At 37.9% G+C, this 142,563-nt stretch overlaps 7 protein-coding genes, 3 long non-coding RNA genes and 1 pseudogene across 31 annotated transcripts; 9 read left to right on the forward strand and 2 right to left on the reverse strand.

Moving 5' to 3' along the window:
• Nucleotides 1-566: 566 nt before the first annotated feature.
• LOC147514422 (uncharacterized) lies at nucleotides 567-1,341 on the forward strand. Its single transcript, XM_086594375.1, has 2 exons — nucleotides 567-686; nucleotides 764-1,341. The coding sequence occupies exons 1-2, from the start codon at nucleotides 579-581 to the stop codon at nucleotides 1,103-1,105; spliced, it is 450 nt and encodes a 149-aa protein (XP_086450501.1). The 5' UTR covers nucleotides 567-578; the 3' UTR covers nucleotides 1,106-1,341.
• Nucleotides 1,342-26,098: 24,757 nt separating this feature from the next.
• Nucleotides 26,099-27,933, forward strand: LOC147514423 (uncharacterized). The gene is made up of 4 exons (XR_015213207.1): nucleotides 26,099-27,070; nucleotides 27,289-27,318; nucleotides 27,685-27,756; nucleotides 27,836-27,933. It is a non-coding gene; the product is annotated as an uncharacterized LOC147514423 (long non-coding RNA).
• Nucleotides 27,934-29,014: 1,081 nt separating this feature from the next.
• LOC147514424 (uncharacterized) lies at nucleotides 29,015-32,056 on the forward strand. Of its 5 annotated transcripts, none has more exons than XM_086582954.1 (9): nucleotides 29,015-29,436; nucleotides 29,556-29,624; nucleotides 29,716-29,793; nucleotides 30,146-30,199; nucleotides 30,280-30,396; nucleotides 30,895-31,004; nucleotides 31,165-31,475; nucleotides 31,594-31,658; nucleotides 31,812-32,056. In XM_086582954.1, the coding sequence occupies exons 1-6, from the start codon at nucleotides 29,305-29,307 to the stop codon at nucleotides 30,931-30,933; spliced, it is 489 nt and encodes a 162-aa protein (XP_086439080.1). In that variant the 5' UTR covers nucleotides 29,015-29,304; the 3' UTR covers nucleotides 30,934-31,004; nucleotides 31,165-31,475; nucleotides 31,594-31,658; nucleotides 31,812-32,056. The 5 variants fall into 5 exon arrangements, 4 of the variants coding, with proteins under 4 accessions (XP_086439080.1, XP_086439090.1, XP_086439073.1 ...); XM_086582964.1 differs by having other exon boundaries at nucleotides 31,414-31,475; XM_086582947.1 differs by having other exon boundaries at nucleotides 30,895-31,475.
• A 2,562-nt stretch (nucleotides 32,057-34,618) lies between these two features.
• LOC147514425 (cytochrome C oxidase assembly protein) lies at nucleotides 34,619-40,269 on the forward strand. Of its 2 annotated transcripts, XM_086583045.1 has the most exons (5): nucleotides 34,619-34,750; nucleotides 36,710-36,789; nucleotides 38,445-38,627; nucleotides 39,793-39,919; nucleotides 40,011-40,269. In XM_086583045.1, the coding sequence occupies exons 3-5, from the start codon at nucleotides 38,464-38,466 to the stop codon at nucleotides 40,086-40,088; spliced, it is 369 nt and encodes a 122-aa protein (XP_086439171.1). In that variant the 5' UTR covers nucleotides 34,619-34,750; nucleotides 36,710-36,789; nucleotides 38,445-38,463; the 3' UTR covers nucleotides 40,089-40,269. The 2 variants fall into 2 exon arrangements, with proteins under 2 accessions (XP_086439171.1, XP_086439179.1); XM_086583053.1 differs by lacking the exons at nucleotides 34,619-34,750; nucleotides 36,710-36,789 and adding an exon at nucleotides 37,869-38,364.
• Nucleotides 40,270-41,058: 789 nt separating this feature from the next.
• Nucleotides 41,059-86,396, reverse strand: LOC147514426 (uncharacterized). Of its 4 annotated transcripts, XM_086583002.1 has the most exons (11): nucleotides 86,124-86,396; nucleotides 85,956-86,031; nucleotides 85,206-85,295; nucleotides 83,682-83,769; nucleotides 43,251-43,607; nucleotides 42,708-43,162; nucleotides 42,393-42,571; nucleotides 42,162-42,255; nucleotides 41,925-41,999; nucleotides 41,671-41,772; nucleotides 41,059-41,528 (listed from the first exon to the last, which is right to left on the reverse strand). In XM_086583002.1, exons 6-11 carry the CDS (start codon nucleotides 42,747-42,749, stop codon nucleotides 41,373-41,375), a joined length of 648 nt encoding a protein of 215 aa, XP_086439128.1. In that variant the 5' UTR covers nucleotides 42,750-43,162; nucleotides 43,251-43,607; nucleotides 83,682-83,769; nucleotides 85,206-85,295; nucleotides 85,956-86,031; nucleotides 86,124-86,396; the 3' UTR covers nucleotides 41,059-41,372. The 4 variants fall into 4 exon arrangements, with proteins under 4 accessions (XP_086439128.1, XP_086439136.1, XP_086439132.1 ...); XM_086583010.1 differs by lacking the exons at nucleotides 85,206-85,295; nucleotides 85,956-86,031; nucleotides 86,124-86,396 and adding an exon at nucleotides 84,606-85,186 and having other exon boundaries at nucleotides 83,711-83,769; XM_086583006.1 differs by lacking the exons at nucleotides 85,206-85,295; nucleotides 85,956-86,031; nucleotides 86,124-86,396 and adding an exon at nucleotides 84,606-85,186.
• LOC147514427 (uncharacterized) lies at nucleotides 44,313-58,179 on the forward strand. 6 transcript variants are annotated; one of them, XR_015207917.1, is made up of 8 exons: nucleotides 44,313-44,821; nucleotides 44,922-45,487; nucleotides 46,871-46,999; nucleotides 47,075-47,230; nucleotides 48,273-48,713; nucleotides 48,808-48,860; nucleotides 48,970-49,041; nucleotides 57,815-57,866. XR_015207917.1 is itself a non-coding variant. In XM_086582974.1 (7 exons), exons 1-7 carry the CDS (start codon nucleotides 44,587-44,589, stop codon nucleotides 57,950-57,952), a joined length of 1,911 nt encoding a protein of 636 aa, XP_086439100.1. In that variant the 5' UTR covers nucleotides 44,313-44,586; the 3' UTR covers nucleotides 57,953-58,179. The 6 variants fall into 6 exon arrangements, 4 of the variants coding, with proteins under 4 accessions (XP_086439100.1, XP_086439105.1, XP_086439115.1 ...); XR_015207910.1 differs by having other exon boundaries at nucleotides 57,788-57,855; XM_086582974.1 differs by having other exon boundaries at nucleotides 48,273-48,860; nucleotides 57,788-58,179.
• Nucleotides 58,339-58,887, forward strand: LOC147514428 (uncharacterized). Its single transcript, XR_015207972.1, has 2 exons — nucleotides 58,339-58,490; nucleotides 58,577-58,887. It is a non-coding gene; the product is annotated as an uncharacterized LOC147514428 (long non-coding RNA).
• Nucleotides 62,057-88,230, forward strand: LOC147514429 (uncharacterized). 9 transcript variants are annotated; one of them, XR_015207947.1, is made up of 9 exons: nucleotides 62,057-63,005; nucleotides 63,117-63,619; nucleotides 70,513-70,589; nucleotides 76,163-76,182; nucleotides 76,273-76,351; nucleotides 76,463-76,498; nucleotides 76,590-76,667; nucleotides 87,139-87,245; nucleotides 87,422-88,230. XR_015207947.1 is itself a non-coding variant. In XM_086583024.1 (9 exons), the coding sequence occupies exons 3-9, from the start codon at nucleotides 70,532-70,534 to the stop codon at nucleotides 87,476-87,478; spliced, it is 405 nt and encodes a 134-aa protein (XP_086439150.1). In that variant the 5' UTR covers nucleotides 62,057-63,005; nucleotides 63,117-63,619; nucleotides 70,513-70,531; the 3' UTR covers nucleotides 87,479-88,230. The 9 variants fall into 9 exon arrangements, 1 of the variants encoding a protein (XP_086439150.1); XR_015207959.1 differs by having other exon boundaries at nucleotides 76,273-76,320; XR_015207963.1 differs by lacking the exon at nucleotides 70,513-70,589 and adding an exon at nucleotides 82,233-82,322 and having other exon boundaries at nucleotides 76,268-76,320.
• A 12,250-nt stretch (nucleotides 88,231-100,480) lies between these two features.
• Nucleotides 100,481-104,182, forward strand: LOC147514430 (uncharacterized; annotated as a pseudogene).
• A 3,273-nt stretch (nucleotides 104,183-107,455) lies between these two features.
• On the reverse strand, nucleotides 107,456-107,986 carry LOC147514431 (uncharacterized). Its single transcript, XR_015213632.1, has 3 exons — nucleotides 107,948-107,986; nucleotides 107,678-107,773; nucleotides 107,456-107,542 (listed from the first exon to the last, which is right to left on the reverse strand). It is a non-coding gene; the product is annotated as an uncharacterized LOC147514431 (long non-coding RNA).
• A 7,472-nt stretch (nucleotides 107,987-115,458) lies between these two features.
• LOC147514432 (Tetratricopeptide repeat (TPR)-like superfamily protein) lies at nucleotides 115,459-117,996 on the forward strand. Its single transcript, XM_086583076.1, has 6 exons — nucleotides 115,459-115,714; nucleotides 115,789-115,973; nucleotides 116,046-116,276; nucleotides 116,613-116,703; nucleotides 116,979-117,249; nucleotides 117,392-117,996. The coding sequence occupies exons 1-6, from the start codon at nucleotides 115,512-115,514 to the stop codon at nucleotides 117,707-117,709; spliced, it is 1,299 nt and encodes a 432-aa protein (XP_086439202.1). The 5' UTR covers nucleotides 115,459-115,511; the 3' UTR covers nucleotides 117,710-117,996.
• Nucleotides 117,997-142,563: the final 24,567 nt, after the last annotated feature.

Here is a 142,563-nt window from a genome sequence, read left to right on the forward strand (position 1 = left end):
TCAGGGCCTCACTTGACTCGTAACAGAGAGCAGATTAGGAATAATATTTGTATGGCTCGTGCTCAGATTGATATTAGATCATTGTCATCTATTGAGTGGAGACCTTGGCGTTTGTCATGCGCTTTGACGATCCGGTATAAAGATGCTTGTGTGTTGTCACATCACGAGTTGTTTTTGCCGCGACGTGGATCGGGGTTTGAATGGTGTGGCGGCGGATGTTGAAAGCGGCGATGATTGGGCGTTATGGAGTTCCATGTGCTCCCATGCCGGATGTTAGTGATGCAAAGTCGTGGGGTAGAATTCAAGTTCATAAAGTTCATGCCGGTGGTGGTCCTTGGCTAGATGTGTCTTCTTTTGTTGTTGAAGCGCATCTGCGCGTCAATTATTATAGATGGTGGGAACCGTGTCTCCATGGGTCCGTTGTTGCCTCCCGTTGGTCGGGCTAGCAACTTCGAAGTTTGTGGGCTGGAAAGGATGAGGCGTGAGCTACGTATTCCTCATCCGCCCGCGGCTTTTTTACAACTCACAACCCTCGAATGCATATCGGCCCGACTCGTGGTTCCGCCGGTAATCCTCAGATGTTTGCCGTGTGTGGACCTGATGGGGAGCTTATTTATATTTCTATTCCTGAGGTGCCTCATGATCGTTTCTCTGAGTTAGAGCCGCATATTGATCAGTATACCATGGTGAGTTTAATTGTTTTATTTATCTTTTTCATTATATATATAATATGTATTCACACTGTATTTTCTTGGATTTTCAGGCTGAGGTTCGGGAAAGATATGAGAACCAGGTTCTCATGTTTGATGGAATAAGGACTGCCCTGTATCATTATAGCCAAGAAAGAGAGGAGGCATATTCTCAGACATATCAGCAATCCCAGCGTGCGTATGACGAGACTCGGAAAGCGTATGAGGATATGCAGCAAGTGTACACGCAGCAACATCAGGGATATGAGGAACTTCAGGCTGAAGTAGTTAACCTCCGTGCAGACAGAGAAGATCATCAGTCTCAGATTAGGAACTTAGAGGAGCAGCTTCGGAACGTCCAAATAGAGAGAGGAGAGGGATCGAGTGGTAAGGGGCGTAAGAAGAGAGCTAAATAAATTTGATGTAATATGATAGGTTTTGGATTATTTTAGATATTATATGATTATATCATAATTATAGATTTTTGACTGCATAATCATAATCATAATCATAGGTTTTTAATTTCTTTAATTTTTTCGATTTTGAATTACAATTCTTAATTTCTTCAATTGCACAATTGTTAATTTCTTAACTTCTATGCACAACTCATAATTTTTCAAGTTCTATGCACCACAGTTCTAATTTTCAGAAAAAACGCACGCGGTTTTGGCAAAACCGCGTCATAGAAGCCCATTTAGCAGCCCAAGCCCACGCGGTTTTGCCAAAACCGCGCGGTGTTTCTCAAACCGCGTGAGTGATTTGATACAGCATCAAACCTGGAACCAAATATTGGCCGATTTGGTGTTTGGTTTGGTATTTTTTTGGTGTTTTCATCAACATGTAGTACTGCTGAAGTTGAAAAAACACCAAATTCTTGAGAAACACCAAACATGTAGTACTGCTGAAGTTGAAAAAACACCAAATTTGAGAATTTGGTGTTTGATGCTAGGTTGATATCACTGCTAAAGATGCTCTTAGAGAGCATTTCTAGGTGTTGGTAGTATCCTCTTCAAATTTGAAGAATCTGGTCGCAAATTTCTACCAACTTTAGGTAGTCGCAAATTTCATTAGCAAAAAACAACACACGCGACATTACCACTGTCGCGCGACAGTTGGAGTGTCGCATGTACAATTCCAAAACAACCCACGTGACATTAGGAGTGGCGCGCAACCATTCCAAAAAAAAAAAAAAAAAAAAAATCGGCGACATTTACAATGGCTTGCGACATTACTAATGTCACTCCGCATCTGCATCCAAATTGCCAAATTTGCGAACAAGAATGCGAACGAACAGTTGATGCGACCGAATTTGAGGCCACGTTGAGTTGGAATTTCAGGAAATTCCGAAGTATTTCTTCAAATTTGAAGATTTTGACAGGTTATACTACCACCTAGAGATGCTCTTAGGCACAAAATGTCTTGATATGTTAATTTCTATCGATGGGCTACTACTGTCTTCATCTTGGTACACTCATGAACATTACATGTATCCTGTGTTTTACCTTCTGAATTTCTTGCCATTTTAATTGGCTACTTTCGTTTGCCTGATTGGACTCCACATGGGCATGATACCTATATTACTAAAAACTGCAAGGAAAGTCGAGATACTACCTGTGGAATGTAGTAGAGGTCAGTCTTTGCATCTTGGACCTAAACAGTTGTATATCAGTTTCACCACTGTAAAGCATAGGGAGGATGCTCTGAAGGACATACCTATTGACTGCAGGGTTTCAGAAAAAATGATTGTGGATATTGTTCATCTTCTAAATATATTTGGATGTTGTGGAGGTACATTTTAGTCATGACCTTACAATCTCGGAGAATATGGTTTATATAAGATGTTTGACTGAACTTAGGTCGGTATTCTGAGCTGCCTACTTATCAAGTTCTCTGATGAACTGGAATCAAGTCAGACGTAGTTCATGTTGAGTGATTAAGTTAGAGATGGAGAGAATATCAACCCCCCTTGAGAATAAAGAAGACGCCTCCTTTTGTAGGCGTAGATTCCCCTTTTGCGCTGTCTTGATGATTGCTTTTACTCCTTCCGTTACAAAGTAATGATATGTCATTAATGATGTTGTTGACCAGCTTGCAGCGGTTACGTTTCCTAGGTCGTTTGGACGACCTGACCTTAGGTTGTAAGCACGACCTGTTTGTAGTCTGGACACGTGGTCTACCACGAGTGGTTAAGAGTGGAGGGTACTAACATATCCCCCTTTCTTTATATCATTGTTTGTAGAATAGTGGTGTAAAGAAATATAATAAAGGAGACCGCGTGTCTTACTAGGTTGAAAATAGAGATTGCTGCAAATTGAATTTTCTGTGTTTGTAGGCTGGATGTCGTTTGTTTCTTAGAGCTTTGTTGGGAGTTGATGTGGTAGGTCCTATGTTGTAGTGCGCAGATCGTAGCTTGTAATGCGTAGATCATAAATCATATGTCGTAGCTTATAATACATAGATTGGAGTTGACTGATAATTAGCCTTTGAGTGGTAATTACAGTTGAATCAAGCTTAACCCTATCAGAGGCCTTAAGTTGATTTGTGGTCATTTTGGGGGTACCGTGGATAAGATTTGACTGTTAATTAGCCTTTGAGTGGTAATTACAGTTGAATCAAGCTTAACCCTATCAGAGGCCTTAAGTTGATTTGTGATCATTTTGGGGGTACCGTGGATAGGATTTGACTGTTAATTAGCCTTTGAGTGGTAATTACAGTTGAATCAAGCTTAACCCTGGCTTTGGTGTTAAGTTGATTGTACGCCTTTTGGGGGCATTTTTGTTGATAGTTAGCCTTTTGGGGGGCGTCACTATGGTTGATAGCTAGCCTTTTGGGGGCATCACTATGGTTGATAGCTAGCCTTTTGGGGGCATCACTATGGTTATTCCCCGTTAAGCGTCCTTGATTGCGATCTGACATCATAGTGCTTGGTTCAAACTTGATCCTTAGCAGGGCGTTAAGCTGATTGGTTGATAGCTAGCCTTTTGGGGGTGCTATTGTTGTCGTAGATGCCATTTGAGTTGGCTGATAGTAAGCCTTTTTGGGGCGTTATTATGATCGTAAATGCCAATTTGGTTGGTTGATAGTAAGCCTTTTAGGGGCATTACTATGATTGATCATTAGCCTTTAGCTTACGTGCTTATCACTATCCCCCAGTTCATAGTAGAAGCAGCCATTTGTGGGTGTTAATGTTGTTTAGCCCTAGTGAAATAACTTGTCCCAGTTCGGAGAGGGCTATGGCTAGCCCCCAGCTTGATTGGCTTGTAATAAACTGCATGGGAGTGAGCTTTCATTTTGCAATTCTAGCTACTCACTGGTTTGTAGTATATGTGAACTGTCGAGGAGGGAACTGCGTGCTTTGAATTGTTATATCTGATTCGGGAACACTTGGATGCTTCTCGGTTTGGAATTGTTGATTCCTTGATTCGACAAAGTATTACTTCCACTTGATTTGTTATTTCAATTGATGATAGATATGCTGGCAACTTTTTGTGTGTGGTATAACTCCATGGAGAGTGAGCTTTTTTATATTGATTGACATCATCGACGTGAGCTTTGCGGTGTGGTCAATCTGGGACGACCTGGAATATTGATGTTCGCTCAAGCTCCAGTGAACTGATGACAACCTGTGTACAAGCTGAATTGATAGTGATTGTGTTCGAGTTGAACTGATAGTTAGAATATTGGTTGCTTCTTCTAGGTTGTAGACCTGCTCTGACCTGACTTGAGGATGACTTGATCTGAGGACGACCTGAGCTGAGGATGAGCTGATCTGAAGATGAGCTGACTTGAGGATGAGCTGTTATGAGGATGAGCTAACTTGAGGACGACCTGAGTTGAGGATGAGCTGATCTAAGGATGAGTTGTTCTGAAGATGACCTAAGCTGAGGATGAGCTATTCTGAGGATGAGCTGACTTGAGGACGACCTGAGCTAAGGATGAGATGTTCTGAGGATGAATCGACTTAAGGACGACCTGAGTTGAGGATGAGCTGATCTTTAGCTAATTGGAGTAAGTTTGAATGTGTTTTGGTATTTTGGCCATAACTTTGGCTACAGTTGTCAGAATCACGCGTATGAGCCAAATTCAGAAAGATCTCGGTGCCGCGCACGCTGTCACCACCTAGTTTCACTTCGTGAGGTCAAAATCCACTATTTCCCCCTCTAAATTCACCTTTTTCTATTTTTGTTCTACCTTAGCTGATGATACGCTGATCTGATAGACAACCTGGATGAGGATGACCTGGATGAGGACGACCTGACTTGATGATGTGCTGATCTGATGGATGACCTGTCTGAGGATGACCTGAGCTGAGGATGACCTAGAGGAGGACGACCTGACTTGATGATGTGTCGATCTGATGGATGACCTAGCTGAGGATGACCTGAGCTGAGGATGACCTAACTTAATAATGTGTTGATCTGTTGGATAACCTGGCTGAGGACGACCTGGAGGAGGACAACCTGGCTAAAGACAACCTGTAAGCTGGATTCCTGGATCTGTATTGTCACCAATTCACCGTAAAAACACATGTGGCATGGTGGTAGTTGCAGCTTTTGGGTTGGTACTGGATCGACTGCAAGTGATCTGTAAATATGAAGTATATCTTGCAACATAGAAGTGTGTACAGATTATCCGAATTGATCTAAGATTAAAGATTAGTATAAATAAAGGATAGTTGAATGTAGACTTATCTCTTAGAACGCTGACTTTTTGCTTGCTGCCATTGATAGTTGAATAGAATAATGCTAACTGATCTTCCATGGTGGTTTTACCAAGTTTCGTGGGATTAAGAAACTAGTGTGAATGTTTTTTCTCAAGAAAATGAACCGGCAGACGGTGCCAATGTGGAGGTGCATTTTAGTCATAACCTTACAATCTCGGAGAATATGGTTTATATAAGATGTTTGACTAAACTCAGGTCGGTATTCTGAGCTGCCTACGTATCCAGTTCTCTGATGAACTGGAATCAAGTCAGACGTAGTTCATGTTGAGTGAGTGAGTTAGAGATGGAGAGAATATCCGCCTCCCTTGAGAATGGAGAAGACGCCTCCTTTTGTAGGCGTAGATCCCCCTTTTGCGCTGTCTTGATGATTGCTTTTACTCCTTCTGTTACGAAGTAATGATCTGTCATTAATGATGTTGTTGACCAACTTGCAATGGTTACGTTTCATAGGTCGTTTGGACGACCTGACCTTAGGTCGTAAGCACGACCTGCTTGTAGTCTGGACACGTGGTCTGCCACGAGTGGTTAAGAGTGGAGGGTACTGACAATAACCATAACTTTGCAAAGTAGAGAGGGCGAATTAGGTATTTCTAGGGAGCATGCAATATTGATTTGTAGTGTGGAAGAAGCTAGAGGAATGTTGGATATTGTTCATGACCAAAGAGTTCTCTCTTAGTCTTTATTCCGATCTAACTATTTCAAGCTAATGTTGTGGCAGATATAAGTTTCAAAGAGCAGAAGCAGCATACCAACGTCAGCATTCAAGTTGACAGTTTGGATATGTCTATATCACATCAGTTATTCTACATATGGAATATCCTTGGATATCAAAATCCTGAAACTGGGACTTTCCAATATTTAGCTAGTGTTATGGATCTGAAAGTTCAATTAAGGAAGGCTTCTCGCTGCTACTAACGGATGGGACAATATTTTTTATAGTGATGTTATGAATGCTCATTTGAAACTTTAAATTCAATATGTCAAATTGTGTAACCGGATTCTAAGAGAATTCTAGATTAGATTTGTTTGCGGTTTGGGTTATGCGTACTTTTGCCTTTTGAATTCAATTGCGCTTATTGGGTCATTCATTGTAAAACTTGCACTAAACATAATCACTTGGCTAAAAACATTTGTTGACCATTGATACATAATCACTTGGCTAAAAACACTTGTTGGCTAAAAAGTAAAAACATTTTTTTGTTTGCAATTGACAAGACGCAAATTTATCTCCGTCAACCAAACTAGTGTGTATCCCTTGGTTTTTCAGTCGCGTCCTTGAGACAACCTGTAAAGGCTTCGAGATCAAGCTTCCCATCAAGGGGTAGCACATAGATCTTACGTTGAGACTTCTATTTTTGGGGAGAAGTCGCACTCCTAAATTCATAAGGATGAATAATATGCTATCCTTTAAGCAATTGAACTCCGGTGGAACTCTAGATGAGATCATGTGTACACAAAGCACCACAAATTGTATGTTGAACTTCTTATTTATAATATACTATTGTTAACAAGTGTCTGCTGGGGATACTTTCATCGGTGTAGCATCTCAAAAGCACATTAAAGATTGTCAACTTTTGTTTATAACGATAGTGATTTGGTGGAGTATTCTATATTGACATCGGGGATTTCAAAACTAAAGTGGTCAGTGTGTCGAAATCTTGAGTGGTGGTTTATTTTGATAGAGTCGCAATTATGGGTGTGCTTAGTCATTGTATTTTATGGCGTGATTAGGGAACATCGTTCTGCGATTGGTTGGTCCCTAGACGACATTAAAGGAATTGACCCTAGTGTATGCACACATCGCATACATTTAGAGGATAATGCAAAGACTCCACGCAAACCTCAGCGTCGCTTGAACCCTGCCATGAAAGAGGTGGTCAGGGAAGAAGTCTTACGGTTACTCGATGCGGGTATCATATATTCCATCTCCGATAGCGAATGGGTAAGCCCTATTCACGTAGTTCCTAAAAAATTGGGGGTTACCATTGTGCGTAATGCTATAGGTGAATATGTTTCCACACGAGTTCCTATGAAATGGAGGATCTGTATTGATTACAGACGCTTAAACGCTATGACACGAAATGATCACTTTCCTTTACCCTTTATAGATCAGATGCTCGAACGTCTAGCTGGTCATGCTTATTATTGTTTTTTAGATGGCTACTCTAGCTATTTTCAGATCATTATCGATCCTGACGACTAAGACAAGACTACCTTCAAATGTTCTTTTGGAACATATGCCTATACACGAATGCCTTTCGGCCTTTGTAATGTTCCTAGTACCTTCCACCGGTGTATGCTTCATATCTTTAGTGACATGGTAGAGCGCTTAATGAAAGTTTTCATGGATGATTTTTCTTTCTATGGAGACTCTTCCAATGAATGTCTGTCTAACCTTTCCAAGGTGTTGACACGGTGTGAGGAAAAATATCTGGTTTTAAATTGGGAAAAATGTTATTTTATGGTAAAAAGAGGAATAGTACTAGGTCATATTGTATCTAGTGACGACATAGAAGTAGATAAGGCCAAATTAGATAAAATAATGTCTCTACCTATACCATGGACTATCCGTGACATTAGAGCCTTTTTAGGCCATGCAGGTTTTTATAGACGTTTTATCAAGGATTTTTTAAAATTAGTTAGGCCTTTAACTAATCTGCTTTTAAAAGATGTCATCTTTGATTTCAATTATGATTGCAAACAGGCTTTTGAAACCTTAAAAGCCGCTTTAACATCTGTACCAATTATACAGCCTCCTGATTGGTCTAAACCTTTCGAGCTTATGTGTGACGCTAGCGATTATGCTGCTGGTGTTGTGTTAGGCCAGACACTAGATGATAAGTCCACTGTTATTTATTATGCTAGTAAGACTTTAAATGATGCTCAACAAAATTATAGTACTATGGAAAAAGAATTTTTTATTGTGGTTTATGCTTTAGATAAGTTCCATCCTTATTTGGTTGGTTCAAAGACCTTAGCCTACACTAACCATGTAGCTCTTAGGTACCTTCTCGCCAAGAATGATGCTAAACAGAGATTGATCCGATGGATTCTTCTCCTGCAAGAGTTTACCTTAGAAATTAAGGATAAACGAGGGGTCGAAAATGTAGTGGCCGATCATTTATCTAGACTAACCAATGACATTGATAGTGATTCTGAGTCCATACCTGATACTTTTCCTAATGAACATCTTTATTCTATTTTTTCTGCACCTTGGTATGCCGACATTGTGAATTATTTAGCTTCTGATATTACTTCCTGATGTTTGGTCAAGAAATGAACGTAAAAGATTTTTTGCCAGGGTTAAGCTATACTATTGGGATGAGCCCTACCTTTTTAAGTATTGTGCGGATCAGATTATTCGTCTTTGTATTCCCCAGTAGGAATATAATGAGGTTTTATCCTTCTGCCATGACAAAGAGTGTGGTGGCCATTTTAGTGGTATGAAAACGGCAGCTAAAGTTCTGCAATGTGGTTTTTATTGGCCTACTCTTTTTAAAGATGCCCAAGTTCACTGCAAAACGTGTGTTCGCTGCCAACAACTTGAGTGTATCGCTAAACGTAATATGATGCCTTTAAATCCCATCATGGTCGTAGAAATTTTTGATGTATATGGGGCATTGATTTCATGGGTCCCTTTCCTGTTTCCCACTGGTTTATTTATATTCTTATTGCCGTGGACTACGTTTCCAAATGGATAGAGGTCATGGCTTGCCATAGCAATGACCAAAAGACAGTTGTGTTTTTTGTTAAGGAATACATTTTCTGTCGTTTTGGCATCCTTAAAGCCATCTTGCAATAGAATTGTTGCTTCGTTAGTTAAGAAGTACAGAGTTACCCATAAGGTGGCAACTCTTTATCATCTACAAACTAGTGGCCAAGTAGAAGTCTCTAATAGGGATATTAAAAAAATATTAGAAACGACAGTCAATCCTTATCGGAAAGATTGGTCTAAGCGTCTAACTAATGCCTTATGGGTGTATCGGACAGTTTTTAAAACTCCTATAGGAATGTCTCCCTTTAGACTTGTGTTTGGAAACCTTGTCACTTGCCCATTGAATTAGAGCATCGTGCTATGTGGGCTATAAAGAGCCTTAACTTCAATATTGGTGAGGTAGGTGTCAAGCGCAAATTACAATTAACTGAGCTTGAAGAAATCCGTAGCGATTCTTATGATCTCGCAAAAGATTATAAAGCTAACATGAAACGTGTTCAGGATAAACATATTTTGCATAAAGAGTTTGTGGTTGGTCAAAAGGTTTTGCTTTACAACTCCCGTTTGCATATTTTCTCATGAAAATTAAAAATCCATTGGTTTGGTCCTTGATCGCTCAACAGGACCCTGCCTATGAGGATTGACCTTTGATGTTTGGTGTGCTTCCTTTCATTTCCATATATTGGTGAGTACACCATTAAGATAATCGGGCCCTCTTTTGGAGTATATAGCTGTAAGTACCGGATCCTAAGTCCACGTTTAACATAATTCACACTTTCCACTCTTGCATGTTTTCTCGGTTTTTGAGTAATGTTTCTCAATGGAGTGATTTATGTCTTTATTGTTTTATTATTTTCCTTTATATTAAACTTATTCATAAGAAATACAAAAATGTTAAATCCCTATAACAGTAATCTAGCAAGTCTCAGGAATCTGACTTTAAAATACCCATGTTTTTAAAACAAATTTTCTAAACTATGTTTTCAAAAATTTGTTTGGTGGTGGGGTGTTTGGTCTTTCCATTCTTGATCACTCAACTTCCTATTCTTGTTATTTATGCCGTTTAGTCGTATTTTGATTCGGGTTGACACTATTTATGAATTTAGATTTCTTTTGATCATATAACTTATATCATTCACGCGTTTCGAGGTGTTTTCCATCTTATTATATGTCAACCATGGTTAGATTGGAGTTTTCTATAGATCATTGGATTGTACCTTCTCTGCTGATCATTTTCATAGCTCATTTGCCAAAATCGGACTGTTAACGAATCGGGAATTTTAGTTTCAAATTTTACGAGGCATAAGACAGGATGGGCACTTCAGAATTTGTTTTGGGCTTGGGCCCAAACGATTTAACCCAACGTAGTCACGTGACTCATACGTGACTTCCAAAAGAGAGAGAGAGAGAGAGAGAGAGAGAGAGAGAGAGAGAGAGAGAGAGAAACCCTTTGCGAGTTCTTCTTCTTCTCCGCCTCCACACTGACCAAAGAAACCTTGAAACCCCCGCGCCTCTTCCTCCACATAAACTCTGTCCAACTTTCGATAGAGTGTTTAATTCACTTTTCCCGACCCTTACATTCACCCCATTTTCAAAAATCTAAAACCCAATGGCTCCTCAACCACCAAAGATTCTTCCAGAACAAGTTTTTACTCAAACACAATTTTCACCCTTTTTCGGAACCGAAATGGTTATTAGGAAGTGGAATGGATTGTGGTATTCTCCAGAGGATTTTTATCACACTGATTTGGTGTATGATTTTTATAAGAAGAGGGAGATTGATGGTCGTCGGGTTTTTATGAAGGTGAATGGTAGTCGGAGGAAATTGACTACAACAGTGTTGTCTGAGATTACTAGCATTGGGCAACGACCCATCATAATCACAATGCAGGAATCTCAGTTTGGTGGAATTGGTCCGTTGATGACGGAGACTGTCATGGAAGGAGTTTACAATGCGAACTCGCATTGTGTTCTTTAGACGTCTCTAAGACGAAACCAGCTGGCTATGGCTTAGTGGGTTGGTAGAAATGTGATTACCACCACGAAAGTAAGTGACATCAATTTGAATTGTCTGCACATTCTCTGGATCCTTCAGAACAAGAGGTATGAGTTTTGCAACCTCAACTTTTTGTTAAGTGAGATTAGAGCAGTTGGTAAATTTACCGCAGGCTTCCCTACACTGATTACGAAGGTTATGATGCATTGGGGATGTGTTCTGAAAACTGGTAAGATTAATTTGAAGTTGCATAAAAATGCACGTATCTATTGGGAATGTATTCAGAGGGATTGACATTTGTCGGAGGTTAGGGGTGTTGAAACGGTACCCGATGAGGACGACACGATGTGTTTTGATGCAGATGCTTTGGAAAGGGCAACTACGGATGTAGGCCGCATCTCGTTACTTCATCGTGGCCTGCAAACTCTCCATACTTAGTATAAGACGATTCGTACAGGCCTACGTTCTCTGAATGACCTATGTGAGACTATTCAGACTAGGCAGGGTACCATTCTCAGTAACCAAGCTAAGCTGCAGCAAAATATTCAATTGCTTAGTGATAGTCACCAGGACATCCAGGATAACATGGACACTCTCGTCCAGAGAAATACGGAGTGTTGGGAAGCCATGGATGTCTTTATGGAGCAACAACGCACGTTTCAAGTAGAAGTTCTACGATGCTTGCCACCTCATGAGGCTTCTTCTTCTGCTGACTCTGGCAGGCATGAGCGTCGTCGACGTAGGACGGATGGCTCTGGCCCATCCTCATCTCGTGGCTAGTTGTTGATTAAATTATTGTTGTTTAGGAAATTTCCATGTTTTTAGTAGAATTTGATTCCCAGTTGTTTAGTTACGTAGTTAATATTGGATTATGTATTTGGTCGTTATTTAAATTTCAAGTTAATTTAAATTTTGTCCGAGCATGTTATCTATTTCTCATGAATCCCACCTTCTTGACTTGTTTGGGGGTGATATTATTTGTTTAGCATTGTATTTTACCCTATCCACCTGTATTTAGGAATTTAATGTTGCAAGGGTTGAGAATATGGTTTGTGTGAGCATGTTGCTAATATCGTGTAGCTAGAAGTGGTTAATCTTGGTTTGTGCAACCTCAAGGATTAGAATCTGGATGATTGCTATTTTTAATTCTAGCCTAAAGGCTATAGGTTTGATTTTGGAGCCTGTTTCTATTTTGGTTTTAGAAGCATTTTCTTATTCGATCCCTTTTCGTATCAATTAGGGAACCTTGAGGACTTTTGTTTAAGAAACTAGAGCTCTATAAATACATGAGATGTTCTAAACCTCTCACTCACACCTTTCACTTTCACTTCACACCAGCAACAACACTCGGAGCGTGCCTGCGCTTCCATTTGCCTATATACAGAGTGTGCCCGCGCCCAAGTTACTAGAAATAGAGTCAAAGTTGAGCGCACTTGGCCCACGCCCTTCCATAGGCTCTTCTGAGCTCGCCCACGCCCTTACCTTAACAAGACCTCCAGTTTTTAATTTTTCTAGGGTTTTCCGAGGTTACTTCCACAAGTTCAAGAGTGTGTTTGTTTGCTATGAAATCTCCTCAAATCATACTGGAGCAATCCTTTGACAAATTACTCGATAGTAACACATATGGATACTGGTTCCGCGATAGGATTGTGCATTCAGGATGGCAGAATCTACTGCTAAGTGCCAATGACTCTTATTCTTCTAAACTTATTGTTTATTTCTATGATTATTGTAAGTTCTTTTATCGACCGGATGGGGAACAAGTGTTCTCTGTCACCATTGATGATATAACAATGGATTTCAGCAAGTTTTTGGTAGCCTTTGCTGTTGGGATGCATATGCCTGCCCCCCGAAACTCATGGGGTTATATGTCTGATAATATATACCTATATAACTATGAATATTTCCAAGAGACTTATGGGGTGGGGATTTTTCGTGTAGAGGACTAAGGGAATCTTAATGTAGCCCTTAGTAGCCTGTCCCTTAACGTAGGCACTATCATGTTTTTTATCATGCTAAATATCTTAGGGGAATGGCGATTTTCTTCTGCAAATAACATCGCTGGTGATGTCTTCCTTGCTTTAGTTGAGGGGCGTATGCTATATGACATTCCCTAGACCTTAGTGTCCAGTTTAGCACGAGCCCATAGTATGAAGCATAAGTACCTTCTTATGCCTGTCTTGGTTTGCCGCATCATGGTTTCTTTCCTGATTTCACATTCTGCTATACGGATTGGGTTGGGGTTGATATTATGCGACCCACAAATTGCATTGTACGTTTTTTTCGTGCAATGACTTGGCCGGGATGAAGGCTATAACCTAATTAGGTTGCCCCTTACACCCCATCAGACTGAGTAACACTTAACAGATTAGCACGGGTTGATGATGCATGGCGTAAGGCCTGGCAAATTGTCATGGTGTGGTAGGATGCAAATGAACCTCACTTCTTTATAGAAGAGGAGGGCAACGCTTAAATGATGGATATGAGGTAAGTTTTACTTTCTGTTAGTGTCCGCTTATGTCCCAAGCGCTATTTATTATTTGGTGTTATCCCCATAATGGGTGGAACTCATATAGAGTTGCGTCTGTTTTTTTATTTATCTATATTAGTATGTTCTAAAATTGTTTTGCAGGTGTTCTTAAATTTTCACGCATTTCCATGGTATTTTCTATCCTTCTTATTTCTATACTTTTAGGACAAAACATGTTTTTGTTTGGGGGTGACATAGAAACACGCGTAATTTAAGGCACCTATTAGGATATATATATAATATGCACTTGTTTTCTAGTAAAAAAGTACTGAAAAAAGTATAAATAATAAGTATTTATACTATGCACTTAGGAATATTGGTATTATTTCTTTCTCCATGATGATATTAGTTTAGAAGTTTCACGTTAGCTTTTAAATTAGAATAGTTTTAGACACTTAATTAGGTTAATATGTAGATAATAATCATTACATCTTTTCATAAATATATTGCATGAGCATCTATGTTTGTATTGGCAGTAAGTTTATGAAATCTAGGTTAGAATACTTATTCTACAAATCCTGTGAGAATATAGCCTAAAAGCCTTATGAGTGAAATATTTGAGTAATGACATAAGAGAGAAGTAAATTCCGAATAGAGAAATCACACGTCCACTTGCTTGATCACTATACCATATCCTAAGCGAGAATTTAAGCCCATTTTGGATCGATATAGCCATAAATTCAAACCTATATAAAATTATTTTCCACTAGTCGCCCCTCTTAGCCTTTTTTTAGTCTTTTCATAAACCACAAATCCTTTATCTTTTTACAAAAACAAAATAAAAATAAATCAGCTTACCCATTTTTGAATGAGTCTGAGAATAGAGATGAAATGAAGAAAAGAAAAGAGAAAGACCTGTGAAAAACCAAGAATTTGTTAGTGGTTCAAATAAGAAAAGAAAAGAAAGTTTTCATCCAAAGAAAAAAAAAAAAAAAAAAAAAAAGTTAAAACTCCAAAAACATAATAAAATGAGTTAAAAGCCAAAAGAAAAAAAAAATGGCTAAGGATGGAAACAAAGTGTAGAAGCAAAGTAAGAACAAAGTTTTCTCTAGTTACATATTTTGAAGACTCTATTATCTCGGACTTATCCTTTTGAATATCCATTTCCTTAATTCTTAACCCATCACCTAATCCCCGCAACACCTAATAAAGACCTCTAGCTCAATTAAGATTAGGTTAGTGCGATAGTAAGTGGCAGATGTGTTTGATCGACTTCGGCTTCCTTGTACGTCATTGAGATTGTAAAGTAAAGTGTGCCCATTGCACACTGGAGTGAGCGAAACTTGAGTGGAAAAATCAGAATGTTTTTGTCTTGACATATATGTGAGGACCTACTTAAGGACGTTATTCCAAAGTTTCATAAACGAACCTGTTATTACATTTCATAACATAGTTCATTATATATATATATATATATATCCGTAGATGATTTATTACTATGCACGTATTAGCTTAGGTTTCCAATTTATTATTCTGTATTAATTGCTAGTGAGATGTATAGATATCTAAGAATAAATAAGGAAACAATAATTTTTATTTCTTAGTCGTTATATTATAGATGAAGTTTGTGAGTACCTTCTCTGGAAAACTCTCACAAGGCTATAACTCGTCCACTAGGGAATTCCTAGTGGTTTAAGGCCTTATTGCATATGGTCAATGCAATCGCACTCAACGAAACGAGATTAGCTAGAACTCCATTTTTGGTCGCTTATTTTAATTTCTCATATTTGCTTGAGGACAAGCAAAATACATACTATTTGGGGGTGGTTTAATAAGAGCCCAAAACTGTAGTTTTAACCCCTTAATAATATTACATTTAGACTAATTATGTGTATAATAAATTAGAGTTAGTACTGTTTACGTGCTTTTGTGTATTTCAGATATTGGAGTCAATTATGTGAAGAAATATGTCACTTTTGCAAGAGAAAGGAGCAAAGGTTGGTTGCTAAGAAGTTCTATGATTAAAAGCCAATATTCAAGGAGAAAAAGCCTTTTTAAAGCCCGGTCAAAGCTGAAAAGTCAAAGTCAACGCGGGCAGAAATAGAGCATCAAAGTCAACAGAACTTCCACAAGCCGTATATTTGGACTCAGACCTCGGAATTGGGCCTACTATATGTCAAAACGACTGGATCGGAAGGAGCTTTCTAACAGTACAAGCTTTGATCTAATAAGAGGAGTAAAAGGGTATGAAAATGCTATTGCAGTCATTTCCAACAGAAAACCCCCTTTTGAACTTAAGTAATTAGGTTTTGGGCTTGATTTAATAGCCCAAAACATAGCTCAAAATCCCATGCACGAAATTGTAAACCTTGCCCTCTCCTATATAAAGAGGACTAAGGCAAAACTCTAGCTCTTTCCCAATTACTTAGACATAGAACCCTTTAGTTAATAAATTAGAGAATAAAGTAGTTTTCTTCTTTAGTTAAACCCTAGTTATTGTTTTATTAGCCTAATCACCATTAATAAAGCCAAGTTATTTATATTTTTTTTAATTATGTCTTATTCTTATTCTTATTCTTTTATTGATGATAGTCTAATGAATCTTAGCTAAACCTCCATTAGAGGGGTTTGATGAAGACTTGATATGTTAATGTAGAATAAGTTGTAGTAAAATATTTCACTTTAGAAAGTAGTTAATTTACCATGAGAATGGGTTTAAATTGTCTCACATGCTAATTATTAGTTGGTAGAGATTACTATAAATAATTAGGGATTAAAAAGACCTAACCTTTATGTGAAAACATCTAGATTAGGATTACAACAAATCTATGCTAGCATATTAAGAATTAATCAAGGTGGAATAAAATCCCCCTAATCTCTTCTTATCATATTCAATTTTAGCATTCAATTATCTTAGTTTAAAAACTACAATATATTAAACCATAGTTTTTGCCATATTAGTTCTACTAGAATCATTGCTCTCTCGGATATTATAGAATTGTTAATCTAGATAAATTCTTACGTCTACGAAACTAGGAGTGGAACGAATTCTGACTCCCTTTTATTATAAGATAATTGATAGTAGAACTTTAATAACAAACTAGTATAAATTCATACGTTTACTTATTCTTAGCATAATTAGTTAAGATTAGGTAAAACGTTTAGTTTTTACTTTTATTAGTCAACTTTACTGCAACATGGATTTTGCACTGTGAATTACTACTTACATACCCAAGCATTTGTATAATACTTGTGTAAGTCTAACTAATTTTGTATCTAGTGTAATTATGTTTGAGAACAAAGTAAGTTCATACATAGTGCTTGTCGAATATCCCACTGCGACATGGATGTTGCACTATCAACTCCCACTGCAACATTATGGATGTTATACTGTAAATTACTACTGCAATATAGATGTTGCACTGTCAACTCTACTACTTCATAGATGTTGCACTGTGATTTACTATTGCAACACAACATCCATGTTGCAGTGTCAATTACTACTGCAAGTCTGCAATAACCACTATTAACTTTCACTGCAGCATGAATGTTGCACTATCAACTATATATACTGCAGCATGAAATTTGTACTGTGAATTACTATTGCAACGACATAAAAATGTTAAGCTTATTTGACATTAGACTTGACATTATAAAAAAATCAATATCAATTTCATTTGACATTGGAAAAAAACTATATTTGGACTGACATTCTAACAATATACAAATTTCACCAAATACAAAAATAATTAATTTGACATTTAGTATCCAATGTACACCTGATAAACGATATTATAGATATATATATATATATATATAGCCGTTTACGGACTTGTTATATAGTGTCTTGCGCATCTTATATAATGTCTTGCATAGTTTATATACTGTCATATATAAGTATAAATTAAAAAGTTAATAAGTGTAAATTAAAAAAGTTGTTCAAGACACTATATAAGTTGTTCACAACACTATATAAGCTGTTCAAGACACAAGTCCGTAAACGGACTAGTCTGTTTAACAGCCGGGCTATATATATATATATATATATATATATATATATATATATATATATATATATATATATATAAGAATCTTTGTGGATTTGAAGTACCATTCTCTTGGGATGCTAATGTTTAGTTTTCTTCTCCCAAGCGCTCTACCGTTTTGAGCTAAATATCTAATTTTTTTTATATTAACTTCATCACGACACAATACTAAGAGTACATTTAAATAAAATGTAATAATAAGTGCATTTTTTTTATTATTGTTTATGGCCATTAAGTTCTTTAACATTCATATATGAGTACAATATCTAATTACCAAATATCTTGCAATTCAAATCCACCAATGCCAAATATAATGGACTTGACACTTTCTAAGAAGCAAGTTCAACTAAAACACAAAATAAAAAAGCAACCAACATAATTATTTGACCAATAATTGTAAATGGATTTATTCATAGTTATAGTGTTGCTATCAGTGCAACACTCATGTTGCAGTGACAACTGACACTGCAATTTAGACCCAACGGTATTTTTTTTCTTCTTTTCAAGAATACATTCGACGGAACACTCATGTTGCAATGAATAACTATGCACATTCAAAAGATTTTAACTAATCTTTTCTAAAAAAAAAGTTCATAAAATGAAGCCATAACGAATCAAAATTGTGAAATTATGAACGAATTCAATACAACAATTGAAATAAGAATAGAATTGGATAATCTTTTGCAATTCATGCAAGACTTATTTACCCTGAAAACTTGTAATAATAACATCAATCACACAATTGTAAGTAGATTAGTAACTTAACGTACTAGATAGATAACTCATTTTTATAGCTTGTCCAAGTTGATTAATTAAACAACATACTTTTTTTCCTCAATATAGAGTTTATTAGAAGTACTACGAGAAAAAAAGATGCACTAACAAGTTAACATTAATAACTTTCGCACCCCAATTTGTTCTCAAGAATTTTGACATTGGTTGTTGCAATAGTAACTGACACTGCAACATAGTGAAATATGAATGTTGCAGTGTTAATTCACAATGCAACATCCGTGTTGCAGTAAAGTTGACAGTGCAACATCCATATTGCAGTGGAAGTTGATAGTGGTTGTTGCAGTTGTAATTAACACTGTGTAGTATAAAACAACATGTAAAATCAAACAACAAACATTAGCAATTAAACCTCATGTTTATCTACGCAAGCAACAAGTTCAACCAAATCACAAAATAAAACATAAACAAACATATTAGACTAATGTAAATGTATTCCCATTTTGCAGTGTTAATTTCAATGCAACACGTACTTTTTTTTTATTAGCAAGCGTGTTTTTAAAGAGATGAGTAACTCAATAGTGTGTAGCGGAGTTCGAACCCCATACCACTAGTATCATCACCCAAAGGTTTTACCAACTCATGTTGCATTAGACCCAACACTCTCATCACTATCTCATTGTTGCAGTGTGGCGATAATTGACACCATGGAATGTGAAATTATCACTGGGTTGAATGTTACTTAAAGGTAATGATTTTAAACATATATGTGAACATTAAAATTTAGTTTCTCACCTTCTTAGTAGTTGGTTGTTATTTGTTTTGAGTAGATCGTTCCCAGTTTTTGTTGGACAAAATTGATCGAATTATCGTTGATTTCTTCATTTCGGGTTTCCATATTGCACTTTTGGTTCAATTTGGGGAATTAGGGGTTATTTTTTAGTTTGCTATCTATTTAGATTTATGTTTGGGAAGATGGGGTGAGGGACAAATTTGTAATATTACCAAAAAATTGACTGGGTCAGCTTTTGACATAATTGCAAAAGTCTATGTCTTTTATCCAAAATTAAATTGGAATTGTGGCTCAATCTCTTTTTTTTTTTGGCACACTTACCTGTTAACGTATTCTTTACAAGCTCGGTCCATGAAGACAGGCAAGAGACCCTAGCTTAAATAGTAATAGTTAACTTACGGCCTTCTATTTTCCCATTCGATTCGTTTTTCATGTGAGAAAGGGGGCTAGAATTTTCCAAATACGTATATTCGGCACGCATGCTTATTTATTCGGCACTTTTATGGTAAATTCCTACATAACATTTAAAATAGCATTTTTAACGTTGTGATGTATAATGTATTGGCAGTAATTGCACTAACATTTCTAGTAGTATGTAAGGAATGCTAGAGGTTTGTACGCAGAAGCGAACTTTGTTGCCGGTTGGTTCCGATAGCAAACTAAGGAGGAATTGGAGTTAATCATTTCTAACCTCACCCCTTCACGATGACTCCTTTGGCGTTTCATAAGTTTGGAAACGTTTCCAGGTCAAAATAAAACTAAAGCAGGGACTTGTTCAACGACTTTGTGGGTGGTTTCCACAGTCAAAATCCCTACAAACAAGATGAAAACCAGCCCCATTTTGCGAACTTACCAAGCACAGCTAATATATAGTTGATTAGTAGAGTAGACTGGGGGCACAGTGTTTAAGTATGAATAAACTGTGATCTTTATTTTTTATTCGATTCCATGTTAGAATAGTTGCATGAACACAACAACTAGAGTAGAACAGAAGGAACAGTAGACAAGGACAGCAGTAACAGGGAACACCCAAGGCGCGTATTAGGCTGTCCTTAAGGAAAGATTTCGCCCATTCCGGTGGTGCAGAAAGGCAGCAGTGGCGTCTTCTTCATAGGATTCAATGGTTTACAGTAGCTTGACTTTGTACTAGAACAAACTACTCTCTAGAACAGCAATATAATTCTCTCTGGCGGCTACAGGAAGAAGAGAAGAATAATAGGGCAGATCACGAGTTCTGTTTCTCTGGATTGATTTTGTTCTCTTGAATTCTATTACCTCTATGGACTCACAGTCATATTTATAGAGGTTAGGTCGGTCTCCTAAATAGATAAGGAAGAGGGACCAACTTCTAATAGAACACCGAAACCTGCTGCTCAAGAAAAAAGCAAAACAAGTTTAGGCAATTGGTCAAACCACTATCCACAACAGTAAGCCCAAGCTCAAGCCCGAACCCTACTCGATGTGGTGGATAACCAATGTGGGACTATCTACTATGCACTAAAGTGGAGAGAACACCCTTTGTGTATCTCCTCCACTTTGCACACACACACACTAGTATTTAGAAATACACAAGAGATTCTAACAATCCCCTACTATTTCAAAATACTAATAGTCTCCCACTATTTTGGAATAGGATATTATAAAAGAAATGGGTTAACTAAATGCCAGAGAGAATCGAAAAAACAATGCATAAGATACTGGTGCTTTACGGGCTTGAACCAGTCATAGGGTAACATGTCTTATAATACGTGAAAGTGGTGAATTAAAAAATCTTTGAACCAACATTCCCTTGTAGTAAAATAGATCACATGCACCCACACTGCTCTTTCATTATATGTCTGTTCTGCGGTGTTGCGCTTTTTGGCCCTTGCGCTGCCTGTGTTCCATGAATGCTCTAGAGTACTTGCCCGTATACTCATAAGAACCGACCTAGTTCTACATTCACGTAGGTGGATATCCATCAAGTGTACATTGCAGTTAAAATACACTATCTCATTATAAAATGGACTATGGATTCCAATAAGAGTAAAATAACTCATCCTTACTCATTGCAATTCTAGTTATACAAAGTATATTATAGTACCATCTCGCCATAAGGTGGGACATCTCATAAATAAATAAGACGATAGTACAACAGGACAACGAAGTGACTTGTTTTTCCCTTTGAACTTACTTCATGGGATCTCCAATCACATAGGTAGGGTTGCCGTCAGTGTCGCCCTGTATATGGACATAAGTCTCATCCCCCTCGACGTATAACCACTCACCTCCAAAAAGTGGTGTGGTCAGACATGTGGCCAGACGAAGTCCAACCTAACATAATCTCTAGCAGCTGCTTGATTAAGTTATATCTCAAACTTACATGTATTCATTTCCCATTGCACATATTTCTTTATGTCTTAGCTATTGCAATGAGACAGTTGCAAAGCATGCATATACACATCAGGAGACTATTTAGAGCTAATAGGAAGATTTGCCAAGAGGTTGCAAACCTACTCAGCATCATCACATGCCCTTTCTAAGGTGATTAGCTTGGATGATATCCAAAACACTCAATTTCCACCAAGGGTAAACACATAAACATTACTGGATCCAGTTTATAATACATTATCCTTCCAACAATGATGGAAATCTACTGAATATAAGTCCATAATCAATGGCTCCGCTATAGTACTTGGATAATCTGACAATATACATCCAATGTTCCTTATAAGAACAATGGGTTATCAACTCAGTATGCCATTAACATAGGCAATGTCATGTCTCACATATATAATCCATCAAGTACAATAGGCTACCAATCATATTGACATATTTAGTATGAGAAAACACAAGTAGATTATTTTTTTTCATAAGATGGATATTTGCCACAATCGGTGTTAACACATGCTTACTATCATAATACCCATACTTTTCAATGAAAAATATTTCTACTAAGTGCTATAACAACATAATAAGACCAACATGAGTTTTAATTCCTATATTCACCAATCATTCAATTATGTAGTGCTCGAAATTCCTATATACCATCCGGCCAGTCTGGTTTAAGGTACGTTGTGGCCTTCAACCATATTCAAATGTCAACATCTTGACAACTGAATATAGCAGTTACAGAAATGAGTTTAACAACATAATGAACTATCATTTCCAATGACGGTCTATTATGTGTTTCAAATAGGAATTTCTCAATCTCATACACATTATCAATGCTAGCACTCAGGATATTAAATCATCTAAACAAAGAGAGATTAACACATATGTCTTGCTTTACTCTAAAGAAAGTACACCTCTTTATCAACAACGATACTTTGACATCCATATGACACCAATATGTTGTTGAATTACTCATGCCATTTATAGGCGCTTGAATCAACTCATACAAAGATTTAACTAAATTGTATACCTTCAGCTCATCACCTGGTACTACTTGGTATTGTAGTTCCGCACAACTACTCAACTAGAGTCTTTAGAATTATGTAGAAGAAATTCTAGTTACATGAGCAAGGTTTCAAAGTAGTATAAATTTTGTCTCTGATTGAAATCCCTTGGCTATTATTATAAGCCTTGTATTTTGCAATATAACTATCACGTTTTAGTTTTCTCTTGAAGATCCAATTCAACCTATAGATCCCCCAATAAAACAAGAGTCCAGTTTAGAAGAGTTGTATCCTTCAAAAAGGACACTTCTCATAGATAGACAACTTCCTTATAGGTTAATGAATCTTCCTCAATAAACATATAAACATCATCACCGTGAATGGTGGATATACTCACTGATAGTCTTCCAAATTTCTTGTTCAGAAATTATGGGATCATCTTACGTAGTTCATTATGAACATCCAACCACTCTATGCCAATTTTACAGAAAGCACATCCTCAAAATAAAATTAACATATAAGACATTCAATAATAGTGTGGTATCTACAAGATTGTTATCACGCATGACAACTAAAACAAACATTACTATTATGAGTTTCACCAATGAACATCTACTAGATAGTTCTAGGTCTCAAAAATATTTCTTTTAGATTCATTCACAATAGCCTTGGCAAGACACCCCCTATATTTTGAAGCATTTTTGGATAGGCCTAAGACATTTCCATACTTTGTAGTTCAGTGTCTTTCCAATTATCTTGTGAGATGAACTATGGTAAAACAGTGTCATGCATATGGGTCACCCCCCCACAGTTCAAAGGTTACTCATCCTAATCAAACTTACATGCAAAACACATTATACTGCTACAAACACTAAAAGAAACATCAATAATAATATGCACTCTTATGACAAGAATATACCTTACTCAAGTCTATGATTATGGATCATATTAAATATAGTCATATTATGTTCATGCTATCTATATGAAAGGAAAACCATAAAAGATTCTCATGAATCTTAAAGAATAGAAGAATTTGATGAAAAGGGTTTTACCCGAGATAATCATTATCATTTTTTCTTTTTATCATTCAACATTCCTACTGACATGGTGAGACAATCCACGGACTTGTACATCACCTTGGTTATTTATTCATAGTCATAGGAGGATAATACCTATTAAGACAATCTACAAGCGTTACATCTCCTTGTCTAAAATAGTCACTGGAGAATATTGTCTAAGAAGACAATCTATAATCTTACATCTCCTTGACTAAATTAGGTTTAGGAGGATATTGATTGTTTCCCATATTGTTTCTTCTCAAAGACAACAATGCTCATTACTTAATAATATATGACATGGTTAAGCTTCGTGCAAATGTTAAAAAAATGCATTCATGCCAAACATGGTTAATATTATATCATAGATACAGGAAAAATAAACTTTAAATGTACCCCTGATAACAAAAAGTATACGATATTTAAACAAATCTAGCCACTGAATATGCAAAACAACTAAGGACTCCACCTCCTCTTTTTACATGAGCTCAACTAAGATAGAATACCCTATCAACAAGACCTCAAGTACTACCACAACATCTAATGGCTCAACCCATTAATATCTTTAACTAGAAAAAATTTACCAATAAACTATCATCAAGTTCAAAGTAAATCTACGATGATTAATATCCAAAACTAGCATGCTACATAACTTTAACATATGCTATATTGGATATAAGCTACAAGTTACTTCATCTAACATGTATTTTCACAACATTACAATTATAACCATCGTCTAACAACACGTACACTCAATAGAGGTAAGCAATTATGCATTGAATACATTATAATTACTATCCAAGATTTGAGTGTGGTTGATATTAATTATCTTAAAGTCTCTCTTAGACTATCTACATGCATCTACATATGTACAAAGAAAATTAATATCAAACTACTTATAGTTAAACCAATTAATTCCTCAGTGATAAACACGTATAATTTGTTGACTAGGTTATTAAAGAAGTTTAAGCTTAGCGATTTCCCTCCAAAGAGAAAACTAGCGTACAACTCAAGGCAAGAATATCACCATATAATCAAACCAAAAGAATTGCAAAGAGTGAAAGAATACGACCCCTAACCGATTGAAAAACCGGATTACCATGTTTTCCTCCTTCCAGAAAAATAGTTCAAAAAAACTGTAACTCTAAACCATCTCAAGACGAATTGGGTATCAAGCCTCATACCATTGGAACTCTCTTTGAATAAGCTATCCAACACAAGAAGCAGATTGCAAAACCGAGCTCTAAGCTGAAAGTTATAGCAGTTTCCGTAACGAGTGATGCAGCTGTCAATAAGACGAACTTTGATATTTTTCTTAATAGAAATTTCATATTTAACTCCCACATATGTAGGAGAAAGGTCTACAACCATATAGGGTTTGATAAACCACAAAAGATTAATAGAGATTCAATCTTTAATTGGTTTCCCTAACAAAAATGAAATTATTAGAAAATTTCTAAAGTCATAACCTAATAACACAAACAATAACTCAAAGTAAAAGACTTATCTTTTAATTGTCGTATTAAAGCGATCGCCTTTGTTCTACTACAAAAATCTTTCCTTAAGATTGTTAGAATAGTTGTATGAACACAGCAACTAGAGTATAACAGAAGGAACAGTAGACAAGGACAGCAGTAACAGGGAACAACCAAGGCATGTATTAGGCTGTCCTTAAGAAAAGATTTTGCCCCTTCAAGTGGTGCAGAAACGCAGCAGTGGCGTCTTCCTCACAGGATTCAATGGTTTACAGTAGCTTGACTTTGCACTAAAACAAACTACTCTCTAGAACAGTAATATAATTCTCTCTGGCGACTATAGGAAGAAGAGAAGAAGAAGAATAGGGCAGGTCGCGAGTTCTGTTTCTCTAGATATGTTTTGTTCTCTTGAAGTCTATTACCTCTATGGACTCATAGTCCTATTTATAGAGGTTAGGTTGGTCTCCTAAATAGATAAGGAAGAGACACCAACTCCTAATAGAACACTAAAACTTGCTGCTCAAGAAAAAAGCAAAACAAGTTTAGGTAATTAGTCAAACCACTACCCACAACAGTAAGCCCAAGCCCAAGTTCGAACCCTACTTGATGTGGTGGATAACCAATGTGGGACTATCTACTATGCACTAAAGTGGACAGAACACCCTTTGTTCATTTCCTCCACTTTGCACACACACACTAGTATTTAGAAATACACAAGAGATTCCAACATTCCATACTAATGAAATTTGATAAATGAATAAGGGAAAATAACAAGATAAGAAGAAACAAATTGAATTGTTGCACAACTACATTGTTCCACAAGGAAGTTATTGTTTTCACTTTACTGATTGAATTCTCATAAATGATTGAAACACGCAAAATGCAAAATGAGATCTCTAACATCTTTTTAATTGGTGTAGAAGAGAAAAGAGATTTGTGTCTGATCCAACTTCAAAGTAATGGAGTTTTCCCTCTCTCCCAGAATTGCATAGCACATCGCAGGACCTTAAGCTTTGTCGTGAGAATGTCATCTTCTTTTCATTTTCAAAACCTTGCCTTTTTTCTTCCATCGGAACCTTCTAGATTTAGATAGAGTGCAGACATTCCCATTGCATTTAACTCGTCTAGATCTGAGAAACCAGACTAGAATTTTCGAGAAGAAAGCCATAGATGAAATTATGACAGTATTCAAGATCAATCCTTCAAAAGACACCTCCTCCTCTCATTCCAAAATATACTACTTATATTATGTAGTTATGTACTAGTCCATCGTTGTAAAGCAAAAAAATGGACTTGGAATTGTTCATATTACAGGTGAAGTTAATTGCCTAGTTAAAATAGTGGGCTGTGATAGAAAATTTTGCTTTTCTTTCACATGTAGACGTCTTCTGCAATTATTTCACGTTCAACTACTACCTCCTTCTGATTGCATTAGTATGTTGTCCCTGTGGTCTTAATGTATCTGATTTTGGATTATGTGGAATTCTAGATGTGTACTAAGGTTATAGCAGATCGGCAGAAGAAAACGGAGTACAGCTGGAGTATATGTTTTCAACTTTACTACCAAAAAAACGACTTTACCCGACAAACTCGATAAAGATTACCCGGCAGTTCCAGTCTGTAGGATAGTCCCTACAAATAATATCCATCGGGTATTATTTTGCCATCAGTCCAGTTTGTTCTTCTAGCACTTCATGTGTTTTGGTTATAACTAACGGTTGTGTGAGAACTTTTATCCGTCGGTTACTTTGATGGTTTTTAAGCATCCTTTCTTTCCAACTGTTGATTAAATTTTTGTTGTACTTATTAACCGTCCGGTTTGTTCTGCCGAGTTCAGCTGTTAGGCATATCTATTCCAATTATCAGGGCGCCAAACCAATTTCAGTTCCCACCTTAAATTTTCTGAAAAAATTAAAAAAAAATAAAGAGAACCCTAACTATTATCCCTCTCATTCAAGCTTGTTGTCTGCTGCCTTCCTCTCACTCACGCTTCAAGAAGGTAACACCTTCTCAAATCCGTCACTCCCTCTCACTCACTCTCTCTCACCCACATTCAATTCAATGTAAAATCAAGTTTTAATTGCATGAATACTAATAAATTTGATTTTTTTTATTAAAATTTAATCAATACTAATAAATAAGCCGTCAAGGTAATAAATTTGATTATTTTTATTAAAATTTATTTTTTTTTCCTTTTGCATTTGGTTTTTTTTGTAGTAGTTGTATCGTACAACTTCACCTCTGCAAGTAAGCATTCCTCTCACAAATACTTCATCAATGTTTTAGTTCTTAAATTGGATTGAGCATGTTTTTTTTATTTCATTTCCCGATGGCTTTATCAATGCCTTGTATCAACTCTGTCTCTTCATCTGCTTCACCAGTAATTCCCCTTTTTACTCTCTATTTCCAGTGATGATTTAATTATTATCCTATTTTTTTAATGGGTAAATTAGACAAAGATGAAGGTTGATGGCATGTCGAATGTAAGACACGTGTTTTCAAAGTAGAGAGGAAATAATAGGTTTCTCAATGTTAAGAAGGTATATAATTTCGTGATCATTCTTAAATTTTAATTGATGTTTGTGCTGCACATGGTTATTGTTGGCCCTGCAGTCTTCTAGCAGGATAACTATGACTTCTTTAGAATTCTTGGCTGCATATTGGCTGCATCTTGGTTGAGGTTCGGTATGATTAACTGCTTGCTTATCCTTATTGAGATTGTTTGTGTGAGTGTAAATTTATGTTTTTTAATCCATTTTCTTAGGGGGAAGCACTTTTCCAGACTCATGAAAACTTAGAGCACCTCGCAATGATGGAAAGAGTTCTAGGCCCATTGCCACAGCATATGTTGAAGAGAGTAAAGTAAGTATCTACACCAATTCATAGAATGTCCTAATTATCTACACCAATTCACATAATGTCCTAGTTATCTACACCCATTTGCAGCACGTCCTAGTTATTTTACTGGATTGTTTCCCATACATGGTTTGGTTTTGTTTTCGCCATCTTTGAGAAATATGTCGAGGAGGGGCATCTTGGACTGACGGAAGGTGCTACCGAGGGAGAGCATCAAAGCAGTCATGAAGTTGCCTAGGCTTCAAGTATGAATATTTACCTGTTGCTAAGTTACCACATTGCTCCTCTATTTCTATGTGGCGGCAATAACTAATTTTTAATTTGTTTAACATTGCTGTTTCAGAATCTTGTTATGCAGCATGTCGACCACTCAGGAGGGGATTCTTGCATCGTGTTTTAGAATTCTTTTTTCTCTTATCTTAAATTTGGCCCCATATATGAGTGGGACTAGTGACAAATCCCCAATATACATGCTTTATGCAGTGGTGGTTCACCTAGATACAATGAATGCTGCATTTTTTGGAGACTGTGTTATATATTTGGAATTTCTAGGGGAAGTGGTTTAAGATTCATGACAACATAGCATGGTGGGAGAAGGATGGTGAGTAATCCTAAGCTTATTCTTGCATAGCTTATTCTTGTAGAGTCTTTGCCGCAGCGGTTGCAAAACAACAACCAAAGAACAAAATTTATCATCTCAACACCAACCTTCTTCAAAGACTAAAGAATCTATGAATCAACTAATTCAAGATATTGATCATCTGTTGAAAGCTCAAACCAAAGAACGTCGACAATTCCAAAGAACGTCGGATAGAATAAAGCGGCAGGCTTCACCACCAAAATGCAATTCTGCAAAGAATAGCGGCAATCTCAAGTTCAGCGGTTTCTTCGTGAGCGGTTGCTACATAAGCATATGCACGATCGGCTTTGGGCGGTCACCGTTAACCATTTTAGAACCAATAACATGTTAGAACAGGTTTTAGTAAGGCAACAATGTCTGCGCAGGAACTGCAACTTGCACATTCCTTTTCTCGAGGTGCCCCGATCTATCTATTGATCAAATAATTCAAGCCGATATCGGACGGAAAGCGCATACAACAAGTACACTAAAATGATTTGCTTGAGCGTATGGCACACTTAAAACATGCCCAGATGCTTCCTCTGGAGCAATTCCAGCAGGAACAGTTCCTAGCAAGGCAGATGTCCTTGTCAGTAAGACACCATCTGAGGGTGGAGGAAGAGAGACATCTTGGCGGTGAAATATCAAGTAGACGCCTTCTTATCGTAGCAAGTAAGATTAACTATTTTAGACTTCTTTTTTCTCTTTAGGCGGAGAATCTTGTGCTGGAAAGAGGAGAAAACAAAGAGGCACTTAAGATGTTAGATGAAAGAAATTTGTCCTGCAATTTCTACAAATTGAAAATTGGTATCATAGTCCCTCTACCTTTTGGAAAACCACACACCTCTCTTGGGGAGGTGAAGAAAAGCATCGACGGTACAATCGCCTTGGTAAAATGCCAAAAATGACTTCATCTTCTACTCGACCTTGCTTATTTAATGAAGTTTTTCAGTCGTAAATAACTTAATATTAAAGGGAAGTTGACTATTGACCTTTACATTTGCTGTAGATATGTGGTGCAAGTTTGTCAGAGGGTGTCTTTGTTGGCTTTTCCTTGTCAATGTCATCAACTGCAGTGGTAAACCCTTTATAACCATTTATAGAAACTTGTATATATTTTCTATCCCTGGTTATTATTTTATCATGTTTGATATGTAGTATTTTATTAGGTTTTGAAGTTCTGGGTTGATAAGAATAGTAACATTGCCCTTCATTGCCAAGTCACTATTGGGACACTTATTTTTCAGGTATTATTTGCATTTTGGTTTCAGAAACTGTTTTTACTAGTTGTTTAGTAGTATGTCATCATGGATACTATGCGGGCTAATATCAATAGGACATACTATATGTGTTTATATTTTTTATTCCTCTGTGGTGGTAACAATGGCCTTTTGCAGGGGATAGTGTCAATGGCAAAGCTGTAATCTCTTTTCTTTATTCAACTTCTTTGGAAATGTACACCGTCAATATAGTAATACAAGTTTGTTGTCTATTCTCTCAGCTATATATTGGGCATCTTTTCGATAATTTGTTGTGATGCATATTGATAACAAATTGATAACATTCTGTATGACTGATATGATACATAATTGAGAGTAGGTGGAGCTTGCTTATGGTGCAGAAAGTGACCGGATTGTGGGCGTTCCTAGAGAAGTTCGTTCCCTACATGCTAAATATCAACATCCTTATATATGTTCTGTCTACTCTTATTGTCTCGGCGTGTATGATTATAGGATTTGGAGGGAATTTACTCTACTAGAGATTTTGTTTGGTGGTATAATGGACACCCAGACTTTAGTAATTTGGACCCTGACTTGAAGAACACTGATACAGCAGTCATTCTTGGTCAGGTATTGTTTAGTTTTATTCTATTTTCAATTTTACTCAAACAGTAAAGGAAGCATAGAAGTAGTATTATATTAGATACTATTTATAGTTATTGTTGGGGATGTGTGTATAAGTTGAAATCAGTTAGAATATTTAGTCCCTGGCAGCCACATCATTTTTTGTGTTGGTCCTTTGGTGAGCCGTGAGTCTTTATGTTTTTGAGCAGTGGAGTATAACTATATAAGTTCCAAACCTTTGAAGTAATGTTTAGTCTTCATGTTGATGCAAGTATATCTTTTGCAACTAATGTGTTCATTATTTCTTCCCACCTTAAAAATGCTTTGAAGTATTAGCATGAATTATATCTATTCAGTTTAGTCTATGAACGAAATTCATTTTTTTGTCCTTGTGCTTAAAGTGGCACTGTTTTGGTGGTCTTAAATAAGTGTTATAGTTTAAATGACCAACTTAGTTATATAGTATGTGTGCCTCATTCATGTATAAATTGTTTCAACTTTCAGGGTAATGTAGCTCTTGATGTTGCTTGCATTCTTCTATGACCAACCACAGAACTAGCAAAAACAGATATTGTAGATCATGCTTTGGCTTCTTTGCAGACGAGCTCTATCAGGTAACTCTTCTTATAGTTAATAGCAACTACAATGCATGCTGCTTGTACTGCAAAGGAACTACGAGAGGTTCTTGGTAATTGTCCAAACTTCGGGTGGAATGTATCTAGTGATGTTCTTATTTTCATGGAAAATATCCTAATTTTTTTTTTCTGGCTTTAGGTTCGACCGGAGGTTGATCAGTTTTAAAATGGGCTCAAGAAGTTAATCAATTGTAGACTATGGTCGATTGCTTCATATTGTCTCTCATGCATCTCTCGCATTGTAGTATCTGATTTAACGTACCATCTTAGACTATTTGTCATATGTCACTACAAGCTGATTTTGTAACAATTGAACCTTAAGAATGATGTTATGACAATGCGTTCTAATGTTGCATCTCATACGGTGGAAATGTGCATACCGTTGCAGATATCAAAGATCTGTATGTTCACATTTTGGAAGATGATCTATCAAAATCAGCTTTCGACAAGGTATGTTATCTCAGTCTTAAAGTGAATCCTGATTATTCATCGAGATCACTCTGTGAAATCGAAACTGGGAATTTCGCTTTTATCAAACCTATTCCACCTTGCCGAAATGTGTTAGCAGATGTCTTCCCAATTCCTCGGGATGTTTTTGGGTTGGAGGATCTGATTGGAGTGTTATCTTATGAGGTAACTATGTTTGCATGTATGCTAGCTTATCTCTTTTATAAAAAATAAAATGCTTATCACATTTTTTTTTTACATTCATATGTAGTACAACTGAATCTGCACCCTTTTATTTTTTCAATACTCTATATAGTCATTACATGGAACTTCTTTTAGGTTTGGGAGACACAACTATCAGAAACAGAGAAAAGCTTTCTCTATCAATTTCTGCCGGAAGGAACAGATGCAAAAGAAGTCGTGCAAGCTTTGCTTAAAAGGGAAAGCCTTCACTTTGGAAATCCCTTTATGTTTATGTTTTGACCCATCTACTTTTTTCTTTGTAAATGTTAGTTTTAACCATTTCCTTGTGAGTTATTGGGAATAGCTTTAGCAATATATTAAGGCTTGTTTGTTCAGTCTTACATTTCTTGTTCGGTTTTAAATTTAAATTTTGACCCGATATTGTTCCTATCTTAGCTTGAAGTCTTGTTCTTCTTTGATCAGTCATGTTAGGCAAGAGTATTGTAGTCATGCAAGTCCCAAACTATTCAGTGTCTTTGAGCAAAGTACTTTAATTTTAACATTTTGTTGTTCTTATTGTTTCTTTATGAATACATTGGCGCTTGTAGCATTTGAGTGGGAACATGCAAGAATGTAATTGGAGGGGAAAAAATGAAATGTTGGGATACTTGAAAGAATTATTATAACCGTTTTTTTTTAAACAAAAAACTAATACCCGACAGATACCAACTGTCTAGTAGTAAATTACCCCGACGGCCAATAGCAGGCGCCAACGATTGGAATACCCAACAACCTATAACACTTGTCCTATCCGACGGCTAGTGACAGCCGGTCTATCCGACGGTTAACAACAGCAGGCATACCTGACGACCTGTTATGACTGTTAATAATTGTCGGCAGCCTATGCCGACCGAGCATTTTCCAACGGTCGTGCGGCAGTTTTGGTCTGTCAGGTAATACCTTTGGCAACAGTCAGTGTCAGTCGGGTAAAGTTGTTTCTTTTGTAGTATTTTCATGGATGCATGGGTTCTAACTTGAGGTCCAAGCCTGAATTCCTCCTGAAACTAGAATAATCACCTGGATGTTACTGAATTCTTGGCTTGAGCCAGCTTACCTTTATGTTTGATCCAAAGCACCATAGACAACGCTATGCCTCCAAACAAACGTTTTGGATTGCATATGAACTCCTATTATTAGGCTGATATGACGAATGCAACATATTAGGGGCAAGGAAAGGTGTCATTTACTCAAACCTACGGAGTGCCGGACTGTAACTACACCAGATGAAGGAGACTTATCTGGAAAATTCCATACTGAAAGGTAATCAGCTTGCTTCTTGAAAAGGACAAGAACAAGCAGAAATTAATGATAACTATTGTATTCAATATAGTGTGAAAACCCTAACTATTACATGCTTTATATACCACATACACTTGCAAAGACCAAACTACCCTTACATAATATCTTATATATCTAACAACCCCCACTCAAACTCATGAGGTCTAACATCAAGAGTTTGCCAACAACAAAACAAAAGACACTACATTTCTTAGCCATTACGCTACTACTACGACATTGCCACTGTCGTTGTCATTGCCATCAACTATCATGACATTGCCATTGCCATTATATTGCCACATCATTACTGCCATTATCATTGCCATTGACTGCCATTGCCATCAACTACCAATCAATACTACCGGCTGCGAAAGAAGGAAAGAACACCGGCTACAATCCAAACGTCGTACACTAAGTACAAGTTGCAAACAATCCAAATGTCACTCATACTGCGAACTTCCAAATACTACCAACGATACCAACTTAACACTTCCCCCACTCAAGTTGCGCATTCAGAATACTCAACTTGCTACTACCATGTCATTACCCACTGCCACTGCCACTGCCAACTTCGGTTTTCCATTCTCCCAGCCTAACCAAAACAAGAAAACAAACCACCATCGACAATCCCGATAAATTGAAAAACAACAAAAAGTTTGATGCGACACCATGCACCATTTCCAATCAAAGGCCCCAATTCACCATACAACAAGTGCAATCCATGCCCACAAACCACCGTGTGAACAATCCCCTTCATTTGTCGTTTCCATCTATGGAGCATTTCGTCAAACAAATAAAGTTCACAAGGTGAACAACTACCCAAATTGTACCAACACTCACTTTATCCATATTATGAACCCCATGAACCAACTGCCACTGCACCCATCAAATTATATTTCAAATGGTGAACTTCCAAATACTACCAACGATACCAACTATCAAACTTGTTGCTAGAAAAGAAAAAAAAAACATTCAATCACTGGCTGCGGAAACGAACAATTTCTGTCACTAAACAATCACTTTTATCTCTCTCTGCTACTCAAACAGTCAAACTATCTACTTAACATACAAAAACGTGCATCTCAATCGAACTATATGAACATTTGTCTCCTGGTGGCAGTGCCAATGGTGGCTACCACTGTCAGAAATCCAACTGATTTTTATTTTTTGCAACTACCAGGACTGAAAGCTAGCTCTTGATACCATGATAACTATTGTATTCAATATAATGTGAAAACCCTAACTATTACATGCTTTATATACCACATACACTTGCAAAGACCTAACTACCCTTACATAATATCTTATATATCTAACAGTTAAAAGAAATAACTACCCTGCTATCTATTAAAACCCAAGGAGCACCAATTTCAGCAGAAGCATGAACTTAAGATATACCAAACTGCCAGCCTGATATATTTTACAGGTCCGCCCCAATTTTTGGTGTCATCTAACTTGGTAATATAACTTGTTTCCGATATCTCTTCCTAATGTTTAACCTGTGCTATAAAATCGCCGAGTACTCCCTACCCGGTGCCTAGCCGACCAGTTCAGCTCATTACTCCGAGTGATGATCGGGGACGAGAAATCGCTGAGAAATCGGCCGATATTTCAATTAATAACTACTCGGACCCGGACGAGTTAATAGTGTGAAATCGGGCCTTTTTTTTAGCCCGCGAAACAAAACTCGAAATCAAACAATTTAGGGCTCGCGAAATCAAAAAGGGAAGTTCGGTCTTCTCCAGCAAAAGTTCCAGGTACGCTAGCTTTTCTTGTTCTCCATTTTTTTTTTCTTCTTCTTCTCTCACTTCTCACTTCTTCAGTTCTTCTCTTCACTTGTCCTCCTCCTCCCCCTTCTACTATGAAGTAAATATCGGCAATATAATAACAATAATAACTCTGCCCGTTTTCTTGTAATAAGAAATCGTTGACGCCAAGTCTATTTCTTTCTCCCATCACTTGTAATAATAAAAAAAAAAATCACAGAGAGAGAGAGAGATCTGTGTGTTTGGTTTGGTTAGTTATGAAAATGGGTTGGACTGTTGGAGATATAGAGCTGGATTGTTTCTAATTGCAGCTGTGGTCATAATTTGGGTCACTTCTGCTGAAGTCACTCAGATTAATTAAAAACTAAATCAGAGAGTAAAGAACAAAAAGAGAGCACGACCACACTATTTGGTATCTACTGTGATTTTTTTTCGACAGCGTATCTGCTCTGTGTTGGGACTTGGGACTTGCTATTTGGTTTTATGAATTATGATATGCAGTATGCACTTTTGAGTTCTTAATTAGTTCTCCATTATTGGTGTGTTTTTGCTTTTGCTTGGTAAACTAAGTAAATAAAGTATGGAACAACTGTGCTGGGAATCGAACCCAAAATCTCTGGACCAGTGCCTTATCCATTAGGTCACAGAGTCGTTTATTGGTTTTATTATGTTGGTATATCAATGATTTTACTTGTTAATTATATTTAAGTAATTTAACAGGTATATGTATAGAAATATAGTGTTTAGAAAAAATCGCCCGAGTAATCACGATTAGTCCCCGACCGAGTAGACCTACTCGCTCTTGCGTCCGATTTCCGATTTAACTGCACAGAGTTTACCTTTTTCTTTTTTTTTTTGAGCTTTGGGGGTGTTTTAATTTGATGTAAATTTTGATTTATCTAGAATAGACTCACACATTTTGCGTAGCAATCTTTCAAATCCATTCTTGTGCATCATTTTGATGCAGGAATAATGCATTTTAAGTTAATTCCCAATGTCATGGATGGGGACCAATTCTATTACGGTGTAATTCAGATTTCATTTTGGTCAACTTGCTTTAGAGCAAGTTGGTCATGGATGGTGACCAATTCTGTTACAGTGTAATTGAGCTTTCATTTTGGTAACTTGCTTTAAAGCAAGTTGGTAGCTAAAATTGATCTTGAACAAAAAAGAAGTGGCATTTCACTTTTGAGTTAATATGAAATGCCCATGATGGCTCAAGTTGACATAGCTTGTTTGTCTGTCAATATATTGGATTGCTGTTTTCTGTATGCCCCTGACGTGTTCTGATGTTCTTCATAGATTAGCCATTAAATTGCTTGTGGAAAAGTGTGTCTCGATTCAGGGATTTAAAGGATGATCTAAACACTATTTTCACAAGGATCTAAACGCTATTTTCGCAAGTTAGCCACTGTTTAGAGGCTTGTAGAGTATATCAAGGGAACTTTGGTTAGAGCATTAGGTAATGAAAGGTTGTGTTTTCATGACAACAATAGAGTCACGGCCCCGGGTATAATCTCCTTGTGTTAACAGTACAACTATGGATGGTGTTTATGTCCAGTGTAATTTTGTTATTTTCACATTGTTTTGGAGAGACTTCACAAGATTGGCAAATGTGTTGGTCTTAGAGGCCGATTGCAAGAGGAGAATCGTTTGTTGCACTTGTCTGCTTCAAGCATTTGATGTTCTTCTTTGAAAATCTAATTGTTGAAATGTTAATTTTTGGTTTTAATCACGGTATGTAGTATTCATCTTTGTAACTTTATTTCTATTTATTTTGCTTGCGAATACACTTCATCAAGATGTTTTATCCATGATCTTCAAGGTAGTTTAGTTTTCTTATATGTACATATGTTTTTCCCACATTTTTTCAATTAAGTCTAGAGTGTGGGTTACTTCCTATTATTGGTTTTTGTTCTGTGCTTGGTTATGATTTAATTCTTTTGGCAGATGAACTTGCTGCAGAACTGAAATTTCCACTATTCTAGCTTGGAAATAGTCCTCAGATTGGTGCTTCAATTCTTATGCACGTATGTTCCACTTCCACTTCTCTCTTATACTTCACTGCTTGTCCCTTAAGAAGTTGAAGGGAACGCTCATATATTCCATAGACATGATTACGAAATGCACTGCTCCATTGACTCCACACACTTTAGCAATTGCACCAGTATGACTCCACTGACTACGCTCACGCCCCCACTACAATGCAGTATACTAGTAAAAAATGTGTGTAAATAGTGAATCTTTCAAGAACCGAATGAACTGAAAAACAGTAGTGATTTGAGTACACACCACGTTGATTTACGAAAGGTCAGGTTTGAAATCAAAGGCCAGGTCCACGTCACCTTTGAAAGGTTTGAAGCCCAGATCGGTAAGGGCCCAATGAGGCATTTTTCTCTCTCTCCAGAAATTATAAAAGGCATTTCTCATTCATACTTATCTCTTAAAGGTTCGATTACTGATCTTTACAGAAGAAGAAAAAAAAAAAAAAAAAAAAAAATTAATTTGTTTTTGTGAATAAGATTCAACTTACTATCCCAATGCAGTTTATTTTGTAAGGCAGTAATGAATCATCATTCTGAGAAACTGAATTTAGTTGCAGCTACTACTTTCAAGATTTGGCAGTTTGGAAGCTGGGGCAGGAAATATCCGTTTCTTAGATATGGACTCCCTTTTATTTCGCTTACTGTGTTTGGAGCAGTTGGCCTTGCCCATCTCTTGTAAGGAATGTTAGTCATACTAATCTAAATTTTTATTTATCAATATCTATTTTCTACAAATGATGGGAAAACAAAAATTTACTATTTACTGTCTTTTAATTGGATTTGGTCCTATATCTCTATGATACAACGGAGACTCAGTATGAATACTCCTCAAATAGGACCAAATCCCATTAAAAGACAGTAAATAGTAAATTTTTGTTTTCCCATCATTTGTAGAAAATAGATATTGATAAGTAAAAGTTTAGATTAGTATGACGGACCTTTCTTGCAAGAGATGGGCAAGGCTAACTGCTCCGAACACAGTAAGTGAAATAAAAGGGAGTTCATATCTAAGAAACGGATATCGCCCAAATTTTAAACCGCCAAATCTTGAAAAAGTAAGCTACAACTAAATTCAGTTTCTCAGAATATGATTCATTATTGCCTTACAAAATAACCTGCATTGGGACAATAAGTTGAATCTCATTCACAAAAACAAATTAATCTCTTTTTCTTTTTTTTTTTGTAAAGATCAGTAATCAAACATTTAAGAGAGAAGTATGAATGAGAAATGCCTTTTGTAATTTTTGGAGAGAAAGAGAAATGCCTCGTTGGTCCCTTACCGATCTGGGTTTCAAGCCTTTCAAAGGTGACGTGGACCTGGCCTTCGATTTCAAACTTGACCTTTCGTAAATTGGCGTAGTGTGTACTCAAATCACTATTGTTTTTCATTTCATTCGGTTCTTGAAAGATTTCCTATTTACACACATTTTTTACTAGTATACTGTATTGGCGTGAGCGTAGTAGTGGAGTCATATTGGTCCACGTCACCTTTGAAAGGCTTGAAGCCCAGATCGATAAGGACCAAACGAGGCATTTCTCATTCATACTTATCTCTTAAAGGTTCGATTACTGATCTTTACAAAAGAAAAGGAGATTAATTTGTTTTTGTGAATGAGATTCAACTTACTGTCCCAATGCAGGTTATTTTGTAAGGCAGTAATGAATCATCATTCTGAGAAACTAAGTTTAGTTGCAGCTACTGCTTTCAAGATTCGGCAGTTTGGAAGCTGGGGCAGGAAATATCCGTTTCTTAGATATGGACTCCCTTTTATTTCACTTACTGTGTTCGGAGCAGTTGGCCTTGCCCATCTCTTGCAAGGAAGGTTAGTCATACTAATCTAAACTTTTACTTATCAATATTTATTTTCTACAAATGATGGGAAAACAAAAATTTACTATTTACTGTCTTTTAATGGGATTTGGTTTTCCTCTAATTAATATTTATTTATTTATTTTGTGTTTGGCCGTTCTAAAAGGCCAAAACTGAAATACTAATTTACAGGAATGATTGAAGACTATTTAAAGAAAAAAATCCTAACGAAAAGAAAGTTAAAAAAAAACTTAAAAATCGAGAGACAATATGGAGCAATGAAAAACTGTTTACATATGATGTTTACTCCCTAACTTAAAAATTAAGTGTCTTACATCATAATCTTTAAAACCATTAGCTCGCTAACTGATGCATGAGACTAGATTGTCGTCAATCTCGGGGACAAATGTGTTGGCCTTTACAAAATTTGAGGAGTATCCATACTGAGTCTCCGTTGTATCATAGAGTTATCTATAAGATGATCACCGAGTTACGATCGTAGTCGTTACTATCGGAAATAAGATATATATATATATGGCTAAAGAGTACACCACACTTATGATATTAGTTTAAAACATTGGAAGAACCTATTTGTGTAATTCTTATACACTTGTACTCTGTAGACCAATGTATAAGTAAAGGCTTACACAAACACTTGCACACACACAAAAAAAAAGGTAGTATTATAACAAATGTGTGTTAGATATGTGGACAACCCTTAAATTTTATATATACAAGCTAGTTCTTCGACTATGAAGTTTTATTGCATTTGCGTTGTTTGGTTTTGGAACTTTTTCCCTTAAAAAAAGGCTATTTTGAACATAGTTTTTAATCCTTCCTCTAAGTTACTATTTTAGGTTTTGGCCCTTCATGTGAGATGCATGCAAGTCATTATAAAAATACGTGACGACTGACGAGTTCTTGTTTTTAGAAGGGACAAACCCAAAACAAGTTAGAGGAAGGCCAAACCATAATATCACATTATATACAAGGAGCAAAACCTCAACACCCTGTCTCTCTTGATTTATATAGTGTCATTTTAACTTGAACGTGGTGAGAAAATCTCATAATTTGGGGATTGGGATCCCACTCTCACTATCAATGGTCCCTTCATGGTTCTTGGTTCCTCACTTGCACATCTTTCTCTATATTTTGATATCTGGAATTATGTAGTGCAGTAAAGATGTGGCAAAGGTGAAGGATGAACAGGAGTGGGAGATAATAGAAACTACAAAAGCACTGTCAAGGACAGGGCCTGTGAATGCTTACAAGCCCAAGAAAATTTCGTTGGAGGAGGAGCTCAAGGTATTACTTTTTTTTTTTTTTTTTCTTTCCCCAAAAAAAAAATCAAAATGGAAGAATAAGTGCTTAACAAACTGCTCCTGGTTCCCTACAGGCCTTGCAGGAGAAAGTTAATATAAACGAGTATGAATACAAGAAAATTCCAAGGCCAAATGAAGGCAAGTCGAGTTGAAATTAGCATGTGCCACAAGATTCTGCTTTGGTATCAATCTCATTGTAATGACAAGAATCATAATTGAAGAAAACTTTCTAACATATATATGGTTGTAATAACAAGCTCCATCTTCTTCTCTCTTTTTTCGCCTTTTTATGTTGCAATTTTAGACGGAATCAACAAAGTTGTACTTGGAATATTTTTTCTGATTGTTGTACCAGGTGGTCAGATTTATTTTATTTTGCTGTCCAAATTATAAGAAGCATGTAAGCTTGTTGCAGTTTTCTGCAATTTGGCCATTTATTTATTTGTATTTCTGGCGTTACATACTCCATTAGCATCTTGCCACAGCACATCGTAATCAGTACTATCACCATGCAGAAGCAAATATAAAGGTAAAAGACCGACTAAGTGGTTGTTTGTTGTGACCACTGCTCACTGGTATGGAATGCTACCCGGATTATGTTTTCGTTGAGTAACTTGTCTGCAGTACGTAGTATTTCCATCCCTGAAGCACCATGTGACCTGCCCACCTCATAAAATTTTGAGCTAACAACCATATATCTTCAGCCTAGGTTGTAATTTGCAATGGACCTTCTGATCTATGCCAGCTCTTTGATGATACGTCCAACAACTTTCTTCAAACTCTCAAATGCCCAGACAACAAGAATTAGGCCATGAACAAACCTAAAGAACTAAGGAAGTGGTAACACAATTGATGCTATGAAATAATAAGGAAGTGTCCCTTTTGCAATTTTCCTAAGAGAAAATTGATTCAGCACATGTTAAGCGGTTGGAACCACAGCCTCATTAGTGACATGATGGCAGTGTAGGGAAGGAGTGAATTTTTTGAAAGTCCAAGGAGTATGACCCAAACAATAGTCTCACTAGACATAAAAGTCAAGAAACAGACTGAAATGTTTCCACTTACGATTAAAGATTTTACTAGTCTGAAAAGTATATGATACCCTGGTTTCATACACAACAGTGGCTATGAATTTGATTGGATATTACCAAGATATGATTACACGAACACCACAACTAAAGTTCCCAAAAGGAACGCACTTCTTACTCACCAGGTATGCTTTTAGAATCAACAGTACTCAAAATTTACATTTTACCCCTGAAGGCCTATCTTATGAGATAAATATCTTACCCCTCGTCTCTGTCTGTCTCAAACACTCAATACTTCGGATAGAACCTCTTACATTAAACATATATTTCTATCTAGATGGGCATCAGACCTTAAGTAGGGGTTTCAATTCAATATTAAAAAGAAAAGAAGAGGAAAAAGGCGTTTGACTATTCTCTTGGTGAAACTGGGGATTTATCATCCATCTTTAAGGAATTTAACCGTCTTAATCTTTGATCAAGCTCTGCCATGACTGCAGGTTCCTGTTTTTTCCTTTGCTTTGTTGTAGTGTTTGTTGTCATCGAACCAGTTTTGTCAAAAGCAACCTGCAGGAAATCATTATGAAGAAACATTTTAATTAGGCACCAGGATAAACTGAGAGGACCAGAGTGATCTTGAAATGAAGCTTGAACAAAGTAGACAATCTAATTCATACGATATAGGTATATGGTATACGGTTTCACTTACCGTCAACAGATCATCAGGATCATAAAGATGATGGGTGGTTCGATGCAAGATACTGAGAACATCTCCAACTTGACTAGCCATCAACAATTCATCCTCTTTCATCTGTAACAACGACAGAGGTTTAAGAATCTTCCTACTTCCGTAAATTTTGAGTTATAGCACCACTTGCGCATGATACTCTAATCCAGTAACTTTAACGAACATAAAATGCAATCAATGAAAACATACACTATATTAGTAATGGTAACACTTGCCATGAAGATAGCTAAGACTACATGAAACAGAACTTTTGCTCCCTCGTTAAGGACATCCCAGACCCACATAGTCGTCTAACAATGAGCCAAACAGAAAGAAAAAAAATTAGTCAATGAACGAGCAATTTAATAGCTCGCTCTCTACTTTTCATTCCATATCCGGCAAATTTTTTGTTTAATTGATGAATTTGTGTTTTCTCAAATGAATTAAAATGGAAAAGCCAGATTTCATCTAACCTCTGATGGCAAGCTTTTAGAGAAGAGGCACAAAAACCACTCTGTTGTAACAAGAGAGACGTCAAACTCCATAGCTTCTAAATGGGCGGCAATCCTGCATTCCACTTTCAGGATTAGAGAAATGTGAACCAGCAACGTTACACAAACATACAAAGCGTGTTTTATCCAATAAGAGAGATTAGGATAGACATAAAAATTGTAAGAGAAAACTAACAAGAACTAAAAGCAAACCTTGTGCACTTCTTGACAAGCAAATCTTTGAATACTCTTTGCTCAACATGGCAACCAGACAAGTTATCCGTGTAGCAATCATTAACCAAGATGTTTTCCAAGAGAACCGCTGGCATCCAGAATGCTTCTTCTTCAGTTTTCATTACTAACAATAACAGCGCTGCCACATAGTTCAAACCCTGCACCACATTTGGAGGAAAAGTAATTAATTTGTGAAGATGGTCAGAGTATGGACATTCAGGTTGTTAAGGAGATCAGGAATGTTTAACTGACAATTTGTCATCAGAAAAAAAGTCTCAGAAAAAAAATGTGTACCCAAAAGATATGCTCTTTATACTCTTTCCTTACTTCCACCATTGTTAGCCAACGATTCTTTAGCTGTTAACAATAGTGCATCTGATGTTTCCTCCTCTAAATATGGAATTGAGAATCTACGCACAACTTCTCTGCCTACTTGTATCTATTTTACTAGAGTAACTAGACACAGGCAGGTAGTGAACTTCCAATTTAAGAACAAAAGAAAAGAAAAAGTTATTCATCAAAAAATGAGATTCCTAAAACAATAGCATAAGCTATCCAAACTTCAAATATACCTTTGGAAATCTGAAAAAAAATGCAACCGGTCCAATGACAAGAAAGTGCGCCAGAAAAATTATTGCAAAGTGGTTTACAGTGATAATTGAACATAAAACTCAGCTTACTGATGATGATGATGATGATGTTCAAAGAAATTTCCTATATGGCCTTCCAGCATCCTCGTCTTGCATATGCTGTTAACAATTGAGGTATGTAAAATTAGTGACAATAAATAGATTAATTATTAATAATGATTAAGAAAGAAAAAGAGAGAGAGATTACGAAATCACGGACGATGCCCTTGTAAACAAGGATAGGAACAGCGATGCCGAAGATGCCAATTAGTGCAAAGTTGCGACGGGTCCAGCGGATATTCAGATATCTCTTGATTCTTTGAGAAGTTAATAAGCGAAGAATGATTGCTCATTGCTCGCATGGATGATGACTTAGGTACAGAATGTCTTGATATGTTCATTTCTATCGATGGGCTACTCCTGTCTTCATCTTGGTACACTCATAAGCATTACATGTATCCTGTGTTTTACCTTCTGAATTTCTTGCCATTTTAATTGGCTACTTTTGTTTGCCTGGGCATGATACCTGTATTACTGAAAACTGCGAGGAAAGTCGAGATACTACCTGTGGAATGTAGTAGAGGTCAGTCTTTGCATCTTGGACTTAAACAGCTGTGTATCAGTTTCACCACTGTAAAGCATAGGGAGGATGCTCCCATGGACAGACCTATTGACTGCAGGGTTTCAGAAAAAATGATTGTGGATATTGTTCATCTTCTAAATATATTTGGACGTGATTTATGTATGTCACTTGTCTTGCTCGAGGACAAAGAAAATATTTCTGCAACGCTTGACAAAAATACTTTGATATGGAAGGTTTCAAATCAGATATCTTCCAGTTTCTGCAGTTCAAGAAGATGTTATAGGTGTTGGAGTTATCCCTCACATGAGGAGAAAAGGAGTTCCTTGCGTGGAGAAGCCTGAGCGCGCATGCGCTCAGATTAGTCTTGCTCAAGGCGCGACCTGCGCCAACTTCCAGTGTTTTTAGGGCGCGCCTATTTTCGTCAGGATTTCTATTTTTGTGAAACCGCGAGTTAATAATATAAGGTTTGAGTTTTTGGCGAAACCTAACACAAGAAACGAAAATACACAGCTCACAGACAGAAAACCCAATCTTAAAAGCAATCAAGATAAAGAGAGAGGAGTGATCTAGTAAGATGAGAGACTTAAATGAGTGATTGTAATCTTCTTTTCCACTTTATAAAAGGATTAGCTCTTCTACGATATATATTTGTGTTGTGGTATTTTTTTTCTGCTTTACATTATTATTATCTGTTGTTAATAGTTGTTTAGCGAGTTGGGCATGTTAGCTAGGTTGTAGGAAATATTTAGATTGTTGTCTGGAGTTGTTATTGATCCTAATACAAATTATCTGTGTAGTGGGATCGATTGGAATCGGTGTTAAACCCCAACAAAAGGAAGAGAGTTTTGTTCACTGTGTGAGCTTCAGAGAAGTCAGGTGTCGTGCTAAGTCTCTGTCAATAAGGTTATGTCGATCAAGGCCAGGGCACTTCGTTCCGCCTGAACTGGTTGCCAAGGTTGATATGGAAGTAGACTTATCTGCATCATTCCGAAATGACGTACCATTGTGCCTGGATATTGAATGTTCAAGTCTCATGTTATATTGTTTTCATTCTCGTGTAATTTTAGTTCAGTGCAAATCTGATGGTTCAGTTTCTTCTGGTGCAGGCATCCACCTCGAGAAATCAAATAGAGTTGAAAATAAGCTGCTTGTTAATCTTCCTTTTGTTGAAATTTGGTTGCATTTGTCAGACTGGGGTAAAGTCATCGAACTTCTTGTTTCCTACTCGGAGCAGTTATCACGAATTTCTTTCATGATTGCATTCTCAAAAAAATTCAGATTCATCTTTAACTGCAGCAAACATTGAAGATTGTTCTAGTCTGATTGTGATGTCGGAGATAATTGGTGCTTCAGTTCATTATCCTTTATTGGTAATAGCAGATGCATTCAGTGAATCAAGGGAAGCGGAAAACAAACAGGAAAAGCCATGGGATTACTCTTCTAATATACTTGGCGAAGAGCCAGTGCTGAAGGGAAGACATCATCAATATATAACCATAACTTTGCAAAGTAGAGAGGGCGAATTAGTTATTTCTGGGGAGCATGCAATATTGAATTGCAGTGTGGAAGAAGCTAGAGGAATGCTGGATATTGTTCATGACCAAAGAGTTCTCTCTTGGTCTTTGTTCCAGCTATTTCAAGCTAATGTTGTGGCAGCCATAAGTTTCAAAGAGCAGAAGCAGCATACCAGCATCAACATTCAAGTTGACAGTTTGGATATGTCTATATCACATCAGCTATTCTACATTTGGAATATCCTTGGATATAAAAATCCTGAAACTGGGACTTTCCAATATTTAGCTAGTGTTATGGATCTGAAAGTTCAATTAAGGAAGGCTTCTCTGCTTCTAACAGATGGGACGGTATGTTTTTCTATAGTGATGTTATGAATGCCCATTTGAAACTTAAAATTCAATATGTCCAGCTGTGTAACTGGATTCTAAGAGAATTCTAGATTAGATTTGTTTGCCGGTTTGGGTGTCTGTACTTTTGCCTTTTGAATTCAATTGCGCTTATTGGGTCATTCATTGTAAAACTTGCACTAAACATAATCACTTGGCTAAAAACACTTGTTGGCTAAAAAGTAAAAACATTTTTATTGTTTGCAATTGACAAGACACAAATTTATCTCCGTCAACCAAGCTAGTGTGTATCCCTTGGTTTTTCAGTCGCGTCATTGAGACAACCTATAAAGGCTTCAGGATCAAGCTTTCCATCAAGGGGTAGCACATAGATCTTACATTGAGACTTCTATTTTTGGGGAGAAGTCGAACTCCTAAATTCAGAAGGATGAACAGTATGCTATTCCTTTAAGCAATTGAACTCCGGTGGAACTCTAGATGAGATCATGTGTACACAAAGCACCACAAATTGTATGCTGAACTTCTTATTTATAATATACTGTTGTTAACAAGTGTCTGTTGGGGATACTTTCATCGGTGTAGCATCTCAAAAACACATTAAAGATTGTCAACTTTTGTTTATAACGATGGTGATTTGGTGGAGTATTCTATATTGACATTGGGGATTTCAAAACTAAAGTGGTCAGTGTGTCAAAATCTTGAGTGGTGGTTTATTTTGATAGACTCACAATTATGGGCGTGCTTAGTCATTGTATTGCGGGGTGCAGTATAGAAAGTGATCCTGTTTGGATAATTGTTATATCCTTGGTAGTGTTAGTAGGCACGAAACATTGAGATAATCTTTTCAGGGTGAAATCAACTTCTTGTGTGTCAATAAGATATAGATTTTTGTATCTTCGTTTTGCTGTTATGATTTACTCTGGCACTCAATCATATAGTTCATAAATAAAAGCTTGTAAGGGTAATGCGACAAGAAAATTAAAGGTAATATGTGAGTGGCTGTGGCTCTGCATGTGCTGCTATGGGTTAATTTGTAGTTATTGCAATTTATGCGGTTTGTTTTGTTTCTTCAACTTTTGAAGTTCATGTTGGGTTAATTTTGAACTTTTCCCTAGGCCTGCTTGTTAATGTTCACAAGCTTATATGTTCTTTCTACATAGTAACTTTGATTTAACCCAGAAGACTTTCTTAATTGTGTAAACTGAAATTGCACATTTCTCTTGACCTATTGGATATGTTGGTTCATCTTATTCTTTTGTCACAGTTTTATAATTATTGAAATATTAATGAAGATGTGTACTTACAGTGCATTCTGTAATGTTCTTCCTAAACTTTGTGGAAGGCTAACCCTTCCGTAGCTGATTTTGTCCCGTGCTCTTTTAGTGTAGCTGCAATGGACCTATCCTGGAGATCCTCCTGAAGAATCTAGTATTGCGTTCTGACACAATTGGAAGTGCCATGGAGGCTTCTCTTGCTAGTGACATGTTGGTCAACTACTTTAACATTCAAAAGGTACTTCATGTTAGAAGTTGTCTTCTCTGTAGACTGCAATTGAATAATTATCTAAACGTTTCCAAATGGTTTCAGGTCATGTGGGAGCCCTTTATAGAGATCTGGGATTTTAAGCTAGACGTGATTAGAACACAGAACCAGAGTTCTTTTCTCAACACCTCTGCAGTAACTGATATCCATTTAACTTTGACAGCACAGCTTAATTTGAATTTAACAGTACCTGGTATAGAGGTACACAATTGAACATCACTTACATATTTCAGAGTGTTTCTTCTTTAAAATTCCTCAGTAGTGGTCTGGTATAGAGGTACACAATTGAACATCACTTACATATTTCAGAGTGTTTCTTCTTTAAAATTCCTCAGTAGTAGTAATATGGTACATATTTGGTTCTTGGCTCGGATTTGGATCTATTGTGAATTTGTGATCCATTCATTAAGGGATCAAATTCAAATCAGCCTTAATCCACTCCGTACTGAGTACTGACCCATTCTCTTTAGTAAACTAAATATGTTAAAAAAAAAGGTATGTTACACATTTTACAAAAAATTGGTTCATAGCTATGCTTATCTGTAGATTCTGATCCTGTTTATATCAGATTGTATTTGGATTGTACAAACTACAAGTTCTTATTGTGTTAGGATCAGAGTTTATCTTAGATCACCCTCACTATGATCCAGGGAATCCATTGACAGCCCTAGTTTTGAGAGTCTAGTTGTCTTGTTGATGGACAACAATTTTTTTCTTTTTTCTTTTATGGGACCTTGTTACTGGTTTTTCATTTCAATTCTGGACAACTTTGTAATTTAACTAATATCAGGATTGAGGAGTTATAATCTAGTCAGTTTGCACCATGACATAATGGACGTTTTTACTCTTTTCCAGTTGGAAATTCACTGGTTTATGATTCCAGTCTCTAAGCTGAGGGAGCTAGAATGCAGAGACTGGGGTTTGGGTCATAGGTGTTCTCTCGTTGGTTTGTACTGGTTACTGCACTTGTAGTATTGTGGGTGGGGGTGGTTATGAGGCCTTGGGGCAGGACTGTAATCTTTTTTGGTTTTAAGAATTAATATCTTTTGCTTATTGGGAAAAACATGAATAAGCAATATACTGATTTTCTTTTACTTAATTAATTAGTTAGTTTTTATATTTTATATTGGAAATACAACCACAGGGGGTATTTGAACTTAGGTAGCATGTGTTAATACAGGGTGGCTATCCACCAGAACTCAAACGATCTTGTAGCAATTTACTGATATAATTTTATGTGAAGCCTATTTTCAGGTTAAAGGAGCTGATTAAAAAAGTTCAGGGTGAGTTTGGGTTGAACGATCTTCTCGAGACTCAGAGGTGTTTGGGTGTTCATGCCACCACTAGTATATGCACAAGAAGATATGCTCCCTATGTACTTCAAAATGAGACTTCATTACCATTACTATTCCAGGTGTCCCGCTTGACAGTTAATGAGGATGATTTGGAAATTTTGGCTGTTGGAGAAAGAAATATTGTGTACCCTGGTTCATCTGTTCCTGTATTTACTGATGAAACTTCACAAGAACAAATTTTTCAGTATAGGCCACCTCAATCCTCTGACTTACTCACTGAGAAGAAATCATATGGGATAGCTCATGATGTGATTTCCATTCAACTTGATGGAACATCTGGACCTTGTGTTCCTATCTCAATGGACGTTGTAGGTCTTAGCTACTTTGAGGTAAATTTCTTTAAAGCATCAGAGAAGGAAACGGCAGGGAAAAATGAGAAGAAGAGAAACATGGTTGGTGATAATACATTTGTTGTTCCTGTAGTTTTTGATGTGTCCACGCTGCACTATAGAAAGTTAATACGGATTTACTCAACGGTTAGTATTAATTTGTACTCATTAGATGTGGTTTTATATTATCTCCTGGTCCTTATGGTTAATTATTATCATTCATACAGTTATTTATACCCATATTTTGTTATTTCAGGTGATACTCTTGAATACCACTTCAATACCGTTAGAACTCCATTTTGATACCCCATTTGGTGTATCTCCAAAGGTATAATTTTTGTTATTATAGATTTATACATGTAACGACCAGTATATAAAGGAAAAGCATGAGAGCCTTGAGGCGCCGAGCCTCAAATGTCCCAAAAAAATGCACTGAAAATATCGAGATAAGTATAATAAAATACTATATTTGGAGATTCATTATGTTATATGAATTATGTACTAATGAATGAAGCCGAGTTGGGAAGTGTTTCGACCCCCACCTACGTGGCAAACGTCTATTAGTAGGGGTCTCCACTTTATTCGTTTAATCGACAGGGCTAAAGCCCAATTCGCAATATCATGGATCAAAGTACAAATTATTTTATGTGTTCAAGGTTGAACCTTAGCCACATGGTTTGCCACTTAATTAACGCGTTGATTTATGTCCAGATTCATTTCTTATCAAAAAGATAATTATCAGTTGACAGTTATATTCTATCACAATTTATAAGATTACTTGAGCTACAAGGACTCTCTACTCTACCTATATAAATACTACATTATTTTTCATAAGGAACTACGTGGAAACTTGATCCCTAGAGAACGTGATCTTGCACACGCAGGTGACCATTATTTGGTTCGGTTTCATCTCCCCAACATCAAATTCTCCGTTTCTTAGTGTGTTCTTTACCATTGCTCTTTGTTGTGGTTGAAGCTTTCTTCGCCAAAACATAATTGGCCGCCTAGGGGAAAATTTAGAATTCATTATCACGTTGAAACAATCAAGATGGTAAGCACAAGAAGTAGGCGAAATAGTTGACATATTCCTCCCGCTAATAATGCTCGCGAACCCTCAAATTCAAATCGGCCAATGCAAGAACCGTTGAACAATCAAGTTGCTCCTAGTAGTAGAATCACTTCTCAACATCCAATCAGAGCGGCGCCACCGCCTCCAAGAAAAGGTCAGATAACCAAGCACCAACCCTAACGACCTTTGCAACAAGAAAGCCGACAAGTCAAGAGGTCCTCCATGCGGTCCGCCCGTCATCCCATGTCGATCCTTCAGTTGACATGGATATGGGCGTGGACATTACTCTCACGCCAACTAGCGGAAAAGGTGATAGTAATGTACCAATTCACCCCTAATACGGTTGAGCGGGAGTTACGACGAGTCAAAAATTTAAACAGAACTCGAGAAGGAAGTCGGCAAAGAGCAAAGGCCGGTGGACGATGTTGCAAATTCAACAACATCAAGGCTTAACCACGGCGGATGCGCAGACCATTCCAGTGTATGGGACCGCCTTGAAGATCCACTTCATCGCCCTCAACAACGTGTTATTTCTCAAACACAATCAACCAGTGCACACTCTAAGAGTAATTACCCTATTACCCGTACTTATGGGGAGAATTGGATTGCCAGGGATAACTACTACCCTAGACATGTCCGATCTCAAATGGAAGATTTACCTATGAGAAGCAATTTCAGGGAAGACCGCCATCCGAGATATGTCCGACATGACTGGGAAGGCGGGCATCCCAGACAAGAGTAACAAAACATGGAGAAGTTGTATAATTATACCGACCACCCGGCCAAGGGTGACTACCGGCCTAGACAGGCTGGTTATAGGGATAGATAAAGACAATCACCGGTCGGAGCTGATCGTGCGAACCGCCAAAGATCTCTAACTCTAATAAGAGATAATGGAAGGTATCCTTCTCCACATGGGCACGACTGGGGGCGTCCAGTTGTTTGAGCCAATACTTTAACTCTAGCAGAACAACAGTTGAAAGAGTTGATTGCAAAAGAACTTAACGATAGAGAGTCAAGGGGGGTAAGAATGAAAAACTTGACAGTCAATGATGGCGTACTTGATAAGTTTTCGCCGACATTCAGGAAGCTTACCACCATTCCGACTTCAAACAACCCGATTTTGAACTTTATGATGAGTCGGAAGGAGATCCTGGCTTGCATGTTCTATCGTTCAAAAATAAGTTGGTGTTATGGGGTGGAGATGATTTACTCATATGTAAGCTCTTTCCATCAACTCTAAAGGGAGAAGCATTACGCTGGTTTAGTGAGTTGTCTTCAAGATCAATTCACCAATACAATGAACTAGAAAATCAGTTTGTTAATCGTTTCCGCCACAATTGCAAGACGCCAAAGGATGTCGACTCACTTTTGAACATCAAGCAACAACGTGACAAAAAGTTACGTACTTTTGTTACTAGGTTCCGGAAAGCAGCAGCACCGCCGCCGCTACCGCAAACGGCGGTACAAACGCCTCCGAAAGAAGGCGTCGCGGAAGAAAGTATAAGGAAAAACTTCATCCCAGACTGGACCGACCTGACAGGGAAGGCCGACCTCGCAGATTTGCAGAAAATCGCCATCCTAGACAGGTCCGTCCAGACATAAAAAAAAGGCGTCACGGAAGAAAGTATAATGAAAACCTTCATCCTAGACTGGACCGACCTGACAGGGAAGGCCGACCTAGCAGATTTGAGAAAAACTGTCATCCTAGACAGGTCCGACCAGGCAGGGATGAAGGTGTCACAGAAGCAACTAGAGGGAAGACAACAATCCCAGACAAACTACCGACCTAGATAGGTTGGTTACACGCAAAGAAAAAGACAATCTCCAGTCGGACCCGAAAGTGTCAACCGCCTAAAATCTCTAACTCTTGTAAGAGGTAATGGCAGGTGTCATCTTCCACATAGGCTCTCGCCCGGGCGCTGTCTGCTTTAAATCTTTCGGGTGAAATGGATTTCACTCTTCAATACAATTTTTCCGACCGTTGGGAAAAATAATGAAGGCTTATATTGATGATATAGTCGTTAAATCGAACAATACGGGTGATCATCTTTCCGATCTTTAACTTGTTTTGATATGCTTAACAAGTATAACATGATACTCAATCCCGCCAAATGTTCTTTTGGGCCCTCTTACGGAAAATTCGGGATACCTCATGACTCGTAGAGGTATTGAGGCTAATCTGATCGATCTGATACGCCGTTATTGATATGTCATCACCCAAAAATAAGAAGGAAATTCAACGACTTACCGGGTCGGCTTGCCGTTCTTCATAGATTTATTTCTAAATATTCGATCGTTGTCATCCCTTCTTCCGGACTTTAAAGAAGGCGCAACTTGGAACATTGATTGTGAGATGGCATTGCAACAACCGAAGAAATACTTGGTTAGTCCTCCTATATTAACAAGTCCTTCAACGGTCAACCTAGTGGCATATAGTCGGCAAACTACATTGATGGAAAAATCTATGGAAGACATCTCGCGCCGCTAATGGGGCGACGAAGACCGACATGAAAACGCAATTCCTAATCCCATCGACATATGGATTGTTTACTCGGATGGCTCGCGTATAGTAAAACTGGTCCGAATTGGATGTGTTTTTGTTAAACCCCGGAGAAAAGATTGGGAAATCATGCGACTTAGTTTAGCCGCTTCAAATAACGGCCGAAGTCCGAGGTCGCCATTTGTGCCTTGAGAAACTTTTTGACGGGGGCCGAAGCTCCCGGTTATACACGGATTCTCGCCTTTGTTGCCAATCGGTTTGGTGGGTCTTTTGAAGCAAGAGATGAGCGTATGGCGGCTTATCTTAGTTTGATAATGTAGTCTTGCTCGACAATTTGATAGCATCTCTATCACTCAAAGACCCCGAAATGACATACATCATGCAGATTCATTGGCTTATCTCTCCGCCGTTGTTAGAAGCGAAGCGGTCAAGACACATCACTTTTGTAGTCATCTTTTCGTCGGTTTAAGTTTAAACGTTTTTACGCCGCTTTAGTTCATTACTATCATTATTAAAAAAATCGACGGTTACCACATTTAGCCGTCGGTTTACGTTTGAACATTTTACGCTTCGCTTTAGTTCATTACTATCATTACGAACAAATCGACGGTTACCACATTTAGCTTCGTCAGTTTACGTTTGAACATTTTTTACGCTCGCTTAGTTCATTACTATCATTACGAAAAAATCTGACGAAGTTACCACATTTAGCTTCGTCAGTTTACATTTGAACATTTTTTACGCTCGCTTAATCATTACTATCGCTACGACAAAATCTGACGAAGTTACTACTTTTAACTTCGCCAGTCTAAGTTTGAACGCTTTTACGCTCGCTTAGTTCGTTACTATTGTTCCGACAAAATCTGACGAGGTTACCACGTTTAGCTTTGTCAGCCTAAGTTTGAACGCTTTTATGCTCGTTTAGCCTAATTTTGCAAAGTTAAGTATGCATTGGGGCGTTTTTTCTCATTGGGGGCGTGCCTCGTTCTATTTCATTTCAACTATATAAATCAACAACATTGTCAGTTTTCCACAGGTATGTTATCTATCACAACAACATTCAATAGCAAACGCATACTTTATTTTTATTTATTTTTCATCAAAAGAAGTTTTAGCTCAATGGTATTACATTCACACAATTACCTAATCAATTGTCTCTATCAATTATCTTACGGCCGCTCAATTAAATCTTCTTTTTTTCTTCGAATCTGATTCGCTTCGCTTTTAGCACTTTCGTAAATTATTTTCCGTGATTCATTATTTTTTTTCTAAGGCATACCTTTCTTTCTCAACGAAACTTTCCATCGGCTTCTAAGGCATGGGCCGATATTTTCGAGACACTTTTCGATCAATTTTTCCGGAAAGCAAAAATTTTCTCCGACTTCTTTATTTCTTCTACGGCATTGCGGCGCGATCACCCTGAGCAAAACCTTTCTTCATCTTCCTTATTTTTTCTAAGGCCTTGTGCCGATCTTTCTGAGTACAACTTTCCGACAGCTTCATTATTTAATTTCTTCTACGACATTACTTGACATCTTTCTGCGCGAAACTTTTCTCCATCGACTCTTTGTAACTATATTTTGCTCGTAATATCGTCGTTTCTCCGTGCAGCGAACATTCGCATTACGTCAACTTTCTTAGTGAAAACTTTCCGTCAGTTTCATTATTTTTTTTTAAGGCATTTGGGCCGATATTTCTGAGAGCCACTTTTCGTCGGTTTTTCTGAACGAAAAGTTTCTCCGTTTTCTTTATTTCTTCTACGGCATTACGGCGTGGTCACCCTGAGCAAAACCTTTCTTCAGCTTCTTTATTTTTTTTCTAAGGCATTGAAATCTTTCCGCTCAAAAATTTTCGTCAATATCTTTTGCTCGTAATTCCGCCATTTCAACCTGCGACAAAAATACAAATCTTTTCGTCAGTTTTTCAGACTTAACCACAATTTTACGATAACCGATAAATAAAAATACTAACATACCCGTTTCATGTTGTCAATAATCATTGGCACCGCTTTTTAAAAGTATTTTTCGAAGTTCATCCACGGTGAACGACACTTTTTCTTTAGCCATTGGTTTTGAATAGTCACCCCAACATTCTCTATCATTCTTTCCTTTACAATCCAGTTTCTTTTATTTTTCCGCTTCGGTTAACTATTTTCCGCTTTATAGAAATATGCATTCGCTTCGCTTTAGCTTTTCGGTTAACTATTTTCCATGATCATTCTTTTTCTAAGGCATTGTGCCGCTCTTTCTCAACGAAACTTCGCCGACTTCTTTAATTCTTCTACTTACATTAATTGACGTCTTTCTGTGCTAAACTTTTCTCCGTCGACTCTTTATGAATATAATTTGCTCATAATACCGCCGTTTCTCCGTGCGGCGAGTATTCGCATTACGTCACATTTCTTCGCGAAAACTTTCTCCAACTTTATTATTTTTTCTAAGGCATTGTGCCGATCTTTCTACGGAAAATTTTCCGAGCGAAAATTTTCGTCAGCGTCATTATTTTTTCTATGGCATTGTGCCGATCTTTCTCCGAAAAATTTTCCGAGTGAAAATTTCCGTCAGCATCATTATTTTTTCGAAGGCATTCTGCCGATCTTTCTACGAGAAATTTACCAAGTGAAAATTTTTGACAGCTTCATCATTTTTTTAAGGCATTAAGCCGAACTTTCTGAGCGGATTGAAAATTATCTTCACCTTATTTATTTTTTACAAGGCATTGAGATTATGTGGAGTGAAACTTTTCTTCGCGGTATTTTCGGAAATATTCTTTCTCCCCGTCGTACCACTGTTTCTACCTGCGACGACAAGAATAAATTTTTCGTCAGTCTTTCAGACTTAACCAAAATTTTACGATAACTTACAAAAAAATACTAACATATATGTTTCCGACACCGCTTTGTCATATTCTCCACACTTTTCTCCGTTTTCTTCGTCTTCTTCGACAGACCAAATTTAATTTTTATCGAAACTCAATAATTTAAGCTTAATATCCTAGCCGATCCAATTTGAAGCTGCTCGATTCTGAGCTAGATTATGCCGCAGCCTCGTGTATTCGCTATATCTGTCACTTTCTTTCCACCTCACCAAATCTACTATCGTCATCGATTTTTACTATTCTAGATTATCTTTTGCCCGTATAATACAGTCGTTTCTACCTGTGGCACAAATCACAAACATACAAAAACTTTTTGTCAGATCAGTTCTTCGTACCAAACAAGTCTAACAATATTGAGAGCAAATAGGAAACACCTCCAGAACAGTAAAAAAAGCGTACTTGAAAATTTTCAGAGATCAGACTGATCGTGTTCTTACAGACTGTCTATAAAAAACGATTTTTTATTTTTTATTTTTTATTTTTTATTTTTATTTTTTATTTTTTTTTATTTTTTTTCTCGTTACATGTGAAGAAAGGTTCACTTACATAAGTTAAAAAGTACCTGCATACAAATTGACTGGTCAACATTCAAATATACAAAAGCAGCAATAACACCATCAGCCATATTAACATATGAACCAACTTATACGTGTTGTTTTTTTATTCTTTTTTTAATACGTACTCAAAAGCTTGTACGTACACAACACCCTGTCATCCATCTTTCATTCATTAACACATTAAACATCCCAACAACTTTGATATGTGGCATTTGCATCGGTTGATTTATCAACTACAGCTTCCAGTTATCATCGGTAGAGAAAGTTCAATTTGCATCTTCTCACGAATCCCACTAATTGATAAACAGACTAAATATGTTGGCACAATATCAATCGATCAAATTGTTCTACTAACCTTTTCTTTTTCGTTATCTGTGCATAAACGTCTCTACCAATTTGAAATGTGATTTCCAATTTTCCGTGGCATGCTGCCTTGCCACGCCATATCATGCATCCTTGTATATCTTTCTTTTTACGTCTACTATTGTGCATATGGAGATTAGCTAGCACTTATATAATATTTCTTAGATCTAGTTTTACATTGTTGTTGGTTAGATTCTTATCTAATCCGAATTCTTATCTATTCTGAATTCTAATCCGACTTCTTATCTCATCCGAACACTTTGAGTCCAATTCGTATTTAACTTCCTTTTATTATTATTATTACTAAACTATCCCTACATTTAATTTTCAACGGTATAATCCAAGTATCGCTATTCCGTTGGCACGCATCGTCGAATTCAAATTTCGTATTATTACGTGACGCGTTCGGTACAGTTTTCAGCAATCAATTTCGTTCGAACTTTTTTACTGTACATTTTTTAGCCATTTTTTAACTACAATACATCTCGTATACGTTAGTTTGACATTATTTCGTTTCCGATAATTCATGATATTTTTTTTTTCGACAGTCAATTTTTGAATTATTTCTTTTCGCACGACACTTCGTTATACATTTCGCTCATTTTTCTTTCTTCTTTGCCATATGAACTTTGTTCTCATGCCAAAGAGGGCGGTGTTTCACGACCCCACCTACGGCAAACGCCCATTAGTAGGGGTCTTCACTTTATTCGTTGACCGGCAGGGGCTAAAGCCCAACCGCAATATCATGGATCAAAGTACAGGGCCCATTAACTTATGTGTCTAAGGTCGAACCTTAGCCACATGGCTTGCCACTAATGTACGTTGATTTATGTCCAGATTCATTTCTTATCAAAAAGATAATTATCAGTTGACAGTTATATTCTATCACAATTTACAAGATTACTTGAGCTACAAGGACTCTCTACTCTACCTATATAAATACTACATTATTTTTCATAAGGAACTACGTGGAAACTTGATCCCTAGAGAATAGATCTTGGATCGTGAGGGCGTACCATTATTTGGTTCAGTTTCATCTCCCCCAACATCAAATTCTTCTGTTTCTTAGTGTGTTCTTTACCATTGCTCTCGTTGTGTTGAAGCAGTTTACTGCCAAAACAGGAAGTTAAAGTATGAGAAACAACATATGATATGGATAAAAGAATTAAAATACATTTAAAAAAACTTCAGCCTCTTGCACTACCTGCAGGGGTAGAAGCTCAGTGTGACTTTTGGTGTGAGCTTCGGTGAGTATGTGTTTTTTAAACGATTGGTAACGACCATACCACGGTGGATATCGGCCCGACTTAGGCACTGAAAGCCCATCACAGGGGTGGGGAAATTCTCAAAAGGCCTTGACACAATCAATTGATAAATCAGTACAATGTAGTCACTATTTAGAACAACTCTATCTGATATCGTACTAAACCCCATGGGGTATCCGTGTATCACAAACCGACCACCTTAGAACAAGTCCTCAACTACTAACCAAGTTTGTGACGACTCATTGCATATCATGTGTTGTTGCCCCAGCTTAGCCATCCAGATTCCATCATGGGTGTGGGGGTTTCCTCAAAGGGCCTTGACAGTTGACACAAGTAATTCATCGTTACAGTATATCCAAGGTCTAGAACAGTTCCCTTTCTTATGTGGGATTTTGAACCCGGCGGGTATTACAAAATCTCTAATCATGTTTCTTTATTAGAATCTACATCAAATATATTCTGGTCAGGAGTTTCCCCTACCTCTACATTTGGCTGAAGCTGGTTGCATGATTTGCCGACCACTTGGTACTAGCTTCCTTTGGAGTGAAGCACATATGTTCTCAAAAGAAGCTAAGATCGTTTGTCTGCTATCCATCTCATCCTAGTAGTGACCCCTTCCATTGTTGCCTATCTATCTAATAAGATAGGGCGTTTTTCTCACTAAAAGACAAAACTATAATAAAGGACGGCTAAGATCATTTGTACCAAAATCCCACGGCTAAGATCATCTGTACCAAAACTATAATAAAGTACGGCTGAATAGTTATTAAACTGACGGTGTGTTTTTTCGGGTTTTTCGCACACAAGTCGTGGGTTCGAGCAAAGAGAACACTGACGAGTTTGGGTTTTTTTTTACTCTAATCTTCTTAAAACACAGTCGACTCCACTACTTACCTCCACTGGCCAGAGCGTAAACACCCTCCGGCCACCAGAGGTCATTGTCGACCACAAGAAGCCTCTCTCCGCATTCGAGAGGCACCAGTAAAGCATCACTTGAAAGTCCAGCAGTTCTAAAGAAGATTAAAAATCTAGGGTTTCATGAGAAATATATTGACCGGCTACATTTGTGGGATGCTAGGAGAGTGGCAGGAGGCAGACAATGCACTGCTATAAAGGAGGATAGACATGATTAAAGCTGCGAAGGTGAATTTTATTGAACCCTCTAGCTTATTTGTTTTTTCTTTTCGAATTAAGAAATTGATATCAAAGAAATGTATATTATTTTTTAGCTTTGTGCTGGCATCGTTGCTGGAGGTGGAGACAACTTCCGAGAGATCGAAGCTTCCGTCGTTGCTATTCCGCAGTCACAAAGTATTTTGCTGTTCTGATTCCGAGAAATTTAAGGCCATTTAAGGTGAAATTTATTGAACCCCCTAGCTTATTTGTTTTTTCTTTTTGAATTAAGAAATGGGTATTTGTTAACTTTGTGCTGGTGTCGTTACTTTGTACTGGTGTGCTATTTTTTTTTAACTTTGTGCTGGTGTCGTTACTAGAGCGTTTAATGGGGTTACTTTCGAATTCCTTTTTTTACCATCGATAGTGGAGAATGATAGAAGTTAAAATGTAGACTTAATTAGAATTAGAATTTTCTTTGTTAATTCCTAGATATATATCGGTAGTGGAGAATAGATGGTTAAAATGTAGACTTAATTAGAATTAGAATTTTCTTTGTTAATTTATAGATATATCTCGACAACTCAAACTCTTGCCAATTTGTTATAATTTCAATATCTAATAGGAAGTGGAGAATCCTTTTATTTAATAGGAAGTGATTTTATTTAAATTGACCATTCAGAAGTAAGTGAAGGCAATTTCTTACTTCGTTCCACTGGTGGTCTTACTTTAGTGGGAAAAGTCTACGAGCATTGCTGGTTGGTTTCCTTTTTTTATATTTACATCGATAGTGGAGAATTCACTTCCTGTTATTAATGCAATTTGCATGTTTTTGATGAAATAGTGGAGAATGTAAATAAACTAACGAACTCTTCTTACTTCTTACAAAAGAACAAAAGCTGAAAAAAAGAGTTAATTGAATTACAATTTTCTATGTTAATTCCTAAATATATCTGAAAGTTAATGTATTTCAGTGATTTTCAATTAGGTGTTCTACTATTTACTACTTTAAGTCTTCGCTGTGCTCTTTGATTAGAGCTCCGTTTTGATTCTTTAACTTTGCGTGTTTCCAAATTTTTGCGAATTGACGCTTCCTAGGCAATCATGGTTAAAGAGCGCATTGAAGAGAGAGGAAGGGAATCGTTAGTTCACCCAGATAATTCCATAGCAGAACCTCCCAATCTGGTATATGTGCCTCCACATCGAAGAAATGTTGTGTCTCCTAATCTGGTATATGTGCCTCCTAATCGAAGATCAACTGCGACTCCTAATATTTTATTTGTTGTGCCTTCTAATCGAAGATCTAATGCGGCTCTGAATAGGTTATCTATTGTTGTGCCTCCTAATCAAAGATCTAATGCGGCTCCGAATATGTTATCTGTTATGCCTTCTAATCGAAAATCTCCCGCGGCTCTTAATAGGTTATCCGTCGTGCCTCCTAATCGAAGCTCCCGCTGCTCTTAATAGGTTATCTGTTGTGCCTCATAATCGACCATCTCCTCGCGGCTCCTAATGTGTTATCCGTTATTTCTTATAATCGAAGATCATAAGCGCCTCCCAATCTCTTATCTATCAGGCCTCCCTACCAAAGCTCTATTGCACCTCCTAATCGGAGATCTATTGCACAACGTCTTCGAAGAGAAAAATATATCGATCAAAGGACTATAGCACAACAAAATCGGAGACGGAGAGAAAAAGATGTTATGTCTGATTACATATCAGATTTCTTTAAGAAGACGAGGTCAACGTACGAAGTTGGGTCCTCTTCATCTACCACGGAAGATGTCACAATGCAAAGTTGTGAGGATAATACTATGTAAGTCAAGTGTTTAAATTCTCACTCTTATGTTAGGTTTTAACATAACGTAAAGCGTGATATATCATAGGTCTATTTTTGCAGTGATCATGATATGACTGGATTTGATGAAAGTGAAGAAGAAATTCTTAATCCTCATAGAGGCCATGTGCTTCCTGTTCCAAATCGCCGCCACTTTCTAGGAAAGATGGATGTTTCTCGGTCCATTTTGTTCGCCCTTCATTGGAAAGATGAGCAGTTATCAAAATCAAGGCTTAAACCGACCTTTATTTGGAACTTGTCCGTTTACAAGGAAAAGTTAAGCTACCGCTTCTTTTCTCCACTTGCCCCAAGACTTAAATCTTTATTCGAAGGATCTAATAAACGTGCAAGATTATTCCGCGGAGCGATTCGCAATACAATGTGTGTAATGCCTTTACCGTCTTGGTTGCAAATTTAACGATCGTGTATTACATGGGCGTGCGTGTCCTACCTCATTCATCGTTCATGGGGAGTGCGGCATCAAATCGGTTCATTGTTGCGATCCGGGGATGGAACCTAAGTTTTCACAACTTTATATTTATGATCCCCTAGTCGCTTTGGATCACCGCCACAATCGTAATCCGAATTTGTCAAGGGAAGTGTTGAAAAGCGCATAAGAAACTCTTTCCTGGAGACCCACAAGTTTTGTGATATCTATAAGCAAGCATTTGAGGTTTTAACCGAAAATGCTTCGAGAATAACAATGTTCCGGCCCATCTACACTATGATCCGCGTTAGGATAGACGAAGGTACAATCTTCCCGACAACCGATGAGATTGCGTTGATATTGCTCGGAGATGGGAGTAAGGTTGATGTCATGCGTGATATTGTACTTCGAGCGAGAGGAGGGCATGAGTTGGAACGGATAAGTTTAATGTCATCCCGCTTTATTTGCCTTTGCATTATGTTCTTCGTTTCCTTATGGGGATTTGGGTTGATCACCTAATTTAAAGTTGTGGACGCCAAGAGAAATGCTCCAAGCAATGCAAGACTCACCCAATTATTGATACGCCTACCGTTTTCAACTCCCTCGACCCTTCTAGCTTACCACCTTTCAATCTCAAGTTAAAACCCGGATGCCCTATAATGTTGCTTTCGGGAACATAGCACCTAAAGATGGGCTTTGCAATGGGACACCTAACTTATGGTGCTTCAAATGCTTAGTAAAGTCCTTCAAGCCAAAATTTTGACCGGAGAGAAAGATGGAACCGGTACTCATCCCAAGAATATCTCGCTCCCTCAAATACTGAGTTGCCTTTCAAACTATCAAGACGACAATTCCACGCTCGACTAGCTTATGCCATGACAATTAATAAGTCGCAAGGCGCAAATGAAATATGTTGGCATTGATTTGAGGACACCGGTTTTCAGTCATGGGCAACTCTATGTGGCCATGTCCGGATGTACTTCTTCAAAAAGAATATCCGCTTTTTCTTCCACCTAATACAAGAAATTGTACTACAAATGTCGTGATACCCGTAAGTTCTTTTCTAAGGACATCGATACCAATGAGAAAAGGCAAGTGAGAAATTAAAGAATGTTACTTTTATTGATTTAGAAAATAAAGAATATATTGTATCCATATATATGCTATGTAAGTTTTATGATAGTTTTTTTTTTTTTTTGTTGATGATAGCGTGGATACTTAAAAATAAGAATAGAGATTATTTTATTTTGAGAACCACCTCTTTTTGTAAACAATATGCTAAATGTATCAAGTCTAAAAAATCATGTGTATGTGGTTTGTTTTTGTGTACCAAGTTAAATTGCAATAATTTTTCAGCGACATGATTGTAGTCTTTGCTCTATGGCGGATTTATCTATATGGTAGCATAATGGTGTGAACAGTATGCATAGAGAGGAGAATGAGAGAAATGAGGAACTCGATAAGTGGGCGTGGAGTATTTATTTTATTTTATTTTTCCCTTTCGTTACTAGAATTAGCCCCAGGTGAAAAATTATGCAAAGTCTTCTTTAATGTTTAATGAGTTGTCTTTTAGTTTTAGAAGTAATTTGTGTTATGTATAAATATGAAGTTATATGTTTTGGTATGGTTGATCTATGAGAATTGTATTGTTTGATTTTCGTGTTATGACAGATTTAGGTTTTGAAATGTTGAAAATACAAAGGAGACTCTCTTTGGATTTTTTTTTTTTAAAAAAAAAAAAAATGATGATGCTCTTAATTGAAGACTCTCTCCCTTTATTTTCATCATTCTCATTCTGATATGTATTAAATTAATGAATGTATAAGAGTATGTGTAATGAGTTGGTTTGTGAGAAATGAAATGCATAGAATTGCAATAATTAAACTCACTTGAGTATGCGTATGAAATTATTATGAAGTATAAAACTGTTGGAAATGGTTATATCATCGATACAATGCTACCATAGAGATGGTCTCTCTTGGGGTGTTGTTCAAAAGTAATGTGTCTAGAGTGCCGACTGGCACGGGCATTCACTAGTCAATTCAACTTATTGACCTGCCTTCATCTAGTGGGCAAATGAATGGTTCATCTGTCCTTGGTAAGGAGACTGAGACATTCCATTCATAGTAAACAACGAGAGTACAACGTGGAAAGATCAAAGATACCATCTATCCACTATGTGACACTTACTACTCCTTTACTGATTAGAAACTACCTGCCAAGGGAAGTGTTCCTGACAATTGAAAGTGGCGGGATTGCTCGTACTGTAATGATGTCAGAGGTTAGTGAAATGTTGTTGATAACTTCTGCCTTTAATCTATTTTTTTTCCTCTTGCACTACAGAAGTGTTTCAGGCTAATATCTTGTTTTCACTACATAATTTGTTCTGCAGGTGAACTGTGCTTCTATATTTCATATTGATTCTACACATGACTTGGGTTTAGTGTTTCACGTGAATGGATTCAGGCCTAGTGCTTCAAAGTTCCCGCGTGCAGAAGCATTTGCAGCAGTGGCGAGGTTCCACGAGAACAAGTTTTCTCTATCTGAAACACTGACGTTCTATTTTGAGATTTGTTTGGGTCGGATTGAGTTGGGCCTCTACTTTTAATAATGGGTCTATGGTGGGACTAATGTATGACAAGTGAAATAACCCATGAGATTGTGCTGGAAAAGAAAACATGTTCTAGAAAATCTATGGGATAACACTAATTAAAAGAAAAACAGATTTAGTGGACGCTTTTCATTGATGGTTTCTTTTTCTTCTTCATGTAATCATACCAAGGTGGAATTCAAGCATCAAGGGAGTTGTATTGCTAAAGTTTTTATTGAAGAAGAAAAGTAAGTCAAGTTGATTATTGGCGGATTTGAAATCGATTTCGACTAGACTTGATTCAGGTGAGTTGATTCTCGTGTTTTCTCTGCTAAAATTGATTTGGAGTTGATATGTTCTAAAACTTAGAAACTTGGGTTTGTAGAGTTTGAAGTTATGACAAATAGAATAACTTAGTTTTGTTTATCTTTTCTTTTGTAGTCTATTGTGCTAACTTGTGTGGATTTGTTAGTAGGAACTAGGTTTTGAGGTTCAAATAGAAGTTGTAGAACTTCTTTTTTTTTTTTTTTTTTTGTAAAGGGATTAATAGGGTTAGGCAAACCCTTACCTGTATTAGAATCTTAAGTATATCATTCCTCTTACATCATTTGGTACGAGTTCTGATAATCTAGAGTCTAGAGGTGGCCCATTACATACATATAGATCGTCAACAAAGTTCGGTAGATTTGCTAGGTAGTCCGCGCTCTGGTTTACTTCTCTGTAAACATGAGTGAAGATAACTTCTTGCAATCATAAAGTCTCATATCTGATGGCTGCTACAAAATTACAACAGTACCATGGAGCTGCTTCTTGGCCTTTGAGTATTTGTGTAGCTCCCAAAGAGTCTGAACAAACTACTACCTTGTGTAATCCTTGCTGTTGGCATAGTTTTAATCCCACTTCAATGGCTTTAAGCTCTTGAATTAGTACTGATTTTTTATGACCTCCTCCTGCATAGGTTAGAAGTACATTTCCAAGATGATCAATGCATATTCCTCCATAACCGACATTATTCTGCTTCACGGAACCGTCTGTGTTCAGTTTGGTGTAACCCGAGGGAGGTAGCTTCCATTTACATTGAATTGGAGTCTTCGTCTTGAATTTTACCTGAATGTCCAGTCTCGTCAGCAGGCTTCTAATCTCTGCAGTGTTCATGATCGTGTCTATCCTAATTCCCAAATAAACTTTCATTTCCTTGAGAATAGAACTAGCTACATATTTCCAACTGTTTGAGCAGTTTTTGAATCTTCTTCCATTCCTTTCTTTCCAAATGTGCCCTATGGTGGCACATACATACACCTTATATATTTCTGCTAGTGGTGTTTGTTTTCTGCAGATGTTTATGATGTCACACCACTTGCCATTAGCATCTTTCACTACCCTTCCTAACCCAATTTCATGTTTCACTGCTGACCACACTTTCTTTGTATATTGGCAATCAAAGAACAAGTGTTTAGAGTTTTTCCTTGCAAACTCACAGAAACAACAAGAAGAAGTTGTGAGAACTTTCTTATGTATAAGCCTATCTTGTGTAGGTAGGCTTCCAGAAAAAAGCTGCCAACCATTGAAGGAGTACTTTGGTTGTACTAGTTTTTCCCAAACCAATTTACACTAATTAGGTGTACTGCGTTTCCTCCTTAGTGCTTGATATGCTGCCATACTACTCGATCCTTAGGCAAGTATTCATTAATATCTGTTGCTAGACCTGCTGCTTTCAGACCTGCTGCTTCAGGAAGATTATGAACAAAATGATTCCATTGTCCATTTGAGATAAGTATACTGACTTTTGTATTCAAAGGGAAAGTCCAAGCATCCTTAGCTTCCTGAGAATTGATCAATGAATCCTCCAAACACCATGGGTCATGCCATGGGAAAGTCTGTTCCCCTGTTGCTATGCTATATCTGAGAAGTTTCACAGCATGTTTTATGTTATTAAGGATACATCTCCAGGTCCATGAGCAATCCTGAGGCATTGACATGGTTCAGAAAAACTTTTACTTGATGTGTTCCGCCCAAGTCCATGTGATCCATAGTCCCGTGTCTTTGCAAGCAAGCTTATAAATAAGGCCACAATAGGCTGCTTGATTCCAGATGAGAGGGTCTTGAATTCCCAAACCTCCTTCCTTCTTTGGATATTGAATGTTCTCTCTATTTGATTGATGCATCTTCTTTCCCATTTGAGATCCACTCCATAAGAACTTTGTGCAAATCTGAGCTACCTGATTCAATACCCCTTTCGGAAGTATGAAGGTCTTTGCCCAATAAATATGGAAAGAGGCTAACATTGAAATAATTAGCTGTAGTCTTCCAACATGACTCAGGAATCTATTTTTCCAATCCTCCACCTTCATGGTTGTTCTTTCAATCAAGGGTAAGCAGTCCTTGATACCTATTCTTGTTGATACTAAGGGCAAGCCCAGATATTTGACAGGGGGAGCAACCAACCAGTTGCATGCCCAAGATTTGAGCAAGGTGAGTACCATCCTCATAAGAAATGCCGCCAGTAAGAATGGTGGATTTGGATAAATTCAGGTGTATTCCTGTTGCTCGAGAGAATTCTTCCAAAATGAGTTTCAAAGCCTTGATAGAATCCCTCGTGACCTTTAATAAAGATTAGTACATCATCAGCAAAACATAAGTGAGTGATCTTGATTCTCTTACAAGAAGGATGAGGCTTAATTTCTCTTCTATTCAAGCCAATTTGTAAGAGAGAATTGAGAGACTCCATGACAAGCACAAATAGGTAGGGTGACATTGGGTCTCCATGTCGCAATCCTCTTTTCCCTTGAAAAAAACCCGGTGGTTCTCCATTAAAGATAAGAGAGTATTAAGGAGTAGTGAAGCAAACTTTGATCCATGTCTTAAGTCTTTCAGGAAAATTCAGCTTGTCTAACATGAAAGAGATTGAGTCCCAGTGAACTGAATCAAAAGCTTTATGCAGGTCCACTTTTAAAGTACATCTGGGGGTGCCATGTTGCCTCGAGTAACTTCTAAGCATCTCATGAGCTAAGAGCAAGTTGTCTTGGATGCTTCTTCCTAGAATAAAAGCAGATTGACTAGGAGCCACTAAGTCATGAATTACATGCTTAAGTCTGTTAGTAATAACTTTGGTAAAGCACTTGTAAATGACATTAGTACAAGAAATAGGTCTATAGTCACCTACTTTCGATGGATTTTTCACTTTTGGAATTAAGCAAATGAAAGTAGAGTTTATATATTTCGGAATTAAGGAGTGAGAGAACATGTATTTGACTGCATTGGTAAAATCTGCTCCCACAGTGTTCCAGCATTTTTTGAAAAAGAATGCATTGTATTCATCTGGTCCAGGTGCTTTTATCCTCAATATCGAAAAGTGCTTCAAAGATTTCAGCTTCTGTAACTTCCAATTCTAGTCCTACCTTTTGATGTTGTTGTATAGTGCCTGTGACTTCAAGGTTTTGAAAGAAATGCTCACTTACTTCTTCATCTTGTTGCCCCAATAACTCTTTGTAGAAGTTCAAAAACTCTGATGCAACTTGTTGAGTATCATTGAGTCTTTCTCCTTGAGAGTTCTCCACTGACCAAATGCAACTTTTACCTTTCCTTTCTTTTATGGCATTAATAAAATAGGCATTACATCTATCCCCAAAAACCATCCAATCACAATCAGTTTTATGCTTAAGGTTCACTTGCTCCATTTTTTATAGATCCACATACTATTCCCGAGCCTCTTTCTCCTTATGAGCCAGTGTTACATTGACAGGATCTTCTTGAAAATGTTGTTGTAGATCATACATATCTGCTCTTGCTTCATTTATTCTGTCTTGAAATTTAGAAAACTTGCTCTTTGACTACCTTTTCAATACTTTTTTCAACTCGGCAAGCTTGGAGTAAGAATGAAAACTGGTGTGCCATACCATTGCCTTTCCCAAACAGATGTGAGAACTTCTTGAAAATTAGAGTGCATGTACCATATATTGCAAAATCTAAAAGGAAAATGCACTTTCTTTGATTCATACCAATGTACAAGCACAAGAGAGTGATATGATATTCCAGGTGGCGCAAAAATAGCTTCAGTCCTGAAGTGGGTATTCCAAGCTGTATTTGTAAGGACTCTATCTATCTTTGACATCTTCCTGTTTGGTCCTTCTGCATTGTTTGACCATGTGTAAAAGAAGCATGAGAATTTCAAGTCTGTTAATCCAATGGTGACTAAGCAATCCATGAAGTCTTCTATCTCTTTCGGATGAACTGGCTTACAACCAACTCTTTCATTAGAGTACAACACATTGTTAAATTCCCCCATGAGGCACCATGGTAAGGTCACTCTATTCTGCATTCCTTTGATAATGTTCCATAGAATCTTTTGACCATTGAGTTCATTACTTGCATACACAACTAAGAGTTCATACAAAACTAAGAGTGCATACTAAAACATGTACATGCTGCTTACTCTCTGCAGTCTTGATCACTTCTAGGTAACTTGAATCCCAGCAAATCCACACCCTACCATTAGTGTCACTGTCATAGTTCTCTATATAATTCCAGCCTGGACAACATATATTTATAATAAACTCAAAACCATCCTTCTTAACCTTTGTTTCAATTAAACCAAAAAGACTTAAATGATTCGCTAATCTGTTGTTATTTATTTCCTTTGCCTTCTGCAGTGAATTAATCCCTCTAACATTCCATACTGCAATTTTATTCATCATTTGGAAAAATTAAGAGGATTTGTTACCTGCCCTCTTGGGCTTTCCCTTATTCTTCTTCTTTTTTGCTGCTCTCCTTGCTGGTAAATCTGAAGAATCAGGGAGCTCTGAAAGTTTCTTAGATTTTACAATAGTTCCTAGAGCTGGTGGAGAGGTTATTAATCCTGCAACTATTTGCTCTTCTTCTTCTGATGGTATGAAAAGTACTCTTTCTCTACCTCCTCTTCACTAGTAGAATAACTATCCTCTTTATACTGCTCTCGTGTCACTTCATAATTCATTCTATCCTCCATATCTCCTTCAATGAGGTCCTCAGCATCGTCTTCATTATAAGCTACCATTTTTGCAGCATCAAACTCTGTCCTTACCTCTTCAAAAGCTTCCTCTTGATTATCATTTAGAGTAACAGTGAATGGGATAACAGCGGACCTATTAACTTCATTTGAATGTTCAAAAGCTGGTTCATCTTAGTCTGTTAGCACCTCAAATTTATTGACTGCATAGAGTTTTTCATAAATAATGATTTGCGCTTCTTCTTGTATATCATCTTGTGCCTTCTCAGAATTCAGTCCCTCTATACCCTGAGTATTGAGAGTGTCTTGGTCACCTTGCTTGTCTCCTTTAGTCTGATCCTTATCCTTGGTTATTATCACAGGTGTATTCTCATTCTGACCCTCAGTAATAGCTTTTCCATGATCATCTCTCAAGCAACTTGTTTGCCCCTGGGGAGCAGTTGTTTTAGGAGTCCATCTCTACTGAAATTTCCTTTGTTGTACCATCTGTACTCTTACTGGCTTGATTATAGGGGCAGTATTAGTCATAGCTATCTCTTGCTTGTCCTTATTCTTTGGACAATTCTCATTTGAATGTCCAAAGATGTTACACTCCTAGTCATAGTCTAAACTTATGTCAATAAAATCCCCTTCTCCAAGTTTCACTAGAATAAAGGATGGGAATCCAAAATCAATATCAACAACCACACATACTCTTGCATAATTGATTCTTGTTCGTTTTGCAGTTGCATCATCCATGCAAATTGGCTAACCTAGTAAGCTGGAAACGAAATCAATCCCATTTTTTGTCCAGACCTGTTTTGGTAAATCTATCTTGATCCATATAGGTAGAGCCTTAATCTTATTTCTCTGTCTTTCTACCGCGGTGACCAAGATCTTACAACAAATATTCTTCCCCGCTAAGAATAATGGACCATGATCGATTACAGTTTGTCTATCCTCTTCATTAAAGAATTTGAAGTAAAACAAATCTTTATCAACAATCATATCAAAACCCCCCTTCAACTTCCATTGTTTCCACTGCATCTTTTACAAAGGGGTAAGATAATCGTTTTTCTACAAAGAAACCGACAACATAGTCCTTCCATAGTTCCAAACCTTCTTCCAAAATATCAACAAGTACTTCATCTATACCATCACAGAAGTTAGGATATACCTTTTTGAGGTTTGGTTGAAGTCTGGAATTTTTGCTCGAATTGAAAAGAGAACTCCATGACCGTACTCCTGAAGAGTTAGGGCTTGAAGGTTGTGTTCCATTTCGACCGCTTGCACCACATGAGAGTTTGGATTTTCGGTGGACGAGATCCCACCTCCCTCCATGATGATTTTACTCTGGAGTCAACGACAGTTACCCACCGGAGAACATCAGTCAAACAATGCCAATAATGGCAACTTTCCCTCCTTCAGGGTTTTCGAACCAAAAGAAGTAATAAAAGAGGAAAAGACCAAAATACCAAAATACCCTTTGGTTTCTCACAATCGCTCATATCAGCACAATTGACCGAAAGACCGAAATACCCTTTGGTTTCTTACTTAACTTTGATATGCAATTAGATTTGTTTCAATCCAATATATATAGAAAAAGATACAACTGTTTTAGTACAGCTATGTTAACTAGGATTTTCCATCCCATGTTCTGTGTTCAGTCGACTTCCTTAAAAAATTAATGTGGAATTTGCTTGATTGGTTTGAACAGAACCTGTAGACTTTCGAGTGCAGTTTTATATCTATTTTGGTTTGTTCCATTCTAAGTTATATTGTGAAAGTTATGACTATTTTAGTTCAGAGTGGTGAATTAGTACATGTACTGGTAGTTCAGCAGGTTCAGTCAACGTCTGTGATTTTCTGAATAAAATTTAGCTTTTAAGGTAAGTTGTAGTTCTTTGAGTCTAGTTTCAAACCCAATTGGATTTGTCTCTTTCCAAGCTATATTGAGAAAGATACGTTTGTTTTCGTTCAGGGTGGCTGATGAGACATTTTTCTAATTTTGTAGCATGTTTAATTGTGTTTTGTGGATTTTTAGTTATTAGTTTGTAAAGTTAATTATTATTTATGTGAATTTAGTTATTAGTTTGTTATGTATCGAGAAACTAATTGGCCTCTTGATGAGAGGAACTATAAGTCTCGATATATGAGAATCACTCATACCAGCTTTGTGCTGACCCTGTTATTATGCTTTTCTTGCATCGGGGGTGCATTCATGTTGGAGCGTAGAAGGTGAGCAATACCAGTAATGATCGAGTCGAGATTCGTGTACTTGTTGGAGAACCAACAATTTGGGACATTTGGCGGTTAGAGTTTGACTTTGGATAATTTTCTTATCTTTTATATATTTGTTAGTTAACTTTTGAGTTATAAGAAACATTGTAAACGAGAACAATAAGGGTTTGTAATATATTTTGGAAACTTGAGCAAAGATGTTGTTCATGTAATAGATTTAGAGACGTTTATATGTATCTTTGGTGTATTGTATAGGTGTATTATAATGATCTCATTTTGTAAACTTGTTACTTGACTGTTCTGGCATTTGTTGAGACAGTTAAGTAGCAAGGTTCTCCGATTCATTATATCTTGGGCTGGTTAGCTAAGATATAATGGGTTGGGGGAATTACAGAAGGTGTTTATGATTTTTCGACAGGTAAAAGCAAGCATTGCCTTGGTTGCTAAATATAAAGGAAGAAACTAAAATATGTTGATTAGGTGTTAAACCTATAAGCAGCCTATTGCCTATTATGTATTTCCCATATATTAAGTTTGCATGTGCACGACATGTGTCTATACCTCTATAAATAAGTAGGTGGTGTGTACGGAATAAATAGACTTTTTTCTCTAAACTATTTTCTTTTCTCTGTTTTCCATTTGGTATCAGAGCCTCCGCAACCCTAACCCTAACCCTAATCCACCAGTCAGCCTTGTTTGCTGGAATCTTTCTAGGAGGCTGATTAGCCACATGTAAAAGGCAATCAGCACTCATTTCTTTCGTTTCTTTTTTTTTCCCTATCAAGAGATTCCTATGATGATCTAATATAGGGGTCAATCATCCACTCTTGTCATCAAATATTCGTGTTTAGGTGATTTGTGATTTATTTGCCTGTTCAATATGGCCAAGGACGATGAGCAGCCAACTCCTCTCCCTCCCACATCTGAAACTGGTGTGTACAATCCAGTCTTAGTCGATAATCCTAGTCTCCAAATCACCACAGTAAGGCTTGATGGCAAGAATTTTCTGATATGGGTGCAGTTTGCTAGGATGTGTATCGTCGGCAGAGGTAAATATGGGTATTTGATAGGAGATCCAAAAGAGCCCACTTCTTCTGACAAATCCTATCCCAAGTGGTTCTCTGAGAACTCACTTGTGATGTCGTGGCTTGTTCATTCCATGCAGTCGAATATTGCGGTGGGATATATGTTCATGCGAATAGCCAAATAAATCTGGGATTCAGTCCACAACACCTATTCACAGCGCCAGAATAATGCTAGAAGTTTTCAACTTGGCACAGAAATCACTTACCTCAAACAAGGTGATCTGTCTCTTTCTGAATATTATCCAAATTACGTGCAATTTGGGAAGAAATGAATCATTATGAATCGTTTCTTCCTTGGAAAGATATTGAAGATGCATGACTTTATGCGACGTTGATTGACAAGCAGAGAGTGTTTCAGTTTTTAATGGGGCTAAATTTAGAGTTTGAGTATGCTTGGGTTCATATCCTTAATCGGGAACCGTTTCCAAATCTGAGTGAAGCCTACTCATTTGTACTTTCTGATGAGAGTAGGAGATCTTGGCTACCCCCTCTTGTTTCTACTGCTGATAAGTCAGCCATGGTCTCACAATCTGTACGCCTATCACATAGCTCATCTAGTGCATCTTCTCCACCTTTGCTCCCTATTCCAGATCGTAGGAACTCTTCTGGTACCTCACAAAAAGGTGGTCGGCTTCGGTGTGAACATTGCAACAAGTGGATCACACGAAGGCCACGTGTTGGACTCTTCATGGACGACCTGCTCTCCCACCTCATTCTGGTCAGCAACGTTCTTCTCAAACTCGGTCTTCTGCCCATGCTATCTCTCAATATGACACCACTTCTCCCGTTGCTCTTACACATGAGGACATTGAGAAGGTTCAAAAGTTTTTTTCTCAAATGGATAATGCAGCTCCTACTCCAATTTCGACATTTGCTCAGACAGGTACATTTGCATCCGCAAATAGTGTGACGACCTCAAGGTATCCAGTATGGATTATAGATTCTGGTGCTTCTGACAGTATGACCGGTATGGCATCCTTCTTTCGGTCTTATGGAGTTTTATCTGGTCTAGATAAAGTGCACCTTGCAGATGGTTCTCAGTCCTCTATTGCAGGGAAGGGGCAAATTCCTCTTACCCATTCCCTACCACTTACTGATGTGCTCCACGTTCCTAAATTAACTACAAATTTAATTTCAGTGAGCAATATTACGAGAACATTAAACTGTCGTGTAACTTTTTATCCATCTCATTGTGTTTTTCAGGATCTGGTGACATAGAAAGTGATTGGCATTGGACGGAAGAAGGAGGTTTATACTTGTTGGATTTACCGAGTCTCTTGTCCATGCATGTTCTTCTCAAAGTTGATTGTCTAGTGAGAATAAAAAAGGTTGATGTGATGGCATATCCGCCAGGTCATGTTTCATTCGGTTATCTTAAGTACCTTGTTCACCGCTATTTCAACCAAAGTGTCCTTCTCGAGTTGAGTTGTGAAGTGTGTCGCCTTTCTAAGCATACTAGGGTCACGTATATCCACCAAGTATTAATAAAATTGCAAATTCTCCTTTTGACCTTGTGCATTCTGATGTCTGGGGTCCTTCCCCTGTCCCCTCGACTTTGGGCTTTCGTTACTTTGTCTTATTTATTGATGATTGCACTCGTGTGACTTGGGTGTACTTGATGAAAACTAAAAATGAGATGTATTCCATCTTTCAAAAGTTTATAGTGATGGTTAAGACGCAGTTTGACAAGACAATTAAAACAATCAGATCTGATCAAGGGGGTGAATATATATACTTATGGTGGTGTCAAAAACTTGTGTGACGAGTTGGGTATTATGCATCAGTTTTCGTGTGTACAGATGCCTCAACAAAATGGGCGATCTGAGAGGAAAAATCGTCATATCCTTGACTTAGCTAGAGCCATATCAATTGGGATGAATGTCCCGAAGATTTTTTGGGCGGATGCTATTTTACAGCTGTGCAAATGATCAATCGCGACACCTTCTCACCTCTTCTATTCAAACGCCACAAATCGCTTTATATCCTACTTCTCCACTTTTTCTAATTCCACCCAAGGTTTTCGGGTGTGTATGTTTTGTTCAGAATATGAGTCGGGATTGTACCAAACTTGATCTACAATCGTTGAAATGTGTGTTTTTGGGATATGCCCACTCTCAAAAAGGATATAGGTGTTATCACCCACCCAGCCGTCGTTTTTTGGTCTCTATGGATGTCACTTTTTTTTAGCATGAGGCCTATTTTCAAGGAGCGGTTGAGTCTCCGAGGGAGTGGTTTAACTCCATGGTGTCTGATCCGCCTCTTTTTCTTGCTGCATCTATTCCACTACCTGTTATGTGTGAGGATTCCCCAGATACTGAATCTGCTCCCACTTCCGTCTCCAATGATGGCCTACCACTAAAGGTCTATGCTTGCCGCGAAGAACAGATTGAAGACCACGCCCTTCCATACCGCCAAGTCACTTCATCACCGGATCCGTAAAAATTGAAGTCCATCGCCCTCATGAATGCCAAGTAACTCCAGCACCTAATCCTATGCTGGACTTGAATGATCGTCCTATTGCTATACGCAAGGAACGTCGTAAGTGTACATATCCCATCTCCAACTATGTTTCTTATCATGACTTATCACCTTCGTATCATGCATTTCTTACCTCTTTGGACTTCGTCACTGTACCAACAAGTGTTTCCGATGCTTTGTCTCACCCTCAATGGAGGGATGCAATGAATGAGGAGTTGCAGGCACTTGAAAAAAATCAGACTTGGGAGTTGGTGTCTTTACCTCCAGGTAGGAAAGCGATTGATTCGTTTGGATTTTTCTGATGAAACGTAATCCCCGATGGCTCTATCAACAAATACAAGGCAACGGTTGGTTGCTAAGGGTATGCTCAAACACGTGGGGTTGATTATCGTGAAACCTTTTTGCACCAGAGCCAAAATTGATACTATTCGTGGTACTTATCTCTCATTTGCCGCTTAATAAATCTTGGCCTATGTTTCAGTTAGATGTTAAGAACGCATTCCTAAATGGAGATTTAAAAGAGGAGGTATATATGAGAACTCCTCCTGGTTTCTGCTCCCCTTATTCTGATGGTATGGTATGTCGCCTTAAACGGTCATTATATGGGCTCAAGCAATCTCCTCGTGCTTGGTCTGATCAATTTGGTAATGCCATGGTGGCTTTTGGCTATGTTCGGAGTCGAGCAGATCATACTCTCTTTCTTCACCATACTCAAGGTGGCACAGTTGCTCTAATTGTGTATGTAGATGATATTGTTATTACTAGTGACGACGCTTCGGGTATCCAGAATCTTAAGGATTATCTCAGTCAGCAGTTCGACATAAAAGACTTAGGTCTTCTTCGGTACTTCTTGGGTATAGAAGTTGCTCATTTTGATAGTGGTATATTTATCTCTCAGCGTAAATATGTTCTTGACCTACTTACCACTACCGGTCAATTAGGTGCCAAGCCTGCTGAGATTCCTATTGAGCAAAATCACCACCTAGGCGATTCTCAAGCAGGGAGCTCTTTACCGATGTCGGCCAAGATCAACGTCTTGTGGGAAAGCCGATTTATCTCTATGACTCGTTCCGATATTGCCTATGCGGTCGGTGTTGTTAGTCGGGTTTATGTACTTACCTCATACACCTCACGGGTTGCGATTATTCGTATTCTTCGGTATTTAAAGGAACTCTGTGTCGGGCTCTTCTTTTTAGTCCAATGGTCATCTCCGCAGATTGAGGCATGGACGGATGCCGATTATGCTAGTTCTCATGTCGACCCGTTTTGCTCCCTCGGATATTGTGCGATGGTTGGTGGTAATCTTGTCACTTGGAAGAGTAAGAAAACTTGATCGCTGGTTTTCGTTCCATGGGCCGAGGTGAATTTCGTGCCATGGCTCATGGGGTTTGTGAACTTATGTGGTTGAGGAAGCTACTCTCGATTTTCCGTCTCTGTCTCTTTACCTCTTTTTTCTATATTGTGACAACAAATCAGCTATTAGTATTGCCGCCAATCCAGTTTTAGCATTTAATCGCATCAAGCATGTTGAAGTCGATAGACCATTTATTCGTGAGAAATTGTTATCGTCCGATCGCGACCGTTTGTTCCTACTTCAACAACTTGCCGATGTGTTCACCAAAGCAGCTTAGCCACAATGTGTTTTCATCTTCAATGACCAAGCCGGAATGTCCGATATCCATGCACCAACCATGGGGAGTATATAATCTATTGCCTATTATGTATTTCCCATATATTAAGTTTGCATGTGCACGGCATGTGCCTATACCTCTATAAATAAGTAGGTGGTGTGTACAAAATAAATAGACTTTTTTCCCTAAACTATTTTCTTTTCTCTGTTTTCCATTAAACCTACACAATGCAATGAGCAAGTTAACTGTTTAGAGAAATGACAAAAAAAATAAAAAAATACCATGTGAATTCACTAACCGAGGAGAATATTGGATTTTTTAGTAATACTATTACTACTGTTCATTGTGTATAAGTTTCAAATATTAATGTTTAGGAATTACTCTATGTAGATTTGGTACTAATTGATTTGTCTTGTTTTTTTGTTGTGATGTTGATGACCTGAAATCCAGACACTTTGGACTCTTTGTTGGTATGACTCATGCTTCATATCTTGTCACGATTCCTCCTATATATCATTAGGCATGTTCTAATATTTTAGTTCTTTTCAATTCTAGTGCAGTACCAATGCTCCACTTAGTGCTGCCCAAATGCTAGGGGAACTGAGCAGGTTTAAGCTTCTCCATCTGACGGACTTAATTGTAATACTAACATATTATATGATGTGAATTATATCTTTTATGTTAGATTATTCCTTCTCTTTTTTGTGGTTGCAATTTGTTTCTCTGAACATTTATTTTGCTTGAGTGTAGACTGTAGAGTGCTTAAGCCGCGAGGCGTCTATGCTGGTATATATTGCAGTGGAACTTTACCCTTGTTTTTTGTGTTTTTTTCATTTATTCTGCAAACTCAACTTAGTCAAGTTGTTTCTCTTTGCAGATAACTTATGGCAACCCAACAGTGAGGATTCCTCATATAAACTGAGCAGTATACAGTTGGAAAGTTATATTGTACTACGTAAGCATTTTTTCTTAAAAGGACCTCTTTAATTATTGAGTTCATTGATGCTCTACTAGTACTGTTTTTGTTTTCTATGGCATTACAAGTTAGAGATTTCCATTTGCATCTTTATCTACTGATGAGTGAGTGTGTGATAATGTGAGTTAGTGCAAAACACATAAATGAATCTAAATAAAACAGAGAAGGAAAAGAGTAAGAAAACATACTTAATTAGAGTCAATAAATATGGATTGATCTGAAGAGTTTCACTTTCTTTGGATTGTTTGAGATGGGAGTCCGTGTGAAGTTTGATTTATCTATCCTTTCCTATTGAGAGCAAGTCATTAGCAGTGTTAGGAGCTCTCAGTTCTTTTTATTTTAGTACTCAAAGAAAACTGAAGTGTTTGTATAACATGCTAGTAGGTTAGTAGCCTTATTTATACTAATTTGGAATTACTATCCGAGATTGATGAGCCCAAACAGGGAATTATGTTTTCAGAGGCTAACTTGCTTAGGTGACTACTGCCTTTTGTTGTTTTGGATAATCAGAAAAGACTGGGTTATCTAGTATTCCTTGGTCATCAGGAGTCTCTATGAATTGTTGTCGAACTCTTTGTCCACTATTTTCACGAGGTCTTATATTTGCTTAGGCATCCCCTTATTTATCTTCAAGATGTGTGTCATGTTTTCCACTAAACAGGTGCTTGTCTTGTTATTGTTACTATAGAAAGAGAGACAGTAAAAGTTGGGTCTCAAAGTGAGACCTATCCTCTATTTATAATAACAGAGTTACAATGTACATAGGTTGGGCCCAAGTATAGGCCCAATAGGACTAATATTACAATACTCCCTCTCAAACTGGTGCGAAGATATCCAATAGACCCAGCTTGCCAATGAAAGCGCGAAGATCAGCAGGACCCACTGGTTTGGTAAGAGTATCAGCAATCTATGCCTTAGTCCTAACAAAGGACGGGGAGACAATCCCAGAACGAACTTTCTCCTGCAGAAAATGCACATCAATCTCTATGTGCTTAGTCCACTCATGTAGGACTGTGATGGCAGCTTGATTGTCATAGTGAAGTACGGATGATCCAGACTGTGCAAAACCAAGCTTTCCCAAAATAGATCGTAACCACATAATCTCACAAGTGCCCAAAGCTAGGGCACGATACTCAGCTTCAGCAGATGATCTGGAGACAACAGACTGCTTCTGGCTTTTCCATGAGATAAGGTGATTCCCATGAAAAGAACATAAGCCGGTAGTGGAACGACTGTCAATAGAACCTCCATAATCAGAATCAGTGTAGCATTCTAAGGGACCCTGTGAACCGGCTGCATAGAAGAGACCTAAGCCAGGGCAAGACTTTAGGTATTTTGATAATATGCTCCCATCGCATCCATATGAGATTGACGTGGAGCATGCATGAACTGACTAACTCTGCTCACAGCATAGGCAATGTCTGGTCTAGTATTAACTAGATAAATAAGATGCCCAACAAACCGATAAGTCGATGGATCGACAATAATGGTCCCTAAATGCAGAACTAACCTACCGTTAGGCACCATAGGAGTAGAAACTGGTCGACAACCCAGCATCCCTGTATCAGTCAGAAGATCTAGAACATACTTTCGCTGAGATAAGGAGATTCCCTTGGGACTACGTGCAATCTCAATGCCAAGAAAGTAACGTAGAGGACCCAAGTTTTTAACCTCAAAAGAGTTCCCAAGGGATTCCTTAATTTGTACAATGCATGATGCATCGTCTCCTGTAATAATAATATCGTCCACATATACAAGCAGATAAGTGTGGCCCCCAGAGTTTCGCTGAACAAACAATGTGTAGTCTGAGTGGCACCTGGTAAATCCATACTGTAGCACAACCTCGCTGAATCTACTGAACCAGCCTCGTGGTGACTGCTTAAGCCCATATAAAGACTTACGAAGTCAACAAACTTTCCCAGCATACTCCCCCTCACCACGAAAGCCTGGTGGGGGATCCATGTAAATTGCCTCGGCCAAATCTCCGTGAAGGAAGACATTCTTCACATCCAACTGATGAAGAGGTCAATCATAAGAGGCAACCAGGGAAGTAAGAAGTCGAACAGATTTTAACTTGGCTACTGGAGCAAAGGTCGCACCAAAGTCACGTCCAGGTACCTGTGTAAATCCCTTAGCAACCAAACGGGCCTTATATCGTTCAACTGTACCATCTGCCAAGTACTTCATTGTAAAAACCCATTTGCATTCAACAGGGCGAGTCTTGGGAGGTAAAGCAACCATTTCCCAAGTCTGATTCTGCTTAAGGGCTGTCATCTTAGCCTGCATAGCAGCTACCCAATGTGGATCTGACTGAGCCTCAGAAACTGATCGCGGTATCCAAATGGAGGAAACCGAAGTCATATGTGTCTGACAGGAAGCAAATACACCCTGATAAGAGACAAACTGCACAATATGATGGTTAGTGGAAAAACCGTATTTGTCTAGGGGATGCCTGGTCCTGGAAGGAAATTGAGGGGGCTCAACAATAGGAGAATTAACAGAAGCAATTATAGGGGAATCAATAGTAGGAGCAATCACAGTAGGTAGATCACTAGAAGGAGAAGGAATGTTACCTGAGGCAGTGGGCAAATCATGAGCATGAGTAGGAATGCGACGGGTATACACCTGTAATGGTTTAGGAGGAGGGACCACCAGAGGAGTATCAAAGACAGAAACAGGGTAAACAGCGAAAGACGCCTCCTCTGGGGAAGACAAAGGTTCCTGCACAGATGTATAAGGACAAAAATATGCACTATGCTCAACAAATGTGACATCCAAGGTATGATAGAGGCGACCACTAGGTGGATGATAACAACGATACCCCTTGGACATAGGGGAATACCGTAGAAAGACACTGAATGGATTTATCATCCAATTTGGTCCATATAGGACTCTTATCATGAACATATCAAACACAGCCAAACACCCGGGGAATAATGGGAAACAGAACACGACTGGGGTATACAACCTGAAGAGGGGCCTTACCATTAAGAACTCTACTGGGTGTGTGGTTTCGAAAGGTAGGCGGTAAGAACCGCGATAATGCGTAGGGATCGAGGAACATGCATACCTTGCAACAAACACCGAACTACATCTATAAGACTCTGATTTTTTTGTTCAGCAACACCATTTTGCTCAGGTGTATAAGGATAGGTCGATTCTTTGAAGGATACCCCCGTTGGTTAAGCATCCAACAAATTCGTTGGAAACATACTCCTTCGCGATTATCGAATCGAAGTCTGCGAACCACGATATTGAATCGAAGTTTTAATGGTCAAGAAACCGAGTGAAAACAGGGGAGAACCTCAGATTTCTTGCGAAGTAAATAGATCCAAGTACACCGAGTATGGTCATCTATAAAGGTCACGTAGTACCTATGGCCAGAGAGGGTAGTCACAGGAGAAGAGCCCCAAACATCCGTATGAATCACATCAAACATACAAGGAGATCTAGAAATGCGAGGAATATAAGAATTACGCACATGTTTAGACAAAGAACAAGTATATATCACAATGAAAAGAGTATTTTTGCATGCTTTTATTAATTTAGGAAATAAAGTACATAGATATTTGAAGTTGACATGGCCCAACCAAGCATGCCAACTTTTCAAAGACTCAGTAGAAAACAAATAACGGGCTGACACAGGCAACATACTAGCATACAAACTCGATACTGGTGGAACAGGTACTGGGACAAGGGGGGATCTCCAAAGTAGTATAGTCCTGCATGCTCATAGCCTTTGCCAAAAATCTGCCTCGTACTCAGGTTCTAAAGATAACAAGAATGGGGTAAGAAAACAACAGAATACTGATTATCTTTAGCAAGACGACTAACAGATAATAGGCTAAGTGCAAAGTGAAGAACATGTAAGACTGACTCTAAAGAGAGATAGCAGGATAATCGAACAAGACTTTACTACGGGTAATAGTGGTGTATGAGCCATCCGCAAGGCAGACGGATGTGAAAAGGGTGTGCTATCAGACAATAATCTAGACTCACCAGTCATATGATCATTTGCTCCGAAATCAAGGACCCAACCAGATGGAGACGGGGAATGAACATGGAACGCAGTAGGTGTACCTGTGGTAGCAGTCATGGCAGAAGTACTAGATGTCCCCTCACGTAGAGACATAGCATGCATAAGCTGATCAATCTGTCTTTGGGTAAAAGTCCCAGAATCCTCAGAAACTCCCCCTGAATGATGACTACCAGAAATATCAGCAATAGCTGCACTACGATGCTTGCTGCCTCCTAAGCCCCTCGACCCCCTCTTGGGATGAAGCTCTGGATGCAACTATCAATAAGGTGGACACTGCCCTTGCAATGATCACAAAAGCGTCCACGAGTGTTCCGGATGGAACAAGAGAACGAAAGCCACCGAAGAAGACCCCGGGGAAGTAGTAGCAACAAATGCCATCGATCGTGTGAGAAGACGGTGCATCGTAAAACCACCGGAGAAAAAGTTATCCTAACACCGCGGCCATGTTTTCTAATAACGGCATACGCCTTACCAAGAGATGGAAGAGGTGCAGTATTAAAAACTTGAGTACGAATGGCTTCAAAATCAGAGTGAAGACCAATAAGGAACTGATGAACTCTCTGCTTCTCCTCACGCTTCAGAAAAGCGGCCATAATACTAGATAGGAAAGTGTAAGCAGAAAGCTCCTCCCAGCGCTTCTTCAAGTACCCAAAGTAAGCTAAGACAGAAAGAGCCCCCTGTGTAGCCTAACCCAACTCACGATAGATCTCATAAATTCGAACCTCATTGTTCGTAGTAGCATACATTTCAGAGAGAGCAGCCCACAAACCATCAACAGTCTCATAAAAGGTAAACATCTCATAGACATCAGGCTCCATAGAGTTTAACAACCAACTTAGAATCATACAATTGGTCATGGACCAAGTATTGTAGGTAGGGTCTGTAATAGTTGAACAAATCATCTTGTTGGGAACAAGCCAATCCATTTTCCCTTTGGCCCTCAAAAATAATCGAACAGAGCGAGCCTAAGAGTGGAAATTCCACCCATTAAGAAGAGCGGTAGTAATTTTCTTCGAAGAAGAGAAATTATTCAACAAGGAGACATTGTCCATACCTTTAGAGTCTTCATCCATCATGATAAGGGATACAGTGCAAATGATAGTACCTTGATGTGAGAAAAAATTTGAGAATCGCCGGAAACCTACCGGAAAAATGTTATAAACGCCTAAACCCACCGAAAAATAAAGACATTTCGGATGATGAGCATTTCAATGGCACAGTCAAGTTTTAACATGCGTTGTTGCCCGCCATGAAGAAAGAAGGGGTGGGCTGGGGTGGGTGGTGGCTAGGGTTTGATCTCCTTACTTTTCTCTTCCTCGCTTTTTTCTCGATACCATGTAGAAAAGAGACGGTAAAAAAGGGTCTCAAAGTGAGACCCATCCTCTATTTATAATAACAGAGTTACAATGTACATAGGTTGGGCCCAAGTATAGGCCCAATAGGACTAATATTACAATAATTATGATACTTCTTGCTATATTAACATAAATTCATAAATATTATAGGTTATAAATTATGCATCCAAGTACTATCCTCAAGATGAAAATGAAGATAAACCACAAGGCTGAAAACATTCATGTGGGTGATCGACTTTGGTAGGGTTTTTTTTTTATTATTTGGATTTGGATTAGGCTGATTAAATTTATATGTATTAGATTGGAAATGTGTTATTTACTTCATTATGTTTTATGATTAAGTACAAATATATATTGGTTATCTAAGGGAATGAAATTAGTACTTTATGAATGCTACTTGAAGTTTAATCCCTTTACTTTTTTCAGTCCTTAGATTAAGTGAAGGACGTCATGTACAAAGGAAGAAGCTAAGTGGCATCCCCTTGTATCTCTCTCTCCCACAACTAACCTGACCTCTGTGGAAGAATGAACAGCAAAACTGATAAACATGAGACCCCCTTAATAATAGCCAGCTCCTCCTCAAATATCATAAGGCTTGGGCATATGCATTGACACCCTTGTATAAGCAAATTCAATAGAAACATCTACCTGCTTGAGTGTTTGGTCTCATCCTATATAGGTGTGAGCTAAACAACAAGATAGTCGGCGACTTATTAGCTAAGTTTGAAAACTTGAAACTACTACAAACGCACTTAAATGACAATATATGACATCATCTAATACAATATCCACTTACAAACACATTTGAAACTACTACTCATGTGCACACGTTAACAAATGAACCATTAAATTCTTAACAAAGACGCCTGTGTATGGGTCAGTACTCGGTAACAAAGACGCTTAGGCCAGGGCCATTTATAGTGTCACTAGTATTTGCCCGTGCCATATAAGACAGATACATCGCGCTTCTTCAAATACGGACGCGAATCCGCCTCCCATACGGCAAGACGATATCGCGTTTGGCGCCGACCCCCAAGACGGCAGATAGATATCGCCTGCTCAAGGCCGACAAGATCCGCCCCCATACAAAGACAGATACCGCGTGCCTTCGGTGCATCCGCCCGATGATCGACATATACGCGGCGCCGGCTTTGGCACCCCCGACACACATCCGCCCCTTACTCATGTTTCCAGAGTACGACACAGATACGCGCGCCTTTGGTGCCCCCGATGCACATCCGCCCCCCCCCCCCCCTCTACTCATGTGTCCAAAGCCCAACAGCCCATAAAAGGTCAACCCAAAAACAGTCCAGGCCTTTTCTTGGGTGGGGTGGGTGAGGTGAGAAATTTTTTAAACTCACCCCAAAAAACTTGTTAACTCACCCTAGGAAAACAATCTAGTGGCTATGGTGAGGGGTGGCACGACCAAATATCACCTTATGAGGTGGAATTTGTCGTCCCATTCCTCCCATCTTTGTTATATAGATATATTTTCTGATTTGGCTAGTGATAACTCACTGTACTTAGATTTGTTATGCACATTTTGTTGAACAATCACTAATGTATTTCTTTTCAAACTAAAGTAAATAAGGATCATACCTTTAAAACTTAATTACTTGGGTACTCACCACCAACTTCTGTTTTTCCAAGTACAACAAGACTCCACGTAAAAGACACCAATATATCCCTTCAGCGTACACAAAGAAGTCTCATTCATAGAAGAAGAAATAAATATATCTCAAGGTTCAAGTAAATTTAAAACCATATCCCAAAGCTAATCTAATGAAAGTCCATAGTTCAGCAACCCATAACAATTCAACCTGATCGAACTCAAATTTTAAGCTCCAATATATAACTAACCTACTGAAGAATTCTTACAATTAAATGGGGTCTCATGCATGCAACTAAATGGGCCACGCTTAGTAGCTAGTCTTAGTCTAGTATCTAATCCTTAGCTACAAAGATAGTAACACAATAAGGGCAATTGCTTAATATAAAGTAGTACACAGAATGTCCAAGGGAGAAGAGCGCGTTAATTATCACTCCTAAGCAATCGTAGTAACAACGTTTTTTTTTTGTAAGTAACAATCATAATAACAACAAGATGAAAAAAATAAATAACTTTCAATAGTTTTAATGCTATCAAATTTGATTGGGTCTTCCAAATAAGAATCAATGATTGAGGTTCACTGAACTACAAGACACATGGTGCTACTATAAATCGAATCTACAATATACACTATGGCTGTTTTTACAATTCAATTTATCTTACAGGGAGTTTCTACAACAGGCCATACATTTACTACCAAAATCTTTACTAATCACAAAGGAACAACTACAACATTTAACAAGTAGATTCGTAGCAAAACCCTAAAGATTATCATAATATTAATATTAAAAAACACATAAACATAGAAATCCCCATATATTTCACAAAAATAAGCAATTTTGTCAATTAATCAAACACATGAATATCCAAATGCATCAAAACCATTCAAAGGAAAAATGGGTAAAAAGAATTACTTGCTAACCAAGCTTGTTTAGAAATCCCCAAAACATTTCAGTGGGTTATTAAGTCGAAGAGAAACATCAGTAACTTCTAATCGAGAACCCCTATGTCAAAAATAAGACATCTTTGAGTTAATGGCATAGTCTAGAGTGTAGTTGGGGATGAATAAAACCAAATCTCATTTAACCCATTTCTTACTCTTTAACTTATCACTAATTATTTGAAAATAATCAACAAATATGTTGGGACAACCCTGCATATATCTATATCTGTGGTCTTTAAAAGTATCGAAAGGGAACAAACAAACTAAAAATCTTAAAGCTCTTTGACGCATAATCAGACTCCCATTTGTAACATATTTCACATGTTAACTTATCCATTAACCTTATTGACCATTTATCAAAGTTCCAAGATGTGGCTGTAATATTGGTATAAGTGCTTGTTCATTAGCTAGAGGTGAAGTAAGCTAGCCTTTACTTTAGTACTTTCTTGCTATCCTTTAAAAGGATTAGCATATCTTCAGAAAGAGTGAAACAAAATAAGACCTCCAATTCAGGAGTATCAAGTAGGATGAAAAAATTGAAATTCAGTAGAATGGTAAAGGAGGAACTCACCAGTGGCTAAATTTCACCAATGGTAAAGGAGGAACTCACCAGTGCCAACAAATAACTACCATAATTATCTTTGTCCTTTCCTTGCCATTGCTACAAAACAATTAACTCAATCATAAATATAATAATGACACTTCTATGTTTCCAAGAATTTCAATTTTCTAATGTTCCAACATCCTATAAATCTCCTTAGCAATTAGAATAGACTAATACAACAAAAATAGTTAAAACAATGCAAAAACAGGATTACGCAAATACAATATGAAACAGCAAAACCTCACACCCCATAGCTAGTAGTGATGAATGCTAGGTCAGTATTCTAAAGAGCTGTCATTTTCCCACGAAAAAACGCATTGCACTGAAAAACTTGAACTCAATCATAAAAAAATTAGAACACCCATTGCACATCATTAATATTCTTTTTCTTTTCGCTAAATTATACTAGTATTGCATGTTGTGAGCATTTGACAAAACAAAGTTGTATGGCATTATACTGTATAAATGTATCTCATCCAACTCCGCACACTCCAATGTGAGCAAATTGACAGACTTCTCATATTATTTTTTTGAGAAAAACTAACTTTTTAATTTAATTTGACAAACTTCTCATATAAAATTGTCCAATCATTCATAACTTCCCCTCACGCATTTGACTGAAAATCAAACTTTACAAATATTATGACTATAACTAAATTGGGTATTAGTTAAAACTGAACAAAATCACCGGCATAATAGTTGAAGAAAACAATTTACCTCAATGTGTCAACAACCACGCAACCCAAGTTAAACAACATAATTATTACAACATTCAATCATTGAATTTGATACACTGCAAAATTTCAAATGCTCATTTCACATTAGTACTCAGTCCACCCAAAAAAAACATTATATACTGTTAGGGTTTTAATGGAGAAAAGGAACCTGAAATTGGAGAAGAAGAAAAGAGAGATTATGAAGGCGCGATTACAACTCGGGTTTTTTGTGTCTTTGAGAATAGAATATGATGAGGGGCGTGGGAGGAGAAAAGTGGCATGAGTTTTTTCTGGTGGAGGAAAGTGGGCGAAGGGTTTTTTAGTGAACCAGCTGGTGGTTGCTAACCCTTGACCGATATAACATCGCCAAAAACCAATATAACCAGTCACCCGGTTACATGGAGTGTGCCCTCTAATTTTGTTGTGGACCGGGCGGTTTTCTCTTAACCCAAACCGGTTCTTGGGTTGGAGAGTGCCCTCTTAGGAACTGGAGCGTGTATTTAACAGTACCCTAAATAAATTCAATGGACAACTTGTTGACATTTCTTAGAAGTGGCTCAAGCAGAATAACCCGTAGCTAGAGGCAACAGATTCACAGAAGATAGACTCGACACAATATCACAAATTTGCCAAAAAAAAAAAAGGTCCTATTAAATACACGCTCCAGTTCCTAATAGGGCAATCTCCGACCCCAGAACCGGTTTTGGTTAAGAGTAACCCATCTGGTTTACTAAAAAATTAGAGGGGCACGCTCCTTGAAACCAGGTGACTTTGTATGCAGGTTTTTGGTACTATTTTCTTAGGTTACTAACAGTGTAAAATACCTACGCCACTTTCTCTTCTCTCCTTCTCCCACCCCCGCCGCCTCCTCTCCTTTTTTTATGTTTAGACTACTACCGGCATAAAAAAAAAAACAGTCGAGTCTCCCACCAAACAAACAAACTCACCCTAAAACCAAAAAAAATTCCCGAGAAAAAATAGTCAAAATGAGAAAAAAGAAGCGAATAAATAGAGTTATGCAATTCGAGCTTACTACAAACATAATCAATCCATTAAAGTAAGATTCAAAACCGTTTCTTTCTCCTTTCATTTACATTTATCAACTTTACTTTATTTCAATTCCATATTTAGTGTGATTGTATATGTGGAATTGAAGTTTTGTGATTTCGTTTTTGGTGAAACAGTTGAGCAAACGGAGAAACTAGTAGTTGCGGTTATGGACAAGTGTTTAGAGTTTTCGCTTTGTTTTTTGGAGAAATTGGATTTTGGTAGTGGTGATTTGAGTCTTCAGGTATCCATCCACATTTCGCTTAGTAGGTTTATTTTTCTTCTGTTTGTTTTCTGCTCGATTTGCTCACCATTTTAACTTGTTGTAAGAAGTACTGAAACAAGAGCACTTTGTTTTTTTTTTTTTGCAATTCTTTCTTTTTGGGTGTTTGATCACTCACTTGTTTCATTTCATTTCAGGGAAGTTATTTTCCGAGGAAAAGGGAACTCTGTCAGGGTATGTACATTTCTTCTTAGTCCATTAATAGTGTGAGCTAAATTTTTTATTTAGTCCTGCTAAATTACGATTTTGCATAAGAGCGCTTGTGTTAATCTCAATGTGTGGAACTGTGGTACCATTTTTGAATTAAAGGAACTAGAGGGGGTCTATTAGGGTGGCTATGCGCATGTGCCTCTAAGTTTAATCCTAATACTCCAGTTAGTAATTCAAGAATGGACTAGAAGCCATATTGTTTTTGCACTTGCCATTTCTGGACTTCGCACTAAGTTTACTTCCTGAGACTTGAGAGTATTAAGCATGAGATCAAGTAGTTGGAGAAGTAGCAACAATGCTGAGAACCTGTTAGCAACTGTGTATTCTTTAACGGCCCGTTTTAGGTATTTTCCTAGATCTCATCTAACTTTTTTTAATGAGAGAACGGTGGGGGTGGGCGGATATTGGCTCGGCTGCCCTTTGGACCAAAATTACCCTTCACAATATACCGGTTTCCTTCTACGTCCTCTTCTGAAGCTTACCTTTCTTACATTCTTATTTCCATTCATGTTCCCTCCAAACGATTTTACCCTTCTCCTCAAATTATTGGATTAATCAATTATAGTGTTTAGACACACACACACCTCGTGATTGTCTGTCACACATCGTTTCAAATGACGCCGTGTGCGTGTAAAGTACTGTAAACTGAGATGAGAATTCTCTGTCATGCTTACAATTATTTTACTTGTTAAATTTTAAGTTAACATTGAATTGTTTTCTTGTGGGTGTTGTTTTTCAATTTTTGATAAATAGTATCTAGTTGTTGAAAATTGCTCAAAATTTTGGTGTTCAGTTACTGAAAATTGTATTTGTAAAACTCAATTTCAGTATCCCTAATTTGATAAATGGTATCTAGTTGCTGAAAATTGTATTTGTAAAGCGGTAACCAGTTACCGAAATTAAAACTCAATTTCGGTATCCAGTTACTAATTTGATAAATGGTATCTCGTTAATGAAAATTACTCAAAAACTTAGTATCCAATTACTTAACTATATTATGTTAGGTGAATTATCTCATAATCATAACATGTGAAAACGATTGAGTTTGAAGATTACAACATTGCTAAAACACATAAACTAACATAAGATTGATTGAGAAGATTACAACATTTTACGATTTCTCTTTTTTTCCTTTCCTTTTCACAATAACTTTTGTCGCAAACCCATGACATATGTTGTCAACTTCCACTTCCAATTCCAATGTAAACTTGACCTTCTCATTCACCTTGCCTGAACTAGAGCACTCACTATCTTCTTGAGCAATGTTGAGCAATGCACTTTTGAGCCATTCAAAGTGTCCACAACTTGGACACTTCAAAAACTTTTCAAATTTGCTATGTGATTGGAGGGACGTATGAACGAGTCTTTTAGTATAACACCTCTTATAAGCTCTCAATGGGCAATTGTCAACCCAGTGATCCATGCAACAAAACAAAAACACCCACCTTTATTTGTTATTGACGATCTGCTTAAATTAGACTAAAATTCAATAACAACATGATATTTAGACATACCCAAGCCAAAGAAAACAACCAAGTGGAGAAAATAAGTGTTTTAAACAAATTACCTTGCAAGGAGAAACTTTCAATGGGCAATTGTCAACCCAATGATCCATGTGACCACAACAAAAACACCCACCTTTATTTGTTGTGCTTAAATTAGACTTAAATTCAACAAAAAGAAAATAGTTAGACATATACCCAACTTAAAAAAAATAATTGAAGTAGAGAAGATAAGTCAAACAAATTACCTTGCAAGTGTGTGGATTATTGGATGAGTTTCCATGCTCACCACCTCCCATAGTTTTGAGTTTTAGTAAGTTTCTATATTAGGAATGGAGAAGAAGTGTTTGAAGAGAAGTAGATTTGAGGGTGGGGAAAGAAAGAGAGTAGAAAAAAGGCTAAAATTTGGGTTTGAATTTGAGGGGGAAGCTAAAAAGTTGAAAATGAGTTTTGAATTTGATATTGAGAGGGAAATTCAAATCAACCTAAAAAGAGAATAAATTGATTTCAAAATTTCAAAAAAAACAATTTGGTAAAATATTGAAATAATATTGAATTATTGAATAATTGGTCGAAATATCAAAATTATTTTGAAATATTGAAATAATTGGTCGAAATGAAAACTCAATTTCGGTGTCCCATTGCTATTTTGATTAATGGTATCCAGTTGTTGAAAATTGCTCAAACATTTGGTGCTCAATTGATGAAAATTGTTAGTTAGTCAACTACTACAATTTCTACTCCACTCATTGTGTTGTATTCATCATCTATGTCAATTACATCTTCAATATCATTTTCTACATGTTTGTAAGTACCTTCCGTTCTCAAACATATCACTACAGCACACGTCTCCACATCACCAGGTCATACCACGCCACCAAGACATACCCAAACTTAGGTCGTCCCAAATATCAAACACAGCCATATATGGAAGCAAATGATCTACCGCGATCTTGAAGCTCAGTCAACGCACCAATCAAGGAGACATTTACTTTGTAATATCAGAAGTAATGATGAATCATCAAGATAGCACAAAATATGGATCTATACTTGGCAACGACCTAGAGCAAATAAGGAAAGTCAACTCAAACATATATAAGTAGAGAGAGATGAACTACGTAAGGATTGATTCAAGTTTAGCCAAGAAACTTGATACGTAGGCAACTCTTATCCCAATAAAGAGTGCAGCCATTCCCTATCAAATTCAACATGAGGTCGTAGGTACAAAACCCGCACCTCCACATTGGCGCCGTCTGCCGATTCGTTTCCTTGAGAAAAGCATCCACACTATTTTCTCAAGCCCATGAAACTGATTAGAAAACCACCATGGAAGCACAACTACAAGCTCTAGTAGATCAAGTCAAGTTTCTCCACGAATCATTTACCATGCTCCAACAAGAGAACCAAGCTATGCGCGAGCAAACCATTTCCAACACCAACAACGTGACTTTAGACGCCATCGACAACAATGCAGTCACGGCCCTCACTACAACCACTAATCAGCGCCTTGATGACCTCACCCAACGATTGGAGAAATCAGACGAAAAAGCCAGAGCAGCCCAGATCGTTCAGAAGATGCTCCAGTCATACAAGGCGTCACCATTCACCATTGAAGTCAGGGACAAACAGCCTCCCACAGATTTTATCCAACCAAAGTTCCCGCTGTACGACGGTAGCTCATGTCCAGGCCAGCACATAGCTCGCTTCAGCCAAATCTTGGTGTTCCACAGCGCTCCAGACTATGACTACCTAAAGTGCAAACTTTTTCCAGCCAGCTTGAAGGACGGAGCATTAGACTGGTTCTACACGCTCACTCCTGATTCAATCCACAACTTCGACAAGCTAGTCGAAACATTCGCGGCAGAGTTTGTCCACAACAGGAGGAAACAAGCCGACCTAGACTCGCTGTTCCAGCTGAAGCAAGCACACGGCGAGACTATCTGCGCTTTCCTAGGACGTTTCAAAAAGGAACTCCTATCAATGGATTCAGGCCTCAAGTATAGCTTTGCAACCTCTGGATTCACCAACACCCTCCTAGATTACTCCGAACTAGATGACTCCGAACTAGCAGGGTCTCTCATGCGCAATAAGCCAGAATGCTTAGACGACCTGTACCACAGAGTTGACAAGTACATGAAGTACGAAGAATGGATGGCCCAGCACAAAGGCAAAGAAGTCCTCGCAGTAAGCGACAAGCAGGAACCCAAAGAAAGCAATCAGTACTCAAGCAACAACAAGGGCAACAACTCATACAAGCCATCGTACACCAAAAGAGAATTCTCCAACTTTTCCAGGACGCCAAGCCATATTCTGAAGAAGATATATACAACACCTTACTTCAAACCAAACATCAACAAGGTGATAGCAATACCAGGACGTCCATACTGCCATTTCCACAAACTCTACCACCATGACACCGATGAATGTTGGAGCCTCAAGCACTACCTCCAAGACTTAGTCGAAGAGGGAAAACTAAAAGAGTTCCTGCCAAAAAGCGACCTCAAGCATAAACTAAATGCCAACCACAACAGAAGCAAGAGCCATTGTCATGAATGACCTACTCACAGAAGGAGCAGAAGCAGAACAGCCCGACGATCTAAATCTCCAGGTCGGTCGAGGCACAACAGTAGCCAACACTCCTCCAATCACGATGAGGAAAAGGTAATCCACATGATTACAGACACCTCCAACAACGAGACCTCAGGTCGTGAAAAGCGCAAGTGTGTAAGAGCACTGCAATAAATCTGCCACCTATCCCACAAAGCTGAAGTAATCACTCCTACTAGCTCTCAAACTACAACCGCAATAGCATTCACCGAGGAAAATCTTGACAATGTGTGCCTACCCCATAATGATGCTCTGTTAGTGCACATCAAGATCAACGGATGGACAGTCAAGCGGGTCCTAATTGATCCAGGCAGCTCTTGCGACATCCTTTTCTACCAAACTTATAAGGATATACACCTGCCAGACTCGGTGATGATAAAGTCAAATGCGCCACTCTACGGGTTCAATGGAGACCGCACAAATGTCATTGGAGATGTCATCCTACCAGTCTCCATTGGAGAAAAAGATGACATGATTAAGACCTCAACACGCTTCAATGTGATTGATGTCAAGTCATCATACATTGCCATCTTAGGATGCAGGTGAATTCACAAGATCCAAGCAGTTCTATCAACTTTACACCAAATCCTGCGGTTCCCAGGACCCCAAGGCATCATGGAGCTCAGAAGCAACCAACTAAAAGCTCATCGATGCAATTAAGATAGCGCAACAACCAAGGCCAAAACTCAGGTCGTCCAGACAAAAGACATCCCAAAGCTGCAAGATCCTCAAGCTTCCAGCCCTCCAAAGCATCAGCAACAGACAAGCTCAAGGAAAAACAAGCACAAGTCGAACCTGGAGAGAAAGTCAATTTGGGCACAAATGATGACCCAAATTTTGTTTATGTAGGGGCTGATTTAGACCCCAAGCTCAAGGAGCAACTTGTTAATTTTCTATCTCTTAATAAAGATGTTTTTGCTTGGTCGTATATCAATATGCCAAGAATCGACCTTCAGGTCGCTTGTCACAAATTAAATGTAGTAGATCCAACTATAAAGCCTATCAAACAACGACCTAGGAAACTTGCACTCAAATTTCAAAAAGCCATCAATGAAGAGATAGAAAAGCTCAAAAAGGTTGGATTCATCATAGAGGTCGAGTACCCGACCTGGTTAGCTAACATTGTAGCCGTTCCTAAGAAAAATGGCAAGGTACGACTCTGCATAGAATTCACCAACGTCAACAAACATTGCCCAAAAGACAGCTTCCCCCTACCCAGGATTGACATACTGGTAGATCAAACTTGCGGTCATGAACTGCTATTATTTATGGACGCATATAGCGGATACAACCAAATACCACTTGTAGAAGAAAACCAGGAAAAAATATCCTTCATAACCGAACAAGGAACGTTCTGCTACAACCTCCTACCGTTCGGCTTGAAGAACGCCGGTGCGACCTACCAGAGACTTGTCACAAAAATGTTTAAAGACTTGCTAGGTGACACTATGGAAGTCTACACAGATGACATGGTAGTCAAAAGCGTAAAGGTAGGCGATCACATTTCTCAGCTACAAGAAGCCTTTGAAAGATTGCGCCAAAACAAGATGAAGCTCAATCCATCAAAATGTGTATTTGGGGTAGCCTCAGGGAAATTCTTAGGGTACCTCGTCTCACAAAGACGCATTGAAGCAAACCCAAAACAAATACGAGCTCTTCTTGAAATGCAGAACCAACTTCCAAACAACAAATTCACAAGATATCTAGCATGGTTTCAGCCCTCAACAGATTCATCTCACGTGCATCTGACAAATGCAGACCGTTATTGCAAATACTAAAGAAGGGTGCAACATTCACATGGATAGACGAATGCCACAAAGCATTCAACAACCTGAAGGCTAGCTTACCTATTAACTCTGCCTGTCCTGTCTAAACCAAATGAAGGAGAGACATTGGGGCTTTACCTTACGACTACTAATTTTGCCATCAGCTCAGTCCTCTTTTCCGAAAGCGAGGGAATAAAAAAACCAGTCTATTTCACCAGCAAGACATTGGCAGATTTAGAAAAGCATTACTCTCCAATTGAGAAAACAATGTTATCTTTGTTATACTCTGCTCGCAAGTTTCGACCATACTTCCAGGCTCACAGCATCAAGGTCATAACAGATGTACCCATCAAGCAGGTCTTGAGTTCTAACAACAAAACAGCCCGTATGGCTAAATGGGCTGAAGAACTCGGAGAACATCACATTGAATTTTTTCCCAGAACGTCTCGCAAAGGTTAGGTTGTTACCGACTTCCTTGCTGATTTCCCCGTCGAAGATATCAACTGGGAACCCGAGCCCATTACTTCACTCCATCAACCAACCACATCAGACACATGGCACCTCTATGTAAATGGAGCTTGCAACAACAGTGGTAGTGGACTGGGGGATGTATTAACTTCACCAGAAGGAACCCAGCTACAAAAGTCAATCAAGATCGATTTTGCAACATCTAACAATGAAGCGGAATATGAAGCGTTAATCACAGGCCTCCGCATGGCACAACAACTACAAGTCAGAAAGCTCAAAGCTTACAGCGACTCGCAACTAATCGTCAAACAGATCACCAAAGAGTATGTGACAAACGGAGCAAACTTAGCCAAGTACGCTCAGGTAAGGATGTCCAAATAGGTACCCGACCCAGCCCGAACCCAACTTTTTGGGTTTTGAACGGGTATCAGGTTAACTGAACTCGGACTGGTTTTCAGCGGGTCAGGTATTTTGTTGAGAAGTGTGGCCAAACCCTATCCTAACCCTATATTTCGGGTACCCATCAGGCTTAGGTTTGGGTTTCGGCTAGGATAAAGCCTTGTATAAATGAAGAAAGAAGACAATAAGAAACTTTATTTGAAATATATATCTACATTTTATTCCTTCTTCGGCTATCCACCAATCCTTTAAACAAAATAAAACTTCTAATGAACTTGGAAGTAATTATCACCTATACTCAGACATAATTATTTGATATGATTTAAAAATAGATGGACTCGGAATGAACTATAGACACATTATCACGTGCAATTACTGAAAAAATTAAAATTGGAAATCCCGACATAAATTTTTTTCATAATCCAATATATTAAATAACTCATCATTGCAAACATGAATGAGATCATAATCCAAATATTTATCTAACTCATTCTTTTATATGAGATTAGTAGTATGCAATTGAAATCGGATTTGGGGTTCGATTTCGGTCCGGGTTCGGTTTTGGGTTTTTTAGCCCTTTTAACGGGTTTAAGGCTAAATTATCGGGTCGGGCTAGGGTCGGTCCGGGTTTAGAGAGTGTGACCAAACCCTACCCTATGTATTTTGGTTTGGGTTCGGGTTTGGGTTTTGTCGAGTTCGGGCAAGGTTCGGTGCGAGTATTTTGTTCGGGTTTTGGGCGGGTTTTGGGTTTCGGGCAAGATAGACATCCCTACGCTCAAGTCGTCAATGATATCATCAGCTCGTTCACAACATTCTCCTTAGAACACATTTCCCGAGAGGATAACAGACATGCAGACATCCTGGCTTTCTTAGCCTCAAAGACCAAAGAGGCATGTCCCAACACAGTTTATATTGACATCCTAGAAAGGCCCGCCTGCCAACATGAATGTGTCAATAACCTCACGGACTTCCAGGCCTCATCCGAAGAAGAGATCACTCAATCTTGGATAGGCCCATTTTTGAAATTTATCTTACATGGCAAGCTCCCAGCATAGGCAAGGAATGCTCGTGCCACACAATTTCGAGCTCCCAGATACATCGTGATCAACGGATGATTGTTCTATTAATTCGCAGGAGGACCCCACCTAAGGTGCATAACTCCACGCGAAGGCCAACTCATCTTCGATGAAATTCATAAAGGTGAATGTGGCAACCATGCAAGAGCAAGACCTCTGGCTTATAAAGCAATCGCACAAGGGTATTATTGGCCAGGCATGCACATCGAGGCAAAGAAGTATGTTCTCAAATGCCACGAATGTCAAAAATTTGGCCACAACCACTTAAGTCCAGCACGGGAGTTGATCAACATAGCCAGCCCGTGGCCTTTTCATATGTTGGGGCTAGACATCATGGGACCATTTATCCTACAAAAGAAAATAGGACTCAAATACATCCTTGCAGCCACAGATTACTTCACCAAATGGGTTAAGGCAATCCCACTTGTTCAAGTCAAGAAAGTCCACGTCATCAACTTCATATGGACCAATATCATCACAAGATTTGGTCTACCCCACACCTTCATCATGGACAACAAAACCCAATTTTCTGGCACATAAGTCAAGGCATTCCTACAAAAGTGGCGCATCACTCAAGCATTTTCTACACCTAGATATGCACAAAGCAATTGGCCAAGCAGAGGCCACAAACAAATCCACCAAAGAGAATCTCTAAAAGAAGTTGGAGACAAGAAAAGCCAATAGCCAGAACAACTCGAAAATATCTTATGGGCATACAAAACAACAGCCCGAGCTAGTACCAACGAGTCTCCTTTCACACTTTGCTTCGGAACAGAAGCAGTCATACCATCAGAACTTACAATCACAACCACACATTCTGACATCATCGAATCAGGAGAAAATGACAACATCTTAGCCAAAGAAGTCGACCTCCTAGAGGAGCGAATGGAAACTGCTGCAATATCCCTAGCTCAGTATCACCAAACCATCCAACGATCTTACAACAAGAAGGTCGTCCCAAGATCTTTCCAAGCTGGCAACCTAGTCCTCAAAAAGACCTTAGCACTAGTTAAGCTTGACCCAACGTGGGAAGGCCCATACATAGTTCACAAAGTCGTTGAAAATAGAGCTTACTGGATCAAAACTCAGCTCGGTGATGTGCTTCCCCGACCTTGGAATACAGCTCTACTCAAGCGTTTTTACCAATAATTTGTCTCCATATATGTATCAATCAATATGAATAAAATTTTATCAGCATTTCGCATATAAATGTTATCCTTACATTACATGAGTACCACACATCTTGCACTCGCTACCCGATCTGGGATATCAAAGTAACCGACCTAGCACCAACGCCAGGGTTAAGCACAACTCAACTATAATTACCACGCAATGGTTAATTATCAATCAAATTCAATCCACGGTCCCCCAAAAGGACCGCAAATTAACTTAACACCAACACCAGGGTTAAGGACGATTCAATTGTAATTGTCACGCAAAGGCTAATTATTAATCAAATACAATCCAAGATACCCCCAAACGGACCACAAGTCAACTTAAAGCCTTTGAAAAGGTTAAGTTTGACTCAATTACAATTACCACTCAAAGGCTAATTATCAGTCAAAAATCAATAAGAAGTTCTCCCAAAATGAACCACTCAATCAATACACACACCTAAGGACACGAAGAAACCTATGTGCCAACTACGTGCATCTATCAGGTCGTACACAAGCACCTACGACCTACAATTATCAGATGATCTAACAAAGTATGACAGGTCGTCGAGTCTACTACTATGCAGCACAGGTCGTCAAATAACAAAACAAAAGGGAAGGGAAGCAATCACATTCATACAAAATTCACAGACAATCTCATTTCAAAACAAGTAAGTAATTTAAATATTTTTACTTAATGTAATTTCGGTTAGATACTAGAGGCCCCCAAGTTATCTTGGGAAAACGACCTCAGCATCCCCATCAAAATAAAGTTATCAGTATCAGCAACAAAAATAGTTCAAAAACTTCATCCATCATCAATCATATTACAAGAAGAACACAATCAATTGACACGAGGCAGATTCTCCATATTCAAGGGGTCCAGTTGGCAGCCCTCTTCACCAACAGAGCTACTAGCCGGATCACCACTTGCATTCAGCACTTCAGTGGTAGCATCTTCAGTGGGCTGAATAGCTGGGGCAGCACCCAAGTCGATTGGTAGATCAGATCGTCTATTAGCATCTACAATAATGTTTTCTATAATTACTGTTGTAGCCCCACTTTCAACAGACCTTTTGAGGGTTTTGTACTTATGTTCTAGCTCCATGTAATCATCCATCAGAACGTAGACATCACCACTCTCTACCAGATCGACCAGGTCGTTATATTCATTCTGAGTTCGCTCAGCAACGGCCTGCGATTGTTTGCTCTCAGCAACCCAATGCGCTACCTCCACCCTTGAAGCATCAAGAGACGGCTGCAATAAAGCCACCTTCCCAGCCAAATCCCCGACTTGAGCCCTCATCCCCACAACTTCAGCCCGTTCAACCTCTTGCACAACCAGCAACTTGTCATAAGACTCCTTGGCAACCTCCAGCTCTTTCTTGTACAGGTCGGAGATAGTTGCCATCTCTCTCAGCTTCCTATACATCGCCAAAACCTAACAAAATAACAAAATAAGTCAAAAAGCAATAACACAAAGCACAAAACAAAAACTCATATCAGAAAGACACTTACAAAACAGATCGAGCGATCCATGTCTTTTAGGTTTGCCTCCAGATCCGTCCTAGTCTCTAGCTGATGCCTATCTCCATCTAGGGCAATACTGTCCAGCAGCCCATTGGCAACCAGTGAAGACTTGAAACTGCAGTCCCTATTCTTCACCAGTCGCGTCAACCCACTCACGGAGTCGTAGTAAGTAACTGTTCTATCCAGAACGTCAGACTCACCAGCCTTATCACCTTGGAGAGTACTCCCAGACCTTTTGCATTTTTGGGCAGTTGACTCAGTGTCACTAGCCTTCTTCTTGCCCCTAGTATCAGCTACCCCCACATCAACCGCCAGCTCCTTCAGGTTCATCCTTTTCAAAGGAGCCCGACCTGATGAAGAACGACCTTCCACTACAATAGGTCATTCCTCAGACTCAGTTTGGGTCCTCTTAGCCCCCTCAGGCTCACCAACCTCAATCCGCCTCTTTAACTGAGGCCTACGAAAGGGAGCAGCAGTATCACTACCTCCCCCAGCACTCCCACCTCCATGACCTCCCCTATCACTTTCACCCCCCTCAGGTCGTTTGGACACAGGACGGCTACCAAAGCCTCCTCCAATTGTTCTCACTCTAGAAATAGGCACTCTCCTTTGATCTTCTCTTTCCATCTCAGTATCCGAGCTAGAGTCAGAGATGTCAAAGACTAACTTTTGGGCCCTTTTCTTCTGCTCAACCTTCTTCTGGTTGATCTTCTCACCTCCGCGCTTCTTGAAGTAATGTGCAACCTCTCCCAAGACAGATCGTTTCTCCTCCCAACTCAAACAAGCAAACTTTTCTATAGCCTGGTACTCGTACGCCCATGAATAGCAACCTCTGCAAAAACAAAATAAAGTTGTCAGAACGTTCAAAATATCAACTACCATACATACACTATGACCTATAACATAACGACCTACCATCCCACTTTATAGTATGATTCGCCAACTCCCAGTCAGAAAGACTGTAATTACCCACAACCAGTAAAGGCCTACGCCCCCAATCCTCCTTACTCACACCCACAATCACAGCGGATTTCCCCTTCACCACTTGCAAGCTAAAATACATAGCAGACGACCTCTTCACAGAAAAATGCTTAAGTACATCTGATAAACAGATGTTATAACCCCTCTCATTCAACAAATCTAATACATGAAAAACCCTATAACTATTCCCCATGAATGGACAAGGAGCATTTCACAAAAGTTCAAAACCTCCGTAGTAAGGCGGGAGAATGGTAACCTCATCCCAGCCTTCAATTGACCATAACAAACCACAACACCCCCATCCCGAGGAACATAATCCAAGCCAAACACATTCCTTTCTCTACCCAGGTCGTATACAGTCATATCGGAGTCCACCCAACCAAACTCCTCCCTCAAAGCAACAGTACAATCTACCGACCTAGGTACCGCCTCCTCAGCCATCGTCTCCAATGAGGAAGACGACGACGCCTCACCTCCACTACGAGCCCTAACCCCACCATTTTCATCACTTACACTTCTCTCTCTCCACTGATCCAACTCAACTTCTCCACTCAAAATGCCACTAGTAATCGACATGACAAAAGCAAGAAGGTAACAAAAAGATCAAATTTTTTAGATCAAAAGAGACGCACCTGAAGACGAAAGGTTGAAAAGTTTTTGTTTGTTTATTTTTTCTTTCTCTCTATGCTTTTGCTTCCTTTGCATTGATAGAATGAGAAATGAAAGACTGCCAGAAAACAAACCCTTCAGCTGCACAAATCTCGAAAACAGACAAAATGTTTTGCATTCCCACAAAATGTAATCATAACCTCGCCCACAAACCGCCGCGATTTGGGCCCATGGATCATATCCAACAGTTCCCACACATTTTCCAAAACTATTCAAACAAAACCAGCTGTGTGTCACGAGTTGAAAGCTTTATTTTATTTTTTCTTTTCACACCACAGCTGTCCAAAAAATAAATAAATAACGGGGGTTGTGTAAGTACCCTCCGTTCTCAAAAATATTACTATAGCACACGTCTCCACACACCAAGTCGTATCTTCACAGCTCGTACATCACCAGGTCGTACCACACGTAACAACGACCCAAACTCAGGTCGTCCCAAATATCAAACACAACCATATATATATGGAAGCAAATGATCTACTGCGATCCTGAAGCTCAATCAACACACCAATTAATGAGACATTTACTTTGTAACATCAAAAGTAATGTCGAATCATCAAGATAGCACAAAATATGGATCTACACTTGACAACGACCTGGAGCAAATAAGGAAAGTCAGCTCAAACATCTATAAGTAGAGAGAGATGAACTACGTAAGGCTTCATTCAAGTTTACCCAAGAAACTTGATACGTAGGCAACTCTTATCCCAAGAAAGAGTGCAGCCATTCCCTATTAAACTCAACATCAGGTCGTAGGTACAAAATCCACACCTCTACAATGTTCAATTGGTTTTTCTAACACTATATACTCATCAATTTCTTTAACATTGAGATATGGGTTGTGATATTGTGATGAATCAACCATATAAGAGTTGGGTAATGATGGATCTTCCATTTGAGATGAGGTAAGAGGTGAAGATATTGAGAGTTGAGAAGTAGAAGAAAGTTGATCGAGTTGAGTTAAGAGTATGGATGTAGATGATTGGAGAAGGAGGAGAGTGTAGTTGTATTTAGGGTGTGTATTTTGATGGTGTGTAGTTGTATTTTAAGGTTGTGTATTTTGATAGTGTATATTAGTTAAGGACAATAGGACGAAATATTAAATTTATATTGAAACAATTGGGCGAAATATTTAAATATCGAGATGTCTAAACCTAAACCCTAAATTGGGAATATTGCGGAATCTCAAATTTTGATACCATTACAAAATAATAATAATAATAATAATAATAATAATAATAATAATAATAATAAACATATAATAAAATAGGTGTTAGATTAGATAATGAATATTAACTACTTCCAAATGTAATAGATGTTAGATACTAGATTCAAAATGTAGTTAGAACCAGTGGCGGAGCCAGGGGGCCCAGCATACACCCTAGCGTACCCTCACTTTGTCTAAAAAAAAAACTATAGTTATCAACTGTTAAGGGTAACTGGTAAGAGATAAAAAAGTGGCGTGTGTTGACTGTGTTGGTGAGAAAGAAAACCAAAAAGAATGTGTGTTGATGTCATGGTGATGTACTTGGTAAGAGACAAAAAAAGAAAAAGAAAAGTGGGCGTGTGTTCACAAGAAAGGAAACCAAAAAGAATGTGCTGACGTCACCTAATGTACTTGATATACCAATTTGACTCGGTTTAAACAAATCGTACAAAAAAAAAAACAAATAAAAAACCCAATAGTACTTGTGTTTCTTTTATCTCGTATTTACCCACCCATATATAAACCCAAACAGAAACCATCTTGTATCTATTAAAAAAAAATAGAAAGAAAAAAAACCCCTCACCTACTCTACTTCTCTTCTCCTCAATTCTCTATTACTCTATATTAAAATTTAAGTATTCTACTTTTCTACCCAAGCAAACAATTTTACACCTACCGGTTTTGTGGAGGTAACTAGGTAACCCTTATATTATTTAATTTTTTGTCTTCTTTTTGTACTTATTCCTAAACTATATTATTTAAATTTTTATATGTTTGTGATTATTATTTTATTTTGTGAACATTATTGATGGTTTATTTTAATTCGTGCAATTTCAATTAAATTGATTGGTGGTTTATTTTAATTGTTTAAATAGCTATGCTAAAGTATTTGATCAAAGAAAAGTGGATTTGCCAGCTCAACCAACTAGTAACACAGATCATGTTGTTAATGTTGAAGTAGGATCCTCTTCAAAGCGAAGTCACCAAGAAACTGAGGAAGGTGGTGTTGAACAACATACGTCAAAGCGGGTTCAACATGGAAATCGTGAAGAACTTGACTTGTCTAGTCTTCCGGGAGACCCTGGATTGAGGAACAAGATTTCAGATTATCATCCTAATGATCGTGATTCAGTGAGAAGAACATATTTGCTTAGGGGTCCTTGCCAGCCTAATCATACTTTTCCTCCAAGGACAATAGGCAAGAGGAACCGTCGCTTTCGGAAAGAGTGGTATGAAGAGTTTAGTTGGTTGGAATATAGTCACAAAGATGCCGCGTTTTGTCACTATTATTATCTCTTTAAATCTGATCAGGGGGCACAAGGAGGCGGAGATGTTTTTTCTTACAAGGGGTTTACTAATTGGGAAAGGAAAACCAAATTAAAAGAGCATGTTGGAGGACCAAATAGTGCTCATAATATTGCTTATAGGGCAGCACGGGCATTGCTAAATCAAGAGCAGCATATCGAAACATTTCTTGAGAGACAATCTGACCAAGTTCAAAGGGATTATCGAATACATCTAACTGCAATAACTGATTGTATTAGGTTTCTTTTGAGACAAGGTTTAGCTTTCCGTGGCCATGATGAATCAGAGGAGTCGATCAGTAAAGGCAATTTTCTTGAACTTATACGATTTTTAAAAGATCATAACGAAGTCATTAAGAACATTCTTGATAATGCTTCTAAAAATCAGAAATTGACCTCGCCTGATATACAAAAAGAGATTGTGAATGCAGCTGCTGTGGAAACTACAAATGCTATTTTAAAGGATTATGGAAATTCATTGTTTGCTATTTTAGTTGATGAAGCACGTGATATATCAATTAAAGAGCAAATGGCAGTTGTTTTGCGTTATGTCGACAAGAAAGGTTGCGTGATTGAGAGATTTTTTGGAGTTGTGCATGTTAAGGAAACTAGTGCAGTAACACTTAAAAAGGCAATTGATGAGTTGTTCTCTAAGCATGGGTTAAGCATATCTAGACTGCGTGGACAAGGGTATGATGGGGCTAGCAATATGCAAGGTGATTTGAATGGCCTAAAAACACTTATAATGAAAGAGAATGAGTCTGCATTTTATGTTCATTGTTTCGCTCATCAGCTTCAGTTAGCCCTTGTATCAGTTGCAAAGAACCATGAGTCAATTGCTAACCTTTTTAGTGTTCTCTCTAATGTGGTAAATACTGTTGGAGCATCATGTAAGCGACGAGATATGTTACGAAGCAATGAAGGCTAGAGTTGTTGCAGCCTTACAAAGCGGAGAAATTTCAAGTGGTAAAGGGTTGAATCAAGAGACTAATCTTAAACGATCTGGTGACACTCGATGGGGCTCACACTATTATACACTTCTTGGCATGATAAACAGTTATGGTTCAGTACTTGATGTGCTTGATAATATAGCGGAAGATGGTTCAAGCTCGGAACAAAGAGGTGAGGCTTACGGATTATTGAGTTCAGTGCAGTCTATTGAATTTATCTTAAATTTGCATTTGATGAAAGCGATACTAGGAATTAGCAATGATTTGTCAAAGCCTTTGCAACGTGAAGACCAAGACATTGTCAATGCTATGGCTCTTGTTAAAATAACAAAGGTACGCTTACAGACGATGAGAGATGATGGGTGGGATAGTCTCCTGGTTGAAGTTTCTTCACTATGTGCCAAACATGATGTGGTTGTTCCAAATATGAAAGAGAGGTATGTGGCTCAAGGGAGGTCTCGACGAAGAGCGGAAGGAAGCACCAATTTACATTACTATCGTGTTGGATTATTCTATCACTATATTGATTTGCAACTTCAAGAGTTAAACGACCGGTTTAATGAAGCAAACACAGAATTACTTCTTTGCATGGCATGTCTTGATCCTTGTGAGTCGTTTGCTGCTTTCGATAAGCAAAAGTTGATCCATTTTGCTCGACTTTATCCCGATGATTTTTCAGAAATAGATCAGATGGAATTAGCGGATCAGCTTGAGAATTATATCATTGATGTGCGTTCCGATACTAAGTTTGGTAAAGTAAACGGAATTAGCAGCCTAGCCAAAATAATGGTTGAGACAAAGAAAGACATTGTGTACCCACTTGTGTATTTGTTGATTAAGTTGGCTGATTTTTTACTGTTTACTCAAGCTGCATCTTGTGGAGAGGGCATTTTCTGCTATGAATATCATAAAGAATCGTCTGCGCAATCGGATGGCGGATGAATGGTTGAATGATTGTTTAATAACATACATTGAAAAAGAAGCTTTTGATAGCATTGATACCGAGTTGATCTTGCAACGCTTCCAAAAAATGAAGAAGGATGACAAAAAAGAAGGACACCGAGGACAACTATGAATAAGTATATATTTGTTTAGATTGAATTATTTTTTCTTTTCTTATTTTTTTTTATATTAAATTTATTGCAATTATTTTATATGGTTTTTTTATGTTCTAAATATACTTATTTTTTGATCGGATTTGAATTTTTAGTTAAAAAAAAATTAGCGTGTTTTTTTTTAATGCTTGGTTTATGGGTGGCTCACCCTCACTTACATTCCTGGCTCCGCCACTGGTTAGAACTATATTGGCTAAACCCTAAACGTATGTACAGTTGCTACATACTAATTCTGAAATCATAAATAATAACCAAAATGTTTTATTATGGAATGAAAAATGAGTTTAAATTATATCATTTAATCAAACTTTAATTTGTTGGTAAAAATTTAGATGTTAAATCGATTCAAATAAAGTCTAGTTAGAATTGTACTGTTTCAAACCCTAAACTCTAAACATAAGTAAAGTTGCTACTAATTATGAAATAAAAAATTACAACTTGAACGTTTTATTATAGATTGGAGAACGAGTTAATTTAAATAATTATATCGTTTAATCCAATTTTAATATGTTGATAAAAATTTAGATATTAGATTCAAAGTGTAGTTAGAACTGTACTAATTCAAACCCTAAACCCTAGACATAATTTAAGTATAGTTGCTACCAATTCTGAAATAAAAAATTATAACCTAAACTTTTTATTATAGATTGGAGAATGGGTTTAAATTATATTACATAATCAAATTTTAATTTGTTGGTAAAAATTTAGATGTTAGATTCAAAGTCTAGTTAGAACTGTATTTATTCAAACCCTAAACCCTAGAGACATGTATAATTGCTACAAATTCAAAAATAAAAAATTATAACCTAAATGTTTTCTACTTGTTGGAACTAAGTTATCACCTAAAACAACTATAAATAAGTTAAAATATGCTAATTATTAATCAAATTATTATCAAATAGATGATGAAACATTTAAATATTGGAATTTGACAACACAGCAACAAGATACCGAATGGTTTAAGAATTTTCGGTGTCTATTTGTTGTATATTTACTTGGTAAATGGTAACCCGACATTGTAATGTATGGTTATGTTTCAGCGACTGATAGCCGGTAAAAACTCAACTAGATTTATCTAACTTTATTCTTACGTTATCAATTATTTAGTTCCTACTCTCACATGTATATTCATGCAATATATAGAGTACGGAATCGTTCCACTCCTAAACTACCCAGACATAAATAGAATCCAATTAATCAAACACAAAGAAACAATGGTGAGAGCAATATTTATAGAGGTGAATTTATACTATGAAACTAATTATATGAATTTAACTTATAATAATTTAACTAAGCAATTGAATATGACTTGAATAAAATATGGAGAAGAATAGAGAATGAATTAGGGGGATTTGATTCCACCTAAATAAATTCCTAATATGCTAGAGTAGATTATTGCAACCCTAACCAATAAAGATTAAGTATTTGATCTCTAACTATTCATGGCATCTCTAACCAAATAATAATTAGCATGAGAGAAAGTTTAACCCATTCTCATGGTGAATAAACTAACCTCTAGATTGAAACTCTTGAATAAGCAATAATTCTAACTAACACATCAAGTCTTCATCAAAGCTTCATCAAACCCCTCTAATAGAGGTTTAGCTAAGAATCATGATGCTATCATAAACATAATAATAAATAGAAGAAGACGTCATGAAGAACTACTTTATTAAAGATTCTTGAATTAAATAAACTAAGGCTGTGTTTGTTTAGTGGCAAACCTCTAGTGGGAAAATATTAGATTTGCCAGCATTTTCCCACTAAAGTTTTGCCAGGCTAATTTGTAGTAGGAAAATTTCAGTTTGTCAGTGTTTGTTTGCAAAAATTTCTAGTGGGAAAATATGAGATTTGCCAATTTTGTCAGTGTTTGTTTACATGGTTTTTTTCCCATGGCAAATAATTCTTTTTAGAAATATATATATTTTTTGTTTTCAAACTCAATATAGTCTAATAAAACACTAAAAATAAAATACAAAATAAAGATAATTAAAGACAATACAACTCAACATTAATAGTAATAATGTATTTTGAAACAACCATAAAATAAAGTCAAAGTGCAATAGACCTTAACAACCATTGTTATCCAAACACATAAAATGTCATTGTGCCTTGGATAAATTATATTTATATATTTTCCCATACTTGGATCACGTGCTATGGCTTGATCCCAAACCTTGTTCTATGATTTTCTGTTTAGAATCGTCGCGTTGCTCAACCACAGCTTAGATTGGTAAACTCTTGCCAAGTTTCCAATACATGCTCTCTTTTCCATAGTAGGACATGTTAAGGCAGAAATTGGATATGATCAACTCTACAGATTTATGTCTTATTTCACATAAAGAATTAGGAGCAAATGCAACAAAATGCATATGTTATGTCTTTGTGAGGATGGATGGTTGGATACAATAAACACATCACTCCAAGGAGAAACAGAGTATATAGGAACAATTTATATTTGTAGACTATATCGGAAGATTGAACGGATATAAAAATGTTCCACACTTAGAATAACATTCAACTTGAAGTTCCTCTCTTAACAACAAAAAGCTTTGCGAATACAATAGATTTAGCCGAAGGACAAGCTTACAAGCTCAACAAAAAATGACCAATGAATCAATTTTACAGGTACTGGGGAAGCGAGCAATCACAAGGTTGTTGATGGGTTGAGAGCATACTGATTTTAGATACAGGTAACATTTTTTCTACACTTTCTGTTCAACAGGAGAGGAATGAAGCAGTGCTGAACTCATTTCCCATATCTTGACTGAAGTGGCAGTAACACCTGCTCCAGTAGCATTGTTGAATAGGAACAATCGAGTTGCTCCACCTATGTCTTCTGTTGGATATACTCGAGACGTAATGCAAGTCCGTCCACTTTGAACAAAGGCTTCAACTATAGAGTGATCAACCTAGATATAGCATACATTTGAAACAGTAAATATCCATATGCACTTATAAGAACGTGTGATGTTCACAACAGATCATACTAAGAGTTTGAAAGTCATTATGGAGCATTGCAGGAATATACACTTGACTAGAGTAGCAACAATTAATCCTGTATTAATTTACACTTCATAAATTTTTGCAGTTGCCCGGTGCACATAGATGGTTAATTTTGTTATTTTTTTTCCTGAAAGAAGTATCCATTCCATAACATATAAATCAATCAGTTAAAGATGCAGAGTGTAACATATAACTTTGTTCTATGCAAAGCACTTTGAGAAACTTACCAATATTCTAACTGAGAACTTTCATTCTTGAGTACAGGGGTGGTGCTTCCATAAACTTGTTTAATGACATTTGTGGCCTTTGACGATCTGCAGCAAAAAAAGTTTATTTAGAATTTCTTTATCAGGCTCTAGGTTTCATTTTCATTTTATCTGTGTATTTGATAACATTATCAGGCTCTTAACATGTTTTGATGACATTACAAGTTAAGAGAAAGCACACACCTGTGAGGCTTTGCCCACATTGAGGGGCACAATTGACCTAGCTTCAAGCTTCACACTGTTGAATTCTTTCTTGTTCAATCTCAAGCTCTCTACCTCCTTTACAGGCCATTGAAGTACATTGGTATTAGTCTTCTCATCAAATAAAACAACCCTTGGAACAGTGTGTAAAAAGAAACAAGGAAAAAAAATATAAGGTCATCATACATCTTAAAACTCTTTTAATAATTGAATTCATCTAATATTAATGCAATTCAATTTGCAAACCTATACCTGAACTGATGCCCACCCTTTCTGGATATCAGCAAGTTCATTTGTCGATCTCTCTCAGTCCCCAACACCTTGCAACAGCAGCACCCTAGCACGCAGCAGCACCACACCCAGCACACAACACGTAAACCAACCTGCACACAAACACCCACCTAACGACCATTGACCAGCGTACTACCACATAACACACACCCAACACACACACACGCACTACCGCACCCAACACACACACACACACACACACACACACACACCTTACCACCTTCAACCGAAACAATCAACCAACACACACACGCAGCAGCACCACAAACACACACACGCACACACAAAGTCAAAAACTCAAAACACGTTAAGTAGTTAATCTCCAAAACCAATTCAAGCACATTTAATCACCATATATACTTTGGTTCTTTATAAATTCTTGTTGTTCCGTAAACACACTTTCTGGTATACCCCCAATTTTTTATATCAAATAAATCTGCTAAAAGAAATTCAGGAAGAGAAAGTTATCCACAAAATGGAAATTTCATAATGTATTCCATCACAAACTCAGTATATATGAAAAGGGATTTAACCATTAGAGTGAAATTGATAGAATTCTATTCCAATTAGATCAACAAAACACAAACACGAATTTCAGATTAACCAATTGACCTTTGTTTATGTTAACATACAATACCATATATCGTTACATCCAAAACAATCGACATAAGTTAACTGTGAGGAGAGGAAAGAGAGAAGAGAATGAAGAAAACGAGAGAAAAGAACCAAAGAGAGGATACCTGTCCCAGACCGTGCTTGAGGGAGTGAATGAGCGAGAGGGAGATGAGAGTGAGCGATGGTGGCAAAATTTTCTTCACCTAGTGGGAAAATTTCGACTGGCAAAAGAGTTTAGTGGGGGGAGGTGGATTCTATTTTCCCACTTCTAGTGGGAAAATTTCGTTTGACGGCAAATTGAGAATAGTGTTTGTCAGTGTCCTTAAATGCACCCAAACACTGGTAAATAGTGCATATAGTGGGAAAATAAAATTTGCCACCCCCATTTGCCAACACAGCCTAAAGCTTTTATTAAAAAGTTCTAATGGAAGCTACAAACTAAACTAATTAACTAGAGAGAGAGAGAAAGAGGAGTAGCCAAGTTTTGTTTAGCCTTAACCCTCTTTATATAGGAGAGGGTTAGGTTTACAAGTTCGTGCATGGGTTTTGGAGCTGTGTTTTGGGCCACTAAATCAAGCCCAAAACCTAATTACTTACGTCCAAAAAGGATTTCTTTATGTGAATTTACTGCAACACTCTTTTCGTTCACTTTTACTACTATGATTGGGTTAAGACTTAAACCATTAGAAATCTCTTTCCGAGCCGGTCGTTTTGACATATAATAGGCTTAATTCCGAAGTCTGAGTCCAAAGATACGGCCTGCGGAAGTTATGTTGACTTTTCTGCTCTTTTTCTACCCAAGTTGACTTTAACTTTTCAGCTTTGACTGAGCTTTAAAAGGGTTTTTTCTCCTTGAAATTTGGGCTTTAAACATAGAACTTCTTAGCAACCAACTTTTGCTCATTTCTCTTGCAAAAGTAACATATTTCTTCACATATTTGACTCCAATACCTGAAATAAACAAAAACACGTAAACAGTACTAACTCTTATTATTATACACATAATTGGTCTAAATGTAATATTATTAAGGGGTTAAAAATACAGTTTTAGGCTCTTATCAGCGACCCATTACAGTGGTTTATGATTTACGGCAATGTGTTACCGTTCTTCAAAATTGCACATACATCAAGATTACACAAATTTTATTTTGAAATCTAAGTTCAAACTATCGTAATCCATTTAGTTTCAATTACATTAGACAATTTCAATTACATTAATCTCCAATTTCAAGATTACACAAATTTCATTTTGAAATCTAAGATCAAACTATCGTAATCCATTTAGTTTCAATTACATTATTCTTTTTCATGTTCAATTGGTTCTTCTAACATCATATAATTTTCAATTTATTCGACATTGAGATGTGGGTAGTTCGTTGTATTACGATAAATCGCTCATTTGAAAGTTGGGTAATGATACATATACTCCATTTAAGAGTTCAAATGTAGAGGTATTGAGAGTTGAGAAATAGAGGAAAATTGAATTGAGTTGAGTCAAGGAAAATTGAGTTAGATGTAGATAATTGGAGAAGGAGAGTGTATTTTGATAGTGTATAAAGTTGAATAGTGCAAATTAGTTTTTTTTTTTTTTGAAATGATGCTAGGATTTTGTAGATCCCCTTCTGTATTATAACCTCTCATAAATTTCAGTTACATCTTCCTCTACTATAGAACTTAATCTATTACATAAAGGGGGTGTAAATACATGAGGTTGCAAAGGTTCTCCTAATGAAAGTTTTGCCAGATGATCTGCTGCTCGGTTTTCTTCTCTGTAAACATGAATTAAATTCACTTCATGAAGCCTTAGTAAGAAACTTTTAATTGTAGTTACAAGGTTCCAGCATGTCCATGGAGGTTGCTCTATTTCCTTTAGAATCTGTATTGCTTTCAAAGAATCTGAAGCTACTACCACCTTTGTGTAATCCTGAGCAATACACAAGCTAATCCCAATCTCGATAGCTTTCAATTCTTGAAACAAAATGGACTGGACATTTCCTCCTCCAGTGAAAGCAAACACGACATGTCCATGCTCATCTTAAGCCATTCCACCCATAGCCAACATGCTCTAGATTCATTGAACCATCACAGTTAAGTTTGACATAACCAGAAGGTGGAAAAAGCCATCTAACCTACTAGATTGTAGTATTCTTATAATTAAAATTCAGACTTATCCTGTCAGCCAGAACTCTCAGTTTGACAGAATCTTGTATCTCCTCCGCTTGTACTTCTAAGTATTGCTTCATATCTCTAAGCAACATTGAACTGATGACTATTGGACTCAAGGACACTCCATTAAATCTTCTATTATTGCGTTCAGTCCATAAGTACCCAATAGTAGCACAAATATATAACTTGATTACTTTTGCCTATAGTGTTTTGCCTCGAACCATATTGATGAGATTGCACCTCTCCTTGTTTGAATGTTCCACTTGCCGCCCCAATCTAATAACAACTTTTACTTTTGACCAGACCTCTTTTGTATAGTTACAGTTAAAGAATAAGTGTTTAGAGTTTTCACTGTTGTTGTCACAGAAACAACATGAAGAAGCCTGCAAAACTTTTTTATACACTAATCTATCTTGTGTTGGCAAACTTCCCGAGAAAAGTTGCTAGGCATTGAATGAGTATTTGGGCATCACCAATCTTCCCCAAACAAGATTAGACTAGATCCTTTTATTCCTTTTTCTTCTTAAAAAATTGCAGGCAGATTTGATAGAGAAATCACCTGAAGGGGTATCTGTCCACACCACTTGATCCTTAGCAAGTTCAGAATGCTATGAATAAGTAAAACTAAATGCTTATTACACTATATGATCAAAGTTCTACTCTCGTTATCGTTCAATATGTGGAGTAGAGAATTTGTTCCACTCCTAGCTCGTTTAGATGTAACGTTTCCTAGTTTAATTAACTCTAACAAAAACAATGAGAGTAACGTAATGAAATTATGCTAAGACGGTGATTTAACTAATTTAGATGTTATGATTTAAACTACGACAATTCAATACTACGATGTGAATATGGGAAGGAATTAGGGGGATTTGATTCTGCTTGAATTCAACTTAATAAACTAGCATAGATTTGTTGTAATCCTAATATTTATGTTTTCACATAAAGATTGGATATTTCTAATCCTTAATTATTCATGGCAATCTCTACCAACTAATAATTAGCATGTGAGGCAATTTAAACCCATTCTCATGGAAAATTAACTACCTTCTAGAGTGGAATAGATTATTACAACTACTTTTACACTAGCACAATCAAGTTTTCATCAAAGCTTCCTCAAACCCCTCTATGGAGGTTTTAGCTTCGATTCATCAAACTATCATTAATGAATGAATAAGAAGAAGACATCTTGAAGAAATGTAAAATTACTTTATTTAATCTAATGAAAAAGAGTCTAATGATTCAAAACTGTATTAAAAACTAAGTACTGACTAACTAATTAATTAAGTCTAATCTATATTATCAATCTAATCTAGGAGAGTATAAGAGTTTGGCATTAATCCTCTTTATATAGAAAAGGACTAGGTCTACAAATTCGTTCATGGGCTTTGGAGCCATGTTTTGGGCCATAAAATCGAGCCCAAAACTTGATTACTTCGGTCCAAAAAAGGTTTCTCTGCTGAAAATTACTGCAACAGCCTTTTTGTCCACTTTTGCTCCTCTTATTGGGTTAAGGCTTGAATCATTAGAAAGATCTTTCCGAGCCGGTCGTTTTGACATATGATAGGCCCAATTCCGAGGTCTGAGTCCAAAGATACGTCCTTTAGAAGTTCTGCTGACTTTTATGCGCTATTTCTGCCCGCGTTGACTTTGACCTTTTAGCTTTGACCGGCCATTAAAAAGGTTTTTTCTCTTTGAATCTTGGCCTTTAATCATAGAACTTCTTAACAACCAACCTTTGCTCCTTTATCTCGCAAAAGATATGCATTTCTGCACATAATTGACTCCAATGCTTGAAATACATAAAAGCACGTAAACAACACTAACTTTTATTTATTAATCGCATAATTGGTCTAAAAGCAATATTGTTAAGGGGTTAAAACTACAATTTTTGGCTCTTATCACAAGTCATGAACCAGAGCGTTCCATTTACCATCCTCAATGAGTTCACTGACCATAGCATTTTCAGGTAGATGAAGGATATGTTTTGCTTCACTATTACATAGAAGAGGATCCTTAAGACACCAAATATCATGCTAGAGCCAGGTTTCATTACCTTTAACAATGATATATTTGATATAGAGTTGAGCATATTTTCTGCTTTTGAGGATAGATCGTCATGACCATGAGCAGTCTTGTGGGGTTTTCATAGTCCAGAAGAACTTTGCCTTTATTTGCTCCCTCCACATCCAGTTAGCCCATATATTATTTTCCTTCCTTGCAATTTTGAAAAGCAATCCACACAGAGCACTTATGTTCCATATGATAAGGTCTATGATACCCAACCCGCCTTCTATCTTACTGCACAACAAAATTTTCTCTAGAAGTTTGATGCATTTTAGGTTCCATAAGTGGCCCACTCCATAGAAATTTGGTACAGAGTTTTAAAACCTTGAGGAGCACACCTTTAGGGAGGAGAAAGGTTCGAGCCCAGTAAGAGTGAAAAGACATGAGAATCGATTGAATGAGTTGGAGCCTTCTCGCATGACTCAGATTCATACACTTCCAATTGGTAATCCAGCATGAGACCTTCTCGTTAAGAGGAAAGCAATCACTGATACTTAGTCTAGTCGCCACCAAAGGAAGTCCTAAATATTTGACAAGTGGTTTAATAACTTGGACTCCCATCAAAGCAGAAAACTCGTCAGCTACACCAGCTGTCATGCTACCAAGGATCATAGCAGATTTGTTTGAGTTGATATACAAACTAGTTGCTTCAGAAAAAATACTCAGAAGAGCTTTGATTGTAAGAATGGATCCTTCATGACCTTTGAAAAAAAGAATGATATCATCTGCAAAACTTAGATGTGTGATCCTAGAATGTTTGCATTTAGAATGATACATAATCTCCTTACTCAAGTATGCTTGTGACATTAGAGAGTTGAAAATTTCCATGATGATGACAAAAATGTATGGAGAAAGAGGGTCTCCCTGTCTCAATCCTCTCTTTCATGCAAAATACCTTTGTGGAGCACCATTAATGATCACAGAGTAGAATGGAGAAGAATAGCAGCACGTTATCCATCTTTTGATCCTTGGAGGAAACTTGAGAGTGTCTAGCATGTAGGAGATGGCAGACCAAGAGACAAAATCATAAGCCTTCTGAATATCAACTTTAAGAGTACACCTTGCAGTACCATGTTTCCTGGTATAACTTTTTAAAAGTTCATGAGATAGAAGTATATTTTCTTGGATAGAACGACCTGGTATAAAAGCAGATTGGCAAGGAGCAATAATACTATCCATGAGAGGTTGCAACCTGTTAGTTATCAATTTTGCTACACACTTGTAGATAACATTAGTACACGCAATAGGTCTTAAATCAGAAACTTTCTTAGGAATCAGAATCTTGGGAATAAGTACAATAAAAGTAGAGTTAATACTTTGTGGAATATAATGATGCTCAAACATGTATTGTACGGACTTCACAAAATCTTCTCCCACAGTGTTCCAGCATTTCTTACAAAAGAAAGTATTAAAGCCATCAGGGTCAGGTGCTTTATTGTCCTCTATGGAAAAAAGAGTGGATTTGATCTCATCAAACAAGGGGGGACAATCTAACTCATCATATATATAAGAAGAAATAGTACCTAAGAGAGTTAGATCATTATAGAAAGACGCCTTAGAAGATATTGGAGATTCCATGCCCAGCATCCTTTGATAGAAGGATAGAAACTCTAAAGAAATAAGTTCAGGATCCTTCAGAAGAATGACATTACTATTTTCAATAGACCAGATCAGGTTTATTTCTGCCTTTCTTCTCCTTTATAGTGTTGAAGAAGTATGAGTTGCACTTGTCATTAAACATGAGCCAATCACAGTATGCTTTTTGCTTTTAGGTCTGCTTGTTCCATCATTACTAGAGTGACATAAGAGGTTTTAGCATCTTTTTCTTTTCTATAGAGAGTAGGATCAAAAGGTGCTTGATAAAGAGCATTTTGAACAATATACCACTCTTCCTTTGCAGCAGCAACTCTGTCAGAAAAGTTTGAGAACTTGCCTCTAGACCATCCTTTGATTGCTTTTTTAAGGAATCTCAATTTAGCATTTAGAATATATATGGGATTTCCTGCCAAATTGATAGACCAAGACTGAGCCAGAACATCTTTGAACTCAGGATGCATGAACCAGATGTTACAAAACCTAAAAGGCATGTGAACTTTTCTTGCATTGTGCCAAATGATAGAAATAGGTGAATGATCCGAGATACCAGGAGGAGAGAAAACAGCTTCAGACAAGAAATAATTAGTCCAAGCAACATTGACAAGAGCTCTATCAATCTTGGACATTTTCCTTTTCAACCCTTCAGCATTATTAGACCAAGTAAAAAGATTACCAGAAAACTTGAGATCAGCAAGTCCAGAGAAGGTAATGCAGTCCAGAAAACCCTTAGTCTCCCTAGTGCAAATTAGTTAGTTAATGGCAATAGGAGGTTACCACTATTTTTTATGGGGAGTGCCCTTTTAGAAAACATGGGTTTCAAGTTGGGACACAAATGTAATAACAAATTTCGGGTTGGAGAGTGCCCTCTTAAAAATTGAGAGTATATTTACCCATTTGCCAAACTTAAAAACCAAAAGAATTGTGTCGTCTAGTGAGGTGATATGTATGCAACTTATTATTAAAGAGTTGTTTGGTAGCAACATCTCATTTCTCTGTATAAACTCACCCAAAACAAAAGTCCAATTTCTTCATTTCAAAACAAGATTTTCCTCTTTTCCGCCACAAAATAAATAAATAAAAAATGTCCACCTCCGAAACCCTAGAAGAAAAAATCATCACCACTGGGGAATCTTCTGGTAGTAAAGCCGCCGAAGAAGAAGAAGGACAAGTGTCTGGGAAAACACTAGAAGATGCTGACGTGTTAATGGAAAAAGGTACCGAGGCTTTAAAAGCTGGTGATTATTCAGAAGCAACCGATTTTTTCAGCCGTGCCGTTGAAATCAGGTTTGGGTTTTTGTTTGACTAAATTACCCCCTCTCATTTTATTATTTATATTTATGACATCATGTATTGTTTAGGGTGGCACATTATGGTGAGCTTGCTTCAGAATGTTGGAGTGCTTATTATAAGTATGGATGTGCACTGTTGTATAAAGCCCAAGAAGAAACAGACCCACTTGGTTCTGTTCCCAAGAATGATGCTAACAAAACTGAATGTTCTTCAACATCTGCTGCTGTTGATGAGGCAAAACAAAATTATGAGGGTGGGTTACTTCTTTGTCACTTGTTTTTTGTTTTAAAAAAAAATTCATAACTAATGGTTTCTGCTTTTCCAGAGGTAAAAGGTGCCAGTGAGAAAGAACCGGTAGAAGATGACAATGATGAGGACGACGACGGAAATGAAGACGAGGATCTGGCTGAACCTGATGCTGATGAGGATGAAACCGATCTAGACTTGGCATGGAAAATGTTGGATGTTGCAAGAGCAATAGTTGAAAAGAGTCCAGAAGACACAATGGAGAAAGTGGATATCTTATCAGCTTTGGGGGAAGTTTCCTTGGAGAGAGGTTTCCTTTCTTGCCTTGCCTTATCAATGTTTTATTATGTATCTCTTATAAACAGTGCTTCTAGAACCTTAGAATCTACTACTTTACATCCAGAATTCCAAGTTTCAAATTCTACTCCTTGAGACACCGAGCTCAACTTGTTTAAAAGTACCAACTATTCATGTGTCCGTTAACTAATGGTCTTTGATTTCTGTTAGATAATGGCACATGGGGTAGTCAGTAGTGAAGTGTTCATAGGATTAGGTTTTATACTTGACTCTTGAATTGAAGTAGTAGATACCCTAGGTTTTTGGTAAGTGATAAATTATAATACTTACTATGTTATGTATTCTGCAGAGGACATTGAATCATCTTTAAGTGACTATATGAATGCCCTGTCTATTCTGCATCGCCTAGTTGAACCAGACAGTCGACAAATAGCTGAACTGTATCCTTTCCAGGACAATTTCTTACCTTAGTTTTGATGACATTAACTATGTATTCCACTGTCTTATGATATGTTTCTGTGTTTGTATGGAAATTTAAATGATTGGTGTTACTTCGTTTGCGTAATGAGCAAATTGCTACTTGAGTCCTTCATTAATAGTGTAAAAAAGGGAAATAAATCTCTCTTACAGGTTGATGGTTTCTTGTCTAGCTTTGAAGTATTTTCTTTCCCTGTGCAATTGATGTTCCTTATTGCAACCTTAACCAATATTACAGAAATTTTAGAATATGTTTGGTGTTGGAGGTTGGGTCAAGGGCTGAAGAAGCCATAACATATTGCCACAAAGCTGTATCAGTTTGTAAGGCTCGAGTACAACGGTTAATGGATGAAGTGAAGAACTCGACAGTTTCAGTTGCAACAACTGTTACTAACGATAAACAGGATTGCAACCAGACCCCAGATGTGTCTGTTCCTGATTCTTTTGTCCTGGGTAAAGAAGCTGAGATTGAGACACTCAACGGCCTCTTGGGCGAGTTAGAAAAGAAGGTGAGCATACATTATATATTTAAACATGCTGACCAAATATGTACGTATAAATTTAGTATATTGTGTTCACGATCTGAGAGCAAATTAGTATAATATGTTATGATCTGAAAGCAAACTAAAAATATGTTGAATGTTGTTGCAGCTCGAGGACTTACAACAGCTAGCCTTACACCCAACATCTGTCTTAGCTGATGTCCTAAAAATGCTTTCTGCCAAGTCAACAGGCAACGGGACTTTATCTGCCTTGAGTTCCTCACGGATGGGTACTAATAGCAGTGGTACTGGTTTTGACTCTCCAACTATATCTACTGCTCACACAAAAGGAAGTGGTGATGCTACTGTCCAAGATCTTGGAGTGGTAGGGAGAGGTGTTAAGCGAGTTTCAATGAGCTCCAGTAGTGAGCAGTCTGGTTTGGTGAAGAAGCCTTCTTTGGAGAAGGGTAAGGAATGCGCTCCTTGAGTATTCCAGTTAGTCCTTAGCCAACCACCACAAATGCCATCTTAGTTTTGATACAGCTGTAGCAGTTGTGTATGGATGACGAGCCTTGCCAGACGTAGTCGTACTCATTTGAGACTGAAACTTAGTAGTAGTAGATTAACCTTTGAACTTCAGTTTTTCAAGTTACTGAACTGGAATGTACTGCTTTTAATATCTTGTCCATTTTTTGCAATTATGGATTATGGTAGTGGATGTTGGATTTTCCAGTAAAAATGTTGGGATTTATGACAAATACCTCTTTCCAACTATACCTTCCTGAATTTTCCGTTTTCTTACGCTGTGTAGGGAAAAATATCTTAAAGCCAATGTAACAGGTTTCATCTTTCGGTTTAGGCTTGGACATTTTTAACAAGCTTGGTAACGAATTGTTTCTTCGTTAGGGGCTCGAACAGGTGGGTCAATGGACAAGCAACATCAAATTATAGCAATTCAACAGCCACGGATGAAATGTTTTTTTGGGTCCTTTAATGAAATCCTAAGGCAGTTAAAATCGGTTTTCGAAAATAATCAGTCGATTAATTGGTGATTTAATCGGTTATATCGAGTGTATATATTTGACATTTTCAAAATATATAATAGTATAATCATATCAAATATTTCTAAATAGTTATTCGAAATGCAACAAAAATATCAAATTCTCATAATCACATCTAACTAACTCAATTTTAGAGTGCTACAGAAATGTCAAACACAAAAATTAAGTTAAATAATTAACGGAATAAGGAGAGAGAGAAGTGATAATATATGTGAGATCTCAATATATATTAGAGAGATAATACAATAATTTGTATATGTAACTTTCGTTAAAGAGAGGAAAATAAGTAAACTCTTAGCTTTGTATATTGATTATGTTATATTATTATTAATATGGTTTAAGAATCCAATTCGTTAATTTTACGTATTTTTTTGTGGAGAACCGATATTTTCAGTAATTTTTTTTCTCGGTTTAGATAATTTCAGCTAATTAATCAGTCATCTCAACCGATTAAATCAGCTCGGTGCGAAAATTTTAAAAATCAGTAAAAACTAATCGGTTTACAAGCGATATACGATTAATTGCCGAGATGACCAATATTGATAGCATAAATAAAATCTGGTACAATGAAATCTATCTAATAAAACACAATGGTGTGGGGCCCTTGGCCTCCATCCGATGGTTCATTGTTTTTTTCTAAGAAGTTGTACATGGCAAATCCAAGTGTTTGGAGAGTTTGTGTAATTTTGTTAAGTGTAACCAATATCATGGGATCTGTCCAAAAATCAACTAAAAGTCAACAATTGCTGCTCGACTTATAAATTGTTGGGCTAGCCCATAAATTGTTAAGCCTCCAATTGATTTGGGATTATAGATAATGGGTAATTGGGATGGCTTTGCGGCTGGACTTATAAATTAAGTTGTTTCGCTGGTCTTGCGTCGAATATTTTGCACCTAAGATGTGTGTACGCCTTGCGACGAAGGCGCGATGAGTTGTCGAGGTGGTGCCGCAGGCACGTCGAGGTCTCGCGGGCCGTAGGCACGGGCATACCCTAGTATCTAATAAAACATCAAGTTTGTATTTCTAGATCTTATTGAATTGTAAGTTTGTGGCAAAAAAAAACACACGCACAATCAGATAAACAATAACAATAAAACAAAGATATCAAAAAAAAATAATAAGCTGTAAAGTGAAATAAAACAAAGATATAGCTCCATCAAATATCTTCCATTTGCATCTAGCTTTTCTCGACAATACGGGCAAGCCTTACTCGTTTGGAACCATGTCTGAAGGCAACTTGCGTGGAACATATGTTTGCAAGGCATATGCTCAGTATCCGACTTCATCAACAGCCCATTTAAACATATTGCACACTCGGCTTTCACCAACTCTTCTTTTTCGAATTTTTTTCCATCAGATGCATGAAGTAGTCTTGATGCTCCGTCGTGTTTATAATAGCATCGTATCTCCACCATCCTTAGATCCGTCAACTCAATAATCAACTTTGTATTGTCAGGCTTGAATTCGTCATTCAATGCCTTTACTGCAATGTGGTGAGAGTGAGCTGATATAAATTGGCAAGAACTATCCCAAAGATTTTCATGGATACCATGTGTAGTTACAAACTCATGGAGTTTGTTGACTTGATTTTGACAACCCTCAAGAGTCAACATATCATTTATGTCCAAAGAAAATTCACTGGCCTTTTCACTTTTTAGAGAACCATGTAACTGCCGACCTTTGTTCCATTCTTTTTCGAAAATAATGTGAACCTCCACAATGAATGTTATGTCCTTGGACTTCTCTTTGCTGTGAGAATATATAACATGTATTTCCTTGCGAAAACAATGAGAGAGGGGGTCGACGACAGTGATATCGAAGCTTGGTGGTGAATGGTATCCATCCATCTAGCTTCTTTAATTTGTTAAAAAATGAACTAGCAGACTAGTTAACCTACTTGAAATTTTAAATATTAGAACTAAGTGTTGATTATAGTGTCGAGAATAATTGGTATACGGCTAAGCTAATGCGATTATATACGTGTCGGAGTATTGGTATCTAGTTGATATTCAAGTTGATTTCGTTATCTGATTTGATTCTGTTTGATCGAGCATTCGAGCTTCAGGATTGGGCCAGCCCAAAACAACACACTCATCTCTGTGTCATATAAGCTTGGACATTACTGTTGTTTGTAGGGTTTTTACCGATATCTCATGTATGATTCCTAAGATATGTACAATTATGCTATATCACATGCATAAATAAGTGCAGCGGAAACAGAAGATCGTACCTTGGTCACAGCTTTCAATTCGAAGTTCCAAACTTTAATCTACCGGAGAAGATGATGTTCTTCGCACACTCAAAATCTTCTTCTTCTCAACTTAGCTAGAGTCAAATTCCAACTACAAACGGGAAGCAATCTTTGTTCACGAACCAAGAACTGACAATGGCTAGCAATGGAGGCTACCACCTATGGAATCTCTACGAAAAACTAGCTTCTACTTTAGAAAACGTTGGAGGCCACCACTAAAGGGAGAGAGAGCTTCTCTTGGTTTTGGGATGATCAATATGTGAGGGTGGGGGTGGAGGTCTATTTATAGAACTCTCCCACCTCCTCAAAATTGGATAGGATAAAGTCTCATACTTATCCAAAATCAGCTAAGGATAGAGTCCTATACTCATCTAATGTAGGCTAGGATAGAGTCCTACACTCATCCTAATACCTGGTGGTTATCCTTATCTCTGTGGTTTATCCTTATCTTGGTGGGCATTTATCCATATCAGGTTTGACCCAGCCTTATTTCCAACATCTCCCACTCGCCCACAACGTACGGCGAAGAAGGTTTCTAAGAGAAGCATTTAAGTAGAATGCTCAGCCATTTGTGTGTCTCACACGACAAATGGTTCGTGTGACCCTAGCACATGTATCATGATATCTGTGAAGTAGCAAGTCGCAATGAAAAGCACGACACAGTGATCTACCATGAAAGTTATCTTAAAGAAGACGAATCCGGAAACCTAATATCCGAAGAGTATGTGTATACCCTAAGATCTGTTTGTTTCATCACTTTGACAAATAGCACTCATCCTTATGAGTCCACACTATAAAGTCAAAAACGTATCACATGATTCACAATTATCATCAATTGTCCTGGCCAGGTAGAATCCCAGTGATATGATTGTGTGATAAACCTTCAGTTCTTTTACCCTTTGCATGCAAGCCATTGTCGTCAGAGTTCTACAAACTTCCCAGTATGCATCCAGTCAGCCTTATAGTAAGAGTTTGTGGGGAGCAAACCAAAGTTATGAGTAGTCTTCTTATTTTCTTGACAAGGTCAAAAGTTTAAGGAGGGTACCATTCGATATGTTTTAAACAAAATAACTTATCAATTGAGCTCACATAGCAAGAATTTTTTAGGGATATTTATTTTCTTGCTCTCAGGTGGTCAACTATACACATGTTGTGTGAAAACATGTCATAGCAAGAGTATTTAATTTGTTTACTCAACAATAGATATTTGTATGTCCACTCATACCATGCAAGTGTTGTCATCCCTAATGACAATTCCAAGGATACTTTGCTCCCACTTGGCAACAACCATTTGTAGGTTTAGACAGAATCTTCCCTATGAAGCATGTTTCTTCTTATCCAATTATAAGAAGGGGCATGACTCGGCACTAGGTCCACCCTTCCCATAAGGTTTAGTGACTTGTCAAGCTAAAACTCCCACTGTTTAAAATGGAAGTGATTGTTCATGTGAGTGAACCAGTCAACCCTACTGACATACATATGAGATGATAAACAGTATAATGAGAATGCAATCAATCTAGAAAGAATGCACGTTTATTCATTAAACCATCAAAGTGTTCTTAGCATAATCACATCCTCTTTAACCCAAGCATTTTTACATGTGCAAGGAAGAGTTCCTTTGGAATAGGTTTGGTCAATGGATCCGCAACCATTTGATTAGTGGATATATGTTGTAGAACCACTTTCTTCTTCAGTATCATTTTTCGTACGTAGTAGTACTTTAACTCTATATGTTTGGTTCTTCCATGGTACTTTTGATCTTTAGTATATGCAAAAGCAGCCATGCTGTCAGTCCAGATGTGGACTGGTTCAACATCTCTTGAGAACACTAACAAGTGTTTGATGAATCGTCTGAGCCACAAAGCTTCCTGTGTGGCAGAGCAGCATGCAATATACTCAGCTTCCATAGTTGAAAGTGCTATGGAAGTTTGCTTCTTGCCGCTCCAGGATATAACACCTCCATTCATTATGTAGGTATATCCTGAAATTGACTTCCTCTCATCAAGGTCTCCAGCCCAGTCGGCATAGGAGTACCCAATCAGCTTAAGATCTTTCCCTTGGTAGACAAGCGAGTAGTCCACGATGTCTTTGAGATACCTCATTATCTTCTTGACAGCCTTCCAGTGTGCGACCCCAGGATTTGTTTAGAACCTTGATACTAACCCAACTACATAGCAGATGTATGGCCTTGTACACAACATTGCATACATAAGGCTTCCGACTGCGCTTGAGTATGGTACATTTTTCATAGCCTGAGTTTCAGTAGGATTCTTGGGAGACATTTCAGAACTCAAAGTCTCTCCTAGACTTACTGGGAGATCCATTTGCTTGCAACCAGTCATGTTGAATCTTTCCAAAACCTTCTTGATGTATGTCTCTTGAGACAAAGACAACAAGCGTTTGGGTCGATCCCGAGTTATTTTAACTCCTAAGACATAACTAGCTTCACCCATGTCCTTCATTTCGAAGTTTAATGATAACCACTCCTTAGTTGAATTTATCAATGCCTTGTTGTTACCTGCTAACAAAATGTCATCCACATATAGAGATAGAATCACAAAACCATTTTTAGATGTCTTGACATATACGCAATGGTCCTCATTTACCATTTCGAATTTGTCTTGAAGCATAGCTTCATGGAATCTCAGATTCCACTGTCTAGAGGCCTATTTTAAACCATATATGGATCTGTTCAGTTTACACACTTTGTGTTCCTGACCCTTGATTGAAAAACTAGTGGGTTGATCCATATAGATTTCCTCTTGCAATTCTCCATTGAGAAAAGCAATTTTGACATCCATCTGGTAAAGCTCTAAATCTAAGTGGGCAACCATTGACAAGAGAAGACATATCGAGGCAAATCTCACTAATGGTGAGAAGGTGTCCTCATAGTCTATTCCTTCTTTTTGGGTGTAACCTTTTGCAACAAGCCTGACTTTGAATTTGTCTATGTTCCCTTCCGCATTTTTCTTGATCTTGAGAACCCACCTGTTCCCAATAGATCTCCTGTTTGGAGGTAGATCAACTAAGTCCCATACTTTGTTTTTCTTCATCGACTCCAATTCTTCCTTCATAGCTTCCATCCACTTACTTGTATTGGACCCAGAAATAGCCTCCTTGAACGTTTTAGGTTCATCAGATATTTCTGTAAGTACATTGGTCATATTTATCTCTCCTTCAATCTCAAACCGACGTTTGGGGATATGGCCTCTAATACTCTTACGAGGTTGGGATTGATCAATCAGTTGACCAATGTCATTGTCACTAGAATCAAGATTGATGAAAGTTTCATCTTCGCCTTGTTCAATAGCAGTTATAAGGTTCTCAACTTCGTAAAGTTGTAGATCCTTATCAACCTCACCCCTCATTAGGTATTGATCCTCTAAGAATTTGACGTTACGTGCTTCTATTTCTGTGACATGCCCTTGAGTATCCTCCCCTAGGAAGACATACCCCTTAGAAGTCTCACTGTATCTTATAAAGACACACTTCTTTCCAGGAGCACTCAACTTCCCAAATTCTCGATTTTGAGAAATGACAAAGGCTGCACACCCCCATGGTCTAAGGTAGTTCAAAATGGGTTGTCTACCAGTCCATAGTTCATAGGGTGTTTTGTCAACAAATTTTGAAGGAACTAGGTTAAGTATGTGCGCAACCGTTAACAATGCATCACCCCAAAATGAGATGGGCAAGTTAGCATGAGCCATCATAGACCTAACCATGTCCAGCAGGGTTATATTCTTTCTATCAGAGACACCATTCTGCTGAGGGGTATAAGGAATAGTTAGCTGTCTAGCTATACCCTTATTTTCACAGAGTTCCTGAAACTCATCAGAAAGATACTCACGTCCGCGGTCAGTTCTTAAAGCCTTTATTGTCTATCAAGTTGATTCTCAACAAAGGTTCTTGTACTTTTTAAAACAGTCTAAGGCGTCTGATTTGTGAGACATCAAATACACGGTCCCATAAGGTGTATAGTCATCTGTGAATGTAATGAAATACAAAGCCCCATGCCTTGCTGTTACATTCATTGGTCAACAGATGTCTGAGTGAATAAGTTGTAAAGGATAAGTTGCCCTTTGGGCTTTCCCAAAAGGTTTCTTGGTAGCCTTTCCAACAAGACAACTTTTACAGGTTTCCATTTTAACAGAGGTTAAGTTACCTAACAACCCTCCCCGTGCTAAGCGGTCTATCCTATTGTGTCCAATATGTCCTAGTCTAGCATGCCACAATTGGCAACCAACCATTTTAGACATAAAAACTTCAGTTTGTGCTAAGTGTAATGTCATAAAAGAATCCATTAAATAAGCATGACCTATCAAACTGTTATTCAAAGATATCTCAAGCGAGTTCTGGAAAAAATTAAACACATAGGATTCTTGAAGTAATTTCAAAATTGATAAAAAATTTCTCCTAATTGAGGGTACAAAGAGTACTTCTTCAATAAGGATGGATCTCCCACTCGCAAAATCCAACCTACAAGTGCATGTGCCAAAACATCAGCTACACTTTGGTTTCCCATGTGGACTCTCCGAGTTCCTTGTAGAAGTTTCCGAAAATCTTCAAACAGGGACCTATCCCAGCTTATGTGGTCTATCGCTGCTGAATCTACAATATAATATTGTGATGAATCAGACAGCATGACAGTACTTATCACATTGACAATACTTAAAGTAAAACTTACCTCAGGAGAAGGACATGCCCTAGCATAGTGTCCCATCTGATGACAACAGAAGCATTCAACACTAGTCATGTCTATCGACTTCCTAGGTTTCTTTTGTTGTGGGTCAGGCTTGGCCTTTTCCTTGCCTTCCACTTTTCTTGTTCCAAGGAGCCTTCCTTTTTTTGGAGTTGACAACATTTGCTTCAGTTTGAACAACATGCTTTTCATTGAGAAGTCTTTGTTCCTCAAGCTCACATTTCCTCTGCACCTGTGCAAAGTTTGTGATATTGTTGTCATGTGTCAAGATAAGACGAAATTGTTCCCAAGTTTTAGGTAAAGACTTAATGACAGCTTGAATTTCTTTGTTCATTTGACAGGACTGCCCTCTGGCGGGCTAACTTCAAGAACCATGTTCCTCATCACCGTGCAATGTTGTGTCATAGAGGTATGGGGCAGCTTGATAAATTTGTCAAAGCTCATTTGTAGCCTCCTCGGTGCATGCGGTAAGTCATTACCCCAAGGTCCGCCTTTATTGCTTCCCATAGCTCTTTAGCCGATCCAAGGCCATCATACCGCATCATGAAGTCATTCCTCATGGTGCCAAGTATGGCAATTCGGGCAACATTGTCTCTGCTTGTATACTCATTGTACTTCCTAAGTGCAGCAGTATAAGCAGCTTGTGTTAATCCTTCGGCGGTAGGTTGATAAAACGCGCTTAATTGTAACGTTTATTTGTTTTTATACTTAGTTTCTTAAGTCCGAGGTCCACAGTCCGAAGTCCAAAGACCAAAGCCCAAAGTCCAAAGTCCGTATAGTCGTACGTTTTAGTCAAGTTACCTTACTCACGTGGGTTTGGTAGGATAGGTCGAGTAAGGGATCGTCCAAACCTTAGGGCTCGGAAAAGGTTCACAACTGGAATTACAACTTTTGGTGAGTAGGATTTTAGGTTTTTTAGTTGGTTTTAATTAAATTAACGGTAATGCAAATAATATAAATTACTACGGTGATTTATATGTAGGTAAACGAGATAGAGAAACAGGGAGAGAGTTAGTCATACTCATGCAAGAATCATTTTTCAACAGTTTATATTACCACATCACTACATCTCTAATTCGTCTCGTGTTCGGAGACGACGTCGAGTATTGATCCCTAACGCATGCCCACATCTCTGAGCCGCATCGCACTAGCATAAGGAGTTGAATTAATATTTCATCTCTGGAATATCATTTCAGCTCCTGGCTCGATTCCACATCAGCTGGACAAATTGGAGAGTTTTGTCGACACCATAGAGTTCTTGAGACATTTTGGGTCGCGCCAGAGAGACCTGATCGGAGCATCAAAGACTCCAAATTTGTGCAGTCTCGGTCATTTTGGGACGGATGTCTAATCTATGCCTAATTCCTAAGTAGTGATTCTAGAATATTAAAGAGTCAATCCAGTTCTCACACGAAGTAAAGATAACCCTGGGGGAGATTAGCTCATGGTCATTGAAGGAATAATAAAAACTTCTTTGTATACATTAAGTAAATAAATCTGAGAGGCCGGGACTTAAACTAGAAAAGAAATGATCATTATTAAGGGTAAAATGACTTACAATATTTAAAATTTCTTTGGAATGAAAATGACGGAATGTAAGTGCTGAAATAAAACTAACTAACTGCTAAGCGGATGCTAGAGCATGAAAATGCTGAAGCAAGAATATCAAAGGCGACCCCCTCATATATATATGCTGATGCTCGTGAAGGATTTAATTGGCTTTTGTTTGTTAGCTATTTTAAACGTTCAAACTTTGAGAATCAAAGTTTTGTTTTTACCTGTTTTAAATTTTGTCTTTTACCTTATTAAGGTTTCGTCCTTTAGCCAATTTCAATTCAAACCACCTGGTTTGAATTGGTACGTGTCTTCTATATTGCGAGGTGGCACCAAATTAAAACCATCACTTACCACCGCCTATCTTATTTCGTCATGCCTTTTGGGCTGTAAAGTGGTTCCACTTAGTATGTCCGGTTTGCTTGATTTTGGCGTTTTACAACTTTACGTCTTTGCGTAAAGTTTGTCGCAGGTCTCTGGCGGTTTCACTAGCCTTGTCGGCACCGTGATTTATCAGATTTGAGCGAAAGTTTCTTTGCTTCTTTATATGTGGACCCATTCTGCACTGGTTTTGTTCTTTTGGAAACTTCGGCTCTAGTCAGGCTCTGTTGGGCTTCATTGGGGTTGAGTGGGAAACTTCAAATATTCCAGTATTTCCGTACTTCGATGCATGTTTTATCATTATATTCATTTTAAATGCGGAAACCTGCAAAAGTACAAAAATATAATTATTACATGATTATTAAACACATAATCGACCAAAATGTTATGTCTCTCAGGGTTTAATATTACAGTTTTGGGTGCTTATCATAGGTTCTGCTACTGTCTCAGTTATTACGTCAATGACCTTCCTATCTGCCAGAATTAGCCTAACTTTCCTAGACTAAAGTTCGTAATTTTTATCGCTTAACTAGTCTTTTTCAGGTAGCATGGTAAACGGGGATTTTCCATCGGGTGCCATTCTATCAAGTTTGAATTCCAAAAATAAGATATTACGAACAAGAATCATCTCTTAAAATAAATCTAAGTAACCCACATTTTTACATATGAGATGATCATGAAAATCTACTAGCATGATTCTAGCCATTAAATAAAATCAATGCATTTGACTATCAATAACATAGAATATGCAAAAAATCTACTACTTAAATTTTATTTACATGTAATAGTAAAAATCCAGATTTAAATAATTATTGCATAGTAAAAATAAACATCCTATTGTCAATTTTTAATCGTGAAAAAATACATGTGAAAAATCCTAAAATTTCTAGAGAAATAATCTCAGAAAATAAATTTCCATGTAAAAATTTCTAAGGAAAAAAAATTTTCCTAGAAAAAATTTCCACTAAAATTTTAATTAAAAATAGCCAAATTATTTTCTATAAATAATTTATTTTGCAAAAAAAAAATTTAAGCAATTTCTAATTAATTTTAAACAACCTAATTATTTAAAATTAATTAAAAGATTTTGAAAAAAACACAGTTTTTCAAAAAAAAAAAATGTAGATCACAAGATCAAAACTACAAACAAAAGCATGCAAACCATGGAAAACCTGGCTCGATGCCAATATAGGGTTGTTACCGATATCTCATGCATGATTCCTACGATATGTACAATTACGTTATATCACATGCATAAAATAGTGCAGCGGAAACAGAAGATCGTACCTTGGTCACAGCTTTCAATTCGAAGTTCCAAGCTTTGATCTACCGGAGAAGATGATGTTCTTCGCACACTCAAGATCTTCTTCTTCTCAACTTAGCTAGAGTCAAGTTCCAACCATGAACGGGAATCAACCTTTGTTCACGAACCAAGAACCAAGAACTGACAATGGCTAGCAATGGAGGTTACCACTTATGGAATCTCCACGAAAAACTAGCTTCTACTTTAGAAAACATTGGAGGCCACCATTAAAGGGAGAGAGAGCTTCTCTTGGTTTTGGGATGATCAATATGTGAGGGGGTGGGGGTCTATTTATAGAACTCTCCCACCTCCTCAAAATTGGATAGGATAGAGTCCCATACTTATCCAAAATCAGCTAAGGATGGAGTCTTATACTCATCTAATGTAGGCTAGGATAGAGTCCTACACTCATCCTAATACCTGGTGGTTATCCTTATCTCTATGGTTTATCTTTATCTTGGTGGGCGTTTATCCATATCAGGTCTGACCCAGCCTTATTTCCAACATTGTTTGCTGAATCGCCTCACCAGTAATATCAATGCTCTAGAGTTTGGCAAGTATAGATCGATGTGGTATACGACATCTTGTGGTTTATCAAATTTATCTAACCTGTATGTAACTTTTTTTGGTCTTTAAAATTGTTACTTAGATTAACTGAAATCAAAGATACACCAGTAGACAGTAGAGAGGTAAATGTAATTAACAAAGGGTTAAACCCCCACCCCCCTAGAATATGGATATGTTGTGCTCTAAGATTGAGAAATGGACGAAATCATTTGTTGTGTTACCAACACCCCAATTTTTATTTCTTTTTTCTTTTTTTTAAAACATTGGGAGAGGTTTACACAAGAGCTTCTAGCTCAATTGGTTGTGTACTTCTCTCCATGCTCATGGGAGAGGTTGCAAGTTCGAATCTGACTAAGTGTTGGTTGGGATTTATTTCTTATGTAATTATGTGATGGGCCTTTGGGCCAAGTGAGCCTTCGGGCTAGAGACAAGGTGCCGCTACGATGGGTGGACTGAGGAGCAAAAGCAAGTCTTCATGGACAAGGTGGAGGTAGTTGGGTCTACTCAAAATGGCGCATCGGCGAGACCCTTCGGGGTTGATGAGCCTTCGGGCTAGGGTCCTTCAATGTAACCGGTGTGGGTCTGCCTTAACCCTCTAAAAGAGTTACTGATCTTATTTAAAAACAGGCTTGCCAAAAAAAAAAAAAAAAAAAAAACCCCAAATTTTTAGGGTGATCTTGGACACACCCATAGAAACACTCCCGTACCCCCATAACTATCTTAATTTTTTGCCATACCCAATAACTAACTCAATTCAATAATGTACCCAAATTAATTTGGGGTATTTCCAAATAAGGGCAAAAGAATTTAAAACAATAATAATAATAATAATAACACGTCTTTCGTTTTTTGGACCCGTTTTTTTTTTTGTGAAAGTTTCTTTTCGCATTCTTCTTCCTTTTCCGTGCTCTATCTTCTACCAAGATAATATATATATATATATATATATATATATATATATATATATATATATATATATATATATATATATATATATAGTCATTTTCTTAAAAGTAGCTACTTAAGTTAACTTTAAAATAAGTACGTAAGTAACACTTCACCTACAAAATGAATTTAAACCTATTTTTTTTGTGGATATGATATAATCAATATTAAAATCATCTCTACAAAATTTTAGTTCATTTGAAAAAACAATTACAAAAATTCAACATTTCTGGACCGTTAGATTTCTTTTTAAAGATGACAAGAATTTTTATCTATGTTAGAGGTTTCCAAATGAGCTGAAATTTTGGAAAGATAATCATTATGGTGAGTGCTTCATAACCACAAAAAATTAGGTTTGAATTCATTTTGTAAGTTAAGTTGTGGGTGTTTTAGATTTGATACTTATTTAAAGTCCTTTTAGGAGCCGGGCTATATATATATGTATATCTTTCGAGCCTTGCAAACACAGATTTGGTGTGGTGAAGTTAATCTTGTTTGCCACATCGCTTACCAATATATATATATATATATATATATATATATATATATATATATATATATATATATATATCGGTTTGTCTAGGGTGGCACTCTTAGAGTGCCACCCTTATCTCACTCTTCATTTGAGCCATCCGATCTAGCCCTCTAGATCTCAAGATCTAATTCACCAAATTTACCGATATTTACCGATATTTCGATATTTCATCATCTTCTAAAAAAAAAAAAAATCTTCACCAATACTCTACACACCGATCTAACCAAAAAAAAAAACGAAATTAAATTTTTCTCTCTCTCTCTGGCTCGGCTCTCTCGGCTTCTTCTTCTCATCATTTGGCAATTAGGTTTCTTCACTTGGTTTCTTCTTCTCGGCGGGTATCATTTGGCACTTCAACTATAGTCCACATTTGGTTATGGTGCTTGCCTATTAATAATGCTTTAATTGACACTTGGATTGTCATTATACCATAAAACCTTGAATTTTGATTTAATTTAGGTTGCTATGATTATAGTTATGATTAATACCCTCGTTTAAAGGCGGCGACAATTTGGTGGACTCGTCAGATTGATACGTCGAGTTAGGTGAACTCGTCGTCGTATTCTTCATGCCGTGATACGTCGGAGTTTTGAACTCTGTCGAGTTCGGTGAACTCTATCGAGTTTTGAACTCTGTCGAGTTGGTGAAGTAGCATATTCGGTGAACTCTGCCGCCGAGTTTTGAACTGTCGTGATACTGTCGAGTTCAAAACTCTTTCGAGTTCGGTGAACTCGTCGTATTCTTCATGTCGTATTACGTCGGAGTTTTGAACTCGTCGATGGAGAGTTCGATGAACTTCTGTTAGAGTTCAATGAACTCGTCGTGATTCTGTCGAGTTGGTGAACTCTGTCATTATTCTTCATGCCATATTTCGCCGAGTTTTGAACTCGTCGTGATTTGTCGAGTTCAAAACTCTTTCGAGGAGTTCGGTGAACTCATGTGTATTCTTCATGCCGTGATACGTCGAGTTTTGAACTCGCCGAGTTCGGTGAACTCTATCAGAGTTTTGAACTCTTTCAGAGTTTTGAACTCTGTCAGAGTTCGTTGAAGTAGCATATTCGGTGAACTCTGTCAGAGTTTTGAACTCTGTCGTATTCTGTCAGAGTTCAAAACTCTTTCAGAGTTCGGTGAACTCTGTCGTATTCTTCATGCCGATGATCGCCGAGGAGTTTTGAACTCTCGGAGTTCGATGAACTCTATCGAGTTTTGAACTCTATCAGAGTTTTGAACTCTTTCAGAGTTTTGAACTCTGTCAGAGTTCGTTGAAGTAGCATATTCGGTGAACTCGGCGAGTTTTGAACATTTGTCGATGATTCGTCGAGTTCAAAACTCTTTTCAAATTCGGTGAACTCGTCGTATTCTTCATGCCGATTACGTGAGGAGTTTTGAACTCTGTCAGAGTTCGGTGAACTCTATCAGAGTTTTGAACTCTTTCAGAGTTTTGAACTCTGTCAGAGTTCGTTGAAGTAGCATATTCGGTGAACTCGCCGCCGAGTTTTGAACTCTGTCGTGATTCTCGTCGAGTTCAAAACTCTTTTCGAGTTCGGTGAACTCGTCATTATTCTTCATGCCGTGATTACGTCCGAGTTTTGAACTCGTCGAGGAGTTCGGTGAACTCTATCAGAGTTTTGAACTCTTTCAGAGTTTTGAACTCTGTCAGAGTTCGTTGAAGTAGCATATTCGGTAAACTCTGTCAGAGTTCGGTGAACTCTGTCAAAGTTTTGAACTCTGTCGTATTCTGTCAGAGTTCGGTTAACTCTGTCGTATTCTTCATGCCGTATTCTGTCAGAGTTTTGAACTCTGTCAGAGTTCGGTGAAGTATCATATTCGGTGAACTTTGACTCTGTCAGAGTTTTGAACTCTGTCATATTCTTTCATGTCATGATTCGTCGAGAGTTGGTGAACTGTCGTCGAGTTTTGAACTTCTGTTAGAGTTCGGTGAACTAACATATTCGGTGAACTTTGTCAGAGTTTTGAACTCTGTCAGAGTTCGGTGAACTAGCATATTCGGTGAACTCTGTCAGAGTTTTGAACTCGACGAGTTGATGAAGTAGCATATTTGGTTAACTCTGTCGAGTTTTGATGTTTAAGTTATTTACCTTGTTTATGTACATTGGGATTTTTTGATTTGTTTAAGTTATTTATATTTTTAATTTTTTCGATTTATAGAAATGGAGACAGAGACATCAATCAATATCGAAGAAGACGTAGTTGGGTCTTCGTCTACTAAAGCCCCTGTTCAAGGCACGCAAACATTAGCTGCTCCTTATATAGGAATGACTTTTACAAGTATTGACGAGGCAAAGACTTATTACAAAGAGTATGGTCAACAAGAGGGATTTGAGACTCGTGTTCGGACGACTTCTAAGCAACAAAATCAGGTGGATTTGGTTAGTGGTTGTTCTTGGTTTGCTCACGTGAAGGGGTTAAGACTCCTAAAGAGATGAAGTCCGATCAAGAAATACATCAACTATCGGTGTGGTTGCCAAGCTAGAATTAGATTATTAAAAAGAATGCATGAAGAGATATATGAGGTCGGCGTTGCTCATAATGACCATAGTCGCGGTCCGGTGACCCCATCGAAGAGAATTTGCATGAAAACTAACAAACATATGCAGGCGTGAAGTGCTTGACCGAGATATTTAGTGATAACGGTTTATCGTTGGGAAAGTGGCATCATTTTTCCATGGAGAGGAAGTTGGGTTTACACAGAAAGATTGTTGGAACCATTATTATGGTTTGACCGGAAAAGATGCCTAAAAGAAGGTGATGCAAGCGCCGTCTTTCGCAATATTTTTTATGCAAAAGAGTCTTTGAGGATCCCCGGTTCTATTACGCTATTGATTTAGATGAAAATGGGACTGCGGTGAACTTTTTCTGGGTTCATGGGAGGTCTCGATGCCAGTATGAATATTTCGGAGATGTTGTGTCTTTTGATACCACATATCGTACCAATGCATATTCCATGCCTTTTGCCCCTTTTACTGGAGTCAACCATCATTATCAGTCGATTCAGTTTGGTTGCGCATTGTTGCTTGATGAGACAGAAGATACATTCATATGGCTATTTAAGGCTGGCTTGCGACCATGGGTGGTCGTCGTCGCCAACCGCAATCATCATCGACGGGATAGGCGATGATGGCAGACCATTGCCAAAGTGTTTCCTAATACTGGCCGTCATCGTTCTTGTCTTTGGCATATTATGCAGAAATTCAAGAGAAGATGTCATTTACCAAATTTGAGACATTGGTAGCCGAGTTGAAGAACACTATTTCTTTTTAGTATAGGATTGTTGATTTTTGAGAAGATGGTGTACAATCATTGAGAAGTATGAGTTGTCGAAAATCCTTGGTTGATAGAGATATATTCAATCGCGGGAGAAATGGGTTCCTTGTTATCTCGGTGGCACCTTTTTTCTTTGGTATGCACACGACCGTCGAAGTGAATCGATGAATGCTCATTATGACCGGTTTGTCAATTCGGCGACTCACGCTTTATGCGGTTTGTACATGGTAATGAGAAGTCTTTGACTTTGCTTGCTAGGAAAGAAAGAGATTCGATTACGCACGAGCATAGTTCGCGGTTATTTGCCTAACGATGCTTTCATCCTTATGCATGCCGCGAAGGTCTATCACGATCTCAATATTCAATAAATTTAAAAGAGCAACTAAAAAGGCAAAGATGGAGTACAAAATTGATGGGGAACAAATTGCGAGGGTATGGAACCGGAAGCTACATGGTGAAATGGAGAGACCATTTGAAGAATTCAGTTTGGAGAGTGAGTTTCGATAGAGGAACCTTAGAGGGAGGCTGCGAATGCAAGTACTTTCGGTTTATGGGTTTGCTTTGTGGTCATATCTTAAAGGTTTTATGCGATCTGAGATTGAAGAGATTCCAAACCATTTTAGATTTGGCGGTGGATGCAAAAGTCTAACACTTATAGAGCGGAGTTTGATCTTTGGATTTGTGGTGGGAATGTCTCAAATGAACCTTTGAGAGTGGCTCATTCTATCAAGGTTGCTTCTCAAGTGGCTTTACGATCGTCGCATACTTTTGAGGGTTATTCATATTTTATTGAAAAGATTGGTGAAATGGCTATTGAAATTTCAAAGTTTAATGAGACTTCCTACAAAGGAGACTTGAAGTTGCAGAGCCTCGATTCGCAGAGCCTCGATTCGCGAGCCTCCGATACCTTCGGTTAATACATCACAGTTTTTTTATTTGAATGTTTAATTTGATATAAATTTAGTGTTTAATTCGGTGTTTAATTTGATATAAATATTTATTTTAATTAGGTCTTTATTTCAGCTATTGATTTTGAATCCCAACATTTCTCAAACAAAGGGAGGGGAAGAAGAAAGCGGATAGATGGAAATCCCCAAAGAGATAGCCCTAAACAATTCGGGAAGAAAGTGTCACGGATGTGGACAGATTGCTAACCATGACTCGAGAAATTGTCCGGGAGAAAAATAATCGTAATCATCGATTGTAAGTATAGATTTATTCAAAACTCTTTGATTCTAAATGTTCACTAGTTCTAATGATATTTTTATCTGGCGTCATGGACTTCATTGATGTCCGGACTTGTTAAGAGTGGTTTAGATATGGCAGCCTTGTTAGAGTTTTATCAAGTGTTGTTAAGTTGAACTGCGGTCGAGGGTTGTGTTCCATTGCATCATTCCATTGGATAGTATCTAATGTTGTCCGCTAGCTAGGCTCTAGATAGGAAACATCATAATGATAGACCGGTTTTTTTTTTTGATAACTTCTTTCTCCCTTTTTATTTTCAAATTTTAATATTCTTTGGTTTAGGTTACATTTGGGGAGTTTAATTAGACTGAGTTCTAATCTCATTGATATTGTAGAAAAAGAAGTATGGCTCAAGGAGAAATGGAGAATCGGAGGCAAAGCTTTGCTTTAGGTAAAAATCGCCTACTCATCTGTTCGTTTCCAGCCCCTCGACTTTGCATCAATCGATCTTCAGTCTTTTCATCATTCTCTGCGGTTATGTTTCTTACTGCTACAGTTCCACAAGATGCCACAGTATCACTGCCACCTTGACTATGCACCATTCGAAGAAAGTGCGCCAAAATTGAGTTATTAGCTATAACGGGAGAAATTGTCGTGAAAAGAGCGAGAGAAGAAGCAGAAGTGTTGAAAGAAGGTGGAGAAGTTGAAGAGAGCTGAAACTTGGAGTGAAAGGCTTGAACAAGCCAAAGCTAGGTGCAGGCAGGCTATACTTGTTGCTAATTCATTCTGATGTGCTTAAATGTTGTAATACAGAACAATAATATTTGGGATTGCATAAAGCATTTTGATGTGCTTATTATAAATATTCTTGTTGTTGTTACCTGGCGTGCCCACTTGCAATTTTGTTCCGTAGTAAGTTGATATGATGTATTGATGCGCAGATACTATACCACCGATTATAATGCCAACGTTTGTCAACAACAAATTTACCTCAACTCATATGATCATCAATGAACATCAACACAAACAAACCAAACCGATAAATTGCCAAAACATCAACATCAACGATATGGACTTAGAAATGCGGCGATATCGTTTGGATTTGAATTTGGATAAAAAAAAATGGCGTGTCTGTTTGGACTTTGTCCCAAAGCGGCATAGCCACACCGTTTGGCCTTAGTACCAAGCGGTGTATTATGCCGTTTGGGGACAAAGTCCAAACGGTTCGCCATGCCGTTTGGGACAAAGTCCAAACAGACACTCTATTTTTTTGCAAGTTCAAAGTCCAAACGACATGGCCAGACCGTTGGGCCTTAGTCTCAAACGGCATGGCCACACCGTTTGGAATTAAGGCCAAACGGTGTGGCCATGCCGTTTGGACTTTGAACTTGCAAAAAATGGTTTGTCTGTTTGGACTTTGTCCCAAGCGGCATGGCGAACCGTTTGGACTTTGTCCCAAAGCGGCATGGCCACACCGTTTGGTACTAAGGCCAAGCGGTGTAACCATGCCGTTTGGGACAAAGTCCAAACGGTTCGCCATGCCGTTTGGGACAAAGTCCAAACAGACAAACCATTTTTTTGCAAGTTCAAAGTCCAACGGCATGGCACACCGTTTGGACTTTGTCCCAAACGGCATGTAGCCATACACCGTTTGTCCTTAGTACCAAGCGGTGTGGCCATGCCGTTTGGGGACAAAGTCCAAACGGTTTGGCCATGCCGTTTGGGACAAAGTCCAAACAGACACGCCTTTTTTTTTGCAAGTTCAAAGTCCAAACGGCATGGCCAGACCGTTTGGCCTTAGTCTCAAACGGCATGGCCACACCGTTTGGTACTAAGGACAAACGGTGTGGCCATGCCGTTTGGACTTTGAACTTGCAAAAAAAATGGTGTGTCTGTTTGACTTTTGTCCCAACGGCATGGCGCGCACCGTTTGGACTTTGTCCAAAACGGCCTGGCCACACCGTTTGGAACTAAGGCCAAACGGTGTGGCCATGCCGTTTTGGACAAAGTCCAAACGGTCTGGCCATGCCGTTTGGGACAAAGTCCAAACAGACACGCCATTTTTGACGCAAGTTCGAAGTCCAAACAGACACGCCATTTTTGACGCAAGTTCGAAGTCCAAACAGACACGCCATGCCGTTTTCTAATGCAAGTTCGAAGTCCAAACAGACACGACACGCCATGACGCAAGTTCAATTGCTAGATTACTACATTGCTGTAAGCATTTCAACCGATCAAGCAATGTATGGCTCATGCTCGCTAAGATACGAAATTAGACAACCAATTTGTATACAAGCATTACTTTGTTATAATGCTTGTATACAACCAATCAGATGGCTGTAATATTAAATGTTCCATTTAATATAATTGTAGCTAATTTACTCAGGTATAGCCGTATAGCGTATAGGACACATTTCTCTCTTTGAAAATTACCTCTTCTGAATATACTAAATAAGCCGGGTGAGAATGCCAAGCTTTCGGATCATAATTTCAAGATGGTGACTGTTATGCTATCAAGGTCTTACTCTTATTCCTTGCCAATCTTATTAATGAATTCATCACATGAACAAGGTTGATAATGCCCCGAATCCCTATACATACAAATTTGTCACTCTGTCGGTTTAATCACCCGAGATTGTGGGCAGAAAGCATATATGGAAACATACATCCACGTAGAAATAATTCAGTTATAAGACCATCGAGGCCGACGAGGATTACAAGCGAAGGAAGAATTGTACTTCCATTATTTCAAAGTAAAACATATGAGTCCACAAAACTGAAGCAAAGTAAAAGCTGGATTATCATATTTTTACATATTGATCAAGAACATAAAACCATATGGAGGTATCGAAGTTACAAATGTCTTAACCCTTTTCTTTGGTAATTTACACGAAAGATAATCTTTGACAAAAACCGAAAATAACAGACTTCGACAGCACCTCTATCACACAACCTTTTCCTACCCGACTTACGGCTTTCATCATGCTATTATTATACCGTCGAGAGCACCCCGATGCAGTGCGGCATCGCATCAATTTCATCACCGTCCTCCATTTCGAGCTACAAACAGCATAACATAAAATTCAAATTTCAAATGCAAAATCATGATTTCTAAGATTTTCATATATATGCCATTGTCCAAAAATATCAAACTCATAGTTTGGGAAATTACTGCTCATGAGAAGTGGCAGTTTCACATTGAGTAGACTAACTACACTCTAGACCCCAGAAATACATTAAGTAATTGCTGCATCATGAGAAACACCACTGTTACATGACCTAATCAAGACTTAACACTATCATATTTAAGTGACTGCAATGACAATTTGCCAAACTAGCTATGTTTTCTAAGACCCTAGCAAGTCCTCAAACTTTGTCGTTATATGTCTACTAAGAAAAGATCCAACTAATGTGCGAAAGGTGCGAAGTTCCTCCTTTTTAAGCATAAAACACTATTGTTGATGCCATTGAATAGCCAGGTGTCTATTTCAAACTCAAAAGTGGTGGTGCTAGAGATAACTAAATCATATGAAGTTAATAATCTCTATCTTTTCTCCAATTTTCCCTCTTCATATGTGTATTGTGTATGAGTTTTATCTATGTATATGCTTTCTTGGGGGCCACAAGCTGCAATCCTATGCTCAACATTTTCAAGAGCAAAAAATGAAGCAATTGACAGATACTAGGGAAGTGGCTATATGGACACCTACATATAGGACAATGAGACTCTCCCATTCCACTCATTGCCAGTGGACACACCAAAAACAAGATATATGGCCACAAGCTGCAATCCTATGCTCAACACACCAAAAACAAGATATATGGCCACTAAACCCTAAACCCTAAACTAACCAAACTCAACATACCTAAATCCTATGCTCCTTCACGATATCGTCCGCCAATGAACTTGCACCGGGTCAAATTGTATGCCTCCATGAACTCGTTCTGTGCATCCTCTGGAATCGCAGTCCCACCCAATTGCAGGCCTTGATTGAGCAAGCGAGAAATTTCATCGACGACGGGGTGCTGTCAAAATTAAAACACAAAACTACATTAGTATATACATTTACATTTATAAAATACCAAAACAAAACAAAACAAAACAAAATCAACGTTGTAAGATATTAACTCACGGATTATGATATGGAAGACTCGTAGGGAGTAGTGACTAAGATGATCGGGGTTTATCATTCTCATATGACTATTGTTTTCGTACCAACTCATGTATCTACTAACACACTCCCATGGATAAGACGGAATGGGTCGCGTTGTTCAAGTTGAATCAAGTGATTACGCCAATTACTCCAAATAGGAAGACGCCAATATTAAATTTTACATCATACCAGCGTCAGGAAGTAGTTCGCGTCGAGCTCTTTGGTTTTGGGGATCCGAGGGTACAAAGCGCATATGACCCAACCGACGACAACCCTCGCAGAACATTATCTTCGCTTTCGACATTATCAAGAAAGCATATAAATCCCTCGAAAAATGCTATTTCATCCACCGGCCGTGTAGCTCGGACTTCAACATAGGGATACCATTCAACCTGTCAAATAGCATATGATCAAGGAAATTAATCATTAATCACATACTAATAATATTAATTAATAAATAAAACTATTTACATACAAAAATACTTACATCGGTACAAGTCATATTATCAATGGTGGCTCGGGTATACTTCAATGCAATTTGTTGTGCTAGCATAAAAAGATCGAAAATGGCGAAAGTACCTATTAGCGCGGGACATGCTCAAATGATAGTCCTCATTTGGGTATGGCCCGAACACCGAGGAAGTACTCATAAATCCATGCCTACATTAATATAGACACCGAAGTTAATATTGTAATAGATAGATAAAATTGACATTGAAAAGAAAAACAAAAAACTAATACGTAGGAGAGTGAAATAGCACGAAACACCCTTCACCTTGGCACTTGTGGCGTCCCCAAGACCCCTGTACAAGTAAGCCGGTAAGGTCCGCACCCCACGCGTAGTCTCGATCTCGGCAAATTTCGAAGGCGATCTCGGATAACAAGCGGAACTGCTAGGTTCGGGCGATGTCGGTAAAGGCGGTACATCCAAAGAAAAATAACAGATAAGCTCTCACAGCAAACTGCACCTCTTTTTGGGTTGACGCCTTCTTCACAACAACCCCATTTTCATCACGTAAATCTTCATCTCTTACCTTCCCAGCAAACTGCTTCATCAAGAAATCCATCCTAACTTTGGAAGTGAACTTATTGGATTTCATCTCCGCATCTATCTTATCCATGGGTATGCCAAGATTTTTGTGGAGAAGTCTTTTTGTCTGTTCCAAGGTCAAATCAGTGTCCCCAGTCACTGCTTTGCCTCTGATCGGAACTCCTAAGAGTTGGGAAACATCGTCCAACGTGATTGTCATCTCGCCCCACGGCATATGAAACGTGTTGGTCTCTGGATGCCACCTCTCCACAAACGCAGAGACCAACACACGGGATCGATGCCTCAGTATACACCTAAGACTGTGAGCACATAAGCCGGTCCTTTGAAGCTCCACGTGAAAAGTAGAACGGTCCCGAACACTCTCCTCGATATCCCATTGTACCAACTTGTTGAGGTGCCCATGGCACTTCAACACCCTCGCTTCGCCCTAAAACAACAAAACTTAGTATTAATGTATGCACAAGTTTAGTAATACAAAATTTAAATACTAATAGACACTATATGATAATATTACCTGCCCCTCCCAAACATCGCGAGCTCGTGCCTTTGCATAGTCATATAATAGATGTGACACACGAGGGCCACCTCCATAAACACCTCTCTGGAACTCCAAGTCATTGTTGGACTTTCTCACAATATTCACTGGAGGTACAGGTACAGGGACTTCAGGGACTTCCTCGTCATCATCCTCCTCCTCCTCCTCATCCTCCGCGTCCTCCTCATCCTCCGCGTCATCAACACCCTCTTCGTCATCTTCTTCATCATCACCTACAGCTACACTCTTCCCACGATCCATATTTACATCATCTACATCTACATCTTCATCTTCATCTAAATCTAAATCTAAATCTAAATCTACATCTACATCTAAATCTACATCACTCATAATTGTTTGCTTTCTTCTCTTTTGATTTCCTAACTCTACACCACTTACTACATTACTGGGATCATCCGCTTTCCGATCCCCCTACCTTTGATGATGCCGAGGTAGTTGTTGCCCCTTTCTCTCTTTTTCTCAGGCTCCTCGCGACCCGAACTACTACTCCCCCCACCTAACAACTTCTTAGCACCCGTGAAAACACTTTTTGCTGCATTCTTCACATTCAGATTCTTTGTTCGAGGCATTGCTACAAAATAAATAGGAGTTAAAAATAAGACATTCAACTAATTCAAATTGTTGCAATACCAACGTGAAAAAACAAAGAACGAAATAAGGCGGTGTGCATGCCAATCTATATCTAAGGTGTGCATGTATTTCTAGGCCATTTACCCGAGCTTGCTTGGCTTTCAAAATGGATTGAAGGGATAGACCTTCTTCTGTTAATCTTAGGTGTTTTTTGTTTAGTTGAGGAGGACTATAATGCAAAATGATCAGAAATGACTGGTTTGGAAAGGGAGGAGAAAACAATTCAAATGGATAGCATGCGAAAATGATCTACTATTATTATAAGGGGGGCCTCTTTCTTAAGTTATAGCATCGTTTGAATGGATGAGCGACAAGAGCTTGATTCGACTCACTTACGTTTGGATATGTCGGCAAGTCCAATCTGACAAAAAAGAAAGAAGTTGGACCCAAAGACCACCGGCGTTTGCATTTCATCTCAAGTAAAGATGAAATAAGCATTTCTGAAAGACTTTTCTAGCTTTAGACTTTTCGGGCTCTAAGCCTACCACTTTGAAAACCTAACCTTCGTTCGATAGAGCTAACCCCTTTGATATGAAAGTTTTCCAACCCACCCGAGAGGAGAGCTAGGAACCTAAGGAAATAAATTGAATTGGCTCTACATCATCGGAACTAAATAAGCTTCGGTCTTAATTTCAATTTAATCCGCGATATAGAATTAGAACCGGGCTATCCCATGATCGTGATTTGATCATCATTATAGGGCGTGAGAAACCACGCCTTATGACGAAAGGGGAGCATTATGTCCGATCAATACACCACCGCTCTAATTCTAATAAAGGGTGCTATGGAAGAAAATTAGGCACTAAACCGAGGTTTAGCGGTGCTTATCACTCAAGACGCCGGACTCGGTCGGCCGGTTTTATTGGAAGATATTCTGAAAAGCTTAGTGCAAGTGTCGACTACACGAGCATTCCCTTACTTTCGCAGAGCTTTCTCAAGAAAAAGGAAATAACTACGACGGATAATCTTCGTTCGGACTACACGCCAGTCTTTTTCACCAAGAGCTTGTTCCGACACTTGGCGCATAAGGGAAGTACTTTGGAATGATTTGATTGGGACACTAGTGAGTTAATGAGCACTGTTTGCATGGTTCCATCAACGCTTTTCTTGTGTGTTCTGAATCAATTCATAATCTATAAAGCTATAAAGAAGAGATGCCCCGTAGAAGACTCTCAGGCCACCG

Source organism: Coptis chinensis, chromosome 2, assembly GCF_015680905.1.
Source record: "Coptis chinensis isolate HL-2020 chromosome 2, ASM1568090v1, whole genome shotgun sequence".
NCBI lineage: Eukaryota > Viridiplantae > Streptophyta > Magnoliopsida > Ranunculales > Ranunculaceae > Coptis > Coptis chinensis.

Bases quoted from the DNA above. Each gene is read 5' to 3' on its own strand.
- LOC147514424 (XM_086582940.1), top strand. From the start codon at position 29,305: ATGTTAGATGAAAGAAATTTGTCCTGCAATTTCTACAAATTGAAAATT. The intron at 29,437-29,555 runs GTAAAATGCCAA...CATTTGCTGTAG, and splicing joins TCGACGGTACAATCGCCTTG to ATATGTGGTGCAAGTTTGTC. The intron at 29,625-29,715 runs GTAAACCCTTTA...GTATTTTATTAG, and splicing joins CAATGTCATCAACTGCAGTG to GTTTTGAAGTTCTGGGTTGA.
- LOC147514427 (XM_086582974.1), top strand. From the start codon at position 44,587: ATGGAAGTAGACTTATCTGCATCATTCCGAAATGACGTACCATTGTGC. The intron at 45,488-46,870 runs GTATGTTTTTCT...GTGCTCTTTTAG, and splicing joins TGCTTCTAACAGATGGGACG to TGTAGCTGCAATGGACCTAT. The intron at 47,000-47,074 runs GTACTTCATGTT...AAATGGTTTCAG, and splicing joins ACTACTTTAACATTCAAAAG to GTCATGTGGGAGCCCTTTAT.
- LOC147514426 (XM_086583002.1), bottom strand. From the start codon at position 42,749: ATGGTGGAAGTAAGGAAAGAGTATAAAGAGCATATCTTTTGG. The intron at 42,572-42,707 runs GTACACATTTTT...AATGTGGTGCAG, and splicing joins ATAAAGAGCATATCTTTTGG to GGTTTGAACTATGTGGCAGC. The intron at 41,773-41,924 runs GCAAGTGTTACC...TCGTTGTTACAG, and splicing joins TAGTCTTAGCTATCTTCATG to ATGAAAGAGGATGAATTGTT.
- LOC147514432 (XM_086583076.1), top strand. From the start codon at position 115,512: ATGTCCACCTCCGAAACCCTAGAAGAAAAAATCATCACCACTGGGGAA. The intron at 116,277-116,612 runs GTTTCCTTTCTT...TGTATTCTGCAG, and splicing joins GGAAGTTTCCTTGGAGAGAG to AGGACATTGAATCATCTTTA. The intron at 117,250-117,391 runs GTGAGCATACAT...ATGTTGTTGCAG, and splicing joins TGGGCGAGTTAGAAAAGAAG to CTCGAGGACTTACAACAGCT.
- LOC147514425 (XM_086583045.1), top strand. From the start codon at position 38,464: ATGAATCATCATTCTGAGAAACTAAGTTTAGTTGCAGCTACTGCTTTC. The intron at 38,628-39,792 runs GTTAGTCATACT...TATGTAGTGCAG, and splicing joins GCCCATCTCTTGCAAGGAAG to TAAAGATGTGGCAAAGGTGA. The intron at 39,920-40,010 runs GTATTACTTTTT...GGTTCCCTACAG, and splicing joins CGTTGGAGGAGGAGCTCAAG to GCCTTGCAGGAGAAAGTTAA.
- LOC147514429 (XM_086583024.1), top strand. From the start codon at position 70,532: ATGATCGAGTCGAGATTCGTGTACTTGTTGGAGAACCAACAATTTGGG. The intron at 76,317-76,462 runs GCAGGTTTAAGC...GCTTGAGTGTAG, and splicing joins CCAAATGCTAGGGGAACTGA to ACTGTAGAGTGCTTAAGCCG. The intron at 76,668-87,138 runs GTAAGCATTTTT...TTGGTGAAACAG, and splicing joins GGAAAGTTATATTGTACTAC to TTGAGCAAACGGAGAAACTA.
- LOC147514422 (XM_086594375.1), top strand. From the start codon at position 579: ATGTTTGCCGTGTGTGGACCTGATGGGGAGCTTATTTATATTTCTATT. The intron at 687-763 runs GTGAGTTTAATT...TTGGATTTTCAG, and splicing joins ATATTGATCAGTATACCATG to GCTGAGGTTCGGGAAAGATA.